The 144179-nt window shown below is 30.2% G+C and overlaps 7 protein-coding genes and 2 pseudogenes across 10 annotated transcripts; 3 read left to right on the top strand and 6 right to left on the bottom strand.

Moving 5' to 3' along the window:
• Positions 1-4505: 4505 nt before the first annotated feature.
• LOC132935439 (uncharacterized) lies at positions 4506-12003 on the bottom strand. Of its 2 annotated transcripts, none has more exons than XM_061001988.1 (3): positions 11870-12003; positions 5607-5865; positions 4506-5093 (listed from the first exon to the last, which is right to left on the bottom strand). In XM_061001988.1, exons 2-3 carry the CDS (start codon positions 5828-5830, stop codon positions 4817-4819), a joined length of 501 nt encoding a protein of 166 aa, XP_060857971.1. In that variant the 5' UTR covers positions 5831-5865; positions 11870-12003; the 3' UTR covers positions 4506-4816. The 2 variants fall into 2 exon arrangements, with proteins under 2 accessions (XP_060857971.1, XP_060857970.1); XM_061001987.1 differs by having other exon boundaries at positions 5607-5875; positions 11870-12002.
• Positions 12004-25181: 13178 nt separating this feature from the next.
• On the top strand, positions 25182-48611 carry LOC132933990 (serine proteinase stubble-like). Its single transcript, XM_061000266.1, has 9 exons — positions 25182-27602; positions 33141-33386; positions 34536-35156; positions 41213-41289; positions 41387-41487; positions 41824-41923; positions 43598-43766; positions 44850-45007; positions 47757-48611. The coding sequence occupies exons 1-9, from the start codon at positions 26774-26776 to the stop codon at positions 47910-47912; spliced, it is 2457 nt and encodes an 818-aa protein (XP_060856249.1). The 5' UTR covers positions 25182-26773; the 3' UTR covers positions 47913-48611.
• A 3971-nt stretch (positions 48612-52582) lies between these two features.
• Positions 52583-55298, bottom strand: LOC132935728 (uncharacterized). Its single transcript, XM_061002343.1, has 3 exons — positions 55035-55298; positions 52939-53282; positions 52583-52753 (listed from the first exon to the last, which is right to left on the bottom strand). The coding sequence occupies exons 1-3, from the start codon at positions 55089-55091 to the stop codon at positions 52711-52713; spliced, it is 444 nt and encodes a 147-aa protein (XP_060858326.1). The 5' UTR covers positions 55092-55298; the 3' UTR covers positions 52583-52710.
• A 5381-nt stretch (positions 55299-60679) lies between these two features.
• LOC132935939 (protein diaphanous) lies at positions 60680-71432 on the bottom strand. Of its 2 annotated transcripts, none has more exons than XM_061002589.1 (18): positions 71407-71432; positions 70307-70379; positions 69864-70106; positions 69630-69731; positions 69347-69546; positions 68263-68581; positions 67790-67900; positions 67476-67711; positions 66691-66821; positions 66460-66608; positions 64993-65322; positions 64758-64900; positions 64391-64658; positions 63985-64224; positions 63630-63890; positions 62933-63097; positions 62161-62404; positions 60680-62058 (listed from the first exon to the last, which is right to left on the bottom strand). In XM_061002589.1, exons 2-18 carry the CDS (start codon positions 70343-70345, stop codon positions 61970-61972), a joined length of 3270 nt encoding a protein of 1089 aa, XP_060858572.1. In that variant the 5' UTR covers positions 70346-70379; positions 71407-71432; the 3' UTR covers positions 60680-61969. The 2 variants fall into 2 exon arrangements, with proteins under 2 accessions (XP_060858572.1, XP_060858571.1); XM_061002588.1 differs by lacking the exon at positions 71407-71432 and adding an exon at positions 70638-71040 and having other exon boundaries at positions 60681-62058.
• A 7931-nt stretch (positions 71433-79363) lies between these two features.
• On the top strand, positions 79364-81515 carry LOC132934303 (uncharacterized). Of its 2 annotated transcripts, none has more exons than XM_061000590.1 (3): positions 79364-79971; positions 80341-80621; positions 80697-81515. In XM_061000590.1, exons 1-3 carry the CDS (start codon positions 79737-79739, stop codon positions 80703-80705), a joined length of 525 nt encoding a protein of 174 aa, XP_060856573.1. In that variant the 5' UTR covers positions 79364-79736; the 3' UTR covers positions 80706-81515. The 2 variants fall into 2 exon arrangements, with proteins under 2 accessions (XP_060856573.1, XP_060856572.1); XM_061000589.1 differs by having other exon boundaries at positions 79366-79971; positions 80718-81515.
• Positions 81516-91403: 9888 nt separating this feature from the next.
• LOC132936554 (uncharacterized) lies at positions 91404-101245 on the bottom strand. The gene is made up of 2 exons (XM_061003294.1): positions 99971-101245; positions 91404-93094 (listed from the first exon to the last, which is right to left on the bottom strand). Exons 1-2 carry the CDS (start codon positions 100407-100409, stop codon positions 92496-92498), a joined length of 1038 nt encoding a protein of 345 aa, XP_060859277.1. The 5' UTR covers positions 100410-101245; the 3' UTR covers positions 91404-92495.
• An 18817-nt stretch (positions 101246-120062) lies between these two features.
• Positions 120063-120883, bottom strand: LOC132941003 (uncharacterized; annotated as a pseudogene).
• Positions 120884-122150: 1267 nt separating this feature from the next.
• LOC132937236 (proteoglycan 4-like) lies at positions 122151-129038 on the bottom strand (annotated as a pseudogene).
• Positions 129039-137110: 8072 nt separating this feature from the next.
• LOC132936920 (DNA-directed RNA polymerase II subunit RPB11-like) lies at positions 137111-140295 on the top strand. The gene is made up of 4 exons (XM_061003730.1): positions 137111-137287; positions 137354-137443; positions 137551-137728; positions 140257-140295. Exons 1-4 carry the CDS (start codon positions 137235-137237, stop codon positions 140293-140295), a joined length of 360 nt encoding a protein of 119 aa, XP_060859713.1. The 5' UTR covers positions 137111-137234.
• The last annotated feature ends 3884 nt before the right edge of the window (positions 140296-144179 follow it).

Genomic DNA, 144179 nt, shown 5'->3' with positions numbered 1-144179 from the left:
TTAATATTTATACATATAATCAAGGCTGGGCAAGTTAATGATTTTATTTAACTCAGTTAAGTTAAGTTAATATGCATCAATAACAAAAAGTTAAAAGTTAAAAGTTAATTTAACTCTAGGTTAACTCAGTTAAGTTAAAAATTAATACACACTTTTTATTAAGTTAAAAAAAAGTTGATTTGTTTATACAACGCTAGCGTACTTAATTTTTTTCCAACCCAAAACTAAATTATAGGATATAGTGTTAATACTTCATACAGTATTTCCATATAAGTTAGATTCGAATGATATCAATTTTTAACTTTAAACAATTTATGATACATATTTTTTGACATGAAACCGAAATAGATTGAAATAGTGAAATATTATAAAATTAAAAACAAAAGAAATTTAGGAAGTTAACAGTTAAGTTAATGAAAAGCCAAAAATAACTAGTTAAGTTAAAAAGTTAAAATAAAATTAACTTTTTAACTTAACTTTAACTTTTTAACTCGTTAATGCCCAGCCTTGCATATAATATTAATATTATTATATTATTTTGCATATTACACATTATAGTAGGAATATCGTATATTAAAAGACTGGGATTACAAAACATTATTAAATCATTGAAAAGATTTGGCTATTTTATTAACAGCAAATTAATCATCTGATATGGACACAATAGTGATATTTGAAGAACTAAAAATGTTTTGTCAACTTACCGAAGCAAATAGTTCTTCAAAAAAAATATTGAACTTAATTCTAACAAAAAATTACATTAGACTTATCCGATATAATGATTAGTTTAATTTATATTTACAATTTTATTTTACTATTATTATAACTATAGTTATTTTTATCATTAGGTATAAGACGTCTTATAAACGTTGTGTTCTATATTTACCCACTTTTTACTTTTATAATATTTTGATTTTCCGATTTCAAGCCATATTATGAACCAAGTATTAGGAATACTAGTTCTATGTTCGAAACGACGGCAGTATAGATGTCGCTGCCATTATCATCCGGATAATAATCAATCCCGACACGTTGCTTACCATTTATCTTCCAGATAGAAACTAAATTTTGCAACTAAAGTCTTTTGAGTCTATATTATTTATTATATTATTATCGTAATATCGTAATAATATCGTAGGTAAATTTTATTTTCAAAATAAGTTTCATTAAGTAAATACAGGTACCTACCTAATAAAACTAATAAATTGTAAAGAAGTTTAAGTAGTTTAACATTTGTATACTGATCATAATATGCTTATGTTACGTTTATATTTACATTATATTGCATTATAGTAAATATTAGGTATAGGTAAAATAAGCTACAATAAGTACTTATAATAATAAATAGTCATAAATAGTCAGGTATAAAGGGATGGGATTTGAAATACAATTATTGTAATATTTTGTGTTTAATACCTACTTATCTAAGTATCTATTTACGGAGTGTTTTTCAGACTTTTTCTTAAGTAGGTATTCCAGTACTTTAATACTTATTTATTAGTTTATGATAAAATCGATTGTTTTTCTTTGAAGGAAACTCAAAAGCAAATAACGATAGATAACATTTTAACCAAATGTTTATATGACCATATTCCATACAAGCAACATTGTCCAAACATTTTGTCTCTTTTTGAGCTATAAAACATTTTTATTTAGGTTTTTTAAAATTTAATTTTGATAAATAGTTTTTTGCTCGGTTAAAAACTGAATATTTAATACAAGGTTCCTCATAAGTTGTTATTAGTGTAATTGAAACAAAAAGTTGAACGTAAATCCACAATATTTTTTTAAGAGCGTCTGAAAGTAGAATTTTGACTAAATCGTTAGAAATTCATAACATTTTCTTAAGTTTGTAAACTTAGCGGCAAAAATGTAACAGAATTCAACTAAACCAATCCAACAATTTTGTTGGACATTGTTGGAAAGATTTTACAATTTGTTTAACCGCCATTAAAAAGTTAGGAGCAATTTTCCAAAACCGCCGCTAAGTTCACACCAACGGCCAAAATTAAATCAAACACATGAAAAACTATACGAAATTGTTCGCAACGGTTTGTTGGACATTGTTGGAAAGGTCCCTCCATTTGTTGGATCACCATTTATTTTATACGAATTTTCGTAAAAGTGCTGCCAACTTCACACCCACCTTTTTGTCATCATGAATAAAATATTTAAAATAAAGTATATAGTTTTTAAATTGAATACTTGGAAGCTACAATGAGCTATCTCAAATTATTCCTATTATTTAGGAGATATCTAAATAAAATAGTTATAAAAATTAACAAAAAATGTATTCTGGTTCAACCCAAATTACAAAAAAAAATAATAAAATTTTATAAAAAAAAATAATAATAATCTTAAAATTATAAAATAATATTTTTAGTTCAATTTATAAATGTCCTTATTGTAGTTAGTAACAATTTTTTTAAATAAAATTTGGTTGATTTTGAATACCACATTAAAAATGGAAGGACCTTTCCAACAATGTCCAACAAACCGTTGCGAACAATTTCGTATGGTTTTTGATGTGTTTGATTTAATGTTGGCTGTTGGTGTGAACTTGGCGGCGGTTTTGGAAAATTGCTCCTAACTTTTTAATGGTGGTCCAACACCTTTCTGTAAAACCTTTCTAACAATTGTTAGTTGATATTAATGTCCAACAAACGTCCAACAAAATTGTTGGATTAGTTTAGTTGAATTCTGTTACATGAGTTCACGAACGTTTTTTTCTTTGTATACCTATCTATGATTTAAAAATGTAATATGAGATACCTCATAAGTTACCTTCAACGAAAAAAAAAGTTTACTGGAATGTCGCATTAATTGGTAATGTTCATTTGAAGTTCAAATTTTTTTGACATTGAATATTCACTTCTAAATAAACGATTTCCCTTCAAACGGTATTCTTATTTTGTTAAGTAATTCAAAAACAAAAAACTGCAGATGCTTAAAATTTTCAAAAAATGTTTATTTTATCATTTTTAAATATTTTGACTCTCTTTGAGTTACTTGTAAACATTTAAAATCTAAAATGTCTTTTAGCTTTTTTCTACAAATAGTTATTAAAAATGTTTGGATTGGCCTAACGGTGAGAAAATTTAATGCGAGGTTTTTCATCATAAGTTGCTATAAACTATAATACCAGATAAAAATGATTAAACATATATGAATAGGCACAATTGTTTTATAAGCATCTAAAGTTGAAATGTTGACAAAATTCATCATAATTATGAAAAATTGCGTAATAATCATGTATAAAATGTTCTATTTACCTATATATAGCCAAGGATTGAAAATATAAAACAGGTTTTCCCATAATTAGTTAATATTGTAACCAAATAATCTCAAAAAAAGCGGCTAAGTGGATGTCATTGTATGTCATAATGGATTGAACATTTTATGTATTTTTAATATCAAAATAACTTGTACATTTTCAATCGGATTAATTATGTTAAAACTTGAACATTAAAAGCTTATAAAAAAAATAAGATACCTACATTATACAAACTGCAGCAATTTATTTTATATATGTACTTACTGTATATCCTATAATATATACATACCGATACGATAACATAATATTATATAATATGTGTGTCGGGCTGCTGGGGCAGATTTAGGGGAGGGGGAAAGCACAGAGCCCAGGCCCTGGGGCTCCCACAACCTTAAATCCGGCACTGTTTGGCTTTTATATAATATGCGGTCTACCGGCAAACGTGTTCTGCGGGCCTTTATCATCTGCTATAGGATGTGGTCTACCCGTAGTTTTTTTTTTTTATAGATACTGTCTAATCTCTTTCCTTTGGTGAACACTGGATCCTTACTTGAGTATGCGTCTGTTCTGTGGGATCCGTATACGTCAACTGGTTCCTCACATATAGAGCAAGTCCAGAGGCGCTTATTATCGTTGCCGCCAATATTTTAAAAATAGAGCATACTAAGCATGATTACCTTCCTGTTTCTAATAAGTTTGGATTGATTTCCTTGGTAGATAGACGTATGACAGCGAATCTAGTATTTTTGAGTAAGTTAATTAATGGTCATATTAATGCTCCTTCTTTAATTTCCCAAGTTAACTTTTGAGTTCCTCCTCGTTTTTCTAGATCACGTTATCCTTTTGTAATTCCTTTTCATCATACTAACTATGGTAAGAAAACTCCAATTGATCGAATGATTCGTTTGACCAATGAGCACCCTACCTTATTTAGTCTACAATTATATTATCCTTAATATGTGCGTTATATTAATAGGTTTGAGCCAGAGCCACTCCGTCCCCCATAAACATTATTTATAATCATTAAATAGATTATGCAAACGATAATGAAACACATTACGTGACTATTTGAAGTTTTATTTCTAGTACTAAAGTCACTGTTATTATCACTGATATTAGCCATATTGTACCCGTATATATTGTTTCAATTTTTTACAATAATTTGGGAGCTGTAAAAATATTGTGAACACACAAAGGAGCCGTGGGATGAAAAAGTTTGAATACCTCTGGCTTATTGTATTTATAAAAGTTGTTTATATTTCAGAACAAAAATTAAAAACAATCTGATATTTTTATTATTTATAATATTGAATTCAGCTAATATAATACTAACGTCCAGATAGGTATCAGATATACATGTACATGATTTACCAATACTTTTTACGGATTTTATTTATATTGTTTAATTAACATTTTATAAGATTCTTATGTTATTAATTACTAGTACAATAGTGTCTGTACATGACTAAAGTTTTTAAGAAATACAAATACATTACACGCGTGTATTATTATTCTACAAATACATGTTAATGATAATTAATTTTAATCTAAGCCAATGTCTGCGTTCGTTATATCTTGTTGCATTAAATAGTATTGATGGCGGTCATTATTTCCGTTTTCACGACGTGTCGTAAACAACATGTCGTACAAGTCTTTTGAATTTCTTATAGCAGCCGGTTTGTATTGTAATTTATAAGCATCCTCGTCTTCTCTGTTTATAATATTGTTAAGCATGCGTTGATGGTCGATGTACTGCTGTAACCTTGGTGTTGTGATGGCGGATGGGATGGCTGGAAACGCAGGTTTCCTTTTTCCAAACCTAATTTTAGACAATATTTTTTTGATAAATTTTATTATTTAATAATAATAATACCGTAGCTGTTACTAATAACATTTAAGTAATTTGAACTCTTAGATTTTATAATACGATTTATAATAAATAATAAAACATAATAAAATGGTATAGGTATTGTAAGTATTTTAACTGTTTTGTTGGTTGTGTATGATTTAGGTAGGTTTTTAACACATTAAATGATTAGTTTATATTAGGATTTCTGTTTGAATCAAAATATAATAACTACTTTTTATCTTTGGTTTAGTCCTCTTAGTGGGGCCAAGTACTGATATATGTATAAAATTAAATCCAATTTAATTAATTAAATAAAATAGTTTAATAATTGAAGGCTTTGAAACATAAGTCAAACAAATTGTAATTACGATATTAATTTTCTAAATTTAATTGATACTACCGTTTCAACTATATAATGAATTAGGCTGTTAAAATCAAAATAATATGTGTAGGGATTCGTTTAATTAAATTAAATTAACTTACCTTGGACGAGAAACCACCGCCAAGTACTGTCCTAATTGGTCTAGGTACGAACGCAATTCATCTGGTGAACCGAAAGTTTTAGGTCGTGTAGGTCGAGCTATGCTTTCCACTTCAGTAGACGTCACGGGGTGACAGCAACACGTTGTAGCCAAGACCATCACATAGATGACAAATCCAATGTAGACCACAACTCTGATCATGTTAGAATTATTATTTTGATGCATGGATAAAACGTTAGATGTAATTTATGTAACCACGTCTGAAAAAAACTATAATAGTAAATGTTTAAACAAATATATATTTTACATTACAAAATACAAATATAGTGACGTACACGGAAACGGTTATTATGAAATATCAATTAGGTACTATTTGTGTATTGTAAAATTTAAATAGCTCTGCATGATTAGTTGATAGCATAAATAATAATACCTAGTAAAAGATATATTACATTATAGCATAGGCTATAGCCTTTAATAGAGGATAAGATCCAAGGAGTCGTAATCATTAAAAAAAGGAACCTCTAAAATCGTCTCATGATTCATATAGTAAAGTTAACAACACTTCATACAATATTATAAATAAAATATTAATTAATTAATATATTCTTTAATTTTTTTTAACAATTGAATACAATTATAAATATTCATAAAAAGAAATATTTAGTTAGTTTGGTTTGGTTATATGTGTTGGTCCTAGAAATGTTTTTTTTTTTTTTAATAATTATATTTAAATGTTTTATATTAAATAATCCAACTACGATAGTCTGTGTTAGTTATTTTTAATGGTTATTGGATTTTGATTGTTGTTTTACTGTAATATTTGTACTGACGTAGGTACATTGTCTTGTTGTGAGATGTAATAGTACTTGAACATCGGCGAAGAATGGTTTCGGTAAATATATATCATTGAAAAAGATAAATATACAAATATATTTTTAAAATATAAATTTTATTTTTATTTTTGCGATTAAATAATTAGGTGTATTGTTGTTTTATATTTAAAAAGAACTTGGTAAAGTAAAGTAAAATAAATTTAAGTTAAGTTTTATATAACTTTCAACTACCTAATTAGGAAATAAACTGTTTAATAATATTCTTAATTTAATTAAATAAATTAAAATCATAATGAAAATAACAACTGTCATTTGACTAGTACTGTAATCTGTATTGAAATATAAAAACAATAAGCTAAAAAATCCTAGACAAATAATTGTAGAAGAAAGCTCTTTACGCGAGTACAAAACGATTGTAGAAGAACATATAGAGTGTAGGTACCAAGTTATTTTTACTTTATTTTGAGTGTAACCCCACTGGAGCTTTTATTAAATTGACATGTGATTTTCTGTCTTCAGTATAAAATAACAGTAGGTAGGTGCAAACCAATTTAGTTTATTAACTACTATTTTGTGAGCACTTAGTGCCGGACTGATTTAGTCAACCGTATTCAAAAGTAAACTAATATTCACCAATGGTTTTTATTCTTTTCAAATGTTCTTATTTCTATTTAATTTTTTTTTTAAATATATGTACATACATGATACATATTTTTTAATTAAATATTACAATATTACCTAAATGCTATACCGTTATTTTAATTTATGAATGTCTTTCATCGTCAATAAATTACTAATATCTACTAATAGATTAAAAAATGAAATTAAGAAAACCGGTGAAGTCCGGTAAATTGTATAATGTACCAGGTACCTGTATTATAAACATATGAAAAAAGCCACTAAAATATTTTATTCTTAGAACGTTTTTTTTAAATAACTAAAAATTAGGGATATATTAGTATTTTTAATTATTATGAAGCTTATTCTGCCACCGACTACAATCAACGGTCGCATTATTAAAGTAACAAAATTATAGACTTTTGACGAGTATTTTATTTAATTGTTATGAACATAATACTCACTATTTACTATTGTTCATAACTAAGTTCTTAACATTATTAAAATTACTAATGATAGAAATAATTACAAGTGATAACGAATACCAATTCACTATCTAGTAAATTCTACAGAAATATTCATAAATAATTAAGTAACTTGTAAACAGCTACAACTTATCAAGTGACTTGCGGTCTTGCCCATCCCTGACTACATAATCCGTGATACATAGCTTAGGTCTTAGCATAGGCGCAAATTGACTAAATTTTTTGGGGGGACTCATGCCCCCCTCTCCGTGATAATTACTAGATTTTTAACTGGGGGGACTTGACCGAAATTTGGGGGGACTAAGTCCCCCAAGCCCCCCCCCCCCCCTATTTGCGCCAATGCGTCTTAGGTTATATAATGATAATTGTGATAATTCAAAATACAGTGAAACCCCGATAAATCGAAAACCTTTAATAAGTTGAAATAAATGCCGCTCCCTTGCCTAATCTAACCTTAGTAAGCCGCCAACCTTAACAAGTCTAAAAAAATTATTTTCACTTGAATTTCGACTTTTTGAGGTTCCACTGTAGTTTTAAATTGATGAGGCCCTGAGCTAAGAATCTTGGAATCATCCCAAATTTAAAAGTCTGAACATGGCTATGAAACTACCTACATACTAAGGTAGTAAGTGTAATAACATTAGTTAGGTACCGATGGGTGAAATTATTAAAATATTAATAATATATTTAATACATTAAGATAATTATCGCTACTTAGTACTTAGTCTAGAAAAATGAGTGAAAACAGGTTTGTAAGGTAAGGTTTGTTAAAAAATGCACAATTTTTTTAAAAATTTCATGTACCTACCTACGCTAAAATCGTGTTTTTAAATTTTATTTTAAAAAGCGTCCAAGAAATTAGTGGTCCATACAACAATAATATATGGCAGCGTTGTGTGAAAGTTAAAAATGCATAGGGGCGCCATTCGAGACTGTTAAAAGTGTACGTATAGTGATTACATAATAATCCCGAGAAAGAAATACAATTAAAACATGTCAACAACGATCAATACGTGCTAGAATAACAAATTAGTATGGTGACGCTGCAAACCAGATCAGATTTTTAGTATCGACATAGTTTTTTTAAAATGGAAAGTTCTTCGTATGAATTAGTACGAGGTGCATAAAATGAGCTCAACTCTGACTAAATAAATATATTTTAGTGTGTGTCTAAAACTCCAGTGATCAAGTACTACCCAAATGAAAATAATGATAAAATATTCCCGGTTGGATTGAAAAATTAAACAATTGCATATGAGGTGAAGTTATTTGGTTTTTAAAAATAATAAAAAGATAACAATTATTTTTACAATACTCAATATTTTTTTACGTTTTAAAATAATACGTGTAGGTACATATGTATAATTATAATATATTTTATTGTTTTTAAATAAAAATAACACTTTTTTTTTTATTAATCCCAAGAGTGTTTAAACGTTGTGTTATAGTTTAATAATAATAAAAACATTTTTGTGAATGAAAATAATAGTAGGAATAACAAGTCATTTTTACCAGTCATCAATTAAAATTCATGGTTACACCCAACAATTTTTTTGAAATAAAATACTTGTTATTTTTAGTACATTTAGTAAAAAAGTCTACTTCTTAAAATGGTTTGGTATATACTTAATTTAATATTTGTTCAAAACCATAAATACAGTATATACGATTCATATTATTATTTTATTAAATTTAACTTGTAGATTTGTGAAGGTTGTTAAGATTTTACAGCAAACTTTTTAATAACGTACCTTCTTACTATACTATTTAGGGTACAATTGTTTAAATGAAATAAACTAACATAAATATTAAAATATGATAGATAATATTTACTATTTACATAGATTATATTGTAGAAATTAAAAGGTGGTTCTTTTGGAAGTAAACAACCATTTTATGGAAAATAATTTACGTTTTTTATGTATATTTTTTTACAGTTTGATGACATGTTTAAAAAAAAATTAATTTTAGTAGTTTAAAGTTTTTCCTATTTTGAATGAGACCATATAATTAAAAAATATAAAAAGAGTGCATAGGTATGTTATTTTATTTTTTTAGATTTCTGTAAGAAAAATGTATGAGGAACCATGTATTATACTGTTTGCTTACAATCGAATATTGTATCAACATAAATATAAACAAAATTTAAATATCTACAAATAAAACAAAAAGAGTCGAGATATTATTTTAAAAATGTTTTTTGTATGTCCAAAATATGATAATATAAATATTTGTTGAAAATTTCATGTCTTTACTCCAGTAAAAAAAAAAACTTATCATCGTAAAACCATTGAAAATATGTTGTAGATATTTTTTATATATATTTTCCGTGGGTAACCAATAGTTTTGTACAAATGTATATAAAAATAAATATATACTGACAATATTTTATTAATATTAGGTTTTATTGCTATAGGTTTATCTTCAAATTATAATATTTGTGACAATTTGATCTTAAATAAAGACTTTTTCAAGTTGTCTATCATTTAAAATATAAAATTTATTTTAAATGTAATTAATTTTAATGGATTACTTAATTAAAAATAATTGTAAATTTTACGAAGACGTAGGTACAAACTACAATTAGTAAAAATTAATCTTTTATTTTAGTACCTGATATAAATTTACTTCGTTAAATTAAAGCATTTTTTAATAATCATAAAAAAGAAATATAAGAAATGCTAAATTTAGTTTTTGAATTAAACATAACCTGCGTTGAGGTATCTATTAGTTGTTACAAGTTGAAATTGTATTTTCATCATAACATATTTGTTATTTTTAAGTATGATAAACAAAAAAGTCTTAAGATTTAAAAAATGTTTAGTTTTTATTATAATTTAATGATAAATAAACTTTCACAATTTATATTTAAAATTCCGTAACATAAACTTTTTCAATAAATTGGTTGTGTTAAAATATATAAATAGTAATAGTAATTTGTATATAATTTGTTGATTACGTAATACTTAAATTTAATTAAAAATAACTTCTAACTTAAATTCTAATCTTGATAAAATTGAAGACTAATAAAAAATTAGTATCAACATTTATTATTTAATATATTATATAGGCAGCTAAATATTTTGGTTGTATATCATCAATCAGTTATTGTAATTAAGTGTCATTAATGATTTACTTATTATTGCTCCTTAAGTGCAGCGTATTTTTAATTATTATTATTTATTGAATTGTAAATACATAAAACAATAAAATCAAACAAAATATGTTACATTTAAGTTTAAGTAAATAAATAAATACCTTACGCAGTTAATAATTTATATAACACCTACTTATAATATAAGCATGAATTAGTAAACACAAGTAGAATGTATTTTTGTACTTTATAGAATTGTTTTATTATCCATGCACAAAACCCAGTGTCGTAACTTGTAACCTATAACGGTCTAATTGTTTAGCATATATTTATACATACTTATATTATAATTTTAATGTGTATCGAGGTAATCCACGAAAATGTGTAAATGTAATCTGATTACTGATAAAGTGTGAAATGTACATTCTATTAATTACATATTTAAAATTAGAATATCTACGTAGACTACCAAGACAATTCATTCTATAATATGTAAACTTAGATATTATTTAATAATTATGAATACATTTCAAAAAATAATGCATTCAGTTGTGAAGTTATAAAGTACCTATGCAATAATATTCGTAAAAATTTAGCTAATGGCCATAGTTGCCACGGCTACATTAAAAAAAAAAAAACAATTGAAAAAATAACTAATTGATTACGGTAAGCATTTTAAATTAAGTTTATATATTTATATACATGGTAATCATTACAATATTAAATAATGTTGTTTTATTTCTACAAATTCATATGTAAAAATGTAAGCAATTGTAATATAGTGAAATTTCTAAATAGTTTCATCAAAATTGATTACTTTTTATTACCGAGGTACTTTAGTTCTCTACTATATAAGCACCTATCATTCCTTGTTTGATTTTAATTTTTATAATATTATTTTATACTGTCTAAAAGTTATTGTTGCTATAATTATTTTTATTTGTTAATTTTACTCATGATTGAATATTATTAATATTATTTGTCATATAACTTCTGTCCGTTATATGGATATTTTGAATTGGACCTTGCCAGTTTTATTTCAATAAATAAATAAATTGGCATAACACTGTTGTTTATACATTTTTTATGAATATAGTTAAATAGTAAATTAAATTATTAAACCTAGAAAGCCCTAATAAATTATTTAAAAACATGATAAAAATATTTAAAGAATATTATTATATTACATACTATTTATTTTATATTATTACACGTAATAGTTTATACTTACATTTTTGTAGACTTTGAGTACCTATGCAGATAATGTTGTTAAAAATGGTAAATATATGAACGTTACGTATATACGTTTTGTTAATAAATATCTATTGAAAAGTGTCAACGCTGCTGACGGTGGTACAGGAAAAGATGGTTTTCAGTAACGACTTGGGTTTATATACCCTTTTATACACGCACACATACACCCACATACATAAATGGGCGCTCCAAGTGTTCGATGGCGATCCTATGAGGGTTGTGCAACAAGTCTCTCCACCCATAATAATGTGTAACATGTACATTGTATTATTGTATATACTATATACTATAATATATACGGTATATATATTATATATATATTTGCGTAATATCAAGAGATCGATTTTATTGGAGTAAAAATATGAAATAAAACTAAACCACTATTTTTTAATACCATATATTTGAAAGCAACAATAAAATATATTGTGTATATTATGATTATTCTTCAACAATAATAATTATTCAACCCTGTCATTTACAGCGTTTACAATGCGGCCGTGGCATAAAGTTATGTGGGATGTTTTGATATTTTGTTAGTATATTTGTAAGAACTATCGACTTATATTAGTCCATATACTCGTATATATGTTATGCGTTAATATATTTGGTATTTCTGCAAAACGACTTAGGTATATATACAGTATATCAATTCATAATATATGAGTAGGGAGGTACCTATATACAAAAAAGATTTATTGTTTATTGTGATAACAAAAGTCATACTAAAATGATCGCAACCTCCATCTTAAACAGGTCCTATACACTATATATAGAAATAATCTTTTACAGCGAAATATATAAATAATTTTTAATCTTTACAATAAGTTCGTATTAATATCTTACGAATTGAGATTTTAGCTGATATATAGGTATTATGAACAATTGAAAAATTTTAAATTTTAAGACAAACAAACACAGTATATGAACACAACAATAATATAATGAATTAATGTGCACTTTATATTATACTAGTACAATACATACCTACATCACGTATCACATATGTATTTATCGTTTCTGAACTTAAATCATTACTTAGACACATCCTATTGTTTTAAACGTCTGTGTAGTACTTCATGTAAGCATAATAATATACCTATGGTAGCTTTTGAATAAACTAATATGGTAGCAAGACTTCTTGTTCAGAAAGTGCTTGCTGATATTTCATTATTTTACTGAACATTTTTTATTACGTTTATTTAAATAATCGTATACTAATTTTTGGCCAAATACATATTGCACGTATTAAATTATTAACTATTATAATATTATATCTTCATTGGCTATTCCTATTAACATATATTATAATATACCTATAGCGTTATAGTAAATACCGAAGTATTTTTAATTTTTACCCAAAACATCGGATACAAGTATTATTTGTCTTGTACCTATTATTGTTATTAATTTATAAGTAAACACGAAAGTATCATATAGAAGTAAATATGTGAATAGTATCGTAATATTAATGGATTAAAATTAGTCAAAATATTTTTAAAAAAATGGCATTGAGAAAAAAAATTAATTCGATGGTGAGAAGTTTCAATATTTCTCGAATTACAACAGGTTAGGTTAGGTTTAATAGTTAGACTAGTTATTAGTTAGGTTTAATAACTAAATACTATATATCAATATTTAATGAAGAATAAATTTAAACTTAAAATTTGGCTTATAATATTAGACTGAATAATTTGAAAACTTCATTGTGTAGAAAATAATAATTGAAGTAATTATAAATTATTTCAAGATTTTACGATTAATATTTTTTAAATTAGAAAAAAATAAATTATAAATATCTAATTTTGTCTAATTTTAGATTCTGAGTGGAACGATGAATGTATTGATTTTAAAATGATGTGTGTTTTTTTTTTGTGTCCGTCATCACTTTTTAGGACAGTAAAAGTGCTTGGATTATCTTCAACAGTAACTTTTCTGATAGGAAAGTGAATCTAGTTGGTACTTTGGAGGGGTCAAAAGTAAAAATGTCCCAGTAGTTTTCAAAAGCGACGTGAAAAACAAAAGAAAAATTAAGGAAAAAGGGGAATTTTTACGCAAAATCTGTTTTCGAGAAAATCGATTTTGGTTTTTGATGTAACTCTAAAACAAATGACTGTAGGTACGTGCAATTTTGACTGAGTGTTTATATTAGCATTTTCTATACACCATAACATTTTCCAAATATTTTGACTTATATTGAACTGTTTAAGGCTCCTGATATATCGTTCTAATAGCAGTTGAAAAATATTAAAAATACATAGGCACAATTTTTTTTTATAAGCATTTAAAGTTCAAATCTTGACAAAATACGAAAAAATCACGAAAATTAGCAAATTATTTTGAGTTGAAAATTCATAAAAATTTTTCTTTTTAAATGTATTACAAGATTATCCATACGTTTGTCTACCTTTATCAAAAATAAATGTCTACAAGAAAGTCAAATTAAATTTTTATATGCGTTTAAAATCCATATTTTTATAACATTTGATATTCACTCGATTTCTCATGTAACGATTTTCTTATTTTGTTATAATTAAAAAACGAATAAACACAACGTTTAAACACTCTTGGGATTAATAAAAAAAAAGTGTAATTTTTATTGGTTATTATTACAGCAGAAACTCGATTAACAGTCACAGTCGGGACCAGGACTATGACGGTTAATTGAACAAACGGTTAACAGAAATTTTGCAAAAAAAGTAAATATACCTATGTACATATATTTTACGTGTGTATTTTCAAAATAAAATTCATACTTATTTCGCCGGTTTCATGGTTTTATGAGTTCTAACATCTCCATTGTTGTTTTGCATTTGAGACACATGTTGCTCAATTTTTTCAGCATCCCGTTTTATGTCATTCACTGTTGTTCTCCCTACCGTCTACACCATAAACCTGTGCAATGTTTGTAGCAGTTTCACCTTTCTTCAGACGTCTAATAATTTCGAGTTTTTGGTTGAATTTTAAGACAACACGTTTCCGCTTTTTCTGCTATCTTCGAATACGATACGTAAACTACAAATACGGATCTTTAAGTAAATCTAAGCATTTTTACTGTACTAAAAGGTGATGATAGACAAAAAAAAATAAAAAAAACACATCATTATAAAATCAATACATTCATCGGAATCTAAAATGTATGAGTTATTAAGCAACAATACAATTTTTGTCAAAACTTTAACTTAAAACGCTTTTAAAAAAAATTATTTTGCCTGGGAATTTTTAATATTTTTACTGTTAAAGTTTTTTGACTTAGAATATTCTAATCTATACATGTTTTATAATTTATTTATATTACCTACTATTAGTAATTTATTTTTCTATCATAAGTAAGTTGAACTAATTTTTAACATAAACATAGAAAATATTATTTAATAACAATTATAATTATACAATATACTTGGTTGATTGTTATTAACTAATTATTGTAAAATTATATATAATAGGTCTATGATATAAATAGCTTAAAATTAGTCTAAATATATTGAAAATGCCTTTGTGTACGAATAGAAAATAATATAATATTTAAAGGCAAATATGAAAACGTTTATCGTTTTTAAAATTTCTTCAAAAAATAGTAACTACCTATGTATTTTATATTATATTCAACTGACGTAACAACAATTTATGAGGAACGTTGTATAACATTTTCAAAATTGTTGATGTATAACCAAAAATTGAAAAAAAACTGATAAAACTAAAATTTCTTTTGCCTTTCAATAGCACAAAACAGCCAGCATATTAAAAAAATTATAAAATGTCTAGAAAACACTATCATAAATATGTGTTCAAAATTGCATGTGTCTATGGTTGTTCATTTTTGAATTACAAAAAAAAAAATTTAATTGATTTTACCGACCCTTATTGTGGCAAAATGTTTGCTCCACAAAGTGATATTAAAAAATAAAAGTAAAATAAAAAAATACACATTATTGTAACACAAATAGATTCCTTAGTTCATTCAGTATCTTAAGTCTTAAAATATAAAATAAATAATTGCATATAAATCTTAATATTTTAATCTTTTAATCAAATCAACATTTTACCACTATATAATATACAACAGAATAATAATCATAATTTTTCTTTTTTTTTACGATAATTATAATTGATTAGTAGGTATTGGTAATATACAAGATATAGCAATTTGTTGTGAAATTGTTTAGAAATTATTATGTTGGAATAGTTAAAAGAGAAATTTAAATTCATATATATTATATTAATGTGGGTACCTATTATAATTTATATTTTATTGTATTAACTACTTAAAAAAAATATATATTATTTACGAATATCTACTAGTTATCAACTTCCTTATTTATTTATATCTGTAACTTCTACTGAGTTATGTCAATATACTGTTTCTACCTCTTAAGTAAAAAAAAAAAGAATCGTTTTTGAAAATATATTTATAGGATATAAAAATGGTTTTAATAATTTCCTTTTATTGAATCGTAAATATTATTTGTACATTATTTTAAGGATATGTGTATGTTTACGAGTAAAATTGATTGGTGACATTTAAAAATAAATATTTAATAATTTATCATAATTAAATGAATACACACTAATTTGGTGATGAAAAGGAAATTTAAATTCAGTCGGAAAAAGTTCATAATTAATTGACCTCGTCAAAATCATTCTCAACCATTTCAAATCTCATATTATTGACTGTTTATAATATATAAAAGTCGAGTATGATATTAATTGTAATATTTATTAAGTTCATTGTTTTAAGTGCCTACATTTTTCTTTGGAACTTTATGTTCAAAAGTGTATACTAAATATACAATGAATCTGCCCGTAAATTACAGTATTTAATATAATTCTAATGTATGACAAAAATAAGTAAGATAATATGCAATCCTCAGTTTAAATTTATCCAGTATCATAGTTTATGTTATAATCATAAAACTTTTAATATTATAATCAATAGTTGAATAGTCTATAGTTTATCTCAATAGTATGATTGGTTTTCTGGAAAATAAAAGTATTTTTTTTTTTGTTGGAAAAATAATCTGCTGCGAAATAAGTAATGACGTATGCACATATTATACATTTCCAGTCGGTTAACTATAATATGTCATTATTTAAATTTGTATAAAAAACTAATGATAATTTATATTTTATTATATGATTACATATGCATGAACATAATGAAGTGAAAAGTGTTTTGAAAGTTTATTTTAATTATTACTGTTAAAAATAGATTTATAAATAAATAAACATAACATATACGATATTTTTTTTAAAGTGGTTTATTTTGTTTACTCTGAATGTCACTCCTAAAAAGTTAATCGAAACCGTCCAGTCCATATTGATACATTTTTTTAATGGTGTAACTATTTTTAACATCGTTATTTGCGAACTATAATAATTAAAAATATAACCCTTTAATAGGAGGACAACTAGCTAGGACTGTTGTAGCCGAATTGTTCATTTCGCGCGAAACTGTTTTTGAGAACAATTGATGGGTGTGTGGCATTTGCTTGTACACCATTTTATAAATATATTTTATAGTTGAAATTCTTTTAGCTTCAATTCAGTAAAGTTGTTGTTTTAGAACATTCCATGACTTTGTGTTTCAAAAAACTGTTTCAACTTATAATTAAATGTTTTTTCAATGTTTAGAAAGTTAGAATAAATATTCAGTATTTCTAATAAACGTAAGTTTTTTTTTAAATGTAGACATCCTGGTTACACAAATTATAGATTAGTAAATTTAAATAAAATCCTGAGCAAAACCTAGTTGAAAATGCAATGTTTTGGACAGTTAAAAAATGTCATATTAATAATATATTTCAAATAATAATATAAATAATTATGTAGGTTAAATTTTGCAGTTTTATCTTATTTTTTTTTTTAATTGTTGTTAATCTAAAAATTAAAAAGTAAAAACTTAGATTTCTACACTTAACACGCCCTACTCGGACAAGTAGTGGTAGTGTAATTATGACGAGAAAAAGCGTGAAATGTACCTACACTGTGATAATATAATGTAGACACTAGGTATTGCCGTATTGGTATATACATATTTTATGTTTATATTATTATAATAAAAATATAAAAGTGAAAATTACATTTCCACATGTTGGGTGGGTTATTGATGTATGCAGACAACTGTTTTGTGTGGCCCATAACCGCGGGCGCAGTGTATCGTGTGTGTCATCATTATCACGTTTGGTGCAGACAATGGCTATAATAATTGACGTAATTATTAGAGTACATCGAATACAATTAACATTAGATAAAGACATACTTACGAGAAATAATTTTTTTTTCATATAAAATTGTTTTACGAATTGTTCAGCATTGCATCAATGTCGTTCCGCTTGCCATATATTATGATATAAGCAGCGTACAAATAGCGAACAGCTAAAAGTTCAAAATATAAAATACAATATTCTTACACATTAATACCTAATATTATTTCCAAATTTCTAATTTACGTCTTTGAAAATGCTCGCATAAAAAATGATGGAAACCAATTTATGTATACATATATAATTATGCATTTATATTTTTTAATAAATGTACAGATTGTATAAATAAATTAATAACGAAACAAAAAAAAAAAAAAAAATGAGAATATATAGAGACCTATATTATAAAATATGAAATATAATTTTTAATTTAGGTACTAGTTTCCTATATTAGTAAAATATTTTACAATGTAATATAGCACTTATTGTGTAAGAAAAACGCTAGGAGTTTCTCAAGAAATGAACAATTTTATGCATATGAAAAAAATAAAATATGATACCAGCTTATCCAAATGCAGTAGGTATATTGTGAAATTCCACAATCTTAGATGAGTTTAAAAAAATAATAGACCTGCAAAATTTGTTTTTAATTATATCATTCTAGGTTATAATTATACATTTATTAACCATATGTCAGACTTTTTTCTTTCCAATCAACGAAAGAGTGTGATCATTCATATTATTCATATTGGTACGTGTGTGTGCATTTTTTGCAGCATTCTACTCTATTCAGTTAAGTACATTTACCATTCATGGAATTCAGCTACTTAAAGTTTTTACTGTCAGTTTTATATACAACTATATCAACTATCAAATGAAAATAAAATAAAGTGTAATACCTTCAAGAGTTGAATTTTTTCTAAACCCATACAGAAATGACTTCATTAAAGTATAACGTTCGTTCAACTTCCAATCTATAAATAGTATTATTTGCTTGTTGAGAATTTTTATATCGCTCCAAAAAAGGAGACATATTATTATAAGGTATATACACAGTAAAATCATATTTATATCTTTCATTAAAAAACTTATAACAAATAAATTAATGTATTATAATTTAATAATTTATATAAGTATAATAGGTTATAATATATATTAACTTGGTAAAAATTATCAATGATAAAACATTAGTATAACATAATCATTTTAAAATGAAATTTTATTTTTATTATTTTATCGCTATAATACTAATAGACAAAATATACACATACATTTCAATGCTTTTACACTATTTTTTTTTTTAGAACTTTAAATGAAAACCTTTCTATATATAGTAGGTAACACCTGTGTTTAATTTTCAATCGAAACTGAATGGAACTTTTGTTTTGTTTTAGTATAATCAAAAGTGATTTTTTCAAAAAAAAAGCACTTACCTATTGTAATATCAATAAGCTATTCTTAGTAACCACTCAGAAACTAAAATCTACTTTTATTTTAAAGTGTATCTCCTTGCGTTTTATTATATAAACTTGGTTTTAAAATAAAGCTCGTTATGATGGTGTTAAAAGCTAACAAGGTTATATGTTTTTTTGTTATTTGCTTATAAGTTGTATAATGTTATAAGTTGTAAAGTTACATACTTACATTACATTACATAGGTAGTGTCTTGAGCCACCCACCTTATTCATATGTGTGGGTGGAGGTGGGTTGGTGGTAAGTGTAAGATGAGCAGTGCCGCAGTGGTGTATTGGGTGAGTGCTGATTGTTGAATGTAGGTAGGTACCTACACTGTGCATTGGTATATTGTTTACATTTTGATGTAACTGGCATTTTTTATCACCTATAACCTCCCTAACTCTTTAACACTTATAGCATAGACGATGGACGGCACTTGGCTCTAATTGTTGAGGCGAGAGGGGGAAATATTTAACCACAATTTACTGACACAATTAAAATGATAAGTTTGTCCTCTCAATTTCTGGGGAGGGCCCCTCGTGACCCACCCACAACCAAATGCACCCATGACTTATAGTATATAGTAATACCACTGCAATCTATAACATAATCAAATGGTGAACCTACTAAAAACCAATATAAATTATAATTTATAACTGAATACTGGATGTTTGGATTCTTACTAATATTTAAAAATATATAAAATACACAATACCTATGCATAATTTTTCTTATAGAAATTTGAATTTCAAATTTGGACAAAATAGGATATAAATACAAAAAATGATTTTTCCTCTAACGATTTTATGGTTACTTTGTTGTATACCTACCTATTTAATGAAAAAAAATATTAATTGTGAGGACTTGCGCAACAGATCGTCACCACTCAAAATCGACTGTGATTTATGCATCGATTATTGATTTGTCATAGAATTCAATTTTATCATACACAATTACGGTGACAGTAGCATTAGCAGCATACAGCAGATGAGGGAGTACTCGATTTTAATTGTTGAAAATAAATTAAGTATTTTTTAATGTATAGTTTAGAGGGAGTGTGAGAGGGGGGGGGGGGGTTAGGCCTTCCACGGCTATGTTTTAATATTGTCTGTGTGGGTAGGTATAGTAAGTATTTTTGGAATCCATTGCCTCTCCTAGTAAAATTTAATTAGGTGCCTCATTCACATCGCTTTTAATGTATATGTGAAATTGTTGAGCGGTGGCATCGGGCAAATATATAGTTGCCCCGGCGTTGTTGGTTTTAAAGTCGAAAATAGCATATTATTTGAAATTGTTGATTTAACCTGTGATGGTGTATCGATTTAGAATGTTTGTATTTTTATTTTAAAATGTTAAAACTAAATTTTAGTGTATTTGTCACCAATGGAAAGAAAATGGAGGTATCAACTAGGTATCAATATATTTTAATTTAATACGACGTTTATTGTAGGTTGTATTATACAAATGTATTAAATCTAAATAATTGATTTTATTGCCTATTTAAACTAATTTTAGGGGTATTTTATCTACATTTATAGTGTAAAACAGATAAACCTATTAGATGCCGTAACTAACTCATTTTTTAATTTTTTTTCGAGTTACGGTACTTTTGCTTAGCATGACAGTATAGGTACCTTCTTTTTAGTGTACTCGTACTACAAAGATAATGCAATTATCATGATTAATAATATGTATGCACTAATCTTTGACTATTTTTCAACACATTAGTTTTTAGATGTAGGCGTGTAGCCCTTATAATCTGTTTTTGATAATGAGGGGTGTGTTATTTTCCACATAACGTAGCTTGCCACTTCAGCGAGTAAAGTCGTTCCGAATCTGATCATATACGTTTATCCGTTAATGAATGGAGTTAATTATGCATGTGTATAAACTGTTCAGTGCCAAATACTTAAGCTGTTCCTGTTTGAGTTTGTACGGGTTCAAAATAGAAAAAAACAGTAGGTACACCTACAGACATATAGTAACTGTATTAATATATTATGTTATGTTGTCACTTATCATCACCGCAATTCTTGGATTGTAGTATATAGGACTTGTCACATTATTTAATGGTGTTAAATATTTTCCTCGGACATGACAAAACCAAAGGAGAAATGCCGTTTTTGTATACGTCGAACATACGTACATCCCATTTGCTGAGTATCACTTTCACCCGGCAATGGACTGCACGGCCACGGCAGCTCCCAGTAAACACATCAACAGCTGGTAGGCATGCTGCAGTACCCGTGTAGTTAATACGCGGGAATGTCTTCGCAACATTATTTATGAGTATATTTTTACACTCTCAGAGCGATTATGCTCGGATATTTAATTAGAGTTTAGTTTTAATCGAATTACGTATTATGATTAGCCTTTGTTCAACGCAATTAAATCAAGTTATATCGGTGCTATTTATATTATTTATATACTTCAACAAAAGTCAAGTTACATTATCACAACGATTACAAACCTAATTGTATAGTTCCTTATTAAATGTCATTACTGTCGTGTGAGTGCTGTTTATAATAGCTGGTTGAGTTAATACTTTCTAACCAAATATTTTAATTAAAAAACGGGTAAGTTGTTAAATTAAAAATAATAATACATAATATTTTAAAATATATATTTTGAACAGAGAGTATTGTAACGATAGTTATGAATTTATGATTTAATTTTGAGTTCTTTATTATTGTTTTAGTAGGTATGTATTTGCTGTACAGTTTAAATGCGCAATTATGCGGTCTGATAATTCTCGCAAAGTGTGCATTATTTTCATGTAAATTACAAATTAAAAAAATACGATTTTTACATATTTTAGGAATTAGAAATAGGTATTTACTGTTTATGTTGTTGACTTGAAAAACAATAATAAAACCAAATATTTGTGGTCGTTAAATTTAAATAAACAGATAAAAGCCTCAATTTTACTACGAATAATTGAATTGATAAAAAACAAATTATTTATATGCCAATTAAGATTGAGTAGTTACAGTGACATTAAATAATAGAAAATCGTCTACCTTCGTAATAATTACCTATACGGATGTATCGTGTTATACATTTTTAATCGATACGTGTAATATAAATTAGTATGAGTCATTAAAGATTAGGAAGTGAATAATATTGTAGTGAGGATAAATAAAGAATAGCAAGTTTTTTATGAACTACTTTCTTGTTTATTTATATACTTTATGCGCGTAATTTGTATGTATCCAGTATATTTTATTCTAACCAACTTCAGATAGGTATAGACAATGTGCCACGATATTTTATTTTGCTCATTAGTACCTACAAATCTCATAAATACCTATTTTATAAATTAGTTTTGTTGCTTTCATAATGGATAATTTACGTGTTATTAGTAATAACAATTTACAACTGAGTCCTACACTTTAAATTGTCATACCAATTAGCAATTTGAAATAATTGTGATGTATTATTATGTTTTAAAGGAAACATTTGATGTAACTAAAACTATCATGCACACCACAATAATTGCTGTAACTTTAGTTACTTTTATTATTTCCATCATCAGCAATTGTGAATCAGTAGCCGTTGACCTACCCAAAACACGCCAATTTATCAAGAGTAAATAATAATAGGGTTTTTTTTTTGTAAAATATTATTCTTCCATTAAAAATAAAAATTCATTTTAGAGATAACATTTGGCGAACACGATGTTGTTTCTACATTACAATATAACGATACAGCAACCGTTTTAACATCTAATAATTCTTTAACAACCAGACTGAAACAACAAGGAATGCAATTTAAAACAAAGAAGAAGAAGGGTCGTTTTTTCGAACAATTTTGTAAGTACATAAGTTATTACTTATTTTATAATTATTATTATATTTGCATGATTAAAAATTGAGCAAAACTGTATGACATTAAAAATAAGAGATATCTAATATTATAAATTATATATTAAATAAGTTATAAATAAGGTATAAATTCACTAAATTTTCAGTTTCTTTTCGTATTTTATTACAACTATTATTCCATATTATACTATTTAAAATGAATTTGGTAACCTTTATAAACGTTCTGATACCTATTTAATTTAGTATTGGCTAGTATAAATCCATATTTATGGCCTCCACACGAGTTTTACTCAGTGAGGCCTAGTAATTTTTACCGATATTAAATAAAAAATAAAAAAAATAATAATATTTAATACCCATATTTTGATGTATTTGAATACTGCAGGCTAGTATGAATTTACTTTGAATTGAACCGTTACACAAATTTTATATTAATAATCTTTACTACCGGACAATAAATAAATATCTTAATAATATAAACAATCGTAACTAAATCCTGGTAACTAACAGACGGACAAACACGACGGGGACATAATATTATGGTGTTCTAAAAACTTATGTTTGGAAATTTGAAATTGATAGATTGCGCTATTGCTTTAAAAAGTTAATATTTTAAGTTACTCACCCAAATTCAAATGAATACCTAGTGCAATAGTACTTAATATCATAATTGTTAATTAATTAATACCTAATTCTAAACATATTATGTATACAATATACATAACGAATAAAGTTAAAAATTGTAATTTTATAATAATTCAAAATATATCTGAGCTAATTTGGCAACAAATAGAAACAAGTAAGTAATTTAAAAAAAAGAGAAAAATCAATAGGTATAATTTTTATACTTTTGACTTTTGTCGTATACATTCTGTATTTTATATTTTTTACACTCATGAAGTATAGTTAGATGGAACTTAGAATTCAAGAAAATCGACGAATCATATAGTATTTTCTACTAATTGACGATGTGTAAAAACTAACTAAATAACTGTTTGAATTCTACTTAGTTTTATTAATGAATTTAGTTTAACATTTCCTTAAATTTACAGTCTAACTTATTAATTATAGGGCAATTTTAGACATTCAATTTCTAAAAGAAATTAACGTATAACAACTATACCTGTATATGTAACAGTCACAAACAGAGTTGTTAAATTTCATTATGTAACTCACTAGGTAGTTAAATTTGAATAACATTAATTATTGATTTCACGTCGTTTAAGTCGACAAAACTTATACTTATTGTAAAATAGTTTTGAAAATTTTTATTTGAAAACATATATTGATCATTGTATTTTCTAATGAAAATTAGTCTAGTAGTTTTTTCAATGTGTCTCAAACCGAAAATATCTTGAATGACAACACCATTAATAATATATATAGACGTTGTATTATATAACTTGTTTTAATAAAATAATAATTAATACCTATAATAAAATATGTATAATAAGAATGTGTTTGGATTTTCAGTCACGTAAAATGTACATGATTTTATACGTTTTTACCTCAACGGTGTTATCCGTTTTTATTGAGTTATTTTGGAAATTTGTTGATAACATATATTATACGATATACCCACACGAGTACCCATTCTTACATGCGTAAGGATTGTATATGCAACAAAATATAGTAAAAGCACAGTTATGACGTTTGGAAGAGTGCGATTAGGTACTATTTTTAATCGTGGAGGGGTAAACGTCAAGTATACACTATATACACTGAATAACAGCAAACCGATTAAGAGAAAGTTCGCGGTAAAAGAGCGGTTAGGCGGAGACACTTGAATAATATAACGATGGTAGTCGCTACGTTTTGCAGCAACTAGTCTTTTGTGTGCTGCTGCGGCTCTCAGTCGGTTTACTTTCTTAATATTTGTCTTTATTGTTAATATTGTTTCGGAGAAGAAAGACTACACTTCGTTATTTATATATATATATATGTCCGTGGTGTATTGATAGTCGTGATGATAAAAATGTAAAAATATAACCACCAATGTGATCTGCCGTTTTATCTGTCACTATATATCATCGTATTAAGTTATACAAAAGGACAATTTTCTCGCTCGCGTCTTTTGTTGTCTTATTTTTTTTTATAAAGAAAATTTCTCATCCACGTATCTATATAAATATAATATATTATTATACTCTATTGAAATCTGCTTTTATTTTACGATCAAAATAATAATAATAATAGCATATTATATCCGGGAGTTATTGGTTTTTACTCAATCAGTGATAATACGCATTAATACGACTTGTTACGCGGTAAGTTCAAAGTTACTATACCATTTTTTTCTTGGCGGTTCGTCGTTCACTAATTAATAATATATTTTCGGTGCGAATGAAAATAACTGCACAAGGTTTTCAAGTGTAAATCAGTTTTCGTTTTAATTAATTTGACATTGAATTTTTTTGAAATTACCACGTGTTTCCGTAAGAAATATACGGTTTTTAGTAATGACGATATAATATGTAATAATATTATATATTATTATTGTTATCGTCGTAATTTTATTACACTATCGTAGGTAGTGTCGGATTTTTTTATTATTATTATTTTTTTTTCACTTGTTCTTTTACTCTCAGTGACCGCGAGTGAAAGTGAACGTGTGTGCGGCGTGTGAGATAGAAAATTTAATAATCATAATACTACTTACTACTACTACTACTACTACTACTACTACTACTACTACTACTACTACTACTACTACTACTACTACTACTACTACTATTACTACTACTTCTAATAATAATAATAATAATACTATAACAACGAGGACTGAGCGGCGCGTGTGCAGAAAGAAAGTGGATACGCTCGTTCCGTGACATTGTATACGCGCAGGAATCCAAGGTAAACTGCCGCTGTTACTCCTGTTATTGAAGTGATAGTTTTTCGAGCGATATACTCGCGAATACTATTATTATTATTTGCTCTGGCCAAGCCCTATTTGCCGTATCGCATATATACACACGTACGCGCGACTTCGAACACGCGCGGGTGAAAGAAGAAAGTGGCGGACACGCGAGCATAAGATTCGTGGCGAGCATTCCCGTGATATTCGTCGGTCGTCGTCAAAACCGTCACTCGTCATCGTCTTCATCATCGTCATCATCGTCGTCATCATAGTTGTCATCATCATCATAATCATCGGATGTTACGCAACAACGACGGTTGTATAGTAGTTATCGTTGTGTTTCACCGCGGCCTTACGGGTCAATGTCGTATCGCCGAAACACCACCGAAACACCACGACAACCGATCTTCGTCATTATAACGTTATAGCGCGTCATACGGACACATATTATAACAAACGACGACGACAACGACGACATTATACCAACATCGTTATCGTTAATAACGATACAAATCGCGCGGCACGTTTAATACGAGCGCGTTGCCATGAGGTCATACTCCATAATCGTCAGTGTCATAGTGATGCAGTTGTACTGCAATAGTGCCTCGTCGTCGGGTGGCCACGCGGATTCCACCGCGGTCGACTCATCCGATGCGTCGCATTACACGCCATTAGCAGTCAGATCCAACGATCGGCAGCGTCAGCGGATAAATCGCGATACGGACGGAGGCGGAGACGGTGGCGGAGGTGACGACCACCACATCGACGACAGATCGGACGCTTATGACGGTAACCGTCGTACGGTCAACACGTATCATCACGTCAGTGACGGTACGTCTTCGTCGGCCTCCGACGGAGGTGGCTGGATCATCGGCGGCAGTCGTCGACGGGCGTCGGCTGGCGCGCACAAGTATCACCAGGACAAGGTGACATTCGCGGGCGAGTCGGACGACAAGCGGCGGGAACCGGAGGACGACAAGCAGCAGCAGTGGCCGGCGGTCATCACCGGATCGGAAGCCGCGTCGTCGCTGTCCGAAGTGCAGGTGGTCGTACACCAGGCACCGCACCTAAACTCGGTGGTGGACGGCGATCAGCAGCAACCATCGTCGGACGTGGCATCCAAGTGGTACTCGAAGCGGCTGTCGTACGCGACCAAGACGTCTCCGGCGGCCGCTTCCGCCACTGCACCGCCTTCGCTGTCGTTGCAACAGCAGCAGCCGGATGCCACGGGAAGCAACGCCGTTCTGTTGGCAGAAGTGCTCGGACAAAAGTCCGGTTTCAACACCACCGCCGGCAAGGGCGGCTATTACGGCGGGCAAACCGTCACCGGTTCCAAAGGCTTTCAAAACGATCTCATGGACATGTTGGGCAAAAGTATGTGACGCACCCGTTTTTTCAGGGACCTTTTTTTTTCATTCGTATTATTATTGTAATATTAACCTAGGTACCTATAGGTATATATGGTTTAACGTTTATACCTACCTAACTACTTACATTAGGTATTTTTATTGTGGTGTTCGTTCGTGTCGCACCAACGGTGACGGTTTTTGTTTTCCGTTCGTTTCACACGTAATACCTGTTACGAAAACCCATCATAAATTCGGGTAAATCGTGCGTATACATAACGTCGTAGTAAAATGTGCAAGTACACGGGTGTACGCTCCAGGTCTTATAAAATATATCTATAGGTATAAATATATATGACCAGATGCGCTACCACGCAATGTGTTTGTATAATATCCGGAGGAGCCGTCGCGGAACTCGATTGCCGATGCGATGATCGGTGTGTTGACATTTCCGAGTGATTAGAGGAAGACGAACGAAAGGAGAGAGAGAGAGAGAGGATGAAAAAAAATAACCGATCGAAGAAAACGATACTCGTGACTCTTGTCGGGTGGCGGTGGGGTTGGAGTGGACGGGTGGACGACTCCGATGATGAAAACGATCTAAAAAAATATATCTACAATAGGTACAGTAGCCGGTATACCTAATAATCAACAAGTGTAATTAACCACGGTTCTGCCAGAGATTAGTCGTTTTCGTTATAGTCATTATACTATGTTCTTAAAATCTGTGAAGAAATCACTGTCGTCTATTTCTTTCTTGCGGTCTAATGGGTATGAGGCTATACAATAATTCGGTGAACAGATGATTAGGCTTTTAATCATCCGACACGCGACGTTTTCGATAACGTTGTGCTATCGTTTCGATTTGTGTTGGACCCGGTGGTTGCGGGAATGAAAAGTTTAGTAGATATAATATAATATAATATAATATTATACAGGTCTTCTCGCGTATATTATCTTTATACATTATACAGTCGAGACTCAATAACTCGAATCTCAAGGGGAATAAAAATAAATTAGACATGTATTGTTCGTGTTTTCAACTCAAATAACACAAGTTAAAAATATTTAAAGACCAAGAAAAAATTCGAGTTATCGAGACTTAACTGCATTTGGCATAATATGTATGTACACCTTGCTGCAGACTACAATTATTTCAGATGCACCGACATAGAAATCGTGTTGTGTATACTTAGATCGGTTTTTTCTTTACTTAAACCGAGAAATGTACAATAATGTTTGTTGTATATTATAATATTATCATTACAATGCAGTGTTGTCTCATCTAATTATGATTTTAATGATTTCGCTCCGCTATAACACATAGACATGATGTGCTTCAATTACCTGATAGCGATCATGTCATATTATACTTGTGTGGGTTTTCCGTTTAGAATAATTCCATTGTATTTATTTACATCCTTGATAACTTTCTCTGAGATTACATGAAATAATTTCAGCCTTCGGGACGTATTCTTCGCACTCCAACCCATTTTTACAACAACATAATAATATAATATTTTACTTCTTAAAATGTAGTTACCAATCTCGAAACGGCGAAACGGTTTGCTCGAAGCAATTCGATCGATGCTCACACGAAATTTCCAATATTACTTGTCTCGTGTAGTTGGTTGTATATCCCGGTATAGGTGCAATAAAATAATGACGAAGACGACTAATGATTTCCAAACGTTTTTAAATACAGTTAATATGTACATACAATTAGGTATAATATAGGTAGGTGTACCTTTCTAACGTTATTAATAATATAGCACAAATTGCTGCTAATGGCTTATCATTATGGTTAAGAAGTTTATGACTTTTACATATTTTATTCTTATATTATAGTCGTGTACGATTTAGGCCAAATTATAAATCCGTTTGGTATGACATAGAAACAGTGATAATGAATTTAATTTTGCAGCATTCTTAGCAGCAGATGCATTTTTATGTTTTTAAAAAGTATCTTTTATATTTTGTAGGTAATTTTTCTTAACTTTTGAATTTCAAAGAACATTTATTTTTTTTGTTACTAGATTTCCATGCATACTATATACATCCGTATAAAGTACATATTATTTAGGTATAAGTAGTTATTGTCGATGTCACAACTTACACAAACGTTCAAAATATAAAAAAGTGTTAATAATAATCTATTAAAAATGTATAGGTTATTTTTAATGAATAATGAATACTAACATTTTTTATCGCATTGTATAGGTATATTTGATTGTTTTAATGACTTACTTCGATATATTTATTTTTTTTAGGAAATTAATGTGCAAATTTCGAATAAATTTTTCTAGCGTTTAATGACAACAACGTTCTAACCCTACTTATCATAATATACGATATTGACGAACTCTAACTCTAACTATAATCACCGCCGAGAAGGTGAGAATACGATGTAATAACTACGTATTTGTCATAATAATTTTATTCTTTTGCCATCCGTGTCCGTGTCCGGGATATTTTATAGGCATTGTTTAATTAAGCCCGGGTACATTTTTTAGTGACGTATTACAATTTGTTACATGTATAATAATATAATATATAATATTTTAAAAAAACGACGCACGTGCTGTTGTTCTCGTTTCTATAGCAATATTAATAAATTATACACATCACGATTAGTTGTATAGAGGTACCTAGTATAAACGAAAGCAACACTATGGCCGTGATGTGGTTTCACTTTCTTCATCACGGCCGTCTGGTGTTTTTCCTTTCTTGATTTGCTATACTATTTATAATACTCGTCTGCAACTTGCCACGGCCGGTGACTTGGTTAATTTTTGTACACAAAATAATATTTTTTAATGTCTATACCGTTTTAGGTGGACCCACCTGCGCGAAACCCGTGTTGACGATTTGTGTTTTAAATATTTATGACCACAATACTTTTGTGTATTTAAATTAGTTTATGTCTATAATGAAAACAAAGAAACCAACACATTCGTGTTTTTGTCTGACAATAATGTATTTTATTGTTCGGTATAGGTGCTCTCGTTAAAAAAAAAAAAAACAAAAATAACTAGTAGGTCCATATTATATTTTATAATATTTCTGAGGAAAACTTTTTAACATTTCAATTGACAATTTAGATTTATTTGAAATTTTAGCTGTAGAATAGTGAATACGAACCATTTTTTTTACATCGGTTCAGTTTAGTAATATAATTCGTTCAATGGTAACGTCTATTATAATTCAGGACCAAACGTGTTTTCTTTTTATTACTTCATCTATACATGTTATTATTATACAAAGTGTAACAGGAAGACCTGCCAAATAAAATAACTTTTGTTCTGGACAATATTTTTTTACTTTTTTTTATATATATATTTTATCGACTTGCGCGTTACACATAATATAATATAACATTTTTTATCTTTATTTATTAACAACTATTAAAAATGAGAAATCTAAATTTGTTTTAAATTTTTTTTGAAAATTTTTAATCTGGTTTTTGGAAAACTTTTGACTGTAAAAACATTTATCTAAGTCAAGTGGTTTATATTTCATGATTTTTTAAAATGTCAAATATTTTTGAAGTAGGAATTTTTTAAAATATTTTAATTTGAAAACTAATATCTTTTTTAATTTTTTTAAATTTAAATTTTAACAAGTACTTACCCATTTAAAAATTTTATAATTGTTAGATTTGAAAAATAAATTCAAAAATATTGATCAGAACAAAAGTTATTTCATAACTATATTTTAGGAAAATATACATAAAAAGTCATTGATATACCTATTATTATATTGTAGTAGTTATGAGATAATTTTTTCATATTATATAGCTAATTTGTAATTAGTTACCCTTCCATTAGGTACTTACGTTTGACCGGTTATACGGATATGAAAATCAATTAAAAACGTGCAGGTACATTATAAGATAGGATAAATTGATATTCGATAATACGCATTTCTAAAAAAAAAAATTAATAACAGTGGGTCGTATGAAATTATTTGGTACATAATTATTATTACTATTTTCTCAACACGTTTTACTTTTACAGAATTTAAATAATCGAAATGTAAAAGTAAATTTATGGAATGTCATCAATATAGAAACCTTTCCCCGTCAAAAACACACATTAGTCGTTTTCGAATAATCACTGCAGCATTCAAAATGTATTCCACTAGGCACTATAATATTACTCTATAATATCGAGTAGGTACTCTCAACCTACCTAATTTCTTTATTCATTATAATTTATAATATTACGGAGGTGCGCGTCGTAAACAAAGTGTTTGCAAAAATTATGGCTGTAGTACGTGTAGGTTAGGCAGCAGGCACTTATTATGTACGTACAGCAGACAACGTGAAGCAAATAATATATTTTGTGGAACGTTTTTATCGAAGATTATTATTGCATTGAAACGCAACAGAATCACAGAACTTAAAGTGTTATTATTTTAAAACACCAAAAATAACGAGTCGTTTTATATGCCGTGAAAAAAAATCTATTATGTTATTGGCAAATGTGCGTAGTATGTTTTATTACTACAGCCTCCATTGGTACCGTCCATGGATTTAATGACTACATTGGGTATTAAAAAATATTGAAATTATTTTATACGATTTCGTCGAAAACGCTTTCTTACGAAATGCGTGTTTTCGTTTTCTCGTTCTTATAATCCAACGGTAACGGGAAAAAAAAATAAAACATAAGTAGGTACCGCTGTACAATGGTAAGTGGTAACGTTATAATCACTGGTGTTCCCAATTTCCCCACACATTAATATGCTGTACTCTGGAGATTTTGTTTAAAATACATGGGGTGTCTTGCGAAGTAGGTAGGTTAGGTCTAGGTACTCTCAAGGAATTTGCGCATTAAAAAAAAATCTCATTCAACTTATTGACATTTATAATCGAATTATTTATATTATTTTAATTTTGGTACGTTTGCAGTATGTGGCCTAACCACTAATACAATATTGTCTCCTCACAAAATATCGGCGATTACAGTTATTCTGATTATTCATGACAATATGTCGTTGCCGTCCATATATTTTGATTACCTGTTTTCGTATACGTGTACGATTAAATATTCTATTATCATATTACCGAAATTCTTATAGTCAAACAAATTTATTGGTTTGGTACCGCTACTATTATAGGTACCCAGTACGTGCGACTGGCGTTTTTTTTTCAATTTAAATTTGTGTTTAGATTTTTAGAAAAAATACTTAAAAATCTACTTTTATTTTTATTACGATCACTGATGACACCTGAAACAACTATAAAACATTCATGGCCAGACTCAGACACGTCCAATCATAAAAATCGATGGTATAACATTTCTGATTATAGCGAATTAGGTACGCTCGTAGTCCGTATCATAATATAATAACATGAAATGTTGCCATATCGTAAATTATATTATTATATATATATTATGTACTTTGACGTTATATAGTACCTAATATTAAACAACAACGATAATACAACAGTATATAATATGGAATATTATTATAATGCATTATCTCGGTTAATCCACCACGAATAATAATATGTACACGTTGACGTTTTTTTTAAAAATCTTTTTCTTTTCACCGTCCACAGTGATACCTCAGACTTGCTGGTACAACAGCAACAAATTCGATTGCGGCCTTAGCATTTCGTGCGTGCTCGAGGGCGGCAAACCCGTGGACTTGTGCAGTGGCGGCATGATATGGAGCTGTTGCGTGTCCAGAGACAAAATTCAGACATCCGGATCTTCTTCTTCGTCGTCGTCATCGCCGTCGTCATCATCGTCGTCATCGTCCGTGACGGCGGCGTCGAGTTCGGTGGGAACAATAGAAAATGCTAGTGAGTTTTTACATTTTACCGTGTTATTTTTATTTTCATTCTTTAACGTCTCATTCCAGAACGCGCGATTGTTTTAAATATAAATATCGAAATAAACGGTTCGAAATAATAATAATAATAATAATAATATGGCAGCATTGCACAATATTGTTCACTTGACGTATAGTTTCACGTGGTGCCCATCTTTATGTTATTATTATTATAATTATTGTTATAGCGACACGTCGTCACGCGCACACTGGATGTGCGACGGCACAGTTTACTTTAAATAACAATAATCACGTTAATTTCTCTCGTTTGGTATTATAATCAGAGCAAAACTTTTTATGGTCGCTATTATTATTATAATACTGTCACGGTTCTCGTTTTCGTAAAAATCACGGTGTACGATATATATTATATTATTAAAATGACAGCGAAGGACGGGTCGCAGGTACGACGCGAGAGTGTATATTTGTGTTTGGTTTTAATTTTGACTTGGATACCACAATAATTTCTACCTCGACAAAACACCGAGACGGCGCTATCCTCTCATCGTCGTCGTACCTGTATTATGTTTGCTTGTTTAGCCGTGTAGGCATTTACGTGTCTTCAATTATTATAATTCTGTGACACACATGCTTATAAACACGTGCGTTTCGTTGTGACTATATGATGCGAATACGTCTATGTATAGGTACCTATAATTAATACCCACCCATCTTTGCACTGACTGCAGAGTAAAACATAAATATATATTTATATATATAAATATTATATTAATTGTGTATCATGTTTGTAACATATTTTCTGTTTTAATTTTGGAACGAACATGATATCATTATTATCTAAGTAGTTGGTACTTATAGGTACATTAATAGGTGTGTATAAATTATAGTTTATTATAATACATCATATATAATTAGGTATATTATGATAAGTGCACGCCATAAGGATCATATTATCCTTGTGTATTACGATTAACGTTATGTATTTTTATTGTCCTCCACTTTCAGTCTATATAATATTTTAATGGTATAGCTATACCACGTACGACATGTTGCTATATTATAATGCTCTAAAACTGTATGGGAAAAGATAAGCCTCCAAAATATTGTAGTTATTGCGTTACATGTAATATGTTGTCATGTCGTTTCCTCTTATATAAAGCCATACAGTTCCTGATGCAATACCCCGAATTTCAACATCACTACAACATGTATATGCATCAACAACATCAACATCAGCAGCAACAACAACTGCAAATACAACAACTACAACAACAACAACAACAACAGCACCATCACAGCCATCAGCCCGCGACGGTGGCGAGTTACGTGGACAACTACATCAACGACATAAGTCCATCTTCGCAGTCTTTCGTCACCGATCAAACGGCCAAACCATCGTACTATTACCAACAAGAGCACCAGCATTACCATCCGTACTACTACCAGCACCACCAGAGTGCCGCCGGTGGTCATTGGCAGATCAACAGCGCCGGGGCAGTCAGCAGCACGTCGACCAGCACGACTTTACCACCCACGTCACAAAATTTGCTGTTTCACAGCGATCACGGAAACGTGTTTTATTCCACGCATAAACCACCTCAACTGGCGCCGTTCTCTCACATCACGCAAATCGGCAGCGGCATCGGTGCCGACGACCAATTGCAGCAGCAACAGCAACTGCAACTGCAGCAACAGCAACTGCAACAGCAGCAACAGCAACAACAGCAACCGCAACAGCAACAGAGTCAATTGTTGCACTACATGCCGTCCGGATATCGCGGTAAACTACAGTCGCTGTATTACGCATAAAGCCGCACTTCCGGTCACACGCTTCACGTATATCACCTCTACCCGTACGGAGTAGATAAAAGCACCTTCAGTCCGGAAGACGCGCATACACCAACTATTTACTGTATGTTCACGAGACACGAATGCAAAAACCTTCGATCTTCGGGCTGTCTTTATAATTCATCTTAACGCACTTTGTATAAATATTGTATTATGTAAGGAGAATCGCACAAAAGCACGATAACAATACACGACACAGTTTTCGGTCTTAGAAACGTATCTATTATACATAGGTATAGCACATTCTATGATCATAGCACTACACTGCAGCAGCACCTACACAGTTTAATATACGTCATATTACGATGAGGTGCATACACGACGGTCAATAAAATATTTTGGATTTCGAATAATTTTAAACCGATACACACACATATATTTTACACAGGTACTAATAGTTGTACATTTTGAATTATGATAACTGTAAAATGTTACGAAGTTGTTGTTTTATAGTTTTTATAATATTATTTTAACTATTAGTATTATTTAATATCAATCAACGTTCGACATTATCGATCATTCTACGTTTATCAACATAATTCCGTCTATACCTATATGTTTTAATTCACTTTAATGGTTTTGACATATTACGTCATTAATGTGTAGCTATTACAGGCTAAATCATGTATTTTTACATTATCTAAAACGCATACCTATATATTTTTTTTTAATTTCTAATTTACTAGTTGTGGTTTTATAGTCTAAAAAATATCTTCTGTACCTATATTAGGTGGCACACCTGGTGATTATTTCAATGAATTATCGGATGATAGGAAAATGTAAACACCAATCAAACAAAATATAATATTATAATATGCTATATTCTTCGACAAAACGTTACAATTTTTTTTTGTATCAAAATTAATTTTGTGTTTACCATCTTCTATTTTGATTTTTGATGAGACACCTGTCTTACTTAATCATAACATATTTTAAACATTATATACATATTTACCTACTTTTTTTTTGGGGGGGGGGGCTCAATATACATTTATGACATCTACCGCCCACACCAAGGTAGGTCTAAAAAATTATTTTGAAATGACTGCTAAACCAAATCTTTTTTTTTGTAATTTTTTGTATTTTACACTTTTTAGTAAAGATCTTAAACACGTGTTCACTCTTTTTATTTAAATACATTTCACAAATTGTAATTTGTATATTGAGCGGACGTTATGCACACTTGAATTGTATTTTGTCACCGTCTCTTGGACGTACAACATTGAACATTTGCGTTCAGTTAAGCCAATTTAGTGTTGTAAGCTTTAATATAAGAGTGAATTGACCTAATATTAAACCCAAAAGTGTTAAGAACATTATCTGTGTTTATACGTTTATTTTTGTCCGATAATTTGTTTTTTTTTAAGTTAAGAGAATAATATTGTAATATTTTACATAAGTACCTACTCAAAACTCAAATCGAAATCAAAATATCTTTTAAAAAAACAACGTACAAACACACATTTATGTTCTTATTTTTAAATTTTATAATAGGCCAATTCACTCTAATATTAAAACTGACAGTACAATATTGGTACTACTGGACGTAAATTTGATGTTTTACTCATAGGCCAGAGAGAGAAAACAAATAGTACCAAATTTACGCTCAGAAATTCAAGTTTTAGGCTGTGTTTTGTTGAAAGTTTTTTTACGATAATTCAGTTTTTAAGTGAGTTATGAGCATTTTTAATTGACATTTATTGTACACGCATAACTCGCTTAAAAACTGAATTATCGTAAAAAAACTTCCAACAAAACACAGATAATGTTCTTACCATCAAGTTTCATAATAGGTCATTTCACTTTAATTTTCAAGCTAACGGCATAAGACTTGAAATTCTGAGCGTAAATTTGGTATATTACGCGTTTGTAAGACGGAGACAATACATGCGGGTGTGGCGTCCTCTTAATTAAAATAATATATTATATACTGCCACAAATTACTAATTAGTCATTACTTGTTTACACTCTTTATACTACAAACAAAAACAGGCTTGGAGTACTATAATATGTTGTTTGTAATGATATTTTGTAAGAAAATATACTTCTTGATCTACTCCTTGATACATATTATAAGTAGTATTTGTTTTACTATATTTTTGTTTAGAAAATTACTATTAAAAGCACAACAAATTATTCCAAAATTGTATATTTCGTAAGATATTATTATTTTGCCCATTATCCAGTTATTTAAAATTAAAATTGTCATGTTCATTCATTATAAACTAAATTTTATATTATAATTTAAGCTTATTATTGTATGTATTGGTTTTATTATCTGTGCTTATTGTCGTGTTTGCCATTAACATTTGGAGCAGTAAAAACATTTCTATGTTAAACTTTGATGGTGGTTTCTAGTTATAAATTGGATCTATTTGTTCAAGATTAAACGATTTCAAGAACTTTTCAAAAAAAGTCAAGATAAACTAAAAAAAAAATGACAGAACAGTGTTTTTTACGTAACAATAGTTTTCGTTAAATTCAATTTTGTTTTTTGTAATTATTCAAAAAATAATAGCCTAGAGTCTTTTCTACACATGATATAGTTTTCTAAATATTTTGGTTCTTTTTGAGTTTTTAATAGACATTTGAAACTGTCAACCTATTTTTTTTACAGATGTTGATAAAACTGTTGACAGTTAATAGCTTGAAAATTGAATACAAGGTTCCTTATAAGATATTCTTACAGAAATTAAAATATAACGAAAATACGACATAGTCAGAATATTTTTTCAATCGTTTAAAGTTAATTTACAGAAAAAATTCATCAATATCACCAAAATTGGCAAATTTTTTTGTTCTTAAAAATGCATACAGTTTTCAATTTTAATAACTAAGGTGTCAATATGATCTTTATATATTTTAGATAGATAAAAAAAATACACATACATATTGAATGAAAAATTAAACCATAGCAAACGCCAAACACTACATGTAGCATGTAACAATTAAATTGTGAACAAAATATATGAGAGTATTCAAATATGACAAATTAATTTAAAATATATAAAATCGGAGATTAATTAAAAGTGTAGGTATGGGTAGAAATAATGTATTTTATTAAGTACCTAATGATATTAATTATAATTAAAAGTAGGTACCTAATATGTAGATTCATATTATAATTATTGTTAGAATAGGTATAGTATTGTTAGTATAGAATAGGAACTTAGCCCACTTAAATGTGTGCCAGGGTTTCTGCCGAGAAGGTGCAACCTAAATATTGCTATTTAGATAACTTTCAATTAATTAAATAATGAAACGCGACAACTTTGATGCGATTAACTGGCGGTACGACGGTCTGCGGTAGGTCAAGGCGCGCTATAACTTAAATTTTTTTTTTTTTTTTTGATCTTAAGCCCGGCATCTATGGCCATTAGCTGTATAGGTTGTGTACGTTTTAATGTCGGTAGGGGGGAATACGTGTGTGTTGGGTTTGGCAGAGTTTTTGATTGGGCATCCCTAGGTATCTTCCATGCCCGGGTGGGGGATGGTGGCACTTGTTCTCCGGACACCGTGACTTGCCCGAAGAAAAATGCCGTCCGTGACCAAGGAATCGATCCGGCATCGGCTGCGTCGCAACCGACGCCTTAGACCGCTCGGCCACTCCGTCCCCCTATAGCTTAAATTATCGTTCTCCATAATACACAATGACATTTTCCAATTATTTAGAATAATTTTAATCTATTTATATCACGATTCTGTTCACACCGTTCAATGGTACGTCGGTATTGACTTATAATTTATAATAACAATATAATAGGTACATGATAATTTATAACATTAAAATTGTTATTATTTTTTTATTGATCTTATAACAACTATCGATAACCATGGCCATTAGCATTTTATAGGGGGGTTATGGTTTGTTGAGGATCACGTTTATGGGGGGAGAGGATTTGCCACCAATTCCGGAACTAGCAACGTTAGGCGATGCTTGACATCACAACATGTTAGTAACTGAGGCCGACCATCGAGCCACACCAAGCCCCATTAAACCAATTATTTTATATTATATGCTATGTTTTTGGAAAAAAATAGTTCAACCTACCGTATTATACTTAGGAAAAAATACCTAACTAATAGTTACATAAATAGATTAAAAATAGTTAACTGATAGGTACACCGTTTCCGCTCAGAATCGTTTTTCATATATTATGCAATGATCATTGAATTCAAATTTAAGTTTTAACCCATCCATTACAGTGGCCTAGTCAATGAAGGAGTACACGCAAAACCTATTTTATAGCAAAGCAACTTTTTCCTTATACCCAGGTACCCAGGTATATGAGCGTTAACTTAAAATTTAAAAAAATTACTGATTTATTCTATTAAACTAAAAATTACGAAATGTTCTATGTATTTTGATATACATAACCTACCTAGCTGTATAAATTAATTGTATTGGACTTTGTATCATCTATTTGATACCTACTTACAACCAAATTTTCAAAACCGTACAATTTTAGATTTTATTTTTATTAAGGAAATGATTTTAGAGTATTCTTTAAAGTATGCACTCCTAAAATTTCTCGCAGCTATCGATTGGACATCGAGTATCATCAGTAGGTACTTTGAAGTACAAACCGTTAATTTTCTTAGAAAGTAGTTTTTCAAAGCATAAAACTATATATATTGTCTATACACTGTATAATGTGTTCAGTTAGTGTTTTTAGTCCCATTATCTTCTTGAAGAATAAATAAAAAAATAAAAATTACCTGCTAAATGTGTTGATGAATTCTCAACATGAGTGTTTACAAAATTTTAAGATAACACGAATCACGATTTGTCAACTTTCAAAATATATTATTATATTATAATGCATCAGTGTCTTGCGTGATTGTGTGAAGTTGAAAGAAATTAAAAAAATTACATAAGTGCCTATTGCCAAACTATATATCATATTACCCTGTTCAGCTTTTTAAACATATAACTTAATATCATTATTAATACGTTACTTTATCAAACATCAAGTTGAATATTGTTAAAAATTTCAAGTATAGTTATTGAGATAGAGTTTAAATATAAGATAGTAGAAAATAAAATATTGTTCTTGAGTAGTTATCCTATTTAATTGTAAAGCGTTTGACTTAAGTTAATATAGGGGTTCGCCCACCAACTGACAACTTCCCTTGCCATATGTCTCGCCAATCGTTATATTCTACACGATCGAATTTACTTATTGACTTATCGTACTACTTCTGAAGTCCTGACTCCTGATTGTAAATAAATAAACAGTTTAAAGAGATAAACTTAAACTTAAGTTATTGATACCATTTCGTTCATAAGTCAGTGATTTTTTAAAATTGTAATTGAAAGTATATACTGAAGATCCTTTAAACGTAAAATGTAAATCAACATTATTCTAGTAATATTAAATGTTTGGAAGAACACGATTTAAAATAAAACAGTTGTTTACATTTAACGTAGATAATAGATATAAATAATAGTTATTTATCTGATAATGTACCATAATTTTTTATGTTTCTATAGTAGTATAATGTATGATTTAATCCCGGTATATGAGGTAAACATATTATTTACAAGCAGATTACCTACATTAATATTAGTTATGAATGTACCTATACATTTAGTATGACAATTTTTATTAGTAAGATATATTTGAATATTTCTATAAAAACACTTTTTTTAAATTTTCAAGCTTAATATTTTGTTTTTATCTTTTGAATACAATAAATTACCTATCTGGTTATTTTTAAGATTATATTATAACCTCGTAAAATATTTATAACTCATGCATATAAAATTGTTATAATTATACAGTGAATAAAAATTACAAATTAAAAAACAAACTTGAAACTTTATTCCTATGCTTTTTTATTATTTGAAATGTTATGTTATTATTTTATTTTATTTACACTTGTTCTTCGCGTTTTTATATTATAGGTACACCTTATTCTTGTATACGATCTACGATTCCGCCATAAATAACTTACATACCTAATATACACATTTAATTTTAATAGGTTGTGGAGAACTATATGCAAGAAGCCATAGAATTGTGGGTGGACATGGATCAAACTTTGGTACACATCCGTGGCAGGTAAATAAAATAAATATTCATATTATGTAATAAACTCATTCTTATTGCTTTTATTTGAATTAATCCTAACAACAATATAATATGTGTATTTATCTAGGCCGCTATCATCAAGTCAGGGTTTTTATCAAAAAAATTGTCATGTGGAGGTGCTCTACTGAGTAATCGATGGGTAGTTACTGCTGCACATTGCGTGGCCACGTAAGTATAATAACTCATAAGGTTTTCATTGACGTGCGCACGGGGTGTACTCGATGGGTTGAATTAGATATAAATGTTGACTTGATATTACGCCATAAACAGTATGTATATTTATGTGTAAGTAAAATGATGTCACTACCAACCAACCACAAAAAAAAATAATTAAAGATAGAAAGTGACGCCTATAGTTTAATAAAGGTCTAAAATATAATCGAGCTTATTTCGCTATTGAAATGGACTTTGCGCGCGCGTCTACGACGACACTTAAGATTTTGTAATAGTGTAACATTTTCATTTGAATTACATTAATTTAAATATTTTTACTATATTAAAAAGCACGGCGAATAATAATTTAAAAGTACGGCTCGGTGAATGGGATGTACGTGATCAATCAGAAAAGTACGCGCATGAAGAATTCAATGTGGAGCGCAAAGAAGTAAGAAATGATAATTAATTAATATAATATATTCTTGTACGATTGCTTAGTTTAGTAATTTAGTAATACGTATTTGATACTATTGAGCGTATAGTAGTATAGAACCAAATTTAATTTTTTTATATAAAATTTATTACCTATCTAAGTATTAATAAAGAAAATAAAAATCCATAAAAAATTTAATTCCCGAGGATAATTTATTATGAATGTGAAAATTCTGTCTATAACTCTATAAGTACACAAAATATATCACCTGCTTAATGTTTACCTTTCTAATTACTTTTTTCTATTGTCTTAACATCAGTGACGTATTTGTTGGGGGCCATTGTCCCGTAGCACTTTTCTAATGGTGGTATTTTTTTACTGCTATAGTGTTTCTAATTTGTATCTAAAATATAAATTATGAAATGCAATCTGGATTCTAGATTTTTGACTCAGGTATTCTTTATGGATTTATTGATTTATCATATATTTTATTAACATTGTCATACACCTTTATTGTAGACAATTCGTAAACAATTTGTAGTTATTGATTCTGTGCTAGATTGAACGAAGAACTGAAAAGTTATTAGGTACCGCCTATTCCACAAGTAATAAATCGAAATTTCATATTGACGAAAATTCTAAACACCTAATTGTTAAATTATTACGAGTTATTTAAACCTATAATATTTTAAAGTACTAAGACAGCCAATTCCTAATCATTATATCTACTTTAGTCTCTTATAGTACCCTTAGGGTTGCAATGTTTTATTTTATTTAAACCAGGACAAACATTTTTTGTATAATTTCTTAAAAATTGTAAGAAATTTTGTAAGACTCTTCCATGGCCAACCATACCAATTAAATGTCTTAACATAATATTTTTTTGTAACTGGAATACCACACAAAATGATCTGTACTATAAAACATACGTTTATAAGATAACAACTAAGTCAACGTTACAAATCAATATGAGTAACTGAAAAAATTATAAATTAGGGATAACTCTTAATATTGATATAAGTATGAAGGAAAAGGTTTTTTAAAACCGTAAAAAGAGTAAATAGTGAATACATACGTCATAATGTACAGTACTACACTACTACACGTGTTTGATTTTCTACCTTAAATCCGTCTTCCTTATTTGATTATAGGTACACGGTGTACAATGCACAATCACCACGTGTACAATTAAGAAAACAATGATTTGTTGTTAAAAAATTATTATACAGAATTATTTGCATTTAATTACATTTAAGTCATAAAATAAACATGAGAAATCTGGTTGCTTTAATTATTGGGTCTAATTTATCAGAATGCCAAAACACTACGGTAGTCAACTTATTACATTATTAATTAAGTGGTTAGGTATGTGCTATATGTTTGTGTGGGGCAAAAACTGTTTATTATAGATTTTATTAGTTATTATCTCCAAATGATTGCAGTGCGCAGGGTTAATATAGGATCTATATAAATCTGTAACTCACGTACATAAAATAGCTGGTTTACTTTTAATAATACCAAATTATATTAATCATATAATTATGTTAAAATTTAAATCGATACATATTTTTATTTTGAAGAACCTAATTGGAACCGAAACCAAAAAAGGTATAAAGGTTCCAATCCCTGTAACAATAATTGACATCAATCGCAAGTAATTAAAATATAATATAATATTGTTAATTACAGGTGCATCCACAATACAGTCCTACAGATTTTCGTAATGACGTGGCTTTAGTCAAAATTGACCACGACGTAACATATAAACAGCACATTATTCCGGTGTGTTTGCCAAGCTCAGCTGCTAAATTGGTTGGCAAGACAGCTACAGTAGCTGGTTGGGGTCGTACTCGACATGGTTAGTATATCTATTTAATAATTTTATATATTTAATGTTGTTATTAAACTAAACAAGAAATGTACAAATGTACCTACCTGAATATTTTAAAACATTTTAAAACCATAAAATATTTTTCTTGTTACAAAAAATCGAATTGGAATTATGTTTACTATTTATGGATTTATTTTAACCTTACATGAATTTGGTATATTTATTTTTATCTAGATCTAGGTACCTATCTACCTATTATATATAAGAAATCTGAAAAATTAAAGATCCTAATTAGTTTTCAACTTTTTAAAAGTTATACTTTTTAAACTTATAAAACTTTGAACTCTAACATCAACCTATTTATTATAATATTCTACTTGGATAAGTTCAAACTTAACTCTTAAAAATTCAATATTTTACTCACGAACACGTTTTAACATCTTATTAACATCTTGGTCATTACAGTTACTCAGGTTCCGAACTTTGCTATCAAATTTATAATAATTTACAAAATTATATGATATTAATACCTAGTTACCAAGTAGAATTAAAATAAATCAAAATTATGTTACACTATGTTGAAAAATTATTGAAATAGAAAGATATATTAAGTAAATTAAATAAAAGTTCTAACTTTGTCTTGACACAACATGTTTAGTATGTGTAAGGTCTAAATATGCTTTTATAATCTATTATCGTTAGTTATGACTGTATTGAAAGATAGTTACACACTTACACGAGTTATACAATACAATTAACGTCATATTATGGTCATAACTCATAAGATTTCTGTAAACCAACTATATGCTCTTTGAAAATTATATTCCTTCCAAACATGAATATTTTTTTGAAGTATTTTCTTCTATATTAGGCAGATAAAAATGTATGAATCATTATAACGGTCTTAAATATGGTTTATAGAATATTGAAACATTTTGAATAAAAAATAAACTTAAAAACTAATAAATGAGATTATGTGTACAAAAAAAATGTCGTACAATTAATATATGATATAATATGTCCATATATTTTACATTTCTATAGATTATATAAATAATAACACTATTTAATATTTAACAATTATTAACATAATACAATTTTCAAACACAGGAGTTTCAACAGTTCCTACGGTTTTACAAGAAGTCCAAGTCGAGGTGATACCGAATGAACGGTGCCAAAGATGGTTCCGAGCAGCTGGTCGAAGGGAAACCATTCATGATGTGTTCCTGTGTGCGGGCTACAAAGAAGGTGGTCGGGACAGTTGTCAGGTTTGTGTAAAATTGTTCAAAGGTGTTTTAGTTCAAACTTTATTTATGGGTATTAGTGTGTTACTCGTATTAACTGTCTGATCAATCTGTTAAATATTAGTCAAACTTGTTCCACTTGCCCTTCATGGCTGAAGGTGTAGGTGGTGATGTAGTACCTATATGTAGGTACATTAAAATTATGGATGAATGATAACTCTGATGAATGATATAAACACAGTTATTTTGTACAGACTTTTTAAATTCATATTTGACGAAATTACATATTACATCCAAGAATAACGAATTTAGTTATTTTGTTGTAATTTAAAAATGTTATGCGTGGATATATTAAACTTTTAGAGGATATTATTATATTTTATTATATTTTATTATTACACAATGACATTTTCAAATGGATTTTTTTTGGCAAAAATGAATTTAACCTACTGTAGTAGATACTAATGCCTAATACTAAAATTAATTAGGTACTTTAATCCAGAGATTGGAACCTTTTGAATTTATCGCTATCAGTTCCGGTACTAGTTTTCCAAAAATAATATAACTGTTCCATTTCGGTTCTGGTTTTTTGATAAAAAAAAAAACAAAGGTATCGCTCCAAATAATTTCTGTACCGATTCCAGGTAATTTAGGTACCGAAAAATATAATAATTTTAAATACCTATCCGGAATGCTGGTTTAATTAATGGTATGAGAAAACTCATTATATTATGATCATACATTGTTTATACACGAAACAATAATACCATTAATTTATGATAAATAAAATGATTTTATTTTTGAACTTAAAAGAACCTATTTAATTTAAAAATTCCGGTTCGGTTCCGGTACTTTATTTGTTAAGATAAAGGTTTCGGTTCCGGTTCCAGAACCGGTTCTTTAAGGTTCGGTTCCAGTCCATGCTTTAACCACAATAATATCATAAAATATAGGTACCTACTTAGTAATATTATAAGCTGACAGACCGTCTTTGCTCAGAAACATTTTTCGTATACAATGATTTTATATCATTGAATTCAAATTATTAACATCATCTATCACAATGGCCCACTTGTAACCTACTGCACAGCAGAACAACACCCACTTGCCCATCTTTTTAACACTTTTCTTAAGTTTGGTTTCACGTCTGTCTGTGATCAAATCTTGCGCGCTCGATTTGAGGCACTTTTTGAAGATGAAAAATTCTGAAAATTGGTATAGACCTTGGTCTTGGATGACAATACAATAATCCGTTGTCATTTTGGGACATGGACCAAAAAAAAAAAAAAGGATTGTCCCCACGACGTCGCCGTAATATCTCTCGCAGATATTGAACTTTCTCTCTTCCCCAAAAAAAACCGCAACCTCTTACGAAGCAAGTATAGGCGTGTCCTATCCATTATTATAATATCTATGTTAACAACGGTAATTATTACCAAATAACATTATACCGGTATTCTGATATAGGTACCGAAAACACCGGATAACATATTTCTTAAACGTTTAATAAAAATATTTACTTTCAACTAAAAAGTAGAAAATAAAAAATAAAAAAAAAATTTTAAAAACACACTTTTCCATAAAAACATTTAAAAAAAAATTTTTAAAATTGCACTAAAAAGACAAAAATAATTCTCTGTACTTAAAAATAATGAAAAATTTATTGATGAAAAATTTAAAAGTGTGTGGTGCATCATACAAAACATTAAAAGCCGAGCTAAGTCTCACATACACTTCTTTGTTCAATCCTGTTTATAAGATAGTGACTGGCAGTATATGTCAAGTATAAGAGCAAAATAATGAAAAATTTACTGATGAAAAATTTAAAAGCCAAGGAAAGTCTCACATACACTTCTTTGTTCAATCATGTTTATAAGATAGTGACTGGGAATATATGTCAAGTGTATGAGCACCACACACTTTTAAATTTTTCATCAATAAATTTTTCATTATTTTTAAGTACAGAGAATTATTTTTGTCTTTTTAGTGCAATTTTAAAAATTTTTTTTTAAATGTTTTTATGGAAAAGTGTGTTTTTAAAATTTTTTTTTTATTTTTTTTTATCTATAAATATTGGTAAACATTATTTTGCTGGGTAAAAAAGTGTCAAATAAAATATATAAAAATTCTCTTTAGTTAATCATTTTTGAGTTACACAAAAAAATCATGATATTATAGTATTCTTCGAATTTAAACGTCAATATATTTTCTGATCGGAAAGTGAATCTAGTTGGTTATTATAGGAAGTCAAAATTAAAAATTCTTATTAAGTATTAATTTTTACACATTTTTTTTTTTCAATTGTTTTTTTTATTTGATCAATAACCATACAAACTTGAAATTTTCAACAAGTGCGTATACCTTATACTACCATTTTCTAAAGGTATTAAATGAAAATAATTTATCGACACGATAACAGCAATAAACGTATATATGTATATAAATTCCAACAAAAAACGAACTTTGGGACAAATAATTAGGTAGGTATTGTAAGACACGTTTGTGAGTTTGAATAAAGCAGATCAAAGAAATGTAGAAAACCGCACTACTGCAGTCTGCATAGGAAAATGCAATCACTATTATACATAACTCGTAATTACCCACCTACATATATGCCATATAATTATTATTATGCTACTATAGTGCTGTACAGGAACGTCAAGAACCTATACATTTATGTAAACAAGGGGTTTTTTTTACTTAAAATATTTTAATTTGTTTGACTCACATAGTGTAATTAAATTCCTAATCAAATAATATGCACAATTTATAGGGCGACTCTGGCGGACCGTTGACAACGATGCTGGACGGACGGAAAACTCTAATCGGATTGGTCTCTTGGGGAATCGGATGCGGTCGTGAACATTTGCCCGGAGTTTACACCAATGTACAGCGTTTCGTGCCGTGGATCGACAAAGTAATGACGTGATAGTAATAATCGGGTTTATGACTTTATATTATGCAAACATTAAGCTATTATATTTAAATCTATTTTATGTAATTATAAATTATTCATATTTATGATGTGTTTTAATTAGGTACCTACATTTACCATTGAGTTTATTTATTTATTTATGAAATTATACATATTATAATCTATGTATACTATTTAATATTTATGTGATAAATGCACGAATATTGCATAACAGTTAGATATAAAAAAAAATAATAATAGTTATTTATCGTTATGATTTTGTAATTTATCGATGTCGAATTGTGCTATTTTTTTAGTTTAATTATTTTGATTTTCAATTTATATTCATCATTCATAATATGTAAAATAAATATGTACATACCACCTATGTTTAAATTTTAATATAATTACCTATATATAAATAATACAATATATATATATATTAAATATAATATAATATTAATCAAAACCAGAAATGTAATTATTCCATGTCTATGCGTCCCTGGTAAAAATACGATTAATTATATAACATATATATAGGTAGCTGTTATGCATTAAATAAAAATAAAATTATTGTGTAGCATTTATACATTGTATATTTTTTATATTGTTGAAGTCTTACTTCTGCTGAGGCCTGGGAGGCCTCTTCTCTCGTCTTTTTTCTATGTTATTATTTATTTTTTTAGCACTTGAGCATGTTTTTCTAATTTATACAGATGACATAATATAGAATTTTGAGAAAAAAAAACTATATATTTATACTTTTTTACACAACTATCTAAAAAATGATTACTTCTGTTTCACTGTTATTCAATTTTCGGCTTGATCATTTTCATACATTTTAAATGCATCTCTGTGTGTGGTTAGATGTATTCAATTCTCATATTGTATAATCCATGGATATATCTGCGCCTAGGCGTGACTAGACTTAGTCCGCAAAGGCAGCCTAGACATTTGATAGGTCATTAAAAAGCGCTATCAAAATGAATCGATTAAAGCCCCATACACCCAAGGCAGTATTCTTTAAATGGGGCGGGGGAAGGGGGGTAGTCCCTCCAAAGAAATATTTATATAATTCTATATAAATTCTGCATTATACATATATAAATTACATTGGGATTTGCGATAATAATCTTAAATGGATGGAGAAATCAGACAATACATGATATTATTATAGACAAAATAAAGAAATAAGTTAATTTTTTTAATCATATCTAATTGTAACAATGCATAAAAGACATTTTTATTTTTTTAAAGTTGTAAGCTTAGGGACTTACGCTGCCACTATATACACGCAAAATTAATCATCTTTACATAAGAAGTAACTTTATTGATTAATAATATTGATATTTACAATAATTGTACGATAAGAAGCTTAATGATATTTAGATTCTATATAGTAAGGAGAATCAAAAATCAATATGGATTAATGTGAATTTTTAACGTATCTTTATATAATTCCAAGTTAAGTTTATATATCATAATATACAATTATTGTATCGTATTAAATATGATATAAATATATAATAATATTAATTTTGTATGCACAAATGGTTGAAGTTTTAATTCACAAAGTGAATAACCATATTATAGTTAAAATAATAATTAAACGATATCAAATTGGAGTGTCAATTTCATGAAATATTTTTAAGTGTGAAAAAGATGTTTAATTTCATTTCACTACCTACCTATACTATATTACAATATATAAATTAATTTACCTATAAACCTTTTCATTAAATTTTAAAGCGAGTTATGAGTAGGCTAAAATTGTAAATTGCTTGTACATCTTAAGATGCTCACAACTCACTTTAAAATTAAAATGTAATAAAAATCCTATGAGATGCTTTAGATAATATTTTTACTTATACATTTTATAAGAGGTCAATTCACTCTAATTTTTAAACTAACAAAGCTAAACTTGACCTGCTGAGCGTAAAATTTGTTATGCTACTTGTAAGACGGAGACAACAAAATATGTCTTTGTAACGTCCTCTTAATACAATATTCAAGCACATAAGTTGCAGTAGTTCCTACGGTCTTTCAAGAAGTGCAAGACGAGGTAATAGGTACCGAATTATTAAAGGTGTCAAAGGTGGTTATGGGGCTGGCATTGTGGTATATAAATAATACCATTCATGATGACGTGTCCCTATGTGTGCTGGATACAAAAAAAGTGGTCTAGACACTTGCAAGGTTTGAGTTATATCACCAATATCGTTCGAAATCGTTTTATTTCAAACTTTATTGATGGGTCTTAGCTGTCTGATCAATCTGTTAAACATCAGTCAAATTTGTCACCCCGTTCTACGCTGCTTAAGTTATACTGCAGCAGTATACATTAAAATAGGGGATGGGTGATGAGTGATGACTCTTTAAAAATATAACCTACCTTGTTTTTTAATGTCCACTGTCTAGACACTGTATTAATAACCTCCAAATAATTAAACAAATATTTAAAATTATCGTTTGACATATTTTGTGATGAATACACTAGCTGACGCTTGTCATTCATTTTTATACATTAACCTAAATCCTTTTTTGTATAATATTAAATATAATTTATAATGCTCTTGTCATATTTCATTTTTTCATACATATTAAACATTTGATTTTAGGAAAAATATATTTTAATTACTTTCTAATTTTATTCCTATAATATGATGGTATGTAAAATGCGTGTAGGAGTATTCAAATTTCAAGCTGTATTCGAGTGTTTTTATATTTTATTAAAACAACAACAATATAAATAAAAGTTCAACAACAATCTGAAGGGACAAAAAATTATTGTAAGTTCGAGCACGGTGCGGGTAAACCTTTTATTTTCGTGGTTAGAAATTTGAAAAATTTGAAATATACGAATAAGAATTAATATTATATTAATCTTTGTCCTAAGATAAATATTTAAATTGGCGGGGTAGCTAACCCGTGATGATGCCTATGCGTAACTACCTAACTATATACTATCCTATCCTATACATAGGCAGTGATGAAGTCCTAAACCCGCGTGCACCCTCCACTACACCACTGTATTTAGGTTATAGGTAGGTATCTAAATTGTTGTAGACAAGGGATTTATGACTGAACACATCATAATTTTTACGATTCACGTAATAGTGTACATAATACACTAATATAGTAATATAATTAAGAATTCCTAATCATATTATAAACAACACAATTTACTATTTAGGGCGACTCTGACAATCCATAGACAATGATGCTGAACGGACGGAACACTATAGTTGGATTAGTCTCTTGGGGAATAATAGATGCGGTCGTAAAAATGCTCGGGGTGTAGGTACACCAATATTCCTTACCGTGGATGGTGGATCAACAAAGTAATGACGTGATATTAATATTCGGGTTTATGACATTAAATTATTCATATTTATGATTTGTTTTAAGCATAAGTATAGGTACAATCCTAAATATCTCCATTGAATTTATTTATTTATAAATTGATACATATTATACATTATAATATATATGAGTGATATGACTGTATAGTGTATAGTATATATAATCACAAGAATATTGGTCCTATAGGTACATAATAGGTCCAATTTTTATTTAGTCCAACTATCAGTTATGTCCAATATACGTCATATTTGTCCAATGTCAATTAGTCCGTTATTTTTAATGCCCAGACGTCCAGTGTACTTTTATATATTATTTTATAAGTCTATAGTCTTAAGAAAATCAAATGAATAAAAACCACACGTATATTGTAAAATATTTAATTTATTATACATCAGTATTTGGGTAATTGTGTAGTTTAAAGTAGTAAGCGAATGCTATAACTTATAAAGTACCTACTATACAGTGATTTCGTTCTGTTTTTTTTAATGAGCATAGTTACTTATTATATTTTCAACTGGTTCCTGATTAGTAGTAATTTTTTTTTTTTGGGGGGGGGAGGGCTAGTGGTTTAAGACATGTATGACCACCGTCTATCGGTTATCTGAATAATACTATTTTTGGTTTCTTTTACTGAATATGCTTTATACTTTTTAGAAATTTCCATGTATTAGAATAATGAGTTAGGGCTGTTTCCAGTTTCGAATGAAACTTTTATAACATTGTTTGATCTATGTCTTTAGCTTATTACAAGTTCATATATATTCCACATTTCTAGAAGGAATTTAGCAGGGACAGCTTGTCTCCAAGTATGCGCTGGTCATCCATGAATATATGTTGATCCAATGTAAGTAACAAAGTCAACAACGCTTTAATCCAAGTAATCCATTAAGTTACGTATCAACAATTTCTTGCAAGTCCTCTAATGGTTAGGTTAGGTAAATACTTAACCTAACCAAAATTCTGCTACTTAACTATATAATTACCATAATATAACAATTGGATATACAAATACTAGTAGGAACCTACCTAATAGTTATTTCTTATTTTTCGTTTTTACTTTGTTGTTTTCTCGATATTGAAATGTGCTATTAATTTAACTTAAATGTTTTAATTTTCAATTTATATTCATCATTTAGGTAAAACAAACTTGTACCTACATATACCACCTATAATACTTAGATACTTATGATATTATGATATTAATCTAAATCATAAATGTAATTATTTCATGTACCTATATACGTCACAGTTAATAACATTGTATGTACGACATTGTTGGTATAGGTATAGGTAACCACGTTGTGTATTGAATACAAATAAAATTGAAATAAAATTACTTGTGTATATTTTTTACGTGGTTATTATTATTTTATAAAATAATATAATTTTCTATTAAACTGTGATTCTGCATGGTCATATTCATAAATTTTAAATGCACTGCTTTGTGTTTTCAAATGTATTCAATTCTCATATTGGATAATCCAGGAATTAATCTGTGTAAAAACATGTCCAAATGAGCAAAAAATATTTTATAATATGCAGCTTGTAAATAAATAGGTAATCAAAAAACAATAATAGTTTAGTTAAATAAACAATATTTTGTAGAAAATACTATTATTTTGAGACTGTCAAAAATTAGATTGTGTGAAATGGTAATTGAATTTGATTTCATTCATACCTGCTGAAATGTTCAAAAAAATTACTCCCATCCATCGTTGGGAAAGTGCTATAATACGATGTACTCGAATGCCCAGCAGGATAAGTGATTGCACCGTTCGCTGCATTATTTTGTATTCGTTGTTTTCTATTCAAATTCTGATTTTTAGACGGCTTTTTGTTATTTGTATTAGCTTTTTGATATTTTTTTATTGGCTGTGGATCGTTCGTTTTGAATACATTTTGCCCGTCACTCGACACTGCTTGAGTGAGAACATTGTCATCGGTCATTATGGATCCTTTTTCGTGGTTAAACTCGAACGGCAAATCTGAATCGGGCAGTCTTGCGGCGGTCGAAGTAAGAGCCTACACACAAATTAAAAACAAATAGGTTTTGTGTAAAGGTGCTTGCAATACTTAGGAGTTAGGAGATACATTCATTATTTAGATTGAATTCTAACTATTAGTTTATATTTTATTGTATAAAACTTATAAAATATATTACTTGAGGTGAAATTGTATAATAAGACAATTTATATGACATGTGAACAGCCTACTATATACTATACATATACAATATACATTATACCTATACACAATCATAGCGTAATATAATGAGTAGTTGCTCTCTGAGATTTTAAGTAGGGTCAAAACTCAAAGTTATCATTTTGTCCGAATTTTATGTTTTTATACTTTTATTGAATGTTTACACTTTTTTTTAAAAATCATAATATTATTTTTTGGAGTACTTTTATGTAATTACTAATTACTAATTAGTCTAATGTGTGTTATCTTCACTCACTATATATTTAGACAAAATAGGTAAAACCAATAGAATACTTAATTTTGGTTCCATAAATTATTTGACAAGAAGTATCATCCAGAATGAAGTACCGTCTATTTTTACTATAGTTACACATTAACTTTCAGCTGTCTTGTTTTTTAATTAGTTTAATATTTCGGTGCACCGTAACTCCGCACGGATCTTCCCCATTTTATAATATATCACCTTAACTCCGCATACAAGTTTTTTTTTCGACACCTTAACTCCGCATACAGGATTTTTTTTCGACACCCTAACTCCGCACACGGTATAAAATATATCGTATTTATTATTGTATTAATTTATTTGTAAGAAATACAATATATTATGTTATTAAAATTAAATAAAAATAATATTTTAGAATAAAAAGGTTCATGCATATCAATTATTATATAAGATCAATCTAAATAGTATAAAAATAATAATAAAGACATTGTCGTCGTCGGTAAAAAAAAATAAAATATAAAATATTTAATGTAAATTAAAATTAAATTAAATGTGTTCTAATTATCCTACTTTCATTATTATTGGCAAAATTCATTCGTATATAAGAATCCATCCGCACGGCTAATACATTTTTAATTAAAACTGCAATATTTGGATGCGCTGAAGATGTGCTTAATTTAATCAACAATATAATCTAACAATTAAATTTTAAGCAACTACTTCACAGAGAATGCTCAGAGAACTGAATTCGCATGTGGACTTTTGGTGTTAAAATATTTTTAGAATGCGGAGATACGCACTGTGCGTGTTTTCGACCGTGCGGAGATACGGATTCACAAAATATTTTTATTCATGCGGAGCTGCGGTGCGTCCTAATATTTATTATACTTGAAATAATTATTATATAACTTTTAAAATAATTGTCTATATTATTTAAATATACAGGTATATATAATACATATAATAAATATGTAGGTACATAAATTATGTGAGTACCTACTGTATATAGTCAATACCTACATTATAATGTTAATTTTATTTCAGATAAAAAAAAACTGGTGGAATTTACATGTTTTTCGGGTAGTAAAAGAGTATCGGTAGAATTTACATGCATCCCATAATTTAATATAGGTAGGTAATTCAAAAATTGTTTGACAATAATGTAAACTGTATTATAGTGTATAAACCTATTGATTATTTTATGTACGAACAACTATAATTCCCAGGGTGCCTTTAAAATTATTAAAAAAAATGCTTTGGAATAATAGTTATCTAAATATACGTTTGTGAGGGTTTTAGTCAAACCTTCCCCTCTCCTGTAAATATGTAAAATGTTATAATTTACTCACAAATGAATGTAGCAAAAGACAACCGAACAACGCAGCTACCAATGTAATCGTCGCCATCGCGTGTATAATAATAATAATAATAATTAATAAGTAATTATTATAATTATGTATACAATTATTGATGAATTATCGATGGACAGTCGTTACCAGCTATTGCAGTCTACAAGTACTCGTACAGCACCTTTTATATGCGTGCCACTCGCATAAAACGATGTCGTGTGCGAAGGTGTATGACAAGATCAGACTTTAATCATTTTAACGCGGCAGTTGGATGTAGTTTGTGCCTGGCCAATACTCAAATAGAAAATTAACAAAAGGTAAATAAAAAACGGTCGGTAAACATCAAATTATAATATCCAAATATAGATACCTAACTAGCAACTATCCATGTTTATTACACGTGTCAATAATGTTAAATACATATTTTAATAATATGTACCTTGGTACCTACTTGTTTGATGATTTCATTAACGTGTGTTAAATCGTTTGGCTATATATTATAATGTATGTTATGCAGTTCTTGTAATTATATATCTGATACGACCTATATTATAGGTATGTAAACCTATGTTTAAGTTTATTCCTATAGGTAAATACAAATTCGTGTCATATTTGCCTCTTCGAATTATGTAGGTACTGTGACAATAATGTATGGTGTACCCATTATGTTTCAACGACAAAACTATTGTTGGTTTAATAACATATTAACAAGTTTGTAGAATTATAGGTATGCACTACGAGCAATTATTAATTGCATTTGGTATAGGCAATGTATATATCTACCTACCTGTGTTTTTTTTGTATCCAAGATTTTAAATAATTCATAATAATATCATTTTATTTATTTGGGCGGTTGCGCACCAATGCATTAGAAAAAATGTCATGACCCACTGCATTTAGTGTACTACGTGTCCACTGCAATAGTGCAATAACCTGCAGGCCACCTATGTTGCACTGCTTTGGTGTGCCAGGTCATAATTCGCCTTAGGCTTGATAAAACACAACTCACAAGTACTCCGTGCACTTGACGCCCAAAACTATAGCCAGAGCCCTACTTTAATTTTTGGGCCTGGGGCTAATTTATTGGTGGGGTCTTTTAACTTAAATTATAAATTCAGTTGTTTTGGTATATCGTTGTTTTGTATTAAATTTATTTTTATGATTATAAATCATTATCATGCCGCATACACCTAAAACAACTAAGCGAAACCTATCGAACAGTTCGCTCAGTCAAATCGACAAAAACACAAAAGTTTTTGCCACCCCGAATCGTTACGCCGTACTCAACACCGCGGATGAAGACAATATACTCACCACACCTACAACTAGCATCACGGAAGATCCGGACAGACCACCTCACAAAGTTCACAACGCTAGGCCCGTGGCCCCTCCTATCCACATCAAAAACATATCCAACTTCTCAGCATTCAACACCGTCCTAAAAAATATCACCGGACCCAACGGTTTCACCTGTAAGTCAACTCCGTCATACCTCATTGTACAACCCACCGATAAACGAACTTACAATGCAATAATAGATCATTTACACGAAACAAGCGCTAGTTTTCATTCGTTTACCCCCTCCCCCCCAAGCCATCAAACATACAGAGTCGTCATCAACAATTTACATCATTCCACCTTACACACCGATATTACTTCTGCTCTTACTGAACTGGGACATTCAGTCAAGAGTATTTACAATGCCAAAAATAGGAACAACTGCCCACTCCCAGTATTCTTGGTGGCTATCCGCCATCAAGAAAATAACAATGATATCCATGATATTACATCTCTTCTCCACACAATAGTGAAAATCGAAAAACCAATCAAAAAAAGACGTGGCCCACCGCAATGCCATAATTGCCAAGACTATGGACATACAAAGAATTATTGCAGCTATAAAGCTCGATGCGTCAAATGTGGTGAAAACCACCTGACAATCGAGTGCACCAAGGACCAAAATAGTCCAGCCAAATGCGCCCTATGCGCTAAAGACCACACCGCAAACTTTAAAGGATGCCCAGTCTACAAAACTGCCTCCAAAAAAACTGTCAATCCAGCCAAAGGATCTGATTCCAACACCTATAAAAACCAAATCTTACGCTGAAGCCACCAAAAATCATCAAAATTTACACGCGGAACTCAAAATCACCGACACTCTCTCAAGTCTTATTTCAAATTTAAACTCACTAATAACTCCCCTTATCTCCCTTCTTTCGTCAGTCCTAAAAGCACTCACAACTAATAGCATTCCATAATCTTATCTTATCGACCAGACAATTCACATTAAAATTAAATTAATAATTAAAATTTATATTTATATAATATCTTATCTCCCATTATTTTTCATTTCACAATAACATCATTATTATTTTCTGTTAACCGTATCATTATTATATGAATAATACCTTGTAATAACATGTTCAAGAGAAAATGGTGCCGAGATTTGATAACTTAAGTTAAAACTTATAAATGTAAGAGGTGTCGCAAATGTGTGATTTCCTTCCTCATGTGAATAGTCATTTTCAACTGTTGTAAATTAATAATTTTACTTATTGCATAGGTACTGCATGTATAGATCGTAATTTTTCAAATAAAGTCAATTCTAAAAAAAAAAAAAAAATGATTATAAATAAAAATCATAAGTCTACATTATGTAATTATAGGTATTTAATGTTTATTGATATAAATACATGGTATACGACTGTATTAAAACGGTAATATATGGGGGCCCTAATTATAGAGGCCCCCCTCTAAGTAGGGTCCTGACTATAGTTTTTCATATTCACATTGAGTGTTGTTTTTACTAACGCACGCGCGTAAGACAGATGCAGAAAATTCGTCGTCCTCTAAGATTCTAACTTCTATTATTGGGGAAATATAGGGACCATATATTATTTTACTTAAACAGGGAAAAGTTTTTTGTAAGATTATTACGGGCAGAAACGGCCAACCACCAGTTTTAACATCATGTATTTTTTTCATAAATAATTAAAAATGATCTACAAATTGAATGAATAAAGATATTCTGTAATAATCCTAGGGAAAATTAACCTGGACATTGCATCTGTTTGTTTGAGGAATGTATATTTTAATGTTTAAGAGGATGCTACCCATGCATTTGTTGTATCCGTCTTACACACGTACAACATAGCAAATTTTCGTTCACTATAGTTTCAATAGTGTGCTGTTAATTTTGATATTAGATTGATTTGACCTATTATACATTTTTTAGATAATAACATTATCTGTGCTTAAGCTTTGGCTTTTATTCAATATTTTAATTCTCAAGCGAGATATAATCATTTTTAATTTTTTATATTTCACATACCCATATTTTGCTTATAAATGAAAATTTCGAAAAATCGGCAACGCTTAAGCAAAGATAATGCTCTTACCTAAAAGTTTTATAATAGGTCAATTCACTCTAGTATCAAAACTAACAGCACACTATTGAAACTAGTGAACGACAATTTGCTATGTCGTGCGTGTGTAAGACGGAGACAACAAATGTATGGGTAGGTCCTTTTGGCAGTATGTCTTCTTGGCATGATATTTAGATTTTTACATTATTAAATATAATTTTAAATTCACATTTATCATTTAATTTTAGTTGTTTAATAATATTTGCCTGAGGTAATAATTGCCTACAGTAACAGGCGATTATTACCTCCCCCCCTACAATATTATTACGGGGGGTGTATTCATAGGAATGCGCAGACCACAACTTCCGGTCGAGCGTGGATACAATTAGTGCCCCTAATTTTTTTCTAACACTTCAACATAGTAGATTCTGTTGTAAATTAAAAACTATGTAGGTAGTCAAGGCCTTAACTGGCGGGAGGGGGGGGGGGGGGTTGTAAGCCAAAAATGTATGTTCTAATTGTATTATAATATTGTGTAGGTAATTAAATATGGTTAAAAATTCATAATATTGTTTTATAATTTATACTTCAATGTGTTCATTGAATAAGAACTATATTCAGTAATTAAAATGATGGCATAGCTAGTATTTACATTTTACTAACATTTATATTTAACAAACAGTCAGTCAGGAGTCAGGACACATTCGATTATATAATACTAAGGGCCCTATAAAGTAGAGGCTAAAATAAACTTACTGCTAAAGGTACTTATTTTGTGGGGACCTCTTGATGTGATTATAGATTTTAGTAATATTAAAATACATCAATAACTTATTAACTAATAAATAAACATTTTTTTACATGATCCTTGAATAATTATTATTTTTAATAATTAAAATAATGAAAATCTAACAGTTAAGCAAGTATAAATATTGAACTAAAAATCAAATCATATTGAGTAAATATTATATAGTATTATAAAATTAAAATTAAAAATACAATTTTTTAATAGTCATTAGTTAGGTACATAATTATTATTTTTATTATAAAGATTATAATTTTGATTTTTTTTTTTGTTTTTTATTTGTTTCTCTAGCTATGTTTTCTATAGTACCTGCACAACGCATCTTACATGTAATAGTTTTGGTAAAATATTTTGAAAGACCTGGTAAAATGGTTGGAACTTGGAACTGCCACTAATTTTAAAATTGGAGTAGTTCTTTCTCATTTTTCTACTACACCTTCATTTATCTTAAATATAGCTAGTTATAATTATAATTATATTAAAATATATCAATAACTTATTGACAAATAAATAAATTAATAGTTAAAAATTGTATATATTTGCTTAATTTAATGCACAATACCTACCTATTTAACATAGTAACGTAGTGGTAGTATAATAATATAATATGATTAATATAATAATATTAGTTTGGTTTATATCTATAAAATAATAATATATTCCACCTATTTTATGTTCATACTATGAACATTAAATTTACATTTTAAATACATTTTAAAATATTTAATAATGCATTTACGCATTACAACTTGAAATAAAATAGGCTCCTGGGCAAATATTAGCATACGCTGTTGAGAGATTTCCAAACTCCTGGATTGCCTTACATTTTGGCATCCGTTTTTTTACATTGTGAGATAGAGAAGTGGTATCACCTTATCTTCTCTACATCGTGCTCCGTGCTAAAGACTAAATGTGTATATTAAATAAATTATTCAAGTCTGGCCGTCTGGGGCAATTGACCGTCCTGAAAATTGTTATCAGAACACCAATAATGACTGTAAAGTGTAAACATTCAACAAATGACAATGTCATAATTCAATAATTATAAAATACAAATTATTTTTTTGAGTAACAATCAGAAGTCACCTGGTAATGTTAAATAGGTTTTTAAAGGAACTTACAAATGGACAATGGTACACAAATATATAATTATAGTACAGATTTAATTAAGGGGATTTTATCTATGAATATCACCATAATTATATTATCTTAATAACCTCTGTACATAACTTTAATATTTATTACCAAAATAACTTTGATACAAATTAATAAATTTATATATGAATATGTGCAACTTATAAATTTAAATATGACATACACATTTTTTTAATTTGTATAAATATATTAATTTTAATTATATTTTCGATGTACATTTGTATACAGATATATAATAAATCGTTAGTTACAATATTTCTTAACTACTATGTATACTCAAATAATATAAAATGTTTAACCGTTAACATTTTTACAAACACATATAACAGTTGCGTTGATATTCTAGTTTAAGTTATTATACAAAAGTCTAAAATCAAAAAATATAAGCATTAGAGATTTAAAAAATTTTGATTTTTACATCTGATGACACTTGCATTAAAAATAGAAACATTCAAGATACAAGAATATAAATAACAATACCATAAGAATTAAGAAATAATAGAACTTTTATACAACTCAACAGTAGTTTGAAAAAAAAAATACTAAATTATTTCCATTGACTTGTAAATAATTCACATGATAGGTATTGAAATAAAGGTATATAATTAAGATGTTGTATAATTCGCAAATATACTTACATAATAGTAAAATTTTTTGTTTATTTAATCTACATAAATGAGCAACAATATACGGGACAGTCTCATTATTTTATCAACGTTATTTCAATATTTTATTATAATTGTTTAATTATCTTAAAAAATTGGATATTTTAAAAAATTTGTTACATAAAATTGTTAATTCAAACTAATTTATCTTAAATGTCATAAGTATCACAGGTTTGAAAAATTATTTGATTTTTTATTAGTATCATAAGGTATATAAGATGTCATTAAAATATGATCTCAATAACACAGCTTGTTAGTCAACTTCTTATTTATATTATATAATATATATATATAAATAAAAAAAATTATGCTTAATGATGAACAACTACAATAGTAGAAGAGGCAATTAAAAAACAATGCATTAAACATATTAAATATAATATCCTTACTTTTTTGAACAAAAATAAAATTTTTAAGATTCAACGGTAAAACAGGTATTAAAAATTAAAATTTCACTAAAATAATAAAATGTTACTAATAAATAATAAAATAATTGAATCAATTCTAGTATAAAATTAATTTACAATTTACTACTTGGGTTGAAAAGTTTTGTTTTACTATTAGTTTAGTAAGAATGATTTGAGTAAATAATAAAAAATAATAGTTCTACTAATTAACATATTTTAATTAAAAAATAGGATATTATTAATACAATTAAGTTCCTTTAGACTATAATATTATTTAAAGCTAACAAATTTGTATATGAATTATGTACAAATTGTTCATACTCAATATGCCTCTTTTACTATTAACATATTATATTAATACATGTTTTGTCCTAAGTTATTTTTAAATAATCAATTTATCATAAATAAAATGGTGTTGATGAAAATATCAAATATTTCATTTGAATGAATATAAAACACAGTTGAATAGTTCATTATAGAAGAAAAGAATGTAAAACTTGCACCGATTTTCATCTATAAGGAGTTGCAATGAGCGTTGTTAATGTTGAACTCGTGTAGTTGGTAAATCTCGCTCTGTAAAAGCCGTCCTTGATCGACTGCGATATAACAATGGAGCTCTTTTATCATCTAAAATATTACAAATAGACATAAGTTACAAAATAAATATAATTATGCATAGTAATTAATTTAAAATTTAAGTATAAAAATTAATTAATACAAGTATATTACCTGCGGTACTCGTGCCACCTGGTCTTCGACGTCTTTGATCACGACTAAAAGCAGATCCTGTTTGCAATGCCTCAAATAAACTATCCATTACACCTTCTTGTGTATGATCTGCATTCATATCAATTAGGGCTTTTTTACGTGCTGCACGTTCCTTTTTTTCTTTCTCCGCTTTGTCACGAGCATCTCGAGCACGACGACTTTTTTCTTCTGCTTCTCTTCGTTTATGATTTTCTCTTTGAGCTTCCTAAAATGTATAATATTTTTTATTACTAAACATACATATAATATTTTTGTGATCATTAAAAATTAATTTAAAGATCAAAAGGCAGGTTCCAGTTATAATTAATGATTTCATCAATGGACAATGTACATAAATTATATAATATAAAAAAAAAAAAAAAAAAAAACAGTATACAGCATACATTAGTAGAAAATAATAGAGTAAACTATAGAGTACAATACAAGTTAATATCACTATTAAACATAAATACATTATAATAATTATTAGTAAAAGATAGATTGTCTATTGCTGAATAGTATATTATTAAGAGCACGTAACACGTTCATTTCTTGTATCCGTGTCACAAGTGTGTAACATACCAAATTTACGTTCAGCAGATCACGTTTAGCTTCGTTAGTTTAAAAATTAGAGTGAATCGACTTATTAAGAAACTAGATGGTAAAGTCATTATCTATGTTTGTGTTTTTCATGATTAGATATCTATTTTGTATATTATAATTCATTAAAAGTAATTATTAAAAATGTACTTACATAGAAACTATCTTTAAATGCTTTAAGGTCGGTGAAAAATTCTTCCAAGGTATATTTTGACTTGTCAAACACATAATATTCAGCTAAATCATCATATAAAGCTTCCATTTTCTTACACATATTTTGTAACAATTCAAATTGTGACTTTGCTTCTTTTGCAAATGGCTATAAATGTTTTAAAATGTTGACACAGCTATTATTATAATGGTAACTTATTAATAGATTTTAATCTAAGAATTAAATTAAGAAATACGCCAATATTGATTGATACCACAACACAGTGCTGTGCTAACTCTCATTGGTGCCCCAGTGCGATAATATTTGGCGCCCCTAATAAACATACATATTTAAACATTTGCCGCCTTTTAAAATGTTACAAGTTTAGCCGCCCTAGGACACTTGCCTTATTTGCCACCCCCTTAGCACAGCTCTGCCACAACAGTAAGTGGAATATACAAAAAACCGAAGTCCTGAAAATTTGCCTTAAATGATTTTAGAACTATATAAAAATTTAACACGGCATTTTCCAGATTTAGATTTTGCATACCATAAATTGTCTTAAGATCTATTTATAGTCTTGTAACTTCAAAAACAAAAATACATTTGAACTTAGCATTTGTATAATATTTTTGTAAAGCTCTAAAATAATTCATGACAAACATATTAGGTTTATTACAGATTTATATGGAATACTTACAGTCATAATTTCTGAAAATAAATCATCTTCGCCACATTGTTGTTTACTACAATTATTAGTAAGATCTACATCGAGGTTACGTAAGCTCGTATCCATAATACGCAATGTTTTTTGTATAACATCAATCGATACTCTTGCAGCTCTATCACAGTGTGTTAGCTCATCACCAAATGTAATTAAGTCCGGATAGTTTTTTTCAACTATATCAACAAGATAATGAAGAAGAGTTGATTTATTTTCTACATCTTTTATTGCAGTGAGCTGTTTGAATAAGAGAAATAAATTATATGTTGTACAATTTCAATACATTATTCATTAATTCAATAAGTACACTAATTATAATATCAACACTTACTTTTGGCAAAAAACTTATCTCAAAACCATAAGCTTGTCCATTTCGTGAACCACTATTCATATAATTTCCCAATAATAAAACAAGCTCCAACATTTTGTTAAATTTAACACCACTTTTAACTTCTTCACAAGCTGCTGTACCTGCCACAATGGCTGGCTTAATATCTTGTACCATCTCAGGATGGTGTTGTCGATAACTTAAAGATTTTAGCCTAGGTAGCAGTCTTTTAATTTCTCCCATCTACAAAAACATAAATATTGTTAAAATGTAAGCTTTAAGATATTTTCTGACACAACTAACATGAAAAATATAACATAATATTATTAATAAAAATTACATTTTTTATTAAAAACAACATTTTAGACTTAATCTCTCTGATAAATTAAATAGTTTTCAAAATACTCACAGTTACAGCGAATTGTTCTGCTTCTACAAGATCCTCATAAGGGCATTCTAAATCTCTTAGTTTTTTTAATTGATCTGGTGGTGGTAAATAGTTGATTAGTTGATCCAGTACATTGCCTTTTAGTACTACATCATCACATTTAAGAACACCACGTTTCACATCAGCATAGCTCAAATGTTTTAATGAGCCACCCAATAAAATAGAAAGATTTTGGGAAGCTTTTGGTTCTAATACTTTTAAACATCTCACTTTCTTTAAAGTCATAGTCCTATAAGTATGATAAAAAATGTAATATTGTTACAAGTTTTTTGACATTTAAAATTGTTTCTAATTTTTAATTCAATAAAATTATTAAGTATTATTATACTTGTCAGTGGAATCTTCTGGTTTTTTTCGAGCTGGTTTTGAAGAAAACTTTTCAGATAACCCTTGTAATATATCATTGGATGCTAACGCTTCTTCTTGAACACGTGCCCAAAAACATTTATCAGATACTTTTTGAGGTATTATCTAAAATTATATGAATATGGAGTTAAGTGACCGAGTATGTAATAACCATTACAAAAATATCTGATATAAATTATAAGTTCATGTGTACTTACACTCTTCCAATTTGCTCGTTTAATACCTTCCACATGCCACAGTTTCTTAGGTTTAAGGCCAGGAGGTAGTTGAGCTCCTAAATTACCAAGTGGAGGTGGTGGACGAGGTATTCCACTTCCCATCATATTTGGAAAAGGTGGTGGTGGAGGAGGACCACCTCCAGGCATTGGTGGTGGTGGTGGTGGAGGTGGACCAGCAGAACCAGGCATAGGAGGCGGAGGTGGGAAATTACCACCAATAAACATAGGTGGTGGAGGTGGTGGTGGTGGTGGTGGAGGAGGTCCACCAGTATTTCCATCTTGCTTTTTATTTAATCCTGATTTCCCATTCTAAATTATAAAATATGTCAATGTTGAAGTAATATTGTATTGTTTATAAAAAAAATAACATTTTAAGTATGTTAATAATAGTACAGTAAAACCTGTGTAATATGGAACCTGAATAACGTGGAAACCTGACTTTTATGGAAAAATGTTACGGTCCCGGCGAACCTAATGTATTTTTAAATACATCGTACCCTGAGTAAGATGGAACCTGATTAACGTGGAAATGGAAACGATATTTTGTCATGTACCTGTATATCATGGAAATATGTACAACGTACATATACTATTTTAAAATTATCAGTCAATGAATAGAAAACTTAGAAAATCTTGCACTTCAATAGACGTTGAACAATCCAGTCCCGAAGACAAAACTAATAATGTACCATTGCACGGCAATGATATTAAAACGTATAAAAACACCCTCCATGAAATAAAACGATTAGAAATGTTTGCATTGGATTAAAATAATGAAAATGAACTTCTTGAATCAATTCTCAACTTGAAAAATTTAGTGGAAAAGAAAACGGCAAGTCAAATAACAAAACAAAAAACATTGGATGAATTTCGGAGTATATAATTGTGTAGAATAAAACGTAGGTAAAATGTAATAATTAATATGTAAAATATATGAAATAAATAAATTAATAATAAATAATAAATTACATTTAATAAAGATCTATCGAGAAATTTTTTTTTTACAACCTGTATTAAACGGAAACCTGTCTAAAATGGAAAAAATATCCGGTCCCAACCGTCTCCATATTACACAGGTTTTACTGTATATTCGTCCTCTATGTATATTTACAGCATTTGATTTTCTAATATAACCTATACATTTGTAGTATCAAATAACAATATAAATAAGAATTTTTACAATACTTGTAAATCAATATTAAATTTAAGTGCCATTATTAAGAATACATAACTATTATTAGAAAGTTTATATCCTGCTTATTTAATTTAAATATTAGCTCATACCAATGAATGTATGCATAATTATTACATATTTTCTTCTTATTTTTATACTTACTTTACCATTTATTCTCTATTAACAGTATTTACATAAGCTAATTATTAATAAATATATTTAAAAAAACAATGATGCGTTTTTTTTACTAAATATTACAATAAAATACTTACATTTTCCATAGATGAGTTTGACATGAACTCTTTTATCGTAGTTTCAGCTTGAATTAATTTGGCTTCTGCTTCCTGGCGAGTAGCTACAGCGTGTTCTAATTTATCTTTTAACTCTTCAACTCTTCTATCTTCTTCAGCTTTAGATTTTTCTGTTGCAAAAAATAATTTTAATAAGTTTTAAAGTTTCATAGTTATAACTTGTAACATAGTTCAGCAAAAATTATCATTTACCAACAACAGTGTCAATTAATGGTTGTACATCTAATTGAAAACGCTTTGTAGCATGAAAATCCGGATCACAGCCATTGCGATGTAAAACAATTTGTGATACACATTCTTCTATGAGTTTGTAAAAAGCAGGCCTTCAATAAAAATAAACAAATTATCAATACATATTGTTTTCCCTTTACTCTAGTAATAGCATACAATAAACTAGAAAATCTTTCAAATGAAAATTGTGTACAATATGTAGGTCAACAATAAAATTAATTTAAATTATCCTATACATAAAATGAGTTATTTTTATCTTATTTACTAAAATAACATTTATTCAACTTATTTTGTAGCAACTACCATTTAATAAAATATGGAAGTGTGTGCCATTTATTTATTGTTTATATCATACATACATTTAAAAATGTAAGAAATAAAATAAAAAATAAATGTTGTTATTTCTTTCAAAGAGAAATACAAATATTTCAACAATTATAAGTATAACTATCGTCATGACAAATCCAGTTATTAATAAGAAATTTAATTTATTTTTAATAATCAAAATAAAGATTCTTTACTAATATTTAATTACCTACTAGAATGATTTCATCCTTGGAAAAAACTCTATAATATAATCAATACTAAAAATAAATAAGAATAATTATAACCAGATTAATATAAAAAATATATTTTTTTAAACTAAATTAAATGTTTTCATAGATACATAGGTATTATCTTTTGTTGATTCAAAGAAATAATTTATTTGATGATCATCTATTATTATTTCTGTTAAGAAATTTTACCTGATAGAAACATCATCTTTAATAAATAGAAAATGTTGAAGTATAGATAAAAGATATGGTTCAGCAGGTGAATCAGCCACAATGTTTTTAATGACATCAAAACAATCTCCTACGTCATCAAAATCCATGCGTACATTATCAAATCTTTGAACTAATTCTTCATAATCATCTTCCTTATGTACATTAAATATGTTTAATTGTCTACTAAGATCTTCACTGCAATCTTTTTCTAAGCTCTGAAAGATATTCATAGGATAAATTATTAAATACCTTAATTAAATTAATAATTAAATACAATTAAAATAAAGACTTACATCAATAACATCATACATGCCAGCTCGCATGATTTCATTTCGTAAATGACCACGAAATTCTAAATCTTCAGGCGTGGACACAATGGCATTAATAAACTGCAAGCAAGCTACCTAATAAAATGTAATTAAATATATAAGTATATAACTAGACTAATATTAGTTAGTTACTTCTCTCTTCACTATTTAATATACATTTTATTTATTACAGTTAGTAAAAATAAACATGTTCATAATATTTTATCATTTCCTAGAAATAGATAGTGCAAGCTAGGAAAATCTATTGTATTAAAATAAAATAAAAATATATAACTTAATGCTGTATAATACAAAATATTATTTTTTGATATGAGAATACTTAATTTAATTGAAATTATTTAATAGCTCTAAACAAAATAAAATATTAAATACTTATTTTTGAATACTTAAATAAACTGCTTTACATTACGTATAAAAGCTGAAATATATTTACTTACTCTCAAAGCTTCATTTCCTATAGTTTTCAGGCCCTGAACTATAGGTAAGAATCGACAACGATTTTCAATATCAGCACTCATAGTTATGGCTTCAAGAGCTTTCTCATGACCATTTGGAGGTATTAAGCTAACAGCTGCTAAGACTTTTACTGCCTCCAGCATAACAGCAGGCTTATTAATATCAAGCGATCGAGCAATAACAGTCAATGCTTCTTTGTGTCCAAACATTTGTTTTAAGCCAACAGTGCTATTCATGATTGCTTTTAAGCATCTGATACATTCATACTGTATACGAGCAAACTGAGCATTTTTCCCATCACTAAAACATAAAATATTTATTGAAAAATCTCTAAAATGTATTAAATAGTAAATACCTATATATACAATTAAGAATAGGTTTTAAAAAAACAATATAACAGTAATATTACCAAATTATCACAAATCCAATGTGATTAATACACAACCTCAGAAATAAATATATTTAATCAAAGTTAGTGATGTACAAACAGAACTGGGAAAAATGAAATAGATTTAAGTAATAAATCTAAAATAATAATTTCTTTTTCCATTGATATTTATGTTATATCCATTAGGAACCAATACTTTCAATACAAGTAAAGTATAGATACTTTTTTTTTTAATACCAGTATTTTCAGTATCAATACTATGGTAACAATATTTAACTGATATCAATTCTCATATAATGGTTCAATATATTCAAACAAAATGGACGGTATCAAATGATTTAAATGTTTGCAGTAAGTACCATACCTCACCCAATGGTTAATATATTTGTCCCTTATGAACTACTTTTTAAAAGTTGAAGCAACAATAACAACATCTAGAAATTGCATAATTAGTTCTCCCCTTTAGTAATTATTAATTCTCTACGATTTACCAAAAGATCTTATGATAATTTACTGATATCAATATAAGTATTCAATACAAGTATCAAGTAAAAGTATCGATACTTTTTTTCAATATCCTATACCTATCCATTAATAACTTTATCTATATTAGTTTTATTTTATCTTCATATTATGATTAGTATAATACAGTAATACTAATATAAAATTGTACTTACTTGCGATAACATTCATTGAGTACAGATAATACTTGACGCAATCCTTCGGTGCCAAATTCACTAACCCAGCTTAACGGATGGTTAGTTAAGGCAATGCGGAGGGATACTACACAATTGTATGTCTTATTGGCACTTAAATCTGGTTGAGAAAGATATTGGATATACTCCGTAGGTTTGTCACACGTTTTTTTATTTCCTTCCTATTAAGATGGTATTTATAACAACATTAATATTTTGAATCAAAATAAATAATAACATAATATTAAAAAAAATGTTTACTTACATTACTTGATTTTTTATAATGCATCATTAACATTTTTTTTTTATTCACAACTGATTGATCTCTTATTGGGGTTTTTTTCTCTTCGGTTAAATTCATATCATCCTAAAATATATAAAAGCTTAGATAAATTGAATATAGTATTATGTATTATATAAATATACTTTTTTTCCAACAACTAAAAATATTGTATTAAATTGTGTATGTAAATATTTAGAATGTATTTTTTATTATTACCAGCATTTCTTCAAACTTATCATTGAGTGCTTCTACATCTAAATGTTCAACAAACATTTCACACTCATCTGCATCGTTGTGACCACCCGATGAAATATCATTATCCGAGTTTATGCGGGGCAAAGAGCGGCTGCCAACACCATATGTACTTCCACTGCTGTAGATACCATTGCCACCGACACCACCGATGGGTGATGATGTCGCTGACCCATATTTTTTTGGTCGTCCAAATAATGTATCTAGCTGTAAATACAGAAATAAAATCAATAATTGATAATAATAAGTAGGTAAAAAGTAATAGCAGAAAATAATAAATGTAAAAATAAAATGTTGTTTTAATGAATTAAGAATAGTTAATATCATAAATGTAATAATTACATACACACTGAAAAGAAATTACAGAAATATTTATGTAGTAGTATATAATATGTATAAGCACTTACAAAACCAGTGGTTGGCTTGGTTTTTTCTCCGCGAGACATGTTTATTCTGTTGAATATTAATTACTTTCAACATCTAAAACAAATATGAAATTATAAAATCATACAATTCATTCATGAGATAGAATAATTTAATTAATTTTTATAATACGTGAGGTATGTAATCTAACAAAAAAAATCTCAATATTATCATTTAATGAAGCAATTGAGAAACACAATGTTATTAGTACCTAGACGTTTCAAAATGAAAATAGCGATAAAATCTCAATCAATTTTGTACATTCTGAAATATTTTAAAAGCACATATTATGATAATTTATCAAATAATATTTACTTAAAAACCTGTTGAATGTTACTACTATACATAATAATATGTATCAGTAAATGAAACAATGCAGGAATCGTCACAGCGTAGTAAATGATGGAATCTAGTGGAATAGCACCGGGTTGGACATTTCGATGTGTATACGTAACTCACAAAATAACTTTTTAGTTGGTATGAAATATATTATAAAAAAAAATATTTTATCGTAATAAAACACTTAAAACTAAGTTAAAAACAACAACAATACGAGCAATTAAAATAACTTGAGCGTTATCACTTATCTGCTTGTACCACGGTCTGGGTAAGATAAGACATTCTAAAAAGATAAGATCTCCCACGACCCGTTGTTTGTACCCCGATCGAACGTATGCTGTTCCACCACTATAAATTCACTGCAACCGATTGTGTCGATTTGGTTATAACGCAAAATCGTCGATTATTACCTATTCGTTTTTATCAATTTTTTTATCCCTCGACGATTCTCATAGGTGTACGGAATTCACGGCGCCAATGTAGAGTAAATACGTACGACTGTGCGAGCGCAACACTCGAGGGTCCTAACATTACGTTCCGCTACGCTCCGTTACGTACCTGTTTTGCCTACCTCCAAACTGCCGTTATCGTTCTAGGCCGTTTGCGCAATAATTTATTGTGTAACCAATAAATCTCTGTGTAACCTACCTACTTATAATCGTGTAAATAATAGAAATTACATTTTTTGATGAGGTGCTAAAAAAACATAGATTATAGTTTACACTTTCATAATGGACGTTATTACCTACGTCGACTGAAGTTTTTTTTATTAAGGCTTGTCTGATGTTGTATTTCTTGCTAAGTGGGGACAATAATTATTATTAAAACAACACGCTAACGCACTTTATGGGACGCCATTTAACTGGTGTGACTTTTTTTAGTGGCTGAAAACGATGTTGATGTGAGTTTTTGTCGGGCCTTGGGAAATTTATTTTGATCTAAAGCCAAAAAAAAACTGCAAATACTTACGCGATGCACGTAAATATACTTGCTACAGAGGTGGACAGTCTGCATACCCCTTCTTAGTTTTAGAGGCAAAACTATGATATATTTTCGGAGGGGGTTATATAGAGACATAGAACTACATGCCTATACTATATTTATACAGGGAAACTATACCATTCCTTTGTAATGAAATATTGAAATAGCCATTTTCAAATAGATAGGCAGGTATTCAAAAAATAATAAGGTATCAGAATATTTTTAACATTATATGAATTATAATACACCTAACTAATAGTAACCCTGGACTAAATACCTTAGCTGATTGCCTATTCAACGCTGATGTTAAAAGTAAATTTCAAATTTGTGAAATAAATTTTATCTTATTCAAGAAACCTCCTCAAGTTGTTTTTACTGGAATAAAAATAGTTTAACGTAAAGACACATTAATTTTTTATGAACGGTTGATGCTAAAGTACATTATTCAATATAGATAAAATTGGATATTATACAAATGTAAATAATGTTTTCCCCTCAATATATTTTTATTATTTTGTTGTAGGTATTTTAGTAATTCAAGTAATATTAATTGCAGAAACTTGAAACATTTTATTGTAACTTAAATTATAATTGTCTATAGAGTATAGAATATAAAATTCGACATATTTGAACTAATTATAAGCTATCATACAGTGATACTATTTTTCATAATTTTATAAAGGTAGGTAGATATTTGAAATATTCGAATATTTTTAATTATTATTGATAAATATTGACAAACATTTTTTCTGTCAAAAAGCTTGAGCAAAGTCTCTCGTAAGTTTCTTATTATAGCATTTTAAAATTATCAAAAGTACGTATAAATATGTATTGTGCACAGTATTTATTTTTATAATCATTTGACAACATAGGTACGTAATAATCACGAAAATGTTCCAATAATAATTTGAAGTGTATAGATATGTAATTAAAAATTCATTAAATTTTAAATCAACACTTGAAAATTGAATACAAGGTTCCTCATAAGTTTTGCTTGCAGTAAATTTAAAATTAACAAAAATACACCAGCAATATTTATTCTTTTATAGATATTTGAAGATAAAAAATATATGAAGTTGGATATTCAAATGAAAATAATAACGATTTCGAGCCAATCGATTTTAGTTATTACTTATTTCATTATCATGTTTTGTCATAGTAGATTATTAAATTAGTTACTATTTATACCAGCCACCAGGAACATAACCTTACCTACCTTGGTAGTTGGTATTACCTTAATAGTTAATATCAATAATATTATATCATATTATAATACAGTCGACGAGGTTGGAGGTACACACGGGATTTACCATAGTTGAGTTAAGTAAGTACAGCATAACGAGTTCTCCGCTTATTAATTCTTTTTATTATAATATAGGCCTATTATATGGCTACATTTATCTAAATTATTATATTATATATTATGTGTGTCATGTGTGTAATATGTACCTATATCCAACAGTAAAAATGATATTGTGGGTCACAGTCCTATTATTTCTTATCCCTTTAAGTCATGTCTATTTACATTATGATTTATGATTATATAACATGGTACTATGCTTTAATGCTAGAATGAATCTCAGAAAAATCATGCTTAAAACAGCTTGAAAATTAAAACCAACTATTAATTAAATTATTATTAGCATTCTACCACGTAGTGCGTTTTTTTTACATTATGTGAATAACCTCATTAACCTGCTCTCTGTGTACTACTATAGTATATTTTCATCATAATGAAGTAAATGTATTATTGTGTTATAACGTTAATCTACCCATCCAACCGAATACCGATTATAATAATTTCGGTATACCACTCGACCGTTGAACGTTTGATTAAGCACCACCATAAGAACGTTGGGTATTTTTAGTCAGTAAACATTGCATTTAATTTGTTGTTATTATAATATAATTGCTTTTCATTACAAAATGATAGGTTTGGTGAAATATAAAATCTTCAACAACAATATTAAGATAATATACCTATGCAAATTAAATATTTATATATAAGGAATATTTTGGTAATAATATTGGTACCTAGTTCAATAAATATTTAAAAAAAAAATATTAATACAAAAATTGACCAAGAAAATCACGCCAGTCTCTTAAATCGATTACCTAGTGGATAGTATTGGATAAACATGACAAGTGATAACTATTAACAAAATTGTAAAACCACATTTAATGTAAAGAACAATATTGTATAGGAGCGGCAATTTGTTTTTTTTGTCCCCAAATGAAAATCTTATTAACACAGACCGAGTAAACAGGTATTAATACTTATATACGAATAATAAATCCAAAAACCCTACTTATTTAAAGTATAAAGTTGTATACCAGTTTTCCTTAAAATACAAAATTATCTAATTTTTTGCGTGGTCAGAAAATGAAAAAAATTAATACAAGGTTCCTCATAACTTGTTCGTATACCAACTGAAAAATATCAAAAATACACAGTCACAATATTTTCTTATTAGCATTTAAAGTAAAAAATTTGACAAAATTCGTCAAGATCACAAAACTGTGAAAACTATTTTGAGTTATAAATTCGTAAAATAATAATTCAATTACGAATAATCGTAGATATTTGACATTTTCACTTTTCTATAAACGTCAATAACATTTTCTTCGTTGGGTCAAAAAGTGTGAAAATGTATTACAAAAATCTTGATAATATATTGTTACAATAGCAGTTGAAAAATATTAAAAATACAAAGGTAAAAATTTATAATTTTTATAAATATTTAAAATTTAAAAATGATTTTGTGGTTAAAAATGTATAAAATGTTCAACTTTAATAGCTAAGGATTGAAAATTTAAAACAAGGTTCCACGTAAATAGGTAAATAAATTACATTATTCACAATAATATCATCAAATATACTTAGTATATATGATAATTGATAGGCTGACTGACTGTCTTCTCTCAGAATCGTTATTCATATAAAATGATAAAATATGATTGAATTCAAATTTCAAAACCACCCATTACAACCCACTTGTAACCTACTGTACAGCAGAGTGACACCCAATTGCCCACGTTTTTTATATATAAATATTGATGAACAATTTTTTTTGTCAAAATCACCAAAATTTTCAAACTATTTTAATGTTAAAAATCTATAAAATGTTAAATTTTTATAGCTAAAGATTTAAAATTTGAAATAAGATTTCTCATAAGTATCTAGTTCATGTTGTAATCAACTATCTAAAAAATAAACAAATACAGTTTTTTTATAGATATTTTAAATTAAAATTTAACGTATAATAATTTAATTTTCAAATTGATTTTTTTCGGAAAAAAATAACTGACTGTATTACTATTAGTTAAATAAATTACTTTAATAGCAATAAAAAAATATCATAATATTATAATATATTTAGTAATATAGAATGATAGATCGTTATCTCTCAGAATCGTTGTTCGTATGTAATGATTTTATATCATTGAATTAAAATTTAACACATAAATTACAGTGAAACATATGACCAAGCCTGGGCAAGTTAATGATAATTTTTAATTGACTTAAGTTAGCTTGATAGAAAATATTTTGAAAAGTTTATAGTTAATATGGTTATCCTAATTTTTTTTTAACTAAATTTAGTTAAAAGTTATATAAAAACTTAGAGTTTTATCTTACTACCTTAAGTTACGTTATTTATTATTTTTTATTAAAAATAACCAGTTATATGCTTTAAAATAATACAAAGTAAATCGTTATGCTATATGTATCATCAATAATATTTGTATTATATTTATTATTTAATTATTTATAAATTATCATAACTTGGATTTTATTAAAAGTAACTCGTTATTTATTAAGTTTATATCAATGAAAACCAGTTAAGTTAAAAATTAAGTTAATGAAAATTAAATTTAAAAATATTAAGTTAAAATTAAAATTAACTTATTTTTTAACTTAACATTATCTTTTTGATTCGTTTATGCCCGGGCTTGCATATGGCACCTAATGTACAGGAGAACAGTACCCACTTACCCGCCTTTTTAATAATGGCTCTTAAATATATTTTTATACAAATATGGTGGATGTTTACTAAACATATTAACTAGGTATAATATAATCGATGGTAATATCATAGGCTGACTGATCGTTTCCGCTCAGAATCGTTTTTCTTAAACAATGATATTATATTATTGAATTCAAATTTAACACCATACATTACAGTGACCCACTTGTAACCTACTGTACAGCCCACCTTTTTTATTTGATATTCCCGGTGATTTTGAAAACTTCTAGGAGTTTTAAATTTTTACCTTCTCAATGCATCAACTAAGTCCACTTTCTCATTGGACAAGATACTGTTGAAGAAAATCAAAACAGTTTTACTGCTCCAAACGGCAAAGGTGTGCATTAACTTAAGTTAACAAATGTTAAAAAGTTGATTTTTTTAACTTCTTAACTTAACTACCTAGGTAATTATATTGTTTCTTTTTTAATAGAAATAAATAATAATAATGATATTTACATAAATATTTAAATAATTTATATAAATATTCAGTATTTAAGATTCTGGTAACAATATTTAATAACTAATAAGTGATAGGAAATTATTAAATAAACACATAGGAGGCTAGAGCCGCCTCATTAAAATATAGATATACAATCATGTAGATGTTATTGCAATGCTAAAATTAGTACTGTAGGTATCTTTTTTTACACTAGGCAATATTATTATTATACTTATTATTAATAATTAATCAATAATAATTTATTTTGTGATCGTTTCAAATTTTAATTGCGGAATGCGGGTATCCTGTTGACGGTCAGCGAATACGACGCTAGGTAGAATATTGAATCAGTTACCTCTATATTGGCTAATGGCTATATAGCCTATAATTATTCAATAGTTTATTTTTAATATTTTTATACGTAGTAGAATTTTTATGATGTAAATATTTTGGTGCCAGGGGGTCCGCCCATCCACCTACCAAAAAAACTAGGGGTAGCTGATGCTAATTATTACTCTTATTTTTTTTTCTGAACAGAATGTTTCTTTTTATATAATTATTAAAAATCAATCGAATAAACGTTATAATATTATTTATTTTAAAAGTAATACATTTTAATATACGCTATAATAATATTTAACAGTATCATACTTATATTTATATTAATTATTATAATTTAAAATACATTACTTAAATGTTGTTTGTAAACGTATATTAGTGATGCCACATGATATATCGCACAACTACATATTATGATTAATGATTAATTATTTAAAATTAACTGTGAATGAGTCACCGTATTAAACTAATGGACTATAAAATATATCAATTATTAATTAAATTAATTTTGTAGATAATATGTTAATGGATCGATGTTTAATTTTGGATAATTAGTATTTAGTTTACTATAAGTATTGTTACTGTAGGTAAAACTAATAAATCACTAGGTAATTCACGGTTTGAACTGGTAGTAAATGCCTCTATGCCAGTATTATGGTGCTAATATGGATTAAAAATGTATTAATTGGGAAATATTATTATAGTTTAATATTCATTCAAACTTAATTGTTAAAGTAGGTACTTGTAATTTAAAAAAAAAAATAAATTATAGCCGATCTATAGTTTACCTACATTTATTTTTCCGAAATTAAACATATTGATAACAAACTTAAACAATTAATTAAATCTATTGAAAATAATTAAATACCTAACTATACTTTGATGTTTATACCCATAAGTATATGATTGAATATTTGAATATAATAGCAAGTCGAGGGAGAGGTAGGCCAAAGAAAAAGTGGTTAGAGGTCAGGGTTATGATTAGGGAATATGAAGGCACGTGGCATGGACGTAGAGATAATTATGGGTAGTGAGAGGTGGAATACAAACATAAGAGTAGTTGACCCCCATGGCGTAGAATAAAAACGACGAATACCTAAGAATTATCCATTTACAGGTATTATATTTAAATAAAATCACATAAGCCATAGGGTCAAAAAAAGAAAAGAATTTCATAAAACGAAATCTTTATAAACTCAACACACTGTGACCTATAGAATGTGACAACCTGTTTACAAAAATGTCTACAATTTTCGATGGTTCATATTCCGAATTCCGATCATTATTCGGGTTGGTAGGTATAGTCTTGGCACTAACGATCACTCCACTGCTGTAAAATATCTTTCGATAATTAATTTGTTCTGAAAATCAATGGCAAATGGTAAAAATATGAGCCATAGTTTATGAAGAATAGCATTAATTAATGTTTAATAATAATTAAAATATGGGTGGAAATGTACATAGGATTGACGCAATCAAGTAATTCCGGTAAAATCGATTATTCCACGTACAGAAAGTAAACAATATTTTCAACAGTTAGGTATTGGGAGTAATCAAAAATGAACTTTCTTAAGATGTATTGGTAGACCTCGTCACTGTGTAGCATTTTACAATTTATAATTGCTGGTGGTGGGATATCTCTGTACATGAAATATCTGGAAATTTGAATTATATTACGGGTAGTCTATAGACTTACAGCATCGTACAAACGCAGGTCCTAAAAATGTAGAAGTAATAATTATAAATTACTTATACATGATATATAATATTATATATATATGTTTGCCGAAAACCCGTAAGTAGGTACCCGTGCGTAAGTATTGGTGCATATACATACCTACTATAAACGTATTATTCGAAAACGGACTTGTGAAAAAAAAATACTTTCTCTTCCAGCTATTATAGCTGCAGTAGGTGCTATATAGCTATATTCGTACTAAATTTAATCGGTGTCACATCGTTATTATTATATTATATTCGTTATCGTCACAATAACGTTGGTATATAGGTACAGTATTACATCCTAAAAGTCGAGTACACATTATAAGTATCTCCATAACAAATCAAAATTTTAATATTTTAATTATTTTTGAAATATATAAGTGCTATTATTAATCAGATTTTTTTTAATAATAGGCTTATACTGTCGAAAAAAACTGCATTTAAGTATATTATATCGAACTACTGCCACGGGTACGAGAGGCACTTAGGGTGAAATGGGACTTTTGGCACACACTGTATTATCCGCATATCTAGCTAGGTAGTGCAGAATGTCGCGTAAATATTAATGTGCATTAGAGTATTGCACGTCCATAGCTGTTTTATAACCATGGGCCGTGGCGAATAAAACAAATACCTATACGGCGATACATATTAATAATATTATTATGTGTCATGAGACGCGACGATTTCACACGCGCGTAGCCGATGAGAAGTAGGAGACCACGGAGGACGCAGGCCGCATATATTGGAATATCGTAATATACACAATCGTCGCTAAGCGCACATACCTCAGAGTCTATAATATACCAATAGTACATATTATACTACCACTACTACTACTACTACTAATAATAATAATAATATAACGACGCGATAGGTATGTGAGTAAATATTAAACTAGGTATCCTTTCCACTGAATCCATCGCGGAGGTCTTCTTCGCGCATCCAACCGGATGTCTTATCACCGTATATACAAACGATATTATTATTTATACATAGGTACCTCCTCCTATGCGTATATATTATAAATTATATATAACATACTTGCGTCGCGCGTGTGTGTGTGTGTGTGTGTGTGTGTGTGTGTGTGTGTGTGTGTGTTATATAAAACCGTATAACCCACTTACCACCGTGTTCGCGTGAAAGTATTCGGTCAAGGTCCCCACCGGGTACCACGGCCACGGTCGGTCAATCGGGTACCCGTCGTATACCTACCGGCGGCGGCACGTATATTAATTTTCTATTCGTTTTATACGCGTCGATCGAAGCGTTCTGAGGGCATTCGTTTCGGACGTTGCGATCGCGTTCGAACGTACTCTCATCACACTCGTAATATTAGGCATTATTATTATTATTATTATTTTTATAGTTTTATAGTCGGCAAACCGGCACCTAACATATATCTTACACTATAGTTGTCTTATAGCTGCGTCGTCACCGGCGTCTCGTCTCTACATAGTCGTTCCGGTTCTCTCGCGCCGTTCGGTCGACAAAATATAATATTATAGTTTATAATAAAATACATATCGCATTTCCGACGCGGCTTTTCGTGTCGCCACGAGAAAAATGTCACTCTCCGCGTGCGGTCTCGCCGTTTTTGCGTGCGTCGCGGTATTAGTATTACAGTCCGCCTTCGATTCGACTGACGCTTTACCGACCACAGATCTATTGCTGCAGTCATCCACACCGCTGTCGCTGTCATCGCGAGACGTCGAAGATGAAGTACAAGACACGAGTGCCCTGGCCACTACGTTAACCGATGTAGTGGTTGGTGATTCTGCGCTCAAGGATTTGGCTTTGGGTAAATATAAATTAACAGTTACACCGATACGTATATTATAAGAGGTGTGGAACACGCGCGGCAAATATGATGCGCTTGCACATAGTAATCGTATACATATCAAGCATATTAAGTACAATCATACCTATGTAAACATATTTATATCAATACTAAACAGAATTCATAAGAGTAAATAAAATTAACCATTATTCTTTGGATGGCGGGATTGAGAAATATATATTTTACTGTTTTTGAAATAGGTTCATTAAATTTTCTAGAAATAAGGTGCCCACCTCTACGGTCACTTCTATAAATAATATATGTGTATACATTTAAGTTATTTGTTCTATTATATTATAATAGGTTAAAATCATTTGTTTTTAATTACAGTGGACAGTGAAAAAGGCCACGTCCATAAGCCTATCAAAAAAAAGAAACCTTTGGGCAAACACAAGAAGAAAAAGAATTCGTTTAAAGATAAATTCTTGCCTCTGCTTTTAATACCATTTGTTATTCAAACAATGCTCATACCGTTTTTCATAATGAAGCTGAAATTGTTAGCTTTGAAAGCAATGGCAGTGGGCAAGTTCGCAATTCTGTTGATCGTTTTTAATATGATGCGTAATTGGTCACAAAATGCACACAGTACTTCGATTCGTGGTTCAACTGGGGTAATTATTTATACTGTCTGACACTTAATTACGTTTGACGTAGCTCCGTACAGGCCACATTAATTAAATAATTAGATATTTTAAATCGTGTTACAGGATTCATTGCTCATGGCTCAAAATTACGGTTTCAACGGTGTTCCGGAATTTGGAGCAATATTTAATGGCCGTTAGTAATTGACCGACTTTTTGTAATGCTTAATAATTTATTAAATTTATAATGTAATGCTCTCTGCACACGTTCGACGTCGGGTGTAGTGCTATATTAACATAAGACTATTTACGAACAAAATCACCAATGGTGTATTATATATTATATTAATGAATATAATATCTCGTAAGGTACATTACCTACATTTTATTATATAGTATTTTATCATTAACCATGATTCAAAATTAGATTCAATTTATGTTATTTTGTGCCTTATACTTATATTATAATATTGTCATAATTATCATAAGTTATTGTAGAACTATCGTAGAACTAATAACTATTGTATAATATAATATTTTATATTTCGGATGTATATTACCACCATGTAAAACTATCAGTGTAAAATTAAAATTTTGTTAATTTAATAAATTAAAATACGAATTAATAACAATAAATATAAACAGAAAGGTACGCAAGTATTTATGTTTGTGTATTTACTGACTCACTATTATATAGAGCTATAGCTAGTAAGTACAATATATATTTTTGTATAAATTGTTGAAAATATACATTTTGAATCGGTTAGCGACTACTTAGTGTTTTTACAATGTTACAATATATACCTGTCTAGATGTCTATAGTAGCTTGTATATCCATATTATAGCCTATATTCCCATTCGTCTTAACTCCAGTTGATGCTTATATTATATAGTTTATTTTAATAAAAAATAAATAATAATCAATTGTATTATAATAATGACGCAATGATAAAATTAATAAAAGTAATAGTATTTTAGATAAATGTTTATTTATAATCGTAAATTATACGATACTAATTATTATTCTTGTGGCGTTTGTAGACACGCATACGTAGATAAATAGTTGCCTGCAGTTGTACAAGAGCCATTATTATAAGTATAGCTGTAATATAGCCAAGGTTTACCTAGAACTCTTCAAGTTCAAGTGACATACTAAAAAATACCAAAAATTTACGTTACATAGTATATATTTAAAAAATGTATTATTATAATAATAGTTTATGTTTATAGTTTTAAAATTTAAATACATTTTAACAAATTTTCATTATATAGTATGGATGGGCTGAGAATGCAATGCCGAAGGTAAATAAGAGCCAATTTAGTACCTAAGCGCATTATATTATGTAAATTTATAAAATATTTATGCATATTATAAGTTACTGTAAGTTAAATATAATATAGGTAGCTAAATTTAATATCCAATCATAACTATTTCAATAGTTAATAATATTAATGAAAATTACATGTCTAAACTATTTTAAGTACTATTAGTGTCTAACTTGTCAATATCTACAATTTCTATTAAATAGATTATAGATAGCACTAAAGTAGTTATTGTACATAAATTTAAAGTATAAATAGTCATTTAAAGCATTATTTTAACGTGAACAAATACATCCAGAGACACGTTAAAAAAATTGGGAAACTAGCTCAGCTACACTATAATAGTAGGTGTCGAGTGTACCTCGTCATTGAGTGGGTCACTGTAATGGATGTGTTAAATTTGAATTCAATAATGAATATAATAGCATACGAATAGCAACCAAGGCTTAAAGTGGGAAAAAATTGCAGAGAGGACTAATGTCTCCATATAGCCTTAAGCGTTCCATATATAATTGTATGTATTATAATGTCTAATGTATAAAATCCTATCTTGTTAAAGGGGACGTTTAACCACCGTAAGCGGTAGGGGGACTGAGTTCCCTTGCGTCCCCCCACTTTAACTCCTGATAACAATATTATGGGTCAGCCTATATTAAATTATTACTTATATTTTATGATATATTTATATTGCTATTAATAAATTATTGTAGTTATTTATTTTAACATTAGTAATATGGTAGGTTGAAATTATTATTGACAAAACAAATCGTATCATATGTACCTATTGTACCTACCTATTATAATTATTATAATATTATACTAGCTGTTATTAACTTGGAAGTCAATAACGATGTATTTACCGGTGACCGGTACGAATAGGATCGTGGTAAAAATTGCTAGGTAGCTAAAATCAATCTAAATATTTTGAAAATTGTATTCTAAAAAGTAAATGATGACATACGCACTAGTGAAAAGTTTTGGCTTTTGCTATGAAAATTGAAATCGTATACATTTTTAACTATATACATGATAATTTTCAGCAAACCTACGTGATTCGGTCGAATCATGTTAAAATGTGAACTTCAATGGCTTTTAAAAATTAATTGTGACTATATTGTATTATTTTTAAATTTCAACGAGAACAACTTATGTGGGATATTGTATTCAATTTTAAAGCTTTTTAACCTAGCCAAACGTTTTTCATCAACACTTTTTAAAAACATTCCAAAAATTTCATTGTGTACACATAGTTATAATTTGTATAATAGTGGAATATATCAGTAGTTTCTGCAATTAATATTTTTTGAATAGTAACAAAGTAATACAAATAGTTAGATGATAATATTAATCGTTATTATACGTTCAAATATCCAATGTCATCAAAATTTGAACTAAAATTTCTCATAAAAAAAGATGAATTTTTTATTTCAAGTACTTAATTAAAATTTATTATGATTGTTGTATTACATTTTAAAATTGATATAAAATTAATACTTATAAGAATTTGTAATGTAATTGTACATAATATGCATGTTAGGACATCACAACTAGCACAGGTAAGTACTAAGTAGTGTGTCCACATTATGAAAATAGATAGATTAACAAAATAATTGTCATATCGATACACTACTAATATTGTAGGCATGGTAAAGTACATTGTACATAGTTTAGGTATCTATCTCTTGGACAGTTGGACCTTAGTGAGTGATTATTGTAAGATAGTACCTACCAAATTATATTCCAAGAGAACGCGTTTTATATGGTGTTTGGGTGTTTCTATTACGCCTGTTACAGCAATATATATGCAAACATAATCTCTTTATTTATTTAACATTCCTAGAGAATACTGTTATTTAACAGTATAAATATATTAATGGTGTGGCGAGTGCTTTAAAAGTTATGAGTAGATATTAATCCCCGCTTGAGTTTTTATTTTATATCTATATTCAAGAAAACTACTTATATGGTAAAGTCAAGTTACTGAAGAAAAATGCCAATAATTTTCAACCCCATAATTTCTATTTCTCGAATATAGAACTATCACTCAGTGACCCAAATATTCTACAGTGTGAAAAAACATTTCTAAAGTCGTTGTTTTGACCAGTTAAGATTTCGACCGTCAGCAATTTGTAAGCAATTTGTACCAAACCCTGAACACGTTGATACAGCAATATATTAACCATAGATTAAATAATGATTATTAAGTAGTATAGGTACGTTATAACGTTCATGTATTCTGTTACTTATCTTATATTGTCTGAACAGATACATATTAGGAGAAGTTGAAGATAAAACTTGTATTACAAATAAGGTATGGAATGTAGGTAAATGCATTAAATTCTAGATTATTATTACTTTCATTTATAATTTTTTTTTTTTTTTTTTTTTTTTTTTTTTTTTTTTTTTTTTTTTATTTAAATAAACAAATATACAGTTTTACATTAATTGTACACTTGAATTATCTATCTTCAGTAAGCTAGGCTTGTGGCGAAGATAGAGAGTTATAAATTGATACATATCATGCTTAAAAACTAAAAAAAGGAAAAACTAAAACACTATTATTGCGTAATTATACAATACAAAAAGAGATAAATAAAATATAATACAATAAGGTTAATCTAAGTTTCATTTAGAGATGCATGTAGCCAATCATTAATTAATTTTTTAGCGTTATGATATTTGTAATTAATATTAACATTCTTCTTTATAGAGAAAGGCATAGAATTGTAATATATAGGACCTAGATAATCAACAAATTTTTGACCAACTGATTTTTTACAAAGAGATGTTTTAGCATCAAAAGATCGAAAAGCTCTTTTGTTACTAATTTCATTTTTTTCTACCCATTGATCTAAGTGTTTGATCACCCACATAATAGCCATTTTTTTGAAAACAAAGTTAACTGGTAATACATTGAACTCTTTAAAATTAAGACCAGTTGAACCAACATAGTTTGTTTTTTGTAAACATACACGCACTATCTGTCGTTGATGAAGCAGTAAAGGTTTTAGAGCGTTATCCGAGAGCCCTCCCCAGATTAACAATCCATACTGAAATATTGCTTGATATAGAGCTAAGTATACAATTTGCATGACATGAACGGATATAATTTTACGTAGCTTATAAAAACTGTAATTTAAACTTCGTAGACGCATAACTATGTTATTCACATGAAGATTCCATCTAAGGTGATCGTCAAACGTTAAACCTAGATATCGGGTACTAGATACTCTAAATATTTTTTGACAGACTGTGCCATTACACAAAGTTCCATTATCACAGAAATGTAACGTAAGTTCATCAAAATTATCTTTAACATCATTTATCGAAAAGTTCATAAACATAGTTTTTTTGAAATTGATAGATAGACTCCTAAGTTTTAAAAATTCCACAACAATTTTGGATTCTCGAGTTGCTTTGGTACTAACATCGCTCCAAGAGTCTCCACAATAGAGTAAGCAGGTGTCATCTGCATATGTAACTATTCTTCCATCAATGTCCAAATTACACATATGATTTATGTACAAAATAAATAAGAGTGGACCTAAGACACTTCCTTGAGGAACACCGCAGTTTATAAATAGATCATCACCTGTAATACCATTAATACGAACAGTTTGCTTTCTGTTTTCCAAGTAGCTTGTGAACCAAATTAAGCTTGTTACAGTGATACCAAAATTAGGTAAAATATTTATTAATTTTTTATGATTAACAGTATCAAAGGCTTTGGACAAATCAAGAAAAATCGCGATTACTTTCTTACTGTTGTCTAGAGCGTTTTTTATAAAGTGTGTTGCACTATATAAAGCATTCTCCGTTCCCAAACCGGGTCTAAAACCAAACTGCTGTTTCGAAAGGAGTTCATGTTTTTCTAAAAATGTTATGAGCCTGTTTTTAACGATTTTCTCTAGAATTTTCGAAAAATTGCTAAGCATGGAAATTGGTCTATAATTGTTTATGCACGTTTTATCCCCATTTTTATATATTGGTTTAATTATAGCTAATTTAAGTTTCTCGGGAAAAATACCATTTTTAATACTTAAGTTATATATATATGTCAGAGGGCTTATAATACTGTCTATTACAAGTTTTAAAATCTTTACCGAGATACCATCAAAACCCACAGCAGTATCATCTTTAAGTTTATTTATCATTACTCGAACATCAGATTCTTTAATGTTTTCATTAAATGTACTGTTAAATGATATAGGAGTAATGTTCTCCTCGAACTTAAATGTTGACTCCTCAATATTACAGGCTAGATTGTTGCCAATATTTATAAAGAAATTGTTAAATGTATTTGCAATATTTAGAGGCTCATTTTTGACATCAAGAGTGTAATCATCTATTTTAATAACTTTAACATCATCATTCTTATTATTATTCTTATTTAATATCTCATTAATTACCTTCCAAGTTAGTTTTGGACTAAACGAGAACTTCTGAAATTTGTTTTTATAATAATTTATCTTTGCAGCTCGTATAATAGATGTTAATTTATTTTTGTATTTATTATAATATATAGCAAGTCTAACATTATTTGGATATTTTCTAACTTTTAAAGATAATTTTTGTTTAAAGTGCACCGAGCAAAGAAGACCAGCTGTCATCCATTCTCTAATCCTATTATTTTTAGAGTTGAAAACTTTTTTTGTTGTTGACATTTTGACAAAAGTATTAATTTTGTCTAGGAAAATATCCATACAACTATTAACATCATTGCAGTTAAAAATATCCGCCCAACATTCATTTTTAAATAACTTTTCCAGATCATTATAGTTGATTGTCTTAACATTGCAATTAAAGACACTCTTTTCTTTACTAATTTCAATTGCCAAAACCGTGGAGAAGTGATCGGTAATATTTGTCTGAATAACACCTGCTTCTATTTTGGAGTTCAATGCATTTCCCGATTTAATAAAAATATGATCCAAGCATGAGTGTCTTTGGCCAATTGGGGTTCTAGTATAAACATTAATTAGTGACCTAAAACCTTTTTCAGATATAGTATCAAGGTATTCATTTTCATCACAATCAGAGCCAATAATATTTAGATTGATATCACCAATTATTATAACATGTCCATTTATACACTCATCTTTAGACAGAATACTATTAATAATGGTCAAAAATTTGTTCTTATCACCAGAGGGAGATCTATATATACAATAAACCCTAAAAAATACATTACATAACTTAAACGCGACTTTCATAATATTAGCCTCTATGTATTCGTATTCAAAAATATCAGTACATAAATGAGTTTTAACAAAGATTATAACACCATCATTCTGGTTTCTTTTAAGTTTAGAAAAGTACATATTATACCCTTGTATAGAATAATTACAAAAATTAACATCATGCCAGGTTTCAGTTAAAATAATTAAATCTAAGTTTTTACTATGTATATCATTTTCCAAAAATAACAAAAATTCATCAAAATTATGCCTTACACTTCTAATATTGCAGTTTAGTACATTTAGAGTTGTATTATGAAATAGATTGAATTTACATATGAATTCAGATATAGAATTAAAATATTGCGTTTTATAATCTAGAAAACGATTTAATAAATTAGAATTAAACATTAGCATAACTAAAAGAAAAAAAAGAAAATATATTAATATATATGATTTAGGAACTATAAATTATTATTATTATTCTTATATATTATAATTTAATTGTTGACAAGTCAGTCTCGTCGTATATAATAGTGGCTTTCGAGGTTTCACTTTTTTTGATAAAAATTTTACAGTCATTATACCAGACAAACTTAAAGTTATTTTCTTTAGCAAACATTCTACATTTAAAAAATAGATTACTATTATATTGTGTAAGATAATTATTAACAAAAATACCTCCATTTCCCCAGCTTTCATTAAATAATATAATTTGTATTTTAATAACAATTTAATTTTTGACTCAAATGTATTAATGACTTGTATTTTTTGTTAAATAACCTTGCCAATTATAGTTTTCCGAGAATTTTTTCTTTGTACATTTTAGATTCTAAGTGGATTGATGAATGTAATAATTTTACAATAATGCATGTGTTTTTTTCAAAAGTAAATAATGTCCAGTAGTTTTCTATACAATTAGGAAACACAAAAAAAAGTAGGTATCTTTTAAGAAAAAACGGGAATATTTATGCAAAATCAGTTTTTGACAAAATTGACTTTGTTTTTTGTAATAACTCAAAAACAAAGAATCGAAGAAACTTTAAATTTTCACCAAATTTTTATACGATCTTCTCCTAAACATAAAACATTTTTGGGGGAAGGAGTGACCGAGCGGATTAAGGCGTCAGTTGCGACGCACACCGGCGTCGGTTCGAACCCGGCCGTGGGCAGCATTTTTCTTCGGGAAAGTCGCGGTGACCGGAGAGAAGTGCCGCCATTCTCCACCTGGGCATGGAAGATACCTAAAGATGCCCACAAAAAAATCTGCCAAACACACACATGTTCACACAAAACCACAGTTCCATCCCCCATAGTTCCAAAAATTAATAACCTCTGTAGTTGAACCCGAACAAAATACCCCCCAAAAAATAACATTTTAAAAATATATTTTTGACTCATATGCTATTTATAGACATAGAGAAATTTTCAATTTTATTATTTGTCAGTAAAATAATTTTCGTTTAGTCAAAAAACTTCAAAATTTAATATAAGGATTCTCATACGCTGTTATTATTTATGATGGTCTGAAGTTAGAATTGACAAATTTCGTCAAAATTATTAAAATTTGCAAATTATTTTGAGTTAGAAATTGTTCATAAAAATTATCTTTTTACGATATGTACCTAGGTACGATAGGACTAACATTTTTATAAGAAATTAAAGTTGAAATATTGACAAAATTCATTAAAATTACGAAAATTTGAAAATTTATTTTCTAATAAAAATGTTAACAAGGATTTAAAAATATTATTCTGTGGGTACTTGAAACTTTTAATTCCATTATATTTTATCAAGGCTGGGTAAGTTAATGATATTTTTTAACTCAGTTAAGTAAAGTTAAGTTTTTTTTTAAAAGTATTTAAGTTTTATTAACAAATACTGTTAACTTAACTTAACTTCAATTAATATGTTAAGTTGATAACAAAAAAAAAAAATGCATTTTTTAACAAATTAAGTGATAATCACTCTAATAGTATCATAGAATAGTAATCATCATTCATAGGTATATTACTATTCAAATAAACTATGATAAGCATTATTGTACAAATAAAAAATAACTAATAACTCATGAGTAATGAATAGGTATTATGACTTATGAATATAATTCGTGGCATCGATGTCTTCGTACGGTCAACTAATCACTAATTATATTAATATTTATAAGTAACTTTAGGGTGGTCCTCTAGCATAGATGAAGGAAAAAAAATTGACAAATGTTCAAATTACCCCCCTTAAATCGGTTCCAATACTTAAAAAAAGCATAAAAAAAAAAATTCAGACTAATTGATCAACTTTAACCCGTGCCACAAAAACTCTTAAGTTTTAATAATAAAAAAAATGTTCGAAATCGTTAATTTTTCAATATAATTAATCATAACTCTTAAAATAATGATTTTACAAAAAAATTGTAAGGACTTTAATTACACATTATTATTATTACAACAGTTTTATACTTATACGTTTTTTTTAAATATTTAATTTTTAAAAATATAAATTTTAAACTATTTTTTAACGCAGCAATAAATAAAATGTTTTCTATATCATATAATGCGATTTAAATGAACATAAACTTATTTAGGTAGTGTATAATATAGTTTGTAAATTGTAAGTACTAAGTAATGCTACACGTTGTAATCTATCATATAAGAAATTAGTATAGAATCGTTACTCGTTAGGTACGAATAGAGTACTTATTAATACAATATATTAGTTTTTATCTTTAAACATAAATACGAAGTTCTTTGTAAATATATCTTATTTTTTTTATGATAATATTTTCTATATTCCGTGAACTTATAATAATTATTATAAGCCAAAAATCCGTAACAAAAAAAAATGTTCTGGATAATAGGAATATTCAAAATTAACTTAATTGGGAAAATAAAGACAAATATGAGTTGATTTTAAGCTAATGCATAACTGTATAAGTAAATGAGTTAAGTTAAAGTTAAGTTAATTAAAACACCAAACTATTAAGTTAAGGTCATAAGTTAAAATTAACTTAACTTTTAACTTAAATTCTAACTTATTAACTCGTCAATACCCAACCTTGTATTTTATACACACAATGACTTTTTCAAATGCAATGTTTTCTTCTAAAATTCATTCAACCTATTTTATTAATGCTAAAATTAATAAAATACTCAAAATATTTACTGTTGTCGACTACAATAATACCATTTCAGATTTGGGGTCGTCCTCACGGCTCACAGATGAGTGAGGGATGAAAGCCGTATTCACTCCTATGATCTTTTGTTTATCCTGCAATCTAATTTTATAAATAGTTTATGTATAATGTATATTGTTTAATGCATATTGCATATTATGACATTATGTTATGTATCTTCATCGTTCATGTATAACTTAAGACAACACAAAATGTATAATATTACATTTTTCATTTGAAGTGTGTAAAATATTGATGAACCAATTAGGACGAAAGAGGTAACTCTTCTAGGTAATTGAAGTCACTCAGCATATTTGACACGGACATAATATTATGTATAATATAAGGTGAGGCCTTGGTGCTTGAATATAGTATAATATGTTATGTGGTTGTAGCAAATGTAGCCTGAAGAACGCGCATAAGAACACTGAACAACCAATCATTGATTGGATTTCTTATTTCTTATAATTATTAATATAGCTTTACGCAGTGTTTATTAAGTTAATTTTAAAAAGTAATTACTTACTAAGTTACCTACGTTAGTAGTTATAAAATAAAAAGGTAACTAGATTACTTTTTTGTAATTAAATTACAAAAGTATCAAAAGTAGACGAATTTAATTAAACACGTTTATTTTCGTATAGGATTGATAGGAAAAAATATTACTACCTATTTATTATACAAAGGTAGCTGCTTTAAAATAATTAATGTAATAAATTACTTCAATAAATAAATAACGAAGTTTCCGAAAAAGTCGCTACATTACAAAAATGAGTAATTTACGTAACATTACCATACGCAACACTGGTTATTTGATATTTAATATGAGTGCCTAAATATCTGCATGGTTAATTAACCAATTATATAATCATAGGCGCAAATAGTGTTTGACATTTGGAAGGCTGATGCTCAGGTCTATACTGGATACTGTTCTGATGCTTATACGTCATAACATGTTCGAGTCATTAGTTTTTTAGGGGGCTATAGCAATTCTAGGATGGGGACTTAGCCATCCCCCTGCCACCCCCTTATTTGCGTCTATGATTATAATAACATTTGAGTACTTATGGGAATCTTTTTTGATGTTCTTTTGGTATTTTAATTAAAGCAATACAATCGTAATACTATGATTTGTTTATTTTAAACACATACATTTTTCAATATAAATACCTACTATTTAAATATACAATAATAAAAATACAAATAGTTGTAATAGGTATATCATTTTTCCATTTTCGGATTAAATAATAAGTCAACTGCCTTTTATACAAAAATAACACTGTATAATATTGATATCTTAAACAGTATTTAAAAATACTTATTTTCGATGTTTTATATAGGTAAGCTCAACAGATAGATGACGAATCATTTGTAATATTTAATTTAAAAGACAGGATTTCATTTTTTCTATAAATTAGGTGTTACATTCGTAAAATAAAATATAAAATATATTAATGTTAACTTAATTGAGTATAGGTATTTGTAATAGTAAAATATTTATTAATAATAGATACTAGTATAATAGTTTTGGTTTGTATATTGCAGTATAAAAAGTGTTAACACCTACTTATAACTATAGGAAACAGCTAGTCTATAACAACTAATAAGGATTCTACTATTCTGTATTAAGTACTAAGTATAGTGTAATTGACAAACATAAGTATGTAAGTATTACGCATGGTCAGGCACGTAAACAGTGTTTGTGACGGGGGGAGGGGAAGATAAAATGTTTTCAAAAATGTTTTTCTGGACACGGCCATGTAAGATTTAATTTTAAAACTTTTATTGCTATTTACCTCCCCCCTCCAGATATTGTGTTTTGTAACGTGCCCGAGCACGGCAATATTATGTCTATGTAAAGTAACTATACTACCCACCGTTGCAATTCATATAAAAGGTATGCTACGGTTAAATAGTATATAATATAATAATTTAATAGCAATATTATATAATATTATGTTTACAATAATAATTATACGAAAACGTTTTTTTCATTCGTATTAAACGCGGGTAAGCACTTCTTGTAACAAGCGTGTGATACGCACCATTTAATAATATCGATATAATTTAGATAAAATAATATAGTAAAAACTCCTCTAACGAACACATCTAAATCGTTGACGTTTTTTTGAGAACTATAACTACAAACTAATCTCCGCAAACAGCGGACAAAATGTTATCGACTGAGTGTTCTGTATTCAGAGGTTTTGCTATATTATAATATAATATTGGTTATTATCCTAACCACCGATGATAGACACTATTGCTGGCAGTCGTTGACTCGGCGCCCAGTTGCAGGTGGTTGTCGCCGCGATGGTTTATTGCGGCGGCGTCATAGTATTCCTCGCCTGCGCGATTCCAATACGGTCTGCCACCGTTATAATAATAATTTTTGTTGTAGTTATTCAAGTCGTCGTCATCCAGTGGCGGCGGACCCTTCAAGTAGCTGACCGCTGACGGCGCAGGACCAGGCGAATAACCGACCGCTGACGGCACAGGACCGGGTGCGGTGTGCACGTGCACGTGTATGTTTTTATCCTGTGAAGGTGGTGGAGGTGATTGCTGTTGCGATGAACGGTCGTAAGGGTCGTGATGGTATCCCGACCAGGCTGATACTTCAGGAATTGGTGACACGTAGGGATTGTGGAACTTGGACAGCTTGGCTACTAAACCGGTCAAGGCTATGACGAGCAGTATCACGCCAATTGTCACGCCCTTGAGGGTGAGCACGACCAAACCGGTCAACAGTGTGGTGATCACGCCCAGCTTGTACATTACCGGTAACATAAAGAACATTTGCATTCGTCGGCGTCGTAGGCCAAAAGTCCGAGAGACTGAAAAAAAATACGAGGATGCAATATTATAGACATGTATAATAAATAATAATTATAAGTGGAAATTGAGTTCTATAACTGGGGGAGGAGTGTTAGAGGGGGACTTACTACTTAAAATGCAGGGTGGTTACTGGTTTTAAACTCGGGCTGAAGAAAAAAAATGTTCAAAAGGTGTATTGTAAGCTCAGCCCGGTTTTTTTTTAGGTAAAGATGATTGACGTGTAAATTTGGCATGGTTTTTTTCAAGTAATTATGATTGAAAATATAAATATTTTCAGGCCGAGTTTACAATCTACCAATTTTATTTCCTAAAACAGTTTACAATCAGTGGCGGATCCAGTGGGAGGGCAAAGGGGAATCCCCCCCCCCCCCAATCATCGTAGTTTTCCTTTGTTTTACACTGTATTTAGCCAATTTTGGAACTTTTTGTACTTTTGCCCCCCCCATGCCCCTCCCAAAATTAAGCCCTGGATCCGCCACTGTTTACAATCAATCTTTTTTATTATCTAACATTTCTGGGCCGAGTTAACAACAAAATTAAAAGAAAATTGTGGGCCAATTTTTAATTTGCCCAAAATGCAATAAACAAAATGAATCGTTTCGCCCGAACTTCTATTATTAAAATGCCATTATAGATAATGTTTAAAAAATTATTCTTTTTTTTTATAGTCTATTTAGACCCGAAAAAAGTAAAAATTATTTTGTTTTCGAAATTATAAAACTGCATTTCATTTTAAATTTAAATATTTTGATTTATATATTTAAGATTTAAAATTGTAATACAATGTCCCCCCAAAGTTCTTATTTTGTTCACATCAATTTAAAAAAAGGTGGATAAGTGGATGTCGCTCTGCTGTACAGTAGGTTACAAGTGGGTCACTGTAATGGATGGTGTTAAATTTGAATTCAATGATATAATATCATTGTATAAGAAAAACGATTCTGAGCGAAAACGGTCAGTCAGCCTATGATATTACCAAGTATATTTGATGATATTATTGTGAATAAAGTAATTTATATATAACCTATTTACGTGGAGCCTTGTTTTAAATTTTAAATCCTTAGCCATAAAAGTTAAACATTTTATACATTTTTAACCACAAAATAATTAATAAATTATAAATTTGATAAATGTTGTCAAAATTTGAACTTTAAATGCTTATAAAAAAAAATTGTGCCTATGTATTTTTAATATTTTTCAACTGCTATTAGAACGATATATCAGGAGCCTTATATTAAATTTTCACGCTTTTTTACCCAACAAATAAAAATTTATTGTTATTTATAGAAAAAAAAACTAAAAAAATTGAAAACTGACAATGTCCGTAAACAGCTCAAAAAGAGTCAAAATATTTTCAACATTTTATGGTGTATAGAAAATGCTAATATGAACATTCAGTGAAATTTTCAAGTATCTACAGTCATTTGTTTTTTAATTACAATAAAATAAGAAAATTGTTACATGAGAAATCGAGTAAATATCAAATGTTGTAAAAATATAAATTTCAGACGCTCATAAAAATTTAATTTAAGTTTCTTCTAGACATTTTTTTTTTGATAAAGGTAGACAAACTTATGAGTAATCTTATATTACATTTTCAAATCTTAGATTTAAAAAGAAAAATTTTTATGAATTTCAACTCAAAATAATTTGCTATTTTTCGTGATTTTTCCGTATTTTGTCAAAATTTGAACTTTAAATGCTTATAATTAAAAACTGTGACTAAGGATTTTTAATTTTTTTCACCTGCCTTTGAAACAATAACCTAGGAGCCTTCTATTAAATTTTCAAGCTTTTTTACTCAACAGATAAAATTTTATTGATATTTATAGAAAAAAAAACTAAAAAAATTGAAAACTGACAATGGCCGTAAACAGCTCAAAAAGAGTCAAAATATTTTCAAAATTGTATTGTGTATAGAAAATGCAAATATAAACAACCAGTGAAAATTTCATGCATCTACGGTCATTTGTTTTAGAGTTACACCAATAACCAAAATCGATTTTGTTAAAAATCGATTTTGCGTAAAAATACCCGTTTTTCCTTAATTTTTCTTTTGTTTTTCACATCGCTTTTGAAAACTACTGGGAAATTAAAATTTTGACCTCCCCAATGCACCAACGATATTCACTTTCCCATCGAACAAGATACTGAAGTCGAAAATCGAAGCATTATTTCGACTACTTATCGTGTACACAGACACAAAAATAAAAAAAAAAATAAAAAAAAAAAATAAAAAAAAAAAATAAAAAAAAAAACACACATCATTGTAAAATCAATACATTCATCGTTTCACTCAGAATCTAATATCGGCAAAACATATCATGCATAGTTTTATTTAATAAGGGTTTTAAGTTCAATTAATTGCCTGTATCTATTGCTCATAATTATTTTTCGAATGCCTACCTAATGGGCCCGGTGCTGGTTTTACAAATTTTCATCAATTACAGAAAATTGTCCACGTCCATACAAACATTTAAGGAAAATAAAGGAGTTTTTTAATTTAAAATATTTATACCAATATTAGGTACTAAGAAAATATTCTAGTATTCTACTATAGGTAGTACTTTTCTATTACATTTTAGACATTTTAAAAAGAAAATAATATACCTAACAATTATTTTTTATTTATTTTTAGGAGTGCTTAAAACGTTTGAGGGAGCTAAGTATCACGATTTCTGTCAATGGTAATTATTATATTTAACACATTATATTAGTAGGTATATTGTGTTTTGTCAGTTTTATGTAACGAGTTGCATTCGCCAAGTGAAATCATTTTATACACTACCTATAATATATAACCTACCTATGGACAGTTGACATGAAAGTGTCGATATTGTCAATACGACGTTTCTTATATTCGATATACCTACGAGCTACGGACAATTATATTTAAGTTTCGAATTCGTTTTACATTAATATTTAGCACATCATAGATTACTTTTAAATGTTCATGTAATGAATATATCGTTTAAAAATTTAAAATAATTACAGTTCATTCACTATCACTTATCGGCCATAAGAATGTCCTGCTACTCCTGTATATTGAGTAGTGTGTACTATTCATCTTCTTTAAAATATATTCAACTTAGGTGTGGAACGAGGTTGTCACTTATCGACGGTCGTACAATCGGGGCCAGATAAATTGGCAGAGCTGCGGCAGCTATTGACAGTATTTGTTGCCCAAACTAGTTGCAGTATGCGTTTCCGGTTTTTAATATTAATTAATAAAATCTCTATTTTGTGTTAATAACATTCAAGCAGAATATTTTCTTTTAAATTAATAACGTCGCGTAGCTGGTGCCGTGACTTAATAGTCGTCTAGTCGAATAACCACTACTACCCACGCCATGAAGTACTATTATTGAATAGTTTCTTCAATCAAGCCATCCAAACCCTATTATGTATTCCTCCATCTATTGTGCTCATTGTAAAAATGTTTGATACAGATTGAACAAATTAAAATAAATGACAAAAAAAATATGAATAACGTAATATCAATCTTAAAATGTTTAGTGACAATTGTTGGTTTTCTGATATATAATATGGTAATAAAATCAAAATAACTGAAAAGTCTCTAATTTTTCTTAATTCGTATTGCTGCCACCGTGCCAATCTATCTATAGTGCTGATTTTACACGGTAAGACGCAAGACCGTGTTGAAAGAGAGAGGATAAATGGAGACATTTGGGGCGCCTCATATTAGTAAAATGTTGGGGCTGACATATATAAATAAGTAACTATCATAATTAATAAAAAAAAAAAAATTTGAAAATTTAAGAATTTTCATGGTGCATTATAGTCTGCTGGCTATTGACATCAATGTATAGTTATGAATAATTACATCTATGTTTTTTGAGATAACGTACAACAATGAGTACCGCGGACTTAGATATAGGTACTAATTTTATTTATTTATATTTCATAAATAATATAACAATGTATTTCTTGATGTTATTTATTTTGGAGGGTTTTGAGTGAACTTTAACAATCTATTTTTCATTATTTATAGCTTTATAACCTTTTATTATTTGATAAAATAAGTGTAATATATAGTAAATTGTGTATGCATATAGATGCATAGAGTACCTATTCTGTATATTTATAAATTTTAAAATATTTTAATAATGTAAAAATCTATCTGAAAATATTTTGACTTAAAATTCACAAATAAATTACGATTTATACCTAAAAAAAACTAATATGATTGAGAACGAGTTTACGTGCAACATTACATTATCTATCATTTAATTGGCTATCGAACGATTCGGGACATTTTAAATTTAAGTGTAACGAAAAATAAAAATAATATATAGGTTTTCTTCAAATAAGTTATAATAAATGTTAATATATATATTAATAAAATGTTTGATAAAAATGTTTTTACTTTTAAGTAATAGTTGTAAATTATAACAATACATTTTAATCTTATAAAAAATATACGTATGCAAATAGTTACAAATAATGGGTTACCTAATAAGTAAAAAGCTGTATTAAGATGTGTTAAGCATGTCAATAATTTCCTGGATAGCGTTAGCCAACATATTCTAAATATTTTAATAAATTAACAGAATTTCGTATCACATAGGAATATATTTATTTTTAATGTTTACTATTTTATCTTTTTTTTTTACAGTAATTCTTTTTTTCTTACCATTTTTTTACTGTAAAATCGTATCTTCGACTTATTTATGACTTTAAAATTGATAACCAAAAACGACTTAAGCCACTTTTCTTGGTCATAAGACTTTTTATAAGTATTTTGAAGTTGGTTTTCACTATTTATCTAGACCAGTATCAAATACCGTGCACAATCGTTCAATACAAAACGTTCAATATAACAATGTTGGAAAAAAATATAAATTGAGCGTTCTCAATCGTTTTTAACTGTATACACTATAATGCTATATTTATTTTGATTTAGGGGTTTAATACCGAGGCGCCAAATAGCTTACCAAAGCTCTGGTGAGACAAGATACTCAGTATAATATATTATTATTTACTATACTCAGTGGTTCCCCCAAGGGTCCGTTGTCGTGCTATCGGTGGTTCCGGGTATGGACGCACGTTTGCATTGTTTGCAATAATGTAATTGTTTGGTATAAATTTGAAAGTTTATTATTATTTAATACTCGAGCCTCGCTTCTTTTTTTCTTATACTAGCTCATCTTTTTTTTATTAACATGAAATTTATATTAAAAAATTGTATAAAAAAAAGGTAAGTATTCGAAAGGAAAACTGCGTAGCATGTCCGCTGTTGAAACATTTTTTTCATCAGGGGACCACGACCGTGTATTAAACATTTTAAGAAACACTGATGTATAGCATAGTCATGAGTCATAAACTCATGAACATCGTGAAGGAAAATAATATATATCATTAAAAAAAAAAAATGTTAATTCAAGACAACAACAACAATAATTAACAAAACTAATATTAGTGGTTAATTACACACAAAAACACGATGTACTAATTAGAAAGTAAACGCATCTCTGCTGGAGTAGTGCTATAGGCTTAGCCAAGTTAACATATAAGTTGAATAAACTATTGTACGGCAGTACCTGTACAGAAAAACCAGAACAATGCTAAAGATTGTTGAGAAATCGGTCAATTTCGCAATCACAGGTCAAAACAGCTAAACCTAGTTTAAAAAATTGTAGGTTTACGACTTGCCAAATTCTTAAGTATGTCTTAGAATTTATTATATTATAACGAGTTCTATGTATTTTTAAAATTATTTTTTTTATAAAAGTTTTACCTACGTGTTTAAATGCGGTCATTTATAATAGTTAAAGGAGGGCAATAGAATTGAGTCACTAAGAAAAAACATATTGGAAATGTGTATCGGAGATAATAAATATACTATTGATGCATTTATTGAATAATTTGAATTATACCTACTAGTAAGTAGTAGGTAGAATATTATTATTTCTTATAATATAGGTAGTATAATATTTTAGTACCTATTATATACGCCGTACACGTATTAATAATAATAGTAATTAGGAATTCAGTTTAAAAAAAAAAAACGATAGTGGTGAATCGTATAATTTTGCATTATATCAATAAATTTTATTCAAGAATCAATACTAGTGAGGTATAAATCTGATTCATGTCGTAAACATTTTAAATATTAAGTTTCATTTAGGTATTTTCGATGTTAATGAATATAACTGTTTTTTTTTAAATATTTTTTTATCTATAACATTTTTAATTATGTTTATGTATTTCTATGATACACATGTACACTGTATATAGAATTACTAAGCAGGCCTGACGTTTTGTAGTTGTTAGATGTCACACGCGGGTGTTATATTTTGTTTCCATTAAGTCATTTCAAAAACAATGTCAAGAAAATGAAATATTATAAAATGTTACAGAATTATTGGTGTATTAGTATAACGTTATTATAATACTATTATAATATTATCATTACAAAATGCTTTCTGGGATTATGGGTACTTTATTCCTAAGTTATAACATTTACTAAATTATTTTCTGAGTTTTGTTTAGATTTGATTTACAATTTTATTGATAGTTAATTGAAAAATATGTATAATTATCGTATCATGACTATATTTTGAGGATGTACGACTCATTACTCGTACAATCATTAGGTACATTTTTCTAAATTAATTTAATTTTCTTGATAATTACAAATATGTGACGAGAAATAAGTATGTTCGAGGTACCTACAGATTGTCAGAGTTAAGATAATATAGTATAATACTATTTTTTTACTTAAAATCGGTCTTTGTCACTATACATATACCTATGCAATATCTTAATAAGCTAATTAAAATGATTTTAAAACGGGTCGATTTCAACGGACACAGTTCTGAACAACAATATGTACGACAATTTATCATATTTACCGAAACTTTGCGAATCGCCGGTGCGCTGAGTTACGCCGAGTACGTATCGTTGCAGCTCCCGATCCTTGTACACGTTCAAATCCAGTCCTCGGACTATAGCGTCACGCCACGATAGCCGATGGTTGTCGAAAACTGCGTCTGCTTGGGCCACTAGATCGTCAGGCAGAGACCTCGACGCCACCGTCGATCCATCACGGCGATTGGAGTCGACAGTTTCCAGCCACAAGTCGCCCGCCAGCCGACGGTCGGTCGTCGATTCGCGTACGCTGCTCAGCGCGCGCGCGATCACCGACCGCAATCCCAGTGGTCCCGGCGACGAACCTCGGTCATCGCTCCGGTAAGCCGCGGGCTGGACATCCGCAGCATCGCAGCGTCCCGCCACTGACGTCGCCACTGCGTGTAGGAGCAACGGCACGATACAGAACCCGGTCCACCGCATGGCGATCACTGGTCGTCGCGGAAGTTTCGGCGCATGGCGGTACAGGTGCACTATACCGCGAACGGTAGAACGCGTCCGAATTTAATTATTATTATTAATAGCAGTAGTAGTGGTAGTAGTATCGACGAAGTTGTTGTGGAATGGTGAAATAAAAATTTGTTTAGAGCACCAGAACCGGAAATTTAGCACGAACGATGAAACACGCACGAAGTGCGTCGAGGATGCGACTTACCACGGACGGACCACTGCGGACTGCTATAACATGTCTGCCGGCTTTTTGGCACTCGTCACCACATTATATTACTATAAGTAATATACAGTCGATTATGATTCACCGCGTGTTTACCGGGTCATCGTCGAACGAACGTGTACATTCACTCAAATCACTTTCGCGCACGTATGAATGACAAATGACAATAGCGTGTGTGCCGCTGCCGGAGAAGCGACAATCGTATTTAGGTACGTACCTACCTCGTGCGTGTGCGTATCTATATATAGAGGTACTTAGGTACGATTGCCGCAGTACATGGTATATAATATTATATGTATGTGTTTATCTGTCAACGCGGCCAATCGAGCATTCCGTCCTCGTCTTCGGCCCACATAAATTAATTTATTATTATTATTATATTATTGTCATCATCATATACTGTTGTTATTGTTATTAAATGCGCGGCGTGTTCACGTATATATAATAATATAACAATATGAATATAATATAGAATTATAATAACTGTATTCGGCGCGTGTGCGATGCGTTCGTGCGGTGGCCACGTCGTATCGTTCAATGCGCGTGTTTCTTCACGTTGTCGCGGCGGTCACTATATTTTATGTACGCGTAGGTAGATATATAACATTTATATGTGTGCGTGTGTGTGTGTGTGTGTGTGTGTGTGTGTGTGTGTGTGTGTACGATGTACCTAGCCCAACAGAATGTGTGCCGACCACTGGTGTCTCCGCCACTGCAGCGCAGGCCGATGGACGATAATAATTATTGTTCCGTGCGCGCACGCTTCCTCTTATATATATATATATATATATTATATTTAATACGTCTGTGTCTATGTTACTTGTGTGTGCGTGCGTACATAGATATATATATGCGGCATGTACTTATACGCTGCCTACAAGACGGACCGACTACATTATTATGATCCGGATTCCTACGAATCACGACCTGTGCGAGCTGTATATAATATAATGCAGTACACGATATAGTATTATTATCTTCTTCATTCCACTCGTCTAGAATTATAATTAATATTTATAGGTACTAGGCACTAGGTATATAATATATTTTTAAGAACCAGTTTCTGTCCCACCCCCACTGTACATAATAATATATTATATTCAGAGAGTGCGTAGGTAAGCTCCTTATTGGAATACCCGAATGTATGCGCACACGCGTGAAACGGCCAAAAATCCATTTTACTGGGCACACGATTTTAGTGGTCCGATAGTTGGTAGTTAAACAAACCTAATTATGCTTGAAATCCGGTTTTACGGTTTGTCGTCGGCAATGGGTCAAGCTTTGCATATTATCTGTATAGTTGATAGTTATATTATGTGTATGTACCGTACAACGTAGAGAAGGAACGATATAAACGCGTTATAAACACGTAGACCTATCGTATAACCTATCTATTCGAATATGAAATGTCAACTATTAATACAGTTAGATACTAACAACTACTGGCAACTATTGTGACGAATCTGACGGTTTCAGAGGATTAAGAGTCATCTAGTATTAAGTCGCCCTGCAAAAGATCTAATTCTTATTGACGGCTTCTATAGAAACTATAGTTTAGTAGTCTAATAATATTATTAATGTCTAAGAATATTTTTGTCCACTATTTTAATGCTTCATTTAAAAATGATTGCATAGGTACTCTAGTACTCCATTAGGTATCTTAATATCAAATTTTAAAATTCTATTTAAATTATTATAATATGTTTTGATTATAAATATTATATTTAATTTATTTTTATTTTACACCGGTGACAGTTTTTCAAATTTTATAAAATAGAGTTATAATTAAGTTATAAGATTTCTGCAATTCTTTAAAATTTTAAAATTAAATTTTATAATTTAGTTGCCACCTTAATTATAATACTATTTTACTACTGCCAGTTACCTATTTGAGGAGGGGGGGGGGGGGTACACCTATAACCTATATTAAAAAAAATGATTTCATGGGAATAATTCTCAGGCCTGGTAGAATTTGATAATTATTATTTTATTTGAAAGAAGAGCCTTCCTACAGGCTTCATCGAAATCCGGTTTTTATTTTATTTCAAATAATGGTGTAATATAATTCATAAAAAAACACTTAAAATTGTATTATTTTTAATGAAATATTATAAAGTTTGAGATTAAAATATTGAAAAACAGAGTTTGATGTGGTAGAATATTACCCTCTAAATTAAAAAAAAAATATCAAATTAGGTTGATCCTATAGAACAGGATCACTATTCCCGTAAAGCGTACTTTGTGTACAAAATTGCAATGGCACCGGGCCTTAAGTTACTCTTTTAAGTTTTGACTTTCTGGTATTATTTATTATACTTCTTCATGGACAATATTCACGGCTATACTATACGAATTATATTGGCTGGCTGATACTTATAGTTTGGTCTATTTGAATTTTGTAGCCCCCTATTATATTCGGTTTACTGTTTTTCTCGCTTTTATTGCAGAATGACACTTGTGTGTCGACCTTCGATTATAAATCACTGTTCTAATCAAAGGCGCACATTCAGTCTTAAACTTGGGAGTGGTAAAATGTTTTAGTCCAAAGTGACCCGTGTGGGGCTTCGCCCCCCACACCACCTTACGGTTACACATATCAGACATAAATTAATTTAATTTAAAATAAAATTATAAATCACAACATTAAAAAAAAAATCAAAGCAGTAAATTAAGTTTTCAGTTAAGAATTCTTTTGTCAAATATATATAATCAGTTAAATACTTTCCTTTAAAATAATAAATCAATCAACTAAAATTTTATCTAAAAGAATTACAAATTAAAAATAAATTATATTAAATCTAATCTTCTTGATTTTTTAGCAAACTTGTTAATTATATCTTCATTTTTTAATCCATTTTTTAGTTTTCTTTCTATATACAAAGATGAAAGATTAGTGAATCTACTCTATATAATACTGGTGCGTAACTAATTCTTAAAGCAGCGCATTGAGGAAAATGACCTTTTACATGTTGTTGATGAAATTGGTATGGTTAATGCAACTTGCATTAATTTGTAAAGGTTTGTATATACTTCCGGATTACATGCGCATATGACATCTTCCGATAAATAATTATTACTGAGACAATTCTTTAACACCATCATCTCTACTATTAAACTTTTATATGAAGTTCCTAAAACATCCTGAAAATATAAAAGTATGCATAAAAAGCATAATATTTAATATTAATACAAATTTATATAAACTAAACATTAATTACCTATAGTATTATACATTTATACCAACAATCAACATATCTTATGTCTAGAGCCCGGATTTATATGCATTTGCATGTTCGTACTAAGTGTATGCACGTATACGGGGGTTTAAAATGTCCACGGTTCATATCACACCGATTTTAAACACCAAATTTTATAGTTTTTTAAGAGTAACTTTAAATGATCTAAAATATTTATGTATGATTTTAGTTGTTTTTTTATTTGTATTCTCTTTTTTAAGTTTCCTAAATGTTTTAGATTGATTTAAATGATTTGAAATACAGAGCAGTGGATATAATCATTTTTTTTGTTTTTGTAAAAATTTTTAGAATTTTCTTTGGTGTAGTAGTGTGGTTTTTTTTAAAAAAAAAACACATTTTATAAAGTGTAACATAATGCATATAATTGCATATTTAGCCACTTCTTCTTTGCATATTTGCATCATATTTGACACTTTTTAAATACATATAAATCCGGGCTCTACTTATGTCTGTTAATAAAGAATTAACTTTCATTTATACTTAAATTCAAAAAAATTATTAATAGATGTAGCTAATTCTAGACTTTCATCAGAAAATCTTTTATTCAAATTTAACTATCTTTGATTCATAGTACTACACTATTACTAAGAATAGACGGACGACGGTTGAAAATGTCTGTATTATCAAACTAAATAATATTAATCAATATCATTATTTTCATAACAATAAACAATTATCGGTACATTAAACCGGTATAGGTCGGTATACAAAACAAAATCCTATTCAGTGTTCCAGTAATAAAATTATACTAAAAATAAACTTGAGTTAAAATAGCCGATAAGATAGCATGCGTTATAAATAGGTGACATACTAACATCACAAACCCTATTACTTAAAACTGTATCTATAAATAAAGTATGTACGTTCATGGAATTAGTGCATAGATAACAATACAACCTGGAAACTCATTCTTATTTCTTATGAATTCAAAATTACATTTTAAACAATATTTTTAGCTCAATATAAGTTGGGCCAGTTGGGGGTGCTAATTTATGACTTGGGGGTCCTAAGCACCCTCCGGCTCCACCGTATGTGCGCCAATGGTTCTAATCTACTGCAGTCAATGACACCGAAGTCCATGCTAACGCCGGCCGTGGCCCGACCTCTTTTTTGAAAAATGTAGCCGGTTGGCCACATTTTATTTACATCATAACTTTATTATGAGCATGAGTATATTTAAACCATGGTTATGAATAAATGTATACTAGGGGGGTACCTCTATATTAAATAATTAAGATATTGAGGCCGGGAAGTTTTGAAATTGCCCGACTACATTTTAAAAATTTTGGCGTCACTGACTGCTGCAGTTACTATAATATGCATGTTGCGTTACAAATATATCTTTATATATCTCCAATATAATCGTTATCCATGTTTTACTTTCGTAATGGTAATTATTGTTGGTGAACAAAATATTATGATTTTTGTTGAATTTTAAAATTAAAGGCTCGATAATATCAGATTACCGTATTAATAATAAGTAATAACAATAATATAAAAACACTATAAAATATCCACACTGACAAAAAATATCCGCTCAGAATCGTTTTTCGTATTCAATGATATTATATCATTGAATTCAAATTTAATACCATCCATTATAGTATTATACAATGACCCACTTGTAACCTACTGTACAGCAGAGTGACATCCACTTACCCGCTTTTTGGTTTTTAGTTTAGTGTCTTACAGGGCTTAAAATTGTGTGCAGTAGCACACACTATGTGCAGTAGCTAATATTAAATGTGCAGTACTTATGTTCAGCTTTTATACATTTTTATTTGATAAATATTCAATATTGATTATTGAAAATAATTACTAATTAGCATATTGTATTCGTTTAAAATCCTTAACACTAAAAATAATACCAACTGCAACATATTCTAGGCGGCTTCTAATATATTAAGTATAATATTAACCCAAGCTATTTCGTTGTTAATTTTAAAATGTTTAGTCATATAGCCATATAGGTATCAAGGACTTTTATAGAAGATTTAGATTCTGAGCGGAGCGATGAATGAATTGATTTTACAATGATGTGTATTTTTTTTTATTTTTGTGTCTGTACTCACCATTTAGGACAGTAAAAATTCTTAGATTTTCATCAACAGTATCTTTTCTGATAGGAAAGTGAATCTAGTTGGTACTTTGAGGGGGTCAAAAGTAAAATTTCCCAGTAGTTTACAAAAGCGCCATGAAAAACAAAAGAAAAATTAAGGAAAAACGGGAATTTGTACGCAAAATCTGATTTCGAAAAAATCGATTTTGGTTTATGATGCAACTCTTAAACAGATGACCGTAGGTACATGCAATTTTGACTTAATTTTTGCTTTTTCTATACATCATAACAATTTCCAAATATTTTGACTTATTTTGAGCTGTTAACGGACATTTTCAGTTTCCATTTTTTTATTTTTTTTTTCTATAAATATCAATAAAATTTTATTTGTTGTTTAAAAAAACTTGAAAATTTAATGAAAGGCTCCTAGTATATTGTTTCAAAGCCAGATGGAAGAAATTAAAAATCCATCGTAACAATTTTTTTTTATAAGCATTTAAAGTTCAAATATTGACAAAATACGTAAAAATGACGAAAATTTGCAAATTATTTTGAGTTAGAAATTCATAAAAAATTTTCGTTTTAAATCTAAGATTTGAAAATGTAATACAAGATTCCTCATAAGTTTGTCTATTGTTATCAAAAAAAAAAAATGTCTATAAAAAAGTCAAATTAAATTTTTATGAGCTCTTTAAATTAATATTATTACAACATTTGATATTTGTTAACTCGATTTCTCGTGTAACGATAATCTTATTTTATTTTAGTTAAAAAACGAATGACTGTAGATACTTGAAAATTTTACTGAATGTTTATTTTCTATACACCATAAAACGGACATTGTTAGATTTCAATTTTTTTAGTTTTTTTCCATATATATCAATAAAATTTTATTTGTTGGTAAAAAAGCGTGAACATTTAATGCAAAACTCCTGATATATTATTACAATAGCGGTTGAACAATATTAAAAATACATAGGCACATTTTTTTTTTATAAGCATTTAAAGTTCAAATTTTGACATTATTTATAAAATTTAAAATTTAATAATTATTTTGTAGTTAAAAATTTATAAAATGTTCAACTTTTATATAGCTAAGGATTGGAAATTTAAAAGAAGATTCCACATAAATAGTTTATATATAAATTACTTTGTTCATCTTAATATCATCAAATATACTTAGAAATATCATAGACTGACTGACCGTTTTCGCTCAGAATCGTTTTTCTTATACAATGATATTATATCATTGAATTCAAATTTAACACCATATATTACAGTGACCCACTCTTAACCTACTGTACAGCAGAGCGACATCCACTTACCCACCTTTTCTTAGATTGTATATATTATTACTAATTATTAATAAATAGCAAAAACAATTATGCAATGAAGTAATATGTGGTATGTGAACTACTAGGTCTATGTTGTTTATTTAAAGATATTTTGGTGTAGAATTAGGTGTGCAGTAGCAAAATATCTTAATTTTAGGCCCTGGTGTCTTATTTTTGCATTTAATTATAATTGCCTACATTTATTTATTATATTTATTAACATTTGCAAAATTAATCAAAAAATTTATAAACTCTGAAACTTTGAACTCTAGAATCGAAAAAATAATATTATGTAGGGCTTTGTATATTGACATCATATTATAAAAAACCTTGAAAAAATGCATAGGTACATGACTTTTGTGGTATGCCCAAAAAATTACCATTTCTAATTTTTTAATATGCAAAAATGTTTAAATAACATTATACGTGATTAAAAATATTTTATTTTGTTATTAAAAAACAATAAAAGTAAAATCAACAAGTAGGTATCTATTTTTCTTTCTTAATCTTTCTACTTTTTTGAAGTTTGCCTTTAAACAATACCAACATTTTAATTATAAATACATATTGTTATATGATTTATACCTAATAATTACCTATTAAACTGTTTCTTAAATGAACAATACATTGTATGATTAAAATGTTTCGAATATTTTCAAATGTAAATGAGCGACGGTTGTCAAACAAAACCCTCCTACCTGCGTCTATCTAAAAATTATTTCCCCCTTCAAAACAAAATCATAACTACGCCACTGGCTAGGACAGATTCCAATTATTTATATATTTCACCAAAATACGAAATTTTACAGGGGATTCCCCTCCCTCTTACCTTGAAGTTTTTTCAAAACAGTTACAGGTTATAGTCTGAATACGCCTGTACCGTATCCAACCGAAATATAATTAATTATTAATTATACGTGGAACCAGTGGCGTCATTTCAGTTTTTATTAGACTAGGACAACTTTTCACTGCTTTTCCGACTTATTTATTTCACTCAGATTCTCATAGCATAGTGCCATAGTCAGGGGCGCCATTTCAGTTTTAAAATAGGGCTGCCAAATATTTTACCAGGCCACATTTTTCTACCACCAAGCCACAGTTATAACAATGAAAATTTAAATGTAGCCATGTTGGAGTTATTTCTAACCTTACTATTAGGGATGAAAAATAATTAATATTTTAAGTGATAACACTGATAAAAGTATAATATCATTATTCATTAATGTAAATTTTCTTTCTATATCTTTAATATCTAAGTATATCCCTTTATTTAAAAAAAAATGTTATCTTATATTAATTATTTCAATTAATTAAATACAACTGATACCTCGGGCATCGGCGACAGCATGAAATTAAGGCAGGTCAATATGATACGGCGAAAAATAGGGCCGCCAATATATACCCTGCGATACCCCAAATGGCACCCCTGGCCATAGTGGTTAAGGGTGAGAGGCGTGGTAAATGTGCTGACTTAAGGTTAATGTAAATACTAGACTGGGCCAAATGCCCCAGTTGCCCTCCCCCCCCAAAATGACGTCACTGCGTGGAACGTTTAGTTTAAGACCGTATACAATATATATTATGCCGGGGAAAAAATTATATATTTACCGTATATTCATAGACTGTAGAAGTGTAGAATCCTGAAATGTAAAGATATTCACATCGTAATTTAGCAGAGCGTGTAAATCCAAATTTCAAATCGTGCGTGACAATATAGTGACTTTAGTAATTCTATTACGGTCGTAATACAAACTGTTTTTAAGGAGTTCAGTATAGGCATTATATTCTAAATTTCTAAATGTCTAATATTATACACCTACTATAATAATATTATGAATCAAATTTTAATAATTTATAGATTCGCATTGGTTAAGTTGAAAAAGAAAGTTAGGAAAAGTTGTGTTGATAGTTTTCAAAGGAAATGCATTTAAAACTATAGGCTTAAAAGAGATTATTTAAAACATTTTATTTTTATTTTCATTAATTGTATTTTATAGAAAATGTTTAAACACAAATTACTGTCTATGATTGCAAATGTGTTTTAATTATCCATTTCACTAGATAAACCTATTATTCCTAGAGTAAAATCTTTCCCTGGGTTAGATTAGGTCTCATTACCCTTATTATTATGTCACTGTATAGTGTATAACATTGTATATATGTTGTAGCCATTTTGGTAGCGATCATTTAATGAAAAGTTGTCCATTTCATGAAATGAAAACGACTTTTTCACACTTTGCAAAATACAAATATATTTCACGAAACAATAAATTTTTCATGAAATCGTTACTCCTGAAATTTTACATCTGTTATATTTTCTTGCACAATGTAGTCATTCACTATTTGCCGCATACAATTACTGTTATCATAATATTATTAAATATTAAAAATATATTTCCCAAAATTAGTTATGTATACATAAGAAGCATCTTTATAATAATTGTTATCGTCAACAAATGCAATTATTAGAAACTTAATGATATCTAGATTCTATAATATGTTCCAAAGAATTCAAAGTCGGTACGTTTCTAGTGTATCGTGGTGAATGTTGTTTCGTATCCTGGTCCGACACACGGCGTCGTGTATTAAAAAATACATAATATTATACATAATTTAATAATTTGTTTTAACTAGGTATGTTTCTCTACTTATTTGATATTTTGTTTTTTATACACTGAGTTTGCCGGAGTGTTTTTTTTTTGGTAAATTTTACTGTGTATAACTTAGACACTTAGTACACAGTGTAATAAACAGCGCCAATTTAAATATTCCGAAAAATAAATCCACTAAGCTAAAATGTGTTAAGACTAGTGAGGCTATAACTGATTTTAAAAATAAACTAATTTTGCGTAAATTAACAAAATACTATGACATTTGAATTATTTGAAACTATGAGAAATTATTATATTATTATATATTATGAAATTATTATTTCAAGTTAAAACTTAAATATACCCTACAAATAATATGGATAATACTCCAAGTACTTATATATCTTTGTCCGTGGTTATAATATTATTAACATAATTATAAATGTACCCGACACTCGTAAGTCATAATTCGTAAACTATTTATAATCGAAGATATTAGGTATGCCTATAACTTATAAGTAAAGACCGGATTTAGCATATTATGCATATTCATATTTTTATAAGCTATTACATGCAGTAAATGGATTTTCATCAATCATAGTTAAATAAATAATGTTACAAATTTTTATTTTGCATATTTTTGCATATTTCGGGTACAAGTGCATATTTCCCATAAAAATGCATGTTTTTGCATATTACGTATATATTTAAATATTTTTATTTAATTTTATAACTGTATGTACCATTATTATACACAAATTTGTTCAAAACACAAAAATTGAAAATATTTTTAAAAATATAATAGGCAGATTGTATACTGATTTTCCCGTCGTATAGTTTTATCTTATCTAACATTATCAAGTTATCGACTATCGTTTATTTATACTACAGAACACAGACTGACAGACTAACGACTGTAGTTCGAAGTGTACATTCGGCAATAGTCAACGACGTCAACGTAGTTCTAAATAAACACATATTAATTTTATATAACATTGTTTGTGTTTTTAAATTACAATGCCAAAGTTTCCAAGTTCAAAATTACCATCACTTAGAAAATGGATTGAACCGTATAATAAATCAGGTGAGGTTTTCAAAACCTTAAATAATAATTCAGTTTTTTGTCAGTATTGTAATAAAGTAGTCGTAGTAGAAAAAAAGTTTCAAATTGATCAGCATGTTAAGTCATTTTCACACGAAAAATATTCAAAAACTCCAACTTCTAAACAAACATTCGTTAACCAACAGTCAACTTCAAGTGAAAATCAATCAGTATTTTTCCAAGAACTTTGTTCAGCAATGATTTCTTCTAACATACCATATTTATATTATAAGTTATAAGCAATGTATACATCTCCAATATCCTTGACTGCTTATCAACATCATGACTCTTCCAATGTTAGTAGGTGCTGCAATGACAACAACTTGTAAAATCCCGTATAACAACATCTATTTTTAGTATCAGATTCAAAACAAGTTGCATCTAAAACGTATAAGACCATTGCACCAGGATGGTTCGTACTGTAATCATATTGTTATCATATTCTTAATTTGTAGAGAATATAATTTTAGAATTTTCAATATTTTTATTTATTATGAAAATGGATAATGTAAGTGTGTGTGCGGTTTGTGGTAAAAAATGCGGTACATTAAATAGTACTAACTGGGGTCGTCATCTGAAGAAATGCAACAATAAAAAAAAACCACTAAATTTACTCAAATATTAAGTTATTTTAAAGTTGAGTCTTCATTTTAATTATTTAATTTAAAATATGCAGTGACACAGTGTGATTAATTAACACAAACACAATAACTGTGTATTGAATTGTACGTACAAAAATTAAAATGTAATCATTATACATAGTTGAAAATGACTTGAGTGTACTTTCAAAATATTTGCCTTGGTGTATATTTTTATTTTAAATAGTAATATGTATTTTTCAAGATGCTTCTTTGAAGTCTGGACTTGGTGAATCTAGCAATGCTCATAACACTAGTACAAATGTTGGTGAAATTATTGATACAAGTTTACAACCTGACTATTTTAATGAATGTAATGCAACATGCAATCTATCTGCTTTAAATAAACATGAAGTTGATGCAGGTAAATATTAAATTGTTTCTGTTTATAAATATAAATATTAGAGTATTTCCTGATATTTTAATTGTGTTATTATTAAACGTTTTTTGTTAAAAATATTTTAAGAAGTATAAACACGCACATTATAAAAAGTAGACAAATTGTATTTTGTTAAATAATTTAATTTTAGAATTATTCAAAAAAATTTAATTAAATAGTTATTTATTATCATCATGCTTTGTCAGTTGTTAATAGTTACACTCAAACAATGTTCTTAAAATATTAATAATAATATTATATTCATGACCAGACCTGACACTTATTGGCTTGGTTCATGTTGGAGCCTAGAGGACACTGGAAGTCGTAGCTGAAGTCTTTCATGTTGGAAAATGATCCGATGATCCGGAAATCGAAGGGCGAATGGATCATAAGGTTGTATTTGATCAAAAATATATCAAACATACTCTTCTTGGCGCAGAACACATTGGCAAGGCCCAACCAAAACATCTGCTGTGTCGTGAACTCTTGAAGCCCAGGCAGCCGCGGTTCAACTCCGTGTCCGTTGACCCACTCTCTGTACGCGTAGTAGGCTAGGTTCAAGCCTCCACTGTCTGATATATTTTCGTCCAGCGTTCGAGTGCCGTTCAAGTGTTCAACTATGGAAAATAAGTCGTTAGGTTAGGTCGTAGTCTTTAGGTGCGATTAACCTAACCTAACCTAACCTTATAAATGAAAAAATAATGTGATGGGGAGAGGTGGTATTGCGCAAAAAAATTAGATAATCGGAACGTATTAATACATTTTTTTTAAAATAAATTTGATCGGTGTTTTTTGAAGTATCAGTTTGAATTACAGTCAACGACGATCTGATAAAGAAGTGTATTTTGCGCGGCGACTATTTGATAAGATACGAGTGTTTGTGTGGGGACGTTCTTAACTCCCATATTATTGAAAGGGATTATTGAGAGATATCAAACACAATAAAACAAATATCGAAATGTTCATTTATATAGATTGAATATAAATGTATTCTATCAATAAAAAAAATTGTTATTCTGTCTGATTTTGATATTAGATCGACATTTTGTATTATAGCTGATAGATACATATTTTATAATATTATACCTATACTTGTATGGTATGAACGCCATATAGTATGGTAAAATATTATGTATCTACCAGAACATTATCAGAATTGTTTGTTTTTTTTTAATAAAATGTTCTTTTTATTATTATACATCCGTTGTAACTTGTAATATGGAATATATAAATTGACTACTGTTTGGTGCAAGATGCAGATGCGGCTGGTATATTTTTTACATGAGAGGATTTTTTTAACAGTTCCATTCGAACACAATATAAATATATATTTTAATGGGTTATTACTTTTTAAAACTCATAATAAAAATCCATTGGTATAATATGTGCAATTCGATTGTTTAGTGGCCAAATGGGCGAACCATTTTTAGAATTTTAATGATCTAGAATCTAGATATACGACATTCGGGGAAAATTACATTTTCAACAAAATATGACAGTTCAACCTTAAATTTAAACCACGTTAAAACGTAGTCTTAAGACATTTGTTTTATTACACACACCTTGAGATTGTATTTATCAATGGAGTAATGTCCATACTGTCTGATGAAACACTTTTCCTAATCCAAAAAGCGATTATTTGTCTCCTCAGCCCAGTTGCCATGCATATCAAACTTCATACCTTCGTTATCAAAACCATGAGTGATCTCGTGACCAATTATAAATCCATTGGAACCGTAAATAATGTTTAAGGAAGATCGTTGGCAGGGCCGGCCCTAGTTTTTGCGGGGCCCCGGACAGAGAAGGCCCTCGTTTTTGCGGGGCCTTCGGACAAAATAATGTTCTTCGTATTTTTTTTTAAATAGGTACATATATTTGTTTACTTTGTCCTGTTTTCATTATATATATTTTTATACTTTTCCATGCCCTTACCCAGATGCCAGATATATATTTAATATGTATTGTAGTCTAGGTAATAATTTTTATATATTTTTTACTCCGCACTACAATACATACTACTTCTTAGTGAGCCCAAGTGAATAGCAATCTCCATATTATATCAAAAAAATAAATATTATTAGGTATATTTTTCTATTGGAACATAATAAATAATAATTAAAACCAAATATACTATATTATACTGTTTTATCAGGATACCTACGTAAATAAATAATAGATACGATTAATCCTTTTTATCCACTTGTATTAGAAACAATTAAAATAAAGTAAAATTCTTTTTATCAAAATATAATTAACAATTGTAATAAAGTAAAATTCTTTTTATCAAAATATTATAAATAATTAAAATAAAGTAAAATTCTTTTTATCAAAATATTATAAACAATTTAAATAAAGTAAAACTCTTTTTATCAAAATATTATAAACAATTAAAATAAAGTAAAATTCTTTTTATAAAAATATTATAAATATTAAATATAAAGTAAAATAGAAATTATTATATTAAAACTTAACTTAACATTTTCTTTCTACATTTTTTTGAAGCGAAGATATCGATGAGATGTTTATAGTCGATTGTGGACGATACTTCTTCTTCAATTGATATTAAAGCTAGTTCAGAAAGTTTGTCTTGGCCTAATCGATTGCGCAAATCAGTTTTATTAGCTTTAGCTTTGAAAAGCTTCTTTCCGCACAAGCAGATGTCACAGGAATGGTTAGCATTATTCTAAGAGCAATGGTTAGATTAGGAAATGATCCATTTGTTGTTTTTAAAATATTAAGTGCCTGGAGTGAATTTGTATCTTCGTCAATTAAAGTTCGAAAAATGATCAGTTCAGAAAATAAATCTAATCCATCAAGGTATATCTTTTAGATCGTTATCTGTTAAAATTAATTACAAATCTTTACAGTGTTTTAATAAATCATCATTTTCCATTGTTTTCAACTGGCCAATGAGATGTAAAAATCCAAAATTGTCCGAATAAGTCTCTAACTGTTTAAAGCGTTTCTTAATCGACTGTATTGCATGGTCAAGAATGATGAAAAAATAATTTGTACGAAACCGATCTTCATTGTTTAACACGGGTTCTTCAACATTTTCATAATCGAATAATTTTTTCTTTTTTCTTACTCGTGGATTTTTGAAAGCAACTGCAATATCAGCATCTTCAGCTAATTTGGTAGCAGCAATTTTTGCCAAATTAAACCCATTTTCTCTATATTGATGCAAAAACTGTATTAGACTTTGAACCATTTTTACAGAAGTATTTATATCCATGTTATGATCTTGTGTACTTTTGCTCACAATATTTACTTCTGTTAAAATATCATACAAAATCACAAGATTTAATATAAATTCATAATTACCAATTTCATTTGATACCTAGTGAAACAGCCTTACTTCGGGCCATCAAATCATTAGCTGAAAACTTTTTCTAAAGCATTTAAAATACTTGAAAGTTGAAAACGTAAAGCTTTCACACTATTTATACGGCTCTACCGCCTCGTCTCTGACCATTGTTTAACCGTTAACACCGTACAATGTTTTTTAATAATACTCCAGCGACATGTTGATGCAGAAAATAACGTATAAACACGTCGAACTATACCAAAACATGTAATGGCTATAGTTGAATTTTTGGCAGCATCACACAGGACTAAGTTTAAATTATAGGCAGCGTAAGGAGTAAAAAATGCTCGTGGATTTATATTTAAGATTCGGGTTTGAACTCCTTGATATCTTCCTGTCATGTTCGATCCGTTATCGTAGGCCTGACCTTGACAATTTTCAATGTTTAATTTATATAGTTTAAGTTGTTTCATCAGAACATCAGATAAATTTAAACCAGTTGTAGAATCGACTGTTATAAAATCTAAGAAATATTCCTGTATAGTAGGTGTACTGTATTCGTTTTCTTTGTCCATATGTACTATTCGCAAAAGAATAGCCAGTTACTCGCTGTGTCCAATATCTGGAGTGCAATACATTATAATCGTAAAGTACTTAGCAGACTGTATGTTTCTTATTATTTTTTGCTTGATTTCATTGGCCATCATATTAATAATTTCGTCTTGTATTCTATGACCTAGATAATGGACATGTGTTTCTTTATTTTGAATTCTGTTAACGTGTTCCATTATTACTGGATCGAATTTCGCCAGCATTTCTATTAAGCCAAGAAATTTCCCATTACTTTTAGTATAAAGTACATCTAATGAACCTCGAAATGCATCATTATGAGCAGCTAAATAATGAATGACACAATGAATGACAATGAATAAAATTCTGTTCAGTACATTTGTCCAATGAATTTTCTCCTTCTCAATAATAGATAAATGTTGTTGATTAATACATTTTTCTTTCAAAATTCTTTTTTTTTAATTCTGTCCAGGCTTCAATAGATTTAAAATGCTGAACAGAACGCTCATGAGTTATAAGTTTCTCAGGCAAGTGTTTCCAGTCGTTTGTTCCGATAGTACTTAGATGGTTGAGGTGGGGGTTTTCAGAAGAGAAAAGCTTACAACTATAACAAAACACGCAGTTTTTCGTAATCGAATAAACAAGCCAAACTCTATCAGTTTTTTCACCATTTATTAATTTCATTTGTTTACAAGTTTTTGGTAAATTATCGTTTAGAGCCATCATTTTGAAGAGTCTTTGGAAATTCATAATCCACTAAGCGGATTGGTCCTATAACTTAATTATATCATATCTTATTTGACTGTCTATATGGCTAGGCCAGTTTCCAGGGTCACCCCATATATGTGATTGATTTTTTAAGCAATCATTATTACCAATAACATTTTTCCTATAAACTTATTGTTACTTTCTAAAATATAGTTTTCAGTTGAATTTTCATCAATATTGAAAATATTTGGAGTGTTTTCTAAATATAAAGAACTTGATTGTTTTGGATTTTCATTAATTTCGATATCTTCATTTAATATTATACTTGGAGTGTTATCTAAATATGATGAACTTAATTGTTTTGGGTTTTCAGTATAATTTCAATGTCATCGTTTAATATATTTTTTTTATTTTATTTTTACAATACGGGACGAACCCTTTAATACATGAATATAAAAGTATAATAATAATAGTTTTAATAGTTTATGGAAACGTGGCTCAATATCAGAGAGAGAATGAAGGGTCAGTGTTGGCAATGCGCATAAGACGGATGATTGGTGAGTTAAGATAGTAGTTTGAGGAAGAGAAAGGTATATGAAATGGAACAGATGATCGTGTACGGCGAGAGGGGACATTAAATGAGACATGAGATAGTAATTCAGGACTGTCAATTTTAGATGAAAGGAGATTGGATAGAAATGTCAGGTTAGCCGAATGACGACGATCGGTGAGGCTTTCTAAGGAAAAGAGGTGTTGGATTGGTGTGTAATCGTGGGGTGGACAGACTATCTTTAGTTTGTAAGCAGCTTGACGGAGGAATTTTCTTTGAACCCTTTCTATCATGCTACGTGCGGAAGCGGTGGACGGGTCCCAGAGGACGGAACCATACTATAGGATGGGACGGACCAAGGAGCAGAAAAGAGTTTTTAAAGGGGAGAGAAAGTGGAAATCAGAAGAGACACGGTTTATGAAACCAAGCAGTTTAAGAGCCTTGCAACATATTATCTGAATATGCATATTAGGGCACAAGTTCCGTGTGAGAGTAAATCCTAAATCCTTTACATAATTATTACAGGTTTTTAAGGCGGTATTGTTTACAGTGTAAATATGCTCGATTACAGCATTAATACGACTAAAAGTCATAACTGAACATTTAGCTATATTAAGAGCTAGCCCCAAAGATTCACCCCACGCAACTAATCGTTGAAGGTCGTTTTAAAGAAGGTGATAGTCAGAGATGGATTTTATACGGAAAAAGATTTTCATATCATCAGCAAAGATAAGGAGTTTGGCATGCTGGAGGACGGAGACCGCTGAGTTTACGAATAGGGCAAACAGGAGAGGAGAAAGAACAGCACCTTGTGGTACACCTGAGGAGGGGGTAAAGCGGTCCGAAGAGGTGGAATCAACAGTTACCCATTGGATCCTATTTGAAATGTATGAGCGAAACCAGGAAAGTAATGGTTCGCCGATTCCTATGGAGTCTAGAGTTGACATAAGATGATTGTGATCAACGCGGTCGAAAGCCTTGGAGAAATCTGTGTAGATTACATCTACTTGGCAATTATCGCGAAAAGAATCATATATATATGAATGTAGACTAAGGTTACAAGTAAGAGTTGATCTTCCAGGACGGAAGCCATGCTGCTTATCAATTAGGATATGGTTCAAGGGAGAACGAATCGAATTAAGAACAAGCGTTTCAAATATTTTGGATAAATGTGGGAGGATAGTTATGGGACGATAGTTTGAAACATCAGTTGAATCACCCGACTTAAGTATGGGTCTAATAGAGCCAAGTTTAAGTGCAGACGGAAAAATACCCGAGTCGAAAGAACGCCTAAACAATAACCATAATGGTTCTGCAAGAACAGATCGAAGTTTGTACAAGAAATCACCCTGGATACCATCAGGACCAACAGATTTAACATTGCGAAGGGAACATAAGCATTTGTAGACGTCACCTATAATATTTGGAGTATTATGTAAATATGAAGAACTGGATTGTTTTGGGTTTTCAGTGATTTCAATATCTTCATTTTTAAATATGGTTAAAAATTTGTTCATGGTACCTACCCTATGTTTCTGCATAAACTCCTCAGCCTTCCATTTTTTTTTCTCGTTTTACGTTTCCTGATTCATATTTTCTGAACTTATCACGTTCTCGAATAGTCATGGTTAGTAAGCCTATCAATTATAATCGTATGAATTAATTATTATCTATATTAAGAGGATGCCAGCGCACTGTTGGTTTTCTCTCTCTCTGTCCCACGCGGCCACGTGCAATATAGACAAAATGCATTTACGCAGTGTCGTTTTTTTTATGTTTTTGAGTCATCTTAGAGCAAAATATTAAATAACCTAGCACTAAAATTATAGAGAATAATATTTTTGAGAGCATGACATATAGATTTGTTTAAATATTGTTTCAAAACAATTTTTAACATTTTTTTTTATTTTGTAAGTCGAATACAAAGTTATGTAATAATAAAATCTAAATCTAAATGTCAAACCCTCAAAAATATTATCCTCTATAATTTTTGTTATAAGTAATTTTACTCTAAGATTAATAAAAATTTATAAAAATAATGTTAGGTGGAAGTGGTTTATCTATGTTGCGCGTGTGTCTGAGAGTGAACAAATATTGCGTTGACATTATCTTAAGTTAAATGTTCAATAATTATTTAATTAAATGTAATTGAATAATTAATAACGAATACGATTAGTAAAAGTAGTATAATATTATAATCCGTATGGCAGCGACGCGAGACGCGAGTAAGAGTACTTCTTAATGGTGCGTAATGCATATACCTGAGACGGTAATCAACAATACTACTAAGATACTACTTCTATAATACGTTTACACGTTATTACTTATTCTATATACCTATGTTCTACTATTTTCAACTGTATATTTTGAACGATAACCATGTCCATAACAATGTTCATTCAGAAAATAATAATAATTGTTAATAATTTAGTTTAAGTTTAGTACCTATGTAAAACAAGCCAATGATCCCGTCATCGAGGCTATCTTCTTTAATAAAAAAAAAAAAATAATAATAATAATTGTTGTCTTTAATATTTTATAATATAGATTATATGTTTCTGTTTTCCCAATAGAGTATGAATCGGACCCCCGGCACTAGTGCTTCTAGTGGACTATTAAAAAAAAAAAAATGTTTACAACTACAATATTTTATATATGACTCGGTCTTAGAATATACTAATAACTATTTTTTTTTTTTAGTATTATTTTGAATCTATTATATTTATTAATCAATTAATTCAATAGACAAACATAATTATTATTAACAAATTCTACAAAGTATTTAAAATATTATAACTAAAAATCAAAACTGTATTATACATATTTGTAGTATGGAGAAATTATATTTATTTTATGGTTTAACTAAGTAATTGGGTTAATTATGTGTTATACCTATGTGTTAACTAATTTAGATTATTTTTTTTTTAGTTTTGTTTAATTTTTTGCTGTTTTGGTTTTGCATAAAAGTGTATTGTTGCATTCTCATAATTATATTATGAGTACAAATGTCCGTTAATATAGTCAGCCGGTGTTCTGCACATGGAAATTCAAAATAAATATTTTTATTACAGAAGTCTTCATAGGTTTCTTCAAAAGCATTTGGAGAATCAATACATTTTGTAAGAGAATTTTCCAAAGCTTTTAAAATTTGGAACAGATTGCTGTCTGAGTGGGTAAGATATCCTCTACTCTTCGCAATTACCAAATCAGCATTTGTACCATAAGTTGTTGCATTAAGGTTCTTTAAACCAGATGCACATGACTTACATTTAGTTTTCGACGTTATCCGTTTTGCCATATATCTGTAAAATTACAAAAAATAAAAGAATTGCTGGATATTATTATGATTAATTAGTTTGGTAGAGGTAAATTGATCTTATTTAAATCATATTTACCCAGCTAAGAAGTACACTATGAAATCAAAAACAGTAGTATCCGAATAATTGTGTTCTAAAAATATCTCATCTAGATCCCTCATCGGAAATTTTATTCAATTTTTCTTTCAGTTTTTCAATTTTATTGATACGTATAGAACAATTATTGTTTTCGTTTACAATTTCTTTAATCTCGGTTAAAGTAATAATAGGCACATTATCTAAAAATTTGGAATGAATATTATTTAATTCTTGAGTTGTAACTTTTACCAAACATGAATAATATATTAGTTCTTTCATTTATATTACAGTTTCCATTTTTCGGTGGTTTGATTAAAGAATATACCGAAAGCATCATATACAACTGAAGAAATGAAGGGCAAAATGGATGGTCATTTGGGCCAGCAACTTGTCTAATCATCCCAAAAAATTGTGTAATAAATATCAGTTTTAGTAGAATTATTTAAAATTGCCGCAGGATCGATGTACGTTCGACAGTTTTCCAATTAAAACACTAAAAATAATACTTTAGAAATGGTGAACAGTATAAAAAATGAACTGTACAAAATACTATTATCAAATGAGTGGATGGACGATGAAACAAGGTGAAGTTTTAACTTCAGTTGAACTAGTACTAAATAAAAATAGATACAAAGAGTAGGTAAACATAAAAAATATTATGACATTATTATTTTTTTTTTCGTTTAGGAAAAACGCGATGGACAAAGCAAAGTCGATGAAGTATGATATTGCATACCCTGATGAATTATTAGACGACGGCAAGCTGCATTCGTATTATGAAAATGTAATTAATTGTAGAGGTCCAAACTATAGTTAGCATAGGAGATTAGAATACGATACGTGATAAAAACTTTTAACCTTTTGAGGAGCATAGACGTATACGTTTTTCCCGCGAATTCCTTTTAATTTCATTGTTTATGTTTCATTACCGTAAAATACCTTATATAAAATATGTGCTACCATCTGTGAAGTTTAATTTCAATCAATCGGTTTATTTTCATTTATCAATACATGAAAAAAGGACGTACATATACGTCTTCGCTCATAATTTTTTTCCAGTTTTTCATTTCTAAGCTACTCTCTGGATTGCATTTACGTATACCGAGGCTGCTCAAAGAGTTAAAATGGTTTTTATTATGATTTATGAGTATTTGGTTTCTACTTAGATTGACGCGGCTACGACGGTGGTGGTAGGTGGTCCGCGGAGAGCCGGTCGTTGATGGAGTGGAGCGGGTGGCGTTCGCACTCGGATGTTTTAAATGAGCAACACAAAACTCGGATGACGGTACGAGGTCGTATTTATTTTACAGTACAAGAAAAATAAATACAATAGAGAACAACGGACGGCGGGTTCCACAATTCAGCGTATCGATCGGATCGCAATGGTGTTGTAACGTGTGTACTCACGACGTGGGTTATATGCTAGTTGTAGGTCTACGACGGCCGGTACTCGTTCTACGCGACTCGCCTTCCCGTCCCACCTTGTGCCTTTGTGGCGTGGTGGGGGAGTTGGCGTTGTCGCGCTGTAGCCCGTAGTGGCGGTTGCCGAAAAATGTAGACTGGTCGCTGCGGTACCTGTACTTTGTACTGGTGGCCGCTGCGTACCGTGTCATACTCCCCCGCCAAACCGTCACACGGGGTACACTTGTACCGGTGTCTGTGTGCTATTAGGGGAGGGGGTGGCTTGTACTACCTCTGGCTTTCGCTTGAGGTAGACTTGCCCGCGCCCGTGTGTGTTACTGGGGGTGTTTTGGGGACCCTACCGGAGTGTAGAACGAGTGAGTGTCGTCTAACTCCGGCATCCCCTCGAACGCCACCAGCCAATCTGCCTCGGTTATGTCCACCGTGGCCTCTGATTGGTCTGGTGACTCCTGGCTGGTGGGCTGTCCCGGCTCCTCGGACTTGCCGTCCTTGGATGCCGGTTTGTCCACCTCCATCGGTGTTGGGTTGGCCGGAGGCGTGCCGGCTGCTTCCGGGTCTGAGGTTGGCGCGGGTTGCTTGGCAAGCCGACGTTGTTGGCTTGCCTCGCTTTCCCTGGCTTTCCTCTTTTCCTTTAGCTGCTGGAATTTCCGGCGGTTCCGTGCCTGCTGCGCCTCCGTCCTCACCTTTCACGTTGGGCCGGGGAGTACCCCCGTTTGCCTGGGTACCGGTGCCGGCTCCGCAGGTGTTACGGGGGCAGGTGTCGTTGCTGGGGGTGGTGGCCTTGTCAGGGACGGTGTGCGGCTGCCGGGTGTTGATGTTGATGGTGGTCGGTGTGGCCGCAACCTCCGCTGGATGTCCATCGTACGGTCCGCCCAGCCCCGGTTGTAGATGGCCGCCCGCACTGGATCCTGCAGGAGTTGGCGGGTAGTCATCCTCGCGACCTGGGCGGCTGTTCGCGGCTCATCCTGGCCACCGGATACCAGCCCCAGCCGTTGGATTAACTCGGCCACCTGCTGCCACTTCTCCTGCTGTTGGCCGGTCATGTTGTCTGTAAATGATTATTATTACAGACAATTGTTTATTTAATGTTGGCCTATCGGTGCCCGTTTTAAGCATGACACATGTATTTTCCGCGGTGGTTGTTGGTCGGTTTGGAAGACTCCTTTCCCGACCTGTTTCGCCAGTCTTACCGGTCCCCACCACTTTGGTGCGAAACCGGCGTGAAAATCTTTGTGTGCCTTAGATAAGTGGTGTGCTTTGTAGTAGACTACGTCGCCCTTGCCGAACTTCACCGGTGTGCCGGTGTTCGTGCTTGGTTTTACCACTACCTTTTTGCCTAAAATACGTTTTTCCCGCTCTACCCTCTCTTCCTGTGTTTTTTTGATGTGTACCGGCGCCGCTTTAGACAGCGCCCAATCTCCGGGTCTCTTGCACTCTCTGCCGAGGACAAGGACCGCGGGTGGGTAGCATGTCTGTTCGTTGCACCTGTTCCGTATCGAAAATAGGATTGAGGGTAGTTTCGTGTCCCAAGATTTATGTTTGCCCGTTACTAGTTGTGCGCGTAACCCTTTTTTTAAATCTTGATTACGGCGTTCGACTGGGTTGGCCCTCGGGTGGTAGATTGGGGTCGTCCAACCCTGTGCCCCCCAGCGTTCTAGCGCGTTCATCATTTCGTTTGACACAAACTGTGGGCCGTTATCACTGAGACACACGCGGGGGTAACCGAAACGCGAAAAGAACTCGCGTTCTAACGTTTCGATTATTGTTTTAGAGGTTGCTGTTCCTAAGGGGTAAGCCTCGGTCCACCTACTAAAACAGTCGGTTGCTACCAGTATGTACGATTTTCCCTTACCAGAACGTGGGTATGGGCCCATGAGATCGACACTGATAACTTCCCATGGTTCACGGGGGGTTCTTGGTTGCATTGGGTCGTTTGGACGTGAGTTTAGTGGTTTCGTGCACGCACATACGTGGCACGCACCGACATATAACCTGACGTCGTTTTTTTGACCTTTCCAATAGTACCGTTGTCGAACCGCCCGGTACGTCTCTTTCCAACCCGGGTGGTTGGATAAGACGTGATCGTGACACCTCCAAATTGCATGTTGTGCTTTGGTTTTTGGTATCACGACGGGTGTGTGGGTGCCTACGTTTACGCGTAAGAGACCTTCGGAAAAAACGTATGTGTTCGTTCCCGATTTTGTGCTCCTAGTGTTCCGCGCTGGCCCGACCCACCTGTGACCGGCGACTACTTCGCGGATTGTGGCGTCTTCGGACTGCCATTTTTCGAGAGTCGTCGCGGTGAGTGGTGTGTCGTCACTAACGTGGTTATCGAACATGGAAAATATTCGGTCAGATTCGAGGTCAACACTGGTTGTCGGCGCTGTGGGCGCCCCTACCAATTTTTCCTCAAGTCGATCTTCGTCTACAGGTGTGCCCGGTGCCGGGTCACGAGATAACAAATCGGGTGCTTCGTTTTGTATTCCCGGGACGTGTACCGTACTAAAATCCAAATTAGCTAGTTGTAGTGACCAACGTGTTAATTTTGAATTTTTGTCTTTAGCCCTGTGTAACCATGTTAGTGCCGAGTTGTCGGTGAGGAGTTCGAAACGTCGGGTTTCTAGGTATGGACGGAATTTGTCTGTCGCCCAGATTATCGCTAGGCACTCGCGTTCGACCGCGGCGTACCTTGTTTGTGTTTCGCTAAACTTTTTGCTTGCGTAGGACACTATGCGTCTTTCCTCCGGTCTGTCACCCCGTTGGAAGAGTACCGCACCGGCTCCTATTTCGCTTGCATCTGTTTGCAGACAAAACGGTTTGCTATAATCGGGTGGCGACAATTTTGGTGATGTGACTAGCGCGTTTTTTATTGTTTCGAACGCGCGTTGTTCCACCTCTGTCCATTTCCACCGTACTCCCTGTTTTAATAAGTTAGTGAGAGGTGCTATGGTATCCGCGTAATTATCTACGAACTGGTTGTACGAGTTGCACACGCCCAAAAATTTACGTACGTCCCTAACCTTTTTGGGAACCGGAAAATTGTCAATGCATACCAATTTTTCCGGTTGTTTTTGTATGCCCTCCGAGTCTACGATGTGCCCTAAAAATGAAATTTCGCGTAGGCCGATTTTACATTTTTTTGTGTTGCACATTAGTCCAAACCTCTTGAGCCGCTCGAGAACCTTGTCTAAGTGGGCCTGGTGTTCGTACTCGTCCCTTGAAAATACTACAATATCATCCAGGTAAACTTGTACGAAATCATCCTGGTACCCCCTCATGACCTCGTTCATGAGTCTCACGAAAGTCATTGGACTATTCTTTAGACCGAAGGGGAGGACTCTGAACTGATATAGACCTCTACGTGTTCGGAATGCCGTATATTTTCGTGCATTTTCGTGTAGCGGCACTTGCCAGTACCCCGACTTCAGGTCAAAAATGCTGAATATTTTCGCGCCCCGCATTTGCCTAATCATTTTGTTGAGATCTGGCATAGGGTACGCGTCGGATTCCGTAACGTCGTTAAGCCTCCTGTAGTCGACACAGAGACGAAAAGTTCCGTCTTTTTTCTTTGCCATTACTACTGGTGCGGCCCATGGTGAGGTGCTTGGTTCTACGAGCCCCTGGAGTTCCATATCGCGTACCATATCGTCGATAGCAGTTTGTTTCTGCTGCGGATATGGGTATGGTTTGAGCGCGATTGGGGACGGGTCTTTTAGCAGAATTTCGTGTTCAATTAATTTGGTACGTCCTACTTTTTCGCTGAATACTACCGCGTATTTATTTAAAATCTTGGTTAGTTTCGCGCGTGTTTCGGGGTCGTTTCCGAATTCTAATTGTGACAGGTCGGGACGAGTGGCGGGTGGTTGAGATTTCCCTTTCCAACATGTCGACGTACGAATTTGCTTACCCATGTGAATTGTGCACGCGGCGTAATCCCAAGAGACTTCGTTGTTAACAAGAAAGTCGTGTCCTAGTAACGCGTCGCAATACAAATTGTCTAGGATGGTCGCTTCGAATTTTATATCGAGTGTACCTATCCTAGCTTCGAATGTGGAGGTGCCACTGGTTGTTGCAGTGCGACCGTCCGCCATCCGGACTGTGTTTGTTGGTCCGTGGGTGGGTGTTTTGCCGTATTTACGGGCTACTGTCGGGTTTACGTATGATTTTTGTGCCTGCGAATCTAATAGGGCTGTTACGAAGCCTGACGGAAATTCGAGTTCGACCGCGGGGGTCGGAATTTTGTCTTGGCATGTTCGCGTACCGTTATTAGTCGTATTGCAATTGGTCGAGCGGGACAACTGGTTCTGAACCGCGATGGAGACTGTCTGGTCGGTGGTGTTAACCGCCATGACCATACTGTCAACATCGGTTGCCTCGTTGCTCGCCTGTTGCCTTACCTGCGCAGACTGACCTAATGCGGGGATAAGCGCGGTGTGTGTGCTTGTGTCCCCGTCACCTGTGTGGGTGAACACCCGTGTCTCTGTTGCCTTTGTCCCTACACCTGTGGCTGCCCCATAAGCCGGTTGTTGTTGAACACACGTGTCACCGGTGAGGTGAGTGTGTTCAATGGTGGGGTGGTGTAGGTTGGGGGTCTGTGAACGGGTGCCGAGTGGTGATTGGATGGAAAAAATGTTCGTAGTTGGTTGTTCTGTGTGTTGAATTACCGTACTACGCGCTTTTCGATTACGCTTATTTTTTCCGTGTGTACTACCGAGAGTGGGTGGTGATGAGTGGGGGGGTGGTGATGAGTCGATGAGGGGGACTAGTCCTCGTCGACTCCCCCGCCGTTTCCCGACGTGGTCGGTCTGTTTGGACACTTACTGTTCCAATGGAGTTCCCCACAATATCTGCACGGCCCCGGTGGTGTATTATCAGTTGCTTTCGCAAAAAATTTTTTTTTGACCGGGGGGGCTGTTTGTGGGGTTTCCACCCCTTTTTTAGTTTTAGGGGCCCATTGTTGTGGGGGCGGGTTGGTGTTGTCCGTTACCGGGTCCAAAACGCCTGCGATGCGTCGCAGCTCGCTGAACGTCAATGGCCGGTGTAGACGTATGTGTGTACGGAAAGTGTCACGCGTTAGTCCGGCGATAATACCTACCAACTCCGATTCGGATAGGCCGGTATTTACGCGGCGCGCGAGCTGGTTTTTAATCAGCACAAATTCCGTTAACGACTGTCTGGGCGTTTGACGTGTTGACACGATGTCGGCGCGCAATCGAGACTGAATTTCGGCGTTATTGAAATTTTCATAAAATTCCTCCCTAAATTCTGTCCAGGATAGGTCGAGTGCCCTGATAGAATTGTACCATGTACTCGCCGTTCCTTTTAATTGCGGCTCGACCGCCCTGCACCAACCCGATGGGTGTATACGCGCTTGCGTCAAAATCGACTCGGTATTGTCTATAAACCGTACGGGGTCCTCGGCCCTAGTTCCTGTGAACTCGGGTAACGAGGCTCTTGCTGTACGCAAGTCCTCGTACGGTATTAGTACCGAACGTTCCTGTACGCGTGCTTCATATGACGCGTGTTGTGACGCGTGTGTGGTGTGACCCGTATAGTCGTGTTGACCGTCGCGCGTGAAGAACGGTCGGTTGTTCGTGGCGGCAGTGTGGCTGGCGCTCGGCTGAGCGCCGCCTTCGTTGCGCTCATACGACCTACCCGACTGGTAACTATCGTGTGTGCGAGTTGTTATGTGTACGGGTGACGGGTGGTTGGTGTACCGCGGGACTGCAAAGTCGTGTGGCTGCTGCGTGGCGGTCGTGCGCGATTCCGTAAAGAACCGCGTCATGCTTGCCTCGAGCGCCATTAGGCGTGCCTCGAACGACGTTGTGTCGTTCGTTTGTGGCAACGCCAGTTTTAACTTTTGCAGTTGTTCCGCTGCGGTTTTGAAAATGTCGGTATCTAATGGGTGTGCGGACTGGCCCTGTTGCATGGTCAGCTGGTTGTCGCAGTCCTCTGGCCGATCGTCCGTTGGTCCTTGACTTGCCGTATGGCTTGTCGAGATACCCCTAGCCGATGGTCCGAAAATCTGACTGACGTCCGTGCTTAGCAGCGTTGATCGAACGTGTGGTTGTTGTCCAGTACCGTCCCCTAATCCTGTGATTGGGGCCTGCACTGGTTCAAACCTCACGTTCTCGGGAACTAGTCCGATTTCCCTAAGGTGCTCCTCTAGCCTGACATACACATCCGACTTCGACCCGGACACACTGAGTCCGCGGGCCGAGCACTCGCTACGCAGCTCCACCGACGATAACTGTTGTAACGTTTTACCAGTCATTATGTATGATTTAATTACAAATGCTGTCGTTAAGCAGTTGGTCGGTGAGGTAGCTTGTGTTTGGTGTGTGTACGTGGTTTAGAGACTTTTTTTTTTTTTGACGTAAATTTTGTGCGCTGTTTACGGAAGTTTATCAGCGATTACGTTAGTAGGTCAGCTGTTGACGGTGCCGCCGTTGCGTTCCCAGAATAGCAGAACTGGGTCGACGTACTCGGCGGCGGCAGTTGACGGCTGCAGCGGCTGAAACCGGTTTTGGCCTGCGCGCTGTGCTGTTATCGACGGTAATGTCGCGGGACGAAAGGTAGGCGTTGCGGAGGGGTGGCGGTTGTTATATAACTACTTCCCAATCCGTATCACGGTTATGCACGGCTGCGCGGGATTCCCTGTTACGTGCTAGAAATAATTCTTACGTAATGTTCACTGGGAATCCTAGCTAACCGGCAAACACACTCCTGGCTAAACGTCTTAATATTAACTTAATATAAGCAATCTACCGAGGTATGTGTCAGCGTGAAAAACTCTTACCTTTACGCTGTCTTGAGGCGATGATTCCTCTGCGGGGAGCCAATTTGACGCGGCTACGACGGTGGTGGTAGGTGGTCCGCGGAGAGCCGGTCGTTGATGGAGTGGAGCGGGTGGCGTTCGCACTCGGATGTTTTAAATGAGCAACACAAAACTCGGATGACGGTACGAGGTCGTATTTATTTTACAGTACAAGAAAAATAAATACAATAGAGAACAACGGACGGCGGGTTCCACAATTCAGCGTATCGATCGGATCGCAATGGTGTTGTAACGTGTGTACTCACGACGTGGGTTATATGCTAGTTGTAGGTCTACGACGGCCGGTACTCGTTCTACGCGACTCGCCTTCCCGTCCCACCTTGTGCCTTTGTGGCGTGGTGGGGGAGTTGGCGTTGTCGCGCTGTAGCCCGTAGTGGCGGTTGCCGAAAAATGTAGACTGGTCGCTGCGGTACCTGTACTTTGTACTGGTGGCCGCTGCGTACCGTGTCAAGATGCTAAGTATGTGTTTTTTTTTTAGTTGAAGGTCAATGACCAAGTCTATTATACATTAGTATAGAATTTGACAAAATTTAAAAATGATTTTGAATTTTCAAAATTAAGGAAACCTGTTAATAAATCAGATTGGATTACTCACAGTGGTTTGGTATCAGAGACAACTGCGTTGTATAGTCCTCAGGAAAACCAACTCCGTGGGTAATATTGGAATACTATATAGTATTTTATACTATACGTATACCTAGTTGTTAATTATTGAGTGGCCAATCGTGTTGTGTAATTGTTTAAAATGAATATCCATATTTTAAACAAAAATCAGGCATACAAATTATTAGCAATTTATATATTTTTTATAAACCAACAAAATATAGATTTCTTCGAACAGTAAGTCATTTTCGTGACCTATGAATAATATTTCGGGCGTAATATTGGGAGTAGAGTAAATCAAAAATATAAAAGAGAACACTAAGAAGTTCAATCACTTTTTTCTCCCCTAAACTCAATACTTAATGCATATTATTAAACTTTTTGAAAACACGTTTAGTTATATAGATACTTTAAAGAAAAAATTTGAAAAGGGTTTTTCGTAGTATTATAGTTTCTAAACTTGAACACTATACCTTTATAAATCTATATATATATTATATATATATAAATTAATGTTTGTCTGTCTGTCTGTGTGTGTGTCCTCTATGCATTCCTAAACGGCTGGATCGATTTTGATTAAATTTAGTACACAGATAGATTAGACCTTTGGGCAGAAGATATGCTAATTTAAAAAGGGAGAGGACCAACCCCGGGAGGTGCTCAAACAGGGATTTTGAGATTTCTGATTATCTTTGCCATGGGTTTTTTGAAGCTATTATAATAATAATTATTGGTTTCCGGGCAACGAAGTGCACGAGATCAGCTAGTAATATAATATTATAACATAAACATAGACATGATTACAACCGTATTAGCTATACTAGATCTTTTCTAGATCTTCCCGCTGCTATCTTGCAAGTGTTGCTCTTCTCCAACGATCAGGGCCGGCCCTAGGGTAGGTCAACTGGGACATTTGTCCTGGGCTCCGCGCTTACGTCATGAAAACTATATGGTAGCTAATATGTAGTTATGTTGAAAAAAAATAATTCATAGAGTTTAAGTTATAATATGTTTTGGAGAGAAATAGTATTTATTGAATTTTGTACAAATGCATATTGCATAATAATAATATTTATAAATAGCGTTATGGACTTATGGTATTAATAATAGTTCTAATAATACCAGCTATTCGACGGACGACGATCGATACTAAAAGTGTCTTATCGCATCAGAGCGCTGACTTCCGAAATTATACGCACTTAATCAATCAGTGGATTATTTCGTTTTATTTGTATTTGTTGTACATATAATTTGAAGACAATACGACCCAGTGTGGGTGATATTGATAATTTCACTTTTAAATAATTTAAAATAATTCAGAGTTCATACGTCTAAGGACGAACACGAAGGAAAGGAAGCTTATTGCTGTTTTACACTTTTACGGTTTTTACGATTTGTATATTTTATATAAAGGTATGAATAACATTTTTAATAAAAGATAATTGTTAAGTATTCGATTTTTAAGTGTTATTAGTCAACCTTCGCTTAATAAGTTGAATTTATTCTTTCTAAAATTCTGATAAAATCGCATACGTAGAAATGTAGAATGTACTATTGCACCGCGGCTGTATTGTTTGTAATTTTATTTAGGTACCTCCACATCCGTTCGGCGATAATATTGAATTATTTATAAATTATAATGTAGTATAGATACGCATAGATATTAATCGCAAGATATTTCTTTAATATCTATGAGTATACGTCGTCCCCTTACGCTGCCATTTTAATTCCTTAAAGCCGAGTTCACACTACACCGTGTCGTTATTTAAAAATAAAGAAAAAATTGTTTTTATTTTAGGCCAAGAATGTGAGTTGACAAATGTTGGTACTGACTTCAATACAGATTAACTTCCAGCAGGTATGACAATTTCATTTATTCTTTGTGTAACAATATTGTGCTGTTTGAATACTGGTGTTTTAATTTGATTTATTTGATCATTATAATTTATTTTAACTTACAATTTAAAAATAAAGAAAAAATTGTTATTATGCTGTTTGAATATTGGTGTTTTAATTTGATTTATCTATTTTATGCGATTTTATGTGTACTTAAAATAATTTTAAATTGTGAAGTTCATTAACACAAGTTTATAATGTTTAACAAACATTGATTATTTTTGTGTTACATAATATATTGTAATATAATATATCAGTGTTTTGTAATATATGGTTTCAGTAGTGACTTCGTATTTTTTAATTATATGTTTTTATTAATTTTTACTAGCTTCTTATTTATTTTGATTAACATTTTAAATTAATGAAGGGCTCTGCTAGCTAATTAATTCAGTAAGTATTTAATTTTTATTTATTTGTTTTTTTTTTAATGGTATTGCTTTTGCATGGATAAAGTGAGTATTTGTATTACTCATTATCAGTGTCTTAATTTGGAATTATATTATTATTTGTAATGCGTTTTTTTTTATAATTAATTAAAATATTTAGTATAGCCTTAGTACTAACTAAAATTTAGTAGGTTTTAACTAATATTATAAAATGTATTATACTAATAAATATTTCGGAAGTTCCCTATTCGCAATGGTAGAAGTTTTCAAGTTTCATGGTTTATCAAAATCTCCCCAGATGGCAGTTCTTTTGTAAGAGAATGGATGTTTTATTCCTAATCTAAAAATAAAATTGTCTGTCTCTGTTGTATTTTAGTGGGTAAAAATTCCAATCTATGCTGGGTTATTGAAAAAATTGGGACTTGGAATAAAGCATCGGAAAGAATTTTTTGGCTCATGAGATATGAATGGACCATATTGATGCTTGCATCAAAATTAAAGAATAATCCATACCTTACTACCTTCATCGATAAAAGCCAAAAATAGCAAGTAGCTGTTAATCGTTTAGTAGTTGAGACTATTATTGATTGTTTATTATACTTTGCACATCACTCATTAGCTCTAAGTGGCCATAAAGAAAATTAGTCCAACCACATAAAAGGGAATTTTAAGGACCTTCTGTGTTAAACGGGAATGTACTATTCTCCTCTTGGAGCATATATTGAACAACATAAAAAGAACAAATTTCATTTCATGGAGAAGACAGAATATCAACTCAGTGGATAAAAAGTCTAATTGGACACTCTTGTGACGGGGCTAGTTATATGCGTGTAGCTTACTCAGGCCTTCAAGCTTTAATAAAAAATGAAAATTCCTCAGCAGCTTATGGGTGTTTTAAATAATATAGTCATAATAAATAATAATATTATTATAGTTTGAATTTAAAAACTATTTACTATGTTATCAATTTCAATTGCCGCCACTTTTTATTTATTATTTTGTTTTAATGTTTTGTTAAGACGTGTTAACGATAATGTGATAATTTAATGTTACTTATTATTTATAGTATTAGCGGGTTATAAATTATAATGTAGTCTCAATCTGCAAATTAGGTAGGTGCCTACATTAAGCAATTTGTTTATTTATTCGCTCAAAATTTTAATAATTGTTTTCGATTAAACATTTAAATATTAAAAAACATCAAAATAATATAAAAACAAATTTCATTATAAATATTATCGGTAACTCTGATAAGAACTAAAAAAAAAGTATAGAATTACAAAAAAAAAAGTTCTAAGTAGGTATATCATATATTCATTTAGTTGGAAGAATGAAAAGGTTCTACACAGAGAACTTTTTTTTTCCAGTTTTTTGGTTTTTATAAAATGCGTGGATGCCTAATACTTAATATTCACAATGTATCTGACAATAATTGTATTTATTTATTCATTAAAATTATGGTTATATTCATAAGATAACCCAAAAAAAAGATATTGGGTATTAAAATTAAAAATCACTCTGCTGAACAATTGGATATAAGAATGGCTCATTAATGCAGTAAATACAATGACGAATAAAGAGAAATCTCTGATTTAGGTAAATAAAGAAACAGGGATTCCAAAGTCAACCCTTAGCAGTAAAGTTAAAAATAAATAATAATTATATTTTATCTACGAATGGCTAAGGTAGGATTTCCAGTCCACCCTAATAATATTAAAGATTTATTCATTAAGTATTAAAAAGTTTCCCAAAGAAAAACCTTCATAATGATGATGAACCTGGAAAAAAAATGGTTAGTTTCATTTTTAGACACCATGAAAAGGAAGGAGGCACGGAGAAATAATATCTGTGAGCAAGAGCTGCCATAATAGAAAATCAGTCGGCCATTACACCTAAGGTCGGTCTACAGGGTGTACATTTTTACGTTTTTATAAATGTTCACACTCAGTATAGTAATGTACAACGTTTTTACGTTATCGTGATAATCAAGATTTTTTGAAGTGAAAACTTCTTTAGGCGCGTTTAGCACTTTTTGTGGGTACTGAATTTAACTGAGCCGTCACGCTTGGCTATGTAACGCTCATTCGGGTGAAGTCGGCTCGAGTCGACTAAGCATGAGAGGAACAGTCAGCAGAGCGAGAGAGAAAGATAGTCGAAGCGTCACTGCTATACTCGCTCGGCAGAATTCGACTCCTATACTCAATCTAAACTAACCCGAATGAGCTTTACATGAGAGAGCATGACGCATCAGTCGCATTCAGTATCTACGTGAAAACGGTGTGCGCCATACCAATAATCACATTTTATTTAAAACACAAGATAGACTTAAGTATGTTCTGGCATTTTTTATTTAAATGATATATTTCTGTAATGAATTATTTAGAAACTTATCAATGCATATGATTCGTCGAAAAAAGTAAAAAAAATCATGTCTAGCATCGTACACGTGGTAGAAGTGAAACTTCTTACTAAACTAGAGGAGAGAAATTGGAGTTGCGCGCGCACGTGTGTGTGTGTGTGTGCGTGTGTGTGTGTGTGAGCGCACGTGTGTGTGTGTCCGAAGTCCATTATTAATCTATTATTCGTTAACACGTTGAGTGCCGCGGTCGACGGTAGTCGATTTTTGTTTATTTTTAGCAAAGTAATGATTTTTTTTCCCCAGGAAATTGTTGATGACGGCGACTACGACAATTATACATATATTTATTGTTTTTATAATATACAGTTATATAGTTATTAATTTATTAAATATAGTTTTCGTATTACCAAACTTATTTTTCTTATAATATAAATATATATATTATGATTTATAAACGAAAATAATTCAAGGAATTTACATCTTTCAATTATTATTTCGTTTACCTGCTAGCTGCATACTATTATTTATTACCAGGGTTGGGATTTTATAGCACTTAAAATTGCATAAATATGCGCTATAATATGACCTTAACTTTCGCTAAATATGCGTTAAAAATATGCAATAAAAACAACAAAATATGAAAAAAAGAAATTTATTAAGTAATCACTTACAAATTTGAAATTATTAGGTATACTTATAGTTTAGTCACTCTGGTCAGAATCCTGAAGGTCTGTAAAAAAATTACCCAATTAATTATTTTAAAAAATTTTATATAAAAAGTAAGCGATTTAAAATGTTTACCTTGAGTGTTACATTGAATTATTAAATGCTTGGCCAGATTATCGAATTTGAATTTACGGCGGTTGTCTGCCAACAAAGTCTTGTACGTCGAAAATGAACGTTCGACGTCCACTGATACAATTGGTGCATATTTGAAATATACAATATCGCTACATGTAAGTTCACCAAGTAATTCACCAATATTTGTATTTTCTTCGCCATCCAAGATATTTGAAATATGTTTTAATTTAGACAAACCACTATTTTTTTCTAAAACGTTTTTTAATTTGAAATATATATGTTTACCATGTTCACCATTTAGTGTTTTCAGTGTTTCTTCGATATTTTCAATAATATTTAATGATGTAGCTAAGGACATATTTTTCGCTTGCAATTTATCAATGGCTACAGATAAAATAGAAAAATTTGATTTAATGTATGCCAAGTTATTTTCAAGATTAGGGTTGTCTAAACATTTTTTTGCTTTTTGAATACTAATCGCATCTTCTTGGTCGAGTAATCCAATAATATGACGAACAGCTTGTATATTCTCGCAATAATAGGTAGCTGCATTAAGCCAGGTTCCCCAACGTGTAATAACTGGTTCTGGCGGCAACTTTACTCCAGGAAGTTCATTTTTAAATAATTGTAACCGACTCGGAGCTTTTTTAAATACTTGTTTAACACTTGCTATTAACTTATCCACTGTACTGAAATGAGATCTAACCTGTTCTGCTACTCTGTGCAAACCATGGGCTGCACACGTCACGTGTAGCATTTTAGAATAGAAAACTTGGAGAGCCGTCCCTGCCTTTACCATATATGGTGCGGCGTCTGATACAAATAAAAGAACATGTTAATGTTGTACTCCGTTCGGCCACAATATACCCATTGACTTGTTGAATAGCTGACTGATAGAAGAAAAATTTGTTTTTCCTAGTTCTTCAGTATGAAGTAAAAATACGACACCTTGACGGTCGGCTTCAAGACTGCCGACAATCACATTTGCTATATACCGTCCTTCGACATCGGTTGTTTCATCGATGCTGACCCATATTCGCTTAGAAGATAATTTAGAACGAATGTTTTCCATAGTCTCGTTATATATATTATCCACATATAACTTTCTTAACGTGGTTTGATCTGGAATCGGATTTTTCATGTACGTTTCAAGAAATTGTCGAAATATTGGATTAGATAATTTATTTAAAGGAATGTTTGCCGCTATAAATGCTTTACATAAATCGACATTAAAAGAGTTTTTTTGGTAGCTCGTAAGAAACTGTTGTTTTTTTTCAATTTTATTTTGATGGCGCTTCGTTGCTTTAATATGTTTATCTGTTTTTAAGTGCTGAGTTATGTTAAATTTTTTTTCACTGTTCACTTTACACTCACATAATTGACAAAATAATACATTGTCATCTACCTTAAACACTTCTTCGCCGAACTCTGATACAAAATTATTGAGTTTACACGAAAGAGATGATTTAACTTTTGGCATTTTAAAACAAAGTTACTACACATAAACGGCGAAAATACAACGTAACACACGAGTACAGGCACACGAGACGACTAATACAACGTTGATAATCGGCGATTAATAATCGCAGTAGAAATCGACAAAAAAAACCCAACAAAATTAGTAGATAACAAAAATTAGAACCAAATATCTAATACGAAATTATCGTAGTATTATATAAAACCTATATATTAACGCTGTACGGCGTTGCATCATCGTAATCGGCCTATTAACTTAATCTATAGGTACATTTACAATTTATTTGATAATTCAATTGACAAAAATCTAAAAACACGTTTACTATAATATAATTTCATAAAATTTTGACAGATTTTGATTCAAAAACAGGTAAAAATGCAAAAAAGTCTCAAAAAATCCCAAAAAAGCAATAAAAACTAAAAAATCGTAAAATATGCAAAAAAAAGCAAAATAAAATTTTTAATTTGAGTTCTCTGTATCATGAAACACATTTTTAGCTTACTCTGCTATTTTTTAAGCATCTCATAAGAAATATGCAAATGCTATAAAATCCCAACCCTGATAATAATATACCATGTCAGAACGTTGAACACCAAAGTACGTATTGTGTATCGATCTGTCCATATTCCATAACACCGTTCCACCCTAAATTTCTCCCTACTCACAGGCCCCAACCCTCGCAGTGACTCAACCCCCGGACGGTGCAATGGTGGCGCTGCGTAGGTGCAACAATCACTTATTCGTTGTTTACGCTCTTATGCCAAACTATCTACGAAAACGTTCACCATATATTTATGTCATTCATCGAAGAGCACCTAAGGCTTGATTATATTTATCAGATTTTTGACACTTGCACGGCCACGCTAAAGTTAAATTTAAGCTTTCCAAAAGTAAACAGTAAACATGAACGCACCACCGACGTTTGAATCATTTTTATTGTATGACGGAGAAAAAAAGTGAGTTTGGTATAAGTATTATATATTTTTATAGACATTTGGTTAAGGAAAATAATATTATTTTAGAATCGTCAAAGAGTTGGACACAAAAGTTGTGAATGCAGCAATATTCACTATAAACAAAGAAGATCACACATTGGGAAATATGATCAGGAAGTAAGTGATAGATGATCAGTGATCACACATAATGATTGAAGTTGGTCATTACTCATTATTATTGTGTTGAATAAAATATAATAAGATACTATTATTTTTTTGAATAGCCAATTACTTAAAGACCCCAATGTACTATTTGCCGGATACAAACTACCCCATCCTTTGGAACATAAATTTGAACTTCGTATACAAACAAGCTGTCCTGAGTATACACCACAAGATGCTTTAACCAACTCGTTAACTGATCTTTTGGCTGAACTTTCTTTGTTCGAAGAACGTTTCAAGGTAATAATTGTTGGTAATAATAATAGTTTTATAATTAATTTAAAATAAAATGCATATATTTTTAATTTCTACACATTTAGTGGACACCAATTTTCTATACGATACCATAATATTAAAAAATGAAAACCATAATTTTTATAAATACCTTATATGTTCAATTTTATGTTTAATTTTTTTTTTTTTTTATTTTACACAATGATATATACAATCTGTACAATTATGTACAATTAGCATATTTGATAAGGGTTTCGATAATACATTTAATTTAGAGAATTTATCGGGAAGTTTTTTGAATGAGAGGCATTCATTATCTCAGTCAATTGTTGTTTTTGTAAAAAAATAGTTTTACATAGTAAGAAATAAATATAGGTATCTACTAATTCTTCATAATTTTTTAATAATGATTTTTTTTTTATAATATTTTTACCGTTATCTACTGGTTATACTATCTATTATTACAAATTATTTTTTTTTGGGGGGGGGGGGGAGGTGGGGGTTGTTGAATGCGTTTGAAGTGTTTGAACTCTCTTCCAATCACCATATTCATTACAACCATGTTAAATATTATATTTTTAATATTTTCACAATAACTAAACAAAATGTGCTGCTTTAGTCAGTGAGCTTCGGAGTCCGGGTAAATACATATCTGATACCTATCTATTACCTATCCACTACGGGAGTGGGGGGAGATCGTTTTAATATTGGTAGATGCTCAGCACACCATAACTCTTTCCCAGATTCCTTCTATGATTCATGAAAACTTTTTCTTTTATAATTACCTAATTAAATAATTTTTGGAGGACAGTAAAAGTCACCTTCTTGTGGTGTCCTCTGGCCTCTGGGTAATGCTAAATGGCTATCATAAAAGTAATATTACTTATAATTAATAGGCTGTGTTGTATTTTATAGTTCATAATTATTGTTAACTGTATACATCGTAATGGTGTAGGTAGAGGCACATTACATATTCTCTACTCACTAATAACCGTTGTTAACAGACCCCCTCCCCTCAATCGTAATATGATACTTAAACTAGTTAAACTACATGTAGCATACATAAATGCTGAATATTCAACATCTCTCTCCGTATAAAAAAATGTATTATTTAGTACCTGTAATACTCAATTTCTATCTTATTATTTCTTACAAACGAGTAATATAAAATTATAACAGAATGAATAACATTAGTCAATCACTCGGATAATATCGGTGAGGCAGTTTTCTAGATCTAATTGCGGGTCTGTGTGTTTTTACTATTATAACTATAGGATTCATATTTTGATCTGTACATTTTTGGGCGTTTTCAAAATTTCATTTATATTTCTAGCGGGTATAAGTGAAATAGAATTACTTGGTGGTGTCAATGATTCATCAATGACTAATGATTATGTTTTTATTAATAATTTGTCATTAAGTTTTTAACCATTCATATTGTACCTGATGAATTTAATAATTTTACCCTTTGCCCATTTATTATTATTCTTCCTATAACCTTTAACTAGATCTTTATCCCCTACATCAAATGATATTTTCCTATTACCACCATTGTTTATTTGCGATATTTATTGTTCAAAGATTACTTTACTTGTATCAAATTATATTATCCTAGGTCAAAGACTATAGGTACCTACTTTACTTGTATATGGTAGTAACATGTCAAATTGTATACGAGTCGAACATTCGAAGTTAGCCTAACATTAGCTAAATTGGTTTTTCTCGTATTGTTGAATGAGATGTGTTACGATACATCAAAATAAATTAATTTCATTTAATTGATCGTAGATTTTGAAATTTTCAATCTTGATAAAAATATATTGTCTACCTATATTGTTTATAGATTTTATTTACCAAGGAAAAGTTAGTCAATTTTAATTAAAAATTGTAATGTCCACACTTGTTTCGAACATTTCTGGTGACCTGATTACTTGATTGCAGTTGGTTCTTAAGTTGGTACTTATTAGGACTAGTCATTTGTTATTAGTATTAACTACAATTACAACACACAAAACTTCTAATGTGATTGCGATTACGACTTATATTATAATGAAAAATAAATCAATTTTCTAACATTAAATATTATTTTACTCGTCGCCAATTGGTTGTGTATCACTAATATGAATAATAACACTAACATATTTGATAATCCTTATTTTTAACTGTATAAATCGTAATGGTGTAGGTACATTAAGCATTTTCTACTCACTAATAACCAATATAGACAGTACCCACATGCTTAAATTCGTTGAAAATTCATTTTTTGTAAATATAACGAAATATGTAGTTAGTCTTTAAACTTAATTTCACCATTTCAAATTTATATCTTGCCTAGAATAGTTAACCTCAACAACTACCTTATAATATAAACATTAAATATCCTGAATCCCGAATCCTAATCATAAATACCTATATGGCTATATAATATATATTATTATTATGTGTTTCTATCTATACCTAATATTATCTGTAGGCAGGTACCTACCTAAAAATTAATTATATAATTTAATTTAAAAATTGTTTATTTGTTTTAGGATGCTCTAAAGCAGAAAAAAGACGAAGGTTTCGATTAGAGATCAATATTGACTTTTATAATGTTCAATAAAAACATTTTTACAAAATTATTAAATTATCTATTGCTGATAGTTACTGTTTGTCTTTGAATTATTTTTATTTGTCATCAGTTTTATCACGGTTTAAGATATACAGGTTAGCTATCGCCTGCCAACCAAGCGGTCCAGAAATACGGTTGACTAGTAGGTACACATATCTACCACTAGCGTAGGGCGCTAGTAGTGCGTAGGGTTGCTTTATTTTGTTTTGTCGGATGAATGTACGGCATAAATGATAAATAGCAATAAGCAAATAAAGTATAATCAATAACAATTATTAATTATAGAGCTACGTGCTTTATAATAAATTCCAATTAGCAATTACTATTTTTTATTCTTAATTATATTGTAGCCTGTAGGTACCTATTGATTAATTATAATATCATAACAATGTATTTGTGTTGTGTATACAAATATTTTAACAAAATATGTAATTTATGCATATTATTTAATATTTTATAAATTCTAACAAGTAGCTATATGGACTTTTACTGCAGTCTTAGGTAGTATTGTGAATAACTATTTAGAATATTTTTTAAAGTATTTCATTCCGATAAAAATGTCTTTTAGGAACCCAACATTTTCTAAACATTATGTAAAATGTAGATATATTAAATTTTATATCTTGAGAATTTGAGAATTATTTATTTTTATAGTATTACTACAAAAAGATAATAGGTGATAGCTACAAGGTAGGTAACCTGAGTGTATAGTCTATAATATTTTTTGCATATCTGGGCTTGATAAGTTACATTTTTACTCTTTAGTGATATATAATAATAACCTAACCTTACCTTTTTCTTCATAATATAAAATTAACTGGATAGTGAACCAACATATGAGATCTTAAACATTATGTACTATGAAGTTAACAAGTAATTTGTTTTATACATTTAGATTGTTAGTCCAGTTTTTTTGTAAAATGTATATGTATGCCATTTATAATTTATATTTCTATAAAAGCAATGTCTAATTTTAATAAACATTTTACTATTGATTATAAGTTCTAATAAGTAGTATTTATAATCAATGATTTTAGTATAAGAAATAAAACTATACAAATATTGGTTACAACTAGCCCAGATTCTTCAATTACCTACATTAACTTCTTAAAACCTAAAACAAAAAAAGGTGGGCAAGTGGATGTCACTCTGCTGTACAGTAGGTTACAAGTGGGTCGTTGTAATGGATGATGTTAAATTTGAATTCAATGATATAATATCATTGTATAAGAAAAACGGCTCTAATCGAAAACGGTCAATCAGCCTATGAAATTACCAAGTATATTAATTGATGATATTATTGTGAATAAAGTAAATTATATATAACCTATTTACATGAACCTTGTTTTAAATTTTCAATCCTTAGCTATAAAAGTTGAACATTTTATACATTTTTAACTACAAAATAATTATTAAATTTTAAATTTTATAAATTTTGTCAAAATTCTAATTTTAAATGCTTATAAAACAAATTTTGCCTATGTATTTTTAATAATTTTCAACTGTTATTATAACAATATATCAGGAGCATTGCATTAAATTTTCACTATTTTTTACCCAACAAATTAATAGAAAAAAAAACTAAAAAATTGAAAACTGACAATGTCCGTAAACAGCTCAAAAAGAGTCAAAATATTTTCAAAATGTTATGGGTATAAAATATAAAATTTTCATGTATCTACAGTTATTCGTTTTTGAATAACAATAAGATAACAAAACAGCTACATATGAATTCGAACGTTCATAAAAATTTAATTTGATTTCCTTGTAGACATTTTTTTTTTATATATAAATGTCGACAAACTTATGAAAAATCTGGTGCTGCTCGGATATTATGTTGTCTACCGACAGGACGCGGTCTACAAACATGTATGTAGACCGCATATCTGAGCAGCGATAAAAAAAAAACATTAAAAGATAAAATTGACCCAAATATAATTTGCTGTAATATAATGTATACCTACGATATAGTTTTGTATTTTCCGCCTATATTTATACTAAAAGACAAAATCACTGATATACCACAGTGTGGTAGTGTATTTAATAAGTTTGTTAGTAACCGAACAGCCATCGATCAGTAACCTAACCGTGTATTAGTGCATATCATCATGCAATTAAAAGAGTTCTATTCGACCGTCGTCTGTAGTGAAGAAAATGCCACTGCATTTTTAAGGGAGCATGGCTTATTAGACACTGCCAACAAAACGTTACTATGCCATAAGTGCGGTAGTGAAATGGTAAATAGTAGAAAACGCGATCGCGGGGGTGAATTTCGTCCGGTTCTTCGGTGCAAAAAAAAAGGGTGCCAGACTTCGCGCAGTGTACGACAAGGGCACAAGGCAATACATTTTTTCACTATGAGGACTTGAACAACAAGTCTAATAGTAAACTAAAACTGACGGAAATATTAGAATTGGTATTTTTTTTGTATTGGACATACCTTTAAGAACAACAGCCACCCTAACAGGTAGATGCCAGGAGACAGTTACTGACTGGTTTATATGTGTCGTGAAGTATGTTCAAGTATTGTTCAAAAACGACCAAAGATGCTGGGAACTGTTATAAATCCAAAATTCAATACAGATTGATGAGGTAAGATTTGCCGGAAAAAGGAAATATAATCCAAGAAGGTTACTTAATGGCGATCAACCCGCTTCATCGGAAGACAGTGATGCTGAACTACATAACGGTAGAAACCATGGACGAAGAGTCGATGGACCTTGGGTTTTTGGGCTTAAAAATGGTTCTGACTGCCGATATTTTTATGTTCTTCATACTCTATTATTCATTCAGACGACTGGGCAGCCTATAGATGTTTGAAAGATAATGGATGTATTCATAACACTATTAACCACCAGCAAAACTACGTTGATCCTTTGACGAAAGCTCACACGCATAGAGAGATCATGGTTGGATGCAAAAACAAAAATCATGAATACGATGAGAGGCACAACCATGCAACTTTTGCAATCGCATCTCAAATTCTCAACCACTACTGTTGGAAAGTTGCTAGAAAAGAAGAACCTGATTTATTTATTGCATTTTTGACGGACATTAAAGCAGTTTATCGTTAAGGTTTTCATACCTTTATAAAACTTTTATACTTTATACTTTTATAATTATTTTTAATATTTTTTACATACATTCAAACATCGTCATCCATGAAAGCTCTCTCCGATGTATCGAACTTTCATGGGGGGGTTTCTGTGACGTCCAACGCAAACGATACTACCATAGTTTATAATTGTACTAGCAGGTACCGGAGAGCGCGAAATGCGACGAGATAGATAAGAAATACTATCCCCCGCGCCTCAGTCTCCGCCGTACTGCACCACCGTTCCGGCAGTCGCACACACGCTCCCCTCCTAGTACCCACGGCCCAGAGTACCGGCCACTCACGTTATCTGTACGTATGTGCCCCCCTCCCTCACCTGTCGTGTTCCGTGCCACCAAAGGTCGCAAAGAACTGACCGACACCAGCAAAAGCCATCACTACCTTTTTTCCCGTCTGAGCTCCCGGTACCATGAGCGAGTAGCACGCGTTTCGCTGATGCGCCGAGGGGCGGCACGGGACCCACACTAATTTACTGGTAACGTTTTGGGTACATCTTTATTACTATTCTCACCGTGGCCGGTACTTATTTAGGGTATTATTATTATATTATTATTATTGTACTTGTTGTTATTGTGGTACATTATTGTTGTCCTCCCGCCGGTAAACCGCTCCGTCGGAGCCGTGTGGTGAGTAGTGTTTATGTTTTATATTATTATTATTAAAATGTATTATTATTATCTTTATAGCTTTACTTTGACCGAGTTTTATGCCTTCGGCTTTCTCGGCAC

Source organism: Metopolophium dirhodum, chromosome 1 (assembly GCF_019925205.1).
Source record: "Metopolophium dirhodum isolate CAU chromosome 1, ASM1992520v1, whole genome shotgun sequence".
In the NCBI taxonomy this organism is placed as follows: domain Eukaryota; kingdom Metazoa; phylum Arthropoda; class Insecta; order Hemiptera; family Aphididae; genus Metopolophium; species Metopolophium dirhodum.
This window is presented reverse-complemented; position numbering and strand designations above follow the sequence as displayed.

Excerpts from the sequence above, each read along its gene's own strand:
- LOC132934303 (XM_061000589.1), top strand. The coding sequence starts at position 79,737 with ATGTCACTCTCCGCGTGCGGTCTCGCCGTTTTTGCGTGCGTCGCGGTA. Across the intron at positions 79,972-80,340 it reads GCTCAAGGATTTGGCTTTGG|TGGACAGTGAAAAAGGCCAC; the intron begins GTAAATATAAAT and ends TTTTAATTACAG. Across the intron at positions 80,622-80,717 it reads CGATTCGTGGTTCAACTGGG|GATTCATTGCTCATGGCTCA; the intron begins GTAATTATTTAT and ends ATCGTGTTACAG.
- LOC132935728 (XM_061002343.1), bottom strand. The coding sequence starts at position 55,091 with ATGGCGACGATTACATTGGTAGCTGCGTTGTTCGGTTGTCTTTTGCTA. Across the intron at positions 53,283-55,034 it reads GTCTTTTGCTACATTCATTT|GCTCTTACTTCGACCGCCGC; the intron begins GTGAGTAAATTA and ends ATTTGTGTGTAG. Across the intron at positions 52,754-52,938 it reads TTTTTTGAACATTTCAGCAG|ATTAATTCCTGGATTATCCA; the intron begins GTATGAATGAAA and ends GTTTTTACACAG.
- LOC132935939 (XM_061002589.1), bottom strand. The coding sequence starts at position 70,345 with ATGTCTCGCGGAGAAAAAACCAAGCCAACCACTGGTTTT. Across the intron at positions 62,405-62,932 it reads CATTTAAAGATAGTTTCTAT|GAAGCTCAAAGAGAAAATCA; the intron begins GTAAGTACATTT and ends TATACATTTTAG. Across the intron at positions 62,059-62,160 it reads AGGTGGCACGAGTACCGCAG|ATGATAAAAGAGCTCCATTG; the intron begins GTAATATACTTG and ends GTAATATTTTAG.
- LOC132935439 (XM_061001988.1), bottom strand. The coding sequence starts at position 5,830 with ATGCATCAAAATAATAATTCTAACATGATCAGAGTTGTGGTCTACATT. Across the intron at positions 5,094-5,606 it reads GCGGTGGTTTCTCGTCCAAG|GTTTGGAAAAAGGAAACCTG; the intron begins GTAAGTTAATTT and ends GTCTAAAATTAG.
- LOC132933990 (XM_061000266.1), top strand. The coding sequence starts at position 26,774 with ATGAGGTCATACTCCATAATCGTCAGTGTCATAGTGATGCAGTTGTAC. Across the intron at positions 41,290-41,386 it reads TTGGTACACATCCGTGGCAG|GCCGCTATCATCAAGTCAGG; the intron begins GTAAATAAAATA and ends GTATTTATCTAG. Across the intron at positions 43,767-44,849 it reads TTGGGGTCGTACTCGACATG|GAGTTTCAACAGTTCCTACG; the intron begins GTTAGTATATCT and ends TTTCAAACACAG.
- LOC132936554 (XM_061003294.1), bottom strand. The coding sequence starts at position 100,409 with ATGCGGTGGACCGGGTTCTGTATCGTGCCGTTGCTCCTACACGCAGTG. Across the intron at positions 93,095-99,970 it reads CGGCGATTCGCAAAGTTTCG|TCTCTCGGACTTTTGGCCTA; the intron begins GTAAATATGATA and ends ATTTTTTTTCAG.
- LOC132936920 (XM_061003730.1), top strand. The coding sequence starts at position 137,235 with ATGAACGCACCACCGACGTTTGAATCATTTTTATTGTATGACGGAGAA. Across the intron at positions 137,288-137,353 it reads TTGTATGACGGAGAAAAAAA|AATCGTCAAAGAGTTGGACA; the intron begins GTGAGTTTGGTA and ends ATATTATTTTAG. Across the intron at positions 137,729-140,256 it reads TGTTCGAAGAACGTTTCAAG|GATGCTCTAAAGCAGAAAAA; the intron begins GTAATAATTGTT and ends TATTTGTTTTAG.